Genomic DNA, 116,874 nt, shown 5'->3' with positions numbered 1-116,874 from the left:
ATCCAAACTTACACTTTAGGAAACTCAAAGAAAACAAGAGCAAATTAAGTCCAAAGTGAGTGGAAGACAAGAAACAATAAACACTAGAGCAGAAATCAAGGAAATTGAAAACCAGAAATCAATAGAAAAAAGTCAAAAAAACCTGAAGAGTGTTCTTTGAAAGGACCGATAAAATTGACAAACCTTTAGCTGGTGAACCAAGAAACAATGAGAAAAGATACAAATTACTAATATGAGAAAGAAAACAATGACCCTCACTTCTGATCTCGTGGACATTAAAAGGATAGTAGAGGACTATTATGCACAATTCTCTGCTCACAAATTTGATAACTTCGATGAATTGGATCAAGTACTTGAAAGATAAAGTTGACCAAAACTCTACAAGGAGAAATAGATACACTAAATAGGTCTCTATCTATTAACGAAATTGAAGCAACAATTAATAACCTTCCAGAACAAAGCGCCAGGTCTAGATGGTTTCACAACCAAACACTTAAGGAAGAAACTATATCAATTCTCTCTAGAAAACAGAAGCCGAGGGAACACGTCTTAACTCTGGTCTAGGAGGCAAGCTTCACCCTAGTAGCAAAACCAGACAAACGATTTTGAACCAGGATGTTGAGCTAGCCTGGACTGCTGACCAGCTCCTGAAACTCAATCCTGGAAGAACTGTAGAAGCGAGAAGAAAACATGGCTTACGGGAACTGTAAAAAATGGTAAACCTCCTGTAGAGACCAAGGCAGTATTGACCCGGTGCGTGTGGAAGATTAATGTTCACCGACAGCAGAGAGAAAACAAGATGGAGAAAAGTATTTTCAGTTCTGCTCTTGCGTCTCTCTCCATGGCTCTGGGCCAGCTGCGCTTCTTACCCCTTCCCGAAAGAGATTTGTCAGCGGCTCTTAACCCTCCAATGCGGTAGCTGCGATGTGACATCGGGAACCCATATAGGCTTCGCTGAGGAAAAGAGTAGATGAAAACAGGGGTGAAACCGGATGATCGCGGGGCTTTCCTCTTCAGAGTGTCCTCCTCAGGCCTCCAGAGCTAATGATTGCCATGGCCTCCCCACCACACTGCTTAAAGAGAAGTATTAAAAAGAATCCTGTGGACGGAAGATTTGCCTGGTGGAGTGTAAAACAAACAGGGGTGATAGAAATGAGTTTTGGGGACGTGCTGCTCTCCACTTGGGGCCCATCCTTCATTTTGCCGAGACCACCAAAGACTGGGCCTTCCTTGACGGGAAGGTCCGAGGCCCCTCTCCGCAGCTCCCCTCATCTGCACTCGGGTTCCTCCTCACATGCCTCCCCTTTCCCTGGGCCCCAGTTCCCCACCACTGCTTGTGTCCGCCCCACCCCACAGCTTCTCTCCTTTCGGGGAGTCTCGCTCTGTCCCCCAGGCTGGAGTGCAGTGGTGCGATCTCGGCTCACTGCAAGCTCCGCCTCCCGGGTTCACGCCATTCGCCCGCCTCGGCCTCCTGAGTAGCTGGGATTACAGGCGCCCGCCACCACCCCCGGCTAATTTTTTGTATTTTTAGTAGAGACGGGGTTTCACCGTGTTAGCCAGGCTGGTCTCGATCTCCTGACCTCGTGCTCCGCCCGCCTCAGCCTCCCAAAGTGCTGGGATTACAGGCGTGAGCCACCGCGCCCGGCCGGGAATGTCATTTCTTGAGCCGCACTACATCGCGAGATGTGGTCTAATGGTCTATCCAAGGTCCAAGTAGAGAATCAGTGACCAGGTACCTCTTTGTATTGCAGGGATCCGACAGCAGAGACGATAAAAGTCGCGCCGGTTTTAGGGCCAAATATGTAGAAACGCAGAGACCAACCAGACCCACTGGCTGCTTCAAAGACAGTCTCTGCAAAGTCTCGGCTTAGATAAATTCCTCTCCGGGGCCCGGGCTCACGCCTGTAATCCCAGCACTTTGGGAGGCCGAAGCTGGTGGATCATGTGAGGTCAGTAGTTCAAGATCAGCCTAGCCAACATGGTGAAACCCCGTCTCTACTGAAAATACAAAAATTAGCAGGAAATGGTGACACGTGCCTGTAATCGCAGCTACTTGGGAGGCTGAGGCATGAGAATCTCTTGAGCCTGGAAGGTGGAGGTTGCAGTGAGCCAGGATCGTGCAACTGCACTCCAATCTGGGGCACAGACAGAGACTCTGTCTCAAACGAACAAACAAAAATAAATAAATAAAAGAAAAATAAATTCCGCTACGGAAAGAACCCAAGGACTATACAGTAGTTCCACCCTTCCCCTCCTTTTTTTTCTTTATTAGCGCGGCACAGTAAGTAAATGTAAAAACCACAGGGCACAAAGACAGGACGCTGCATTTGCCGGAAATGGAATCCAGGTCTCCCGGGTGGGAGGCGAGAATTCTACCACTGAACTGCCAACGCCTCCTGACCCCGAGCTCTGCAGCCTTGGAAAGAGTTAAGACACAGACTTGGGAACAGGAGTCAAGATTTTCACCGTGTTCTCTTTGCAAGATGTGACAAACAAAAAAGACACTTAGAGCAATGGCTCGCAGTGGAGAATTGCCATCAGGCAATACCACAAAGTTATGGCTTCACATTAAAAGAGCTGACTTGAAAAAGCCTTATTCTGAGTAGGCTCTGAAGCAACTGCATAACAAACCTCTGTAGGAAAATATCAGAAACTCACCCAGCTTCTTGTCTCTGGTCCTGTATCCAGTGTGAGCCTGTGGAAAGTTCTTGCCTCGCTTGTTGATGTCTTCTCTTTGCCTCCCTGTTGCTTGGTTCCTCCCAAACCCTTTCTTCCCAACCTTGACACGAACATCAGTACTTTCCCCAAAAAGGCCTTCAGGACCCAGGAACTCGAGTATGAAAAGCTGAACTCTTGGGACTGTGCCTGGGATACTCCAGGAGACCAGGGTGATAATTGAGCTTCTCTCCTCCTACACCTCTTTTGAGTTCCTGGAAAACGCCAGGGATCAGATCTTGCTTTTAACTTCTTATGCCTTACAGAGACCAAAACAAGAGGGAATAAATGGACATTTCACTCCCAGAATTCTTCTCTTCACCTGGCCCTGGTCGGCCACCCAAGGAGGCCAGTTCAGGGAAAAACAGTTCCATTTGATTCTAGGTAGATGCTAGGATATTACTCCTCTAGTTAACATACAGCGTTCTTTTGCTGTTTACTTTTGTCGGATATTCATGTTTTCACTGTTATTCTTTTGTTTATAATGAGCGTGGTATAGATTTGCACCGTTCTTTTTGTTGTTGTTGTTTATTTTCTTTCCTTTTTACATTTTTTATTTCCAACTTTTATTTTAAGTTCAGGGGTACATGTGCAGGATGTGCAGGTTTGTCTCATAGGTAAACCTGTGTCATGGTGGTTTGATGCACAGATCATCCCATCACCCAAGTACTAAGCCCAGCATCCATTAGCTACTCTTCCTGATGCTCTCCCTCCTCCCAACCCCCACCCTCCAACAGGCTCCAGTGTCTGTTGTCCTTGCCCCCTAACCCCATTTATCCATGTGTTCTCACATTCAGCTCCCAGTTATAAGTGAGAACACACGGTGTTTGGTTTTCTGTTTCTGTGTTAGCTTGCTAAAGATAATGTGCACTGCTTTTGACCCGGTGTGGTGGTTCACATCTGTAATCTCAGCACTTTGGGAGGTCGAGGTGGGTGGATCACGAGGTCAGGAGTTCGAGACCAGCCTGGCCAATATGGTGAAACCCCATCTCTACTAAAAATACAAAAATTAGCTGGGCATGGTGGCGCGTGCCTATAGTCCCAGCTACTCGGGAGGCTGAGGCAGAAGAATCCCTTGAACCTGGGAGGTAGAGGTTGCAGTGAGCTGAGATCTGGCCACTGCACCCCAGCCTGGTGACAGAGCGAGACTCTGTCTCAAAATAATGATAATAATAATAATAATAGGCTGGGTGCAGTGGCTCATGCCTGTAATCCCAGCACTTCGGGAGGCCGAGGCGGGTGGATCACCTGAGGTCAGGAGTTCGAGACCAGCCTGACCAACATGGAGAAACCCCGTTTCTACTAAAAATACAAAATTAGCTGGGTATGGTCGCACATGCCTGTAATCCCAGCTACTAGGGAGGCTGAGGCAGGAGAATTGCTTGAACCTGGGAGGCGGAGGTTGTGGTGAGCTGAGATCACACCATTGCACTCCAGCCTGGGCAACAAGAGTGAAACTCTGTCTCAAATAATAATAATAATAATAATAATAATTAATAATAATAATGTGCACTGCTTTGAATATTTAACCCTTTTCTGCCACTGAACCATTAGAGTCCGCATTTCCTTTTCTATCCAATATGAGAGACTTAGATCCATTACAATTAGCAGTAATTAGTGTTATGTTGGAGATGATGGGCATAGTTAGTCTCATTCCCACCACCTCATTGTATGATTTCTGTGTTTTTGCTTTGTTTATAAAATCTCTTCCTGCCTTTTTTTTCTTTTCTTTCTTTTTTTCTTTTTTGAGACGGAGTCTCACTCTGTTGCCCAGGCTGGAGTGCAGTGGCATGATCTCGGCTCACTGCAAGCTCTGCCTCCCAGGTTCATGCCATTCTCCTGCCTCAATCTCAGGAGTAGCTGGGACTAAAGGCACCCGCCACCACGCCTGGCTATTTTTTTTGTATTTTTAGTAGAGATGGGGTTTCACCATGTTAGCCAGGATGGTCTCGATCTCCTGACCTCGTGATCCGCCCGCCTCGGCCTCCCAGAGTGCTGGGATTACAGGCATGACCCACCGCGCCCGGCCTCTTCCTGCCTTTCTTAACTAGACTGTTCTGTTTGGGTAAATTTGTTGTTTTCCCGTAGTGTTTTTGAAATTCCATATCCCTGATTTGTTAATATATTCTCTTAGATCTCAGGTGCACAGGAAGAAGGTAATCATGTACCTTAGCTCAGGGCACATTATGGTGGCTGCTCTCAGCAAGGCCCTTACTGTCTTTCCTTCTTTTCTCTGTTCATCCCACTCCCATTCCCCTGTCCACTTCCAGACACACATTCTGAGGAGTTTAGCATGTGCTCTTTTATCCTACACTTTCTCTGCATATTTTAATAAAGGGATGTCTGGGGAGAACACACATTGTTCTTTGGGGGTGAGGGGTGTTAACTTTATTTTATTTTATTTTATTTATTTATTTATTTTGAGACGGAGTCTCGCTCTGTCACCCAGGCTAGAGTGCAGTGGCCCGATCTTGGCTCACTGCCAGCTCCACTTCCCAGGTTCACACCATTCTCCTGCCTCAGCCTCCTGAGTAGCTGGGACTACAGGTGCCCGCCACCACGCCAGGCTAATTTTTTGTTTGTATTTTTAGTAGAGACAGGGTTTCACCATGTTAGCCAGGATGGTCTCGATCTCCTGACCTCATGATCCACCCACCTCGGCCTCCCAAAGTGCTGGGATTACAGGCATGAACCACCGCGCCTGGCCTAAAACAACTTTAAAATGTGAATGGTTTCCAAAAACCCATTTCATCCTCTTTACTCCATTCTGTGAACTATCTTCTCAACTTTTCTATTCTAATACAAAAGTTTGTGTATAGGCCAGGTGCGATGGCTCACGCCTGTAATCCCAGCACTTCGGGAGGCTGAGGGGGGCAGATCACGAGGTCAGGAGATTGAGACCATCCTGGCTAATACGGTGAAACCCCTGTCTCTACTAAAAATACAAAAAATTAGCTGGGTGTCCTGGCACACACCTGTAGTCCCAGCTACTCTGGAGGCTGAAACAGGAGAATCGCTTGAACCCAGGAGGCGGAGGGTGCAGTGAGCCAATATCGCGCCACTGCACTCCAGCCTGGGCAACAGAGTGAGACTCCATCTAAAAAAAGAAAAAGAAAAAGAAAGATAGAAAGCAAGCAAGCAAGCAAGCAAGACAAAACCAAAATATCAGAGATGATAAATTCGCTGGATGGGATTAACAGCAGATTAGACGTTGGAGAAGAAATGATCAGGGAATATGGAACCATGAATAATTGAAAATATGCAAAATGAAACTCACAGACAAAAGATTTTTTTTTAAATGAAAAGATTATCAGTGAACTGTAGGGCAGATTTAAGAGGCCTAATTTATGAGTAATGTGAGTCCCTGAAAAGGAGCGGGGAGGAAAGGAAGCATTTATTTTCTTTCTTTGTTATTTTTATTACGAGTGGGGTTTCAGTATGTTGCTCAGGCTGGTCTCCAATTCCCGGCCTCACTCAACACCTCCTGACTCCTGAAGGTGTGAGCCACTGTTCCCAGCCAATTTTTGAAGAAACAATAGCTGAAAAGTTCCCAACCATAATGAAAATTATAAATCCAGTGACCCAAGGAGCTGAGGAAACCAAAGCACAAGAAACATGAAGAAAACCACTGCTAGATACCTCATAATAACATTGCTGAAATCCAGCCAGAAGAAAAAGACATTGTACATACACAGGAACAAAGATGAGAATTGCCATCAACTTTCTTTCTGCTCTCGCCGGCCCCCACTGGGAGCAGCAATGCAATGGGAGCAGACAGAGAAGCAACATCTTTAAGGTACTGAGGGCAGAGGAAGTTAACCTAGAATACTCTGCCAGAAAAAATAAATTCCCAAAACTGGAAGTGAAGTAAGGACATTTAGAGACTTACATAAGCTGACCGAATTCACTACCAGCTGACCCACACTACAGAAACGTCAAAGGAGTCTTCCGGGCAGAACGAATCCAATACCAGATGAAAATCCAGATCTACATGAGGAAATGAAGAACACCAGAAATAGGTAATTATACTAGGTATTTTCTTATTTTGTAAATTTCTTTTGTAAAAGTTTGACCATTTAAACAAAAGCAATAACAATGGGTTGTGGGTTTATAACATGCGTAAAAGCAAAGTACATGTCAGCAATAACTTCAAGGCCAGAAGGCGAGGTTTAATATCACTTGAAGGTTGACTGTGATCAGTTAAAAAGGTTTGCTATAAGCCCTAAGGGAATTACTAAAATAACAAAAGAAAGAGTTATAGCTAATAAGCCAACAGAGGAGAGAGAATGGAATGATATAAAAACCGTGTGAACACTATGATGGAGTAATTGCTCTTCCTATAGTAATTGCACCTCTATCCTATAGAAATACACCAGTGGCTGAAAACGCCAAAAATGCCCGTACAAGAATGACTAGAACATTATATGTAATCATAAAATCACAGAACCAATTTAACTTCAAAAGCGTATGGAAAGGGCTAAATGAATGACAGTAAACAAACAAACAAACAAACAAACAAAATAGAGAGAAGGCCGGGCGCGGTGGCTCAAGCCTGTAATCCCAACACTTTAGGAGGCAAAGGCGGGCGCATCACGAGGTCAGGAGATTGATACCATCCTGGCCAACATGATGAAACCCCCGTCTCTACTATAAATACAAAAATTAGCTGGGCGTGGTGGTGCGTGCCTATAATTCCAGCTACTCGGGAGGCTGAGGCAGGAGAATCGCTTGAACCACGGAGTCGGAGGTTGCAATGAGCCGAGATCGCGCCACTGCACTCCAGCCTGGTGACAGAGAAAGACACCGTCGAGAGAGAGAGAGAGAGAGAGAGACAGAGAGAGAGAGAGAGATCCTAGAATCCTAGCGGACCTTGATTTACGTCCTCATGTCGTATGGGAGACACGGAGGAGAGGCGGGTAAAGTTGGTCTTGCTCTGCCATTCCATGAGAGAATGTGCTGGGTAGAAGAAAGTTGCCAGCGGTTTAAGCATTTTTAAAATGCAAGAAATGCTCAGTAGAACGAGCTTGAACCAGCCAACTCCAGACTTGGAAGCAAGCACACCACCCGACTGCGACATACGGACAGTCGACCCTCGCTCCGGCATCACCATGCAGAGCAAGCGCCCATCCAATGCTAGGCGGAGCCACCGTCTTTTGCAGAACAATTGTGCAGGTTCCAAAGCCTCGGAAAACCGGAGAGGGGCATCTTGCCTGCTACGGTTGAAACCCGTTCACTGGGTGATTCTGAAGCTAGAAGGGCAGCCGAATGGCCTTTCCCCCGTCCTGCCCCTCGTCCACTGTAAGCTCAGGGGGGAGCGGGACCCAGGGAGGTGAAGTGCACAGACTCGGCAGAGGCGGCGGGCAGAACCGCGGGGGTGAGAGGGCGCGGTGGCTGTGGGGCGGGAGCCGCTGCGGAAAGGAGGCCTGGGTTGTTGGGAGGGTGACTGTCCGTGGAATCTTTGGCGGAGGGTGGTTTGGCAGAATGGCGAGGGGAGAGCAGAGGAGAAGGTGGTGACCCTGAGCGTCGGCCAGGGGAGAGTAGGCTGTGCTGTCCCTCCTCTCCCCTTATGTGGCAGGGGACATACAGTGGTCAGGAAGGGGGTTCTCCCTGGAGGAGGCTAGTCCACCACACTTCGGCTCCGCTCACCCCTGCGATTTCTCCACATGCGGGGCCCTCGTCTGCGGTGGTGTTTGCGCTATCCGGCGGCTGGGTTCGCGCACTCACTCTCCTGACATGCCTTGGCTCACCGCCGACGCGGATATCGCCGCCAGGGACCCTTCCCGCCCTCCTAGGAATCTTGAGTGCGCTTCCTTGGTGTTCTCACCGAAGCTTACGAACAGACAGATGTGAGCTCTCTGTCTTTTACACGCAGAATTTGGCTATAGCAAAAAAGCCTTGACCAAGAGCTTGGGTCTCCTTCGGACCTGCACACGACTCCCCAACTCCCGCCTGCAACGGCGGCTCTTGGATCCCGGGCAGGCAGCGTCCACCCAGCGTGGAACCGTGGCAGCCGCAGCCCCTGCAGGTTGGAGGGCAGACACTAGCAGGAGAAAGGCCACAAGGCCTGCGTGGTGGGAAAGCATGGGAGACGTCGCTTTCCTACCGGACGAGAACGTCTCCCTACAGTCTTTGGAGACAAGATGGAGGGAGGCACCCCTTCCAGGAACAAGGCGGCTGCTCCTGAGGCCTGGCTCCGCACGGAGGCTCCTGGGTCCCGCGCGCCCTCTCCCTACCCGCTGTAGCCAGAGCTGCTTCACACATCTCAACCGGCCTCCTCCTCCTCCCCAGCCGTCCTTGGGACAGCAAGGCCCCCAGCCCGCGGGAAAGACATAGCCTCCTCTCCAGCACTTGGAGAGGGAGTTAGATGCACGTCTCTTAACCCCAGGAGGACAGAGACCCTGAGACAGGAGGGGACCCCTTCCCTTGCTGCTTCTCTTGGCACAGCCGGTCCAGGGGGTTGGCTCAGGGCCCAGGACTCCTCGCTCCTCCTGGAGGGCCTGGGTCGCGTGGCCCAGGAGCTGGCCACATGGGCATCTCCCGCACTGCTCCTCAGGGAACGGGAGGCATTATCCTGCAGGGCCCACTCTTACCCGTGAAAGACACTCGGGAAATGCTCCTGCGGAAGCTGGAGCTCTGCGCGTTTGAACACTTAGGAGTGAAGTTTCTGTCCGCCCATCCTTCCTTCGGAGGGTCTTGGGGAGAGAAGAAATGCTCCTTCGGAGGGTCTTGGGGAGAGAAGAAATGCTCGAGGACGATGCGCTTTGCAGCGTCTCTACCAACACCAGAAGAAAGCAGGGCGCGTCTTCCTGGAAGAAGGCGGCCGGAGGCCTCCGGTCGCAGGGAGGCTTGCGGGGCAGGAGCGCCCTATCTCCGTCGTGCTATCCAGCGGCTTGCAGCATCCCACCTGGCGGACTCCTCTTCCTCTCTCTTCTACTGTGGCTCTTCTATCCTGGTGTCCCTTGAATGCCTATCTTCCTTTTGTGCCTCCAAACCTCTCACGCCCGCCCCAAGTTACTCATTTCCTTAGTTGTTCTGAACTTTAAATAAGGTAATGCATGTAAGATTGCATAAATGCTCAATAATTGTCATCTGTTATTATTTTCATCAGTAACATCATCTGAATCATCAGTATTGTCTATTTTTAACAGCTGCATTTTTCATTGTCTGAATATAGTCACATACATTTGAACACTTTATAATTATTGAATAATAAATTCGTTCTGCTATTTTACAATAAAAAATAATGCTGCAGAGTGTATTCTTACACATATATCTTGGCAGATGTAGGCCAGAGGCTCTTCTTTGGCCATTCTGTGGCCAACCTATCAATGTATACACTTTTAATGAGATTTTGCCAGCAATCAAAGCCTTCAGTGAAAATGTCCCTAGCTCTTTACTACATCGGATCAAGGACTCTGGACAGTAGGCATAACATCCTGGAATATTGTGGAATATCTCCTGAAACGGAGATATTATTCTCTCCTCTCCTCTTTTGTCTTTGTCTTTTCACAATGTCTTAATGACAGTGCTGGCGACAAGAGTGTAACTATATGTCAGTGTTCTGCTGTCCTTGCCTGTGTGGGTCTTCTCCCAAACCCGACTTTCCTCCAGCAGCTTCACTGAAAAAGAGGAGGGGGCTGCGGGGGTGGGGGGAGTGGGGCGGGGAGGGGAGGAGGAAATAAACTGAATAGGGAGGAAGCATCTCACAGGCCAGGAGAGGGTAAGGAAGGGAGTCAAAGACAGAATTTTCTTCAGCTAACAGTAAAAGGGGAAATCTGGGGACGCTAAGAGTTTTTAAACCCTTTGCTCCATCACATAAGTAATCCATGATTTTCTGTTATACAAATCAGGACTCCTACTCCTCCCTCCCTCCCCACCCCCAATCCTGATTCCTGTTTACAAAGAATGTTCAAAAACAAGGAATTATGTATAACAGTTCCCAGTTTACTCAGGAAATTCTCAGATTACAAAGAGACTTTACGAATAACAAGTGAAGAGAAGAACCTTAGTGGTTCCAACATAGTATGGCCATCGTTTTATACTCAAAATATAGAAAGACAACCTCAGAATAGAATTGAATAAATCAAGTTTATCATTAAAACGCAAAGAAAAAAAAACTCTCCAAACGTTGCTGATCTTCTGTTTTAAACTACTGTTAGACTGGTGAGCTGGAGAGCCGGGGGAATCCACCAAAGATTTTTGGATGAAAATTAATCATCCCTTGTCCACCATAGTCGCACCCCAATGCCCCTCAGATCCAGTCCTTCGAAGGAGTGTCCAAGAGGTATAAAGCAAAACCGGAAAAACAGTTCCCAAATTCTGGAGTTCGTTTTCTCTCATTAAAAATATAAATATCAGGCTAACACCTATTGACACACAATAACAGGGACACAGAATCCCTCCCGGAAGACCCACAGGCCCACGGACCCCGCGGATGCCACGTGGTTGATGAGGTTAAGTAACTGGGTTCAGGGTGTCTGGGCACACCTGTGCATGAGACTCTGTCTCCGCTGCTCCCCTCATCTCCACTGCTCCCCTCGTCTCCCCACGATCCTCCCTTTTCCTTGGGCCGCTGATGGCTCTCCGACCAACGAAGAGTCTCCCTGGCCCCTGCAGCTTCTCTCCTTCCCAGACCTTTACTTCTTGATCCTCACTCCATAGTGAGATGTGGCCTAAGGTAGGGGAAAGTCCAGCACGAGAATCCGTCTGATGGCCTTTGGGTTACTCAGGGGTGTGCCCGGAGACTAGATGAAAGTAGCAAAGGCTTTATTTAGTTCCCAGTATTCCAAACTGCAGCAAACCACCGGAAACACCCCCACTTTCAAAGACAGGCTTTGAGCAGAGGAAATGTAATTTCAAGATTAGATCCAGCACAGAGAATATTCCAGAGGTGGCAGGTTTAGCTTCCAGCCACCACGACTCAAGGCCCCTAAATGCTGCACAGCCTGTGTAGTACAATAACTTTGTTGGCTAGAAATGTAATAGCCCTTCAAGCATGAACTTGGAGCATGAAGGGTAAGAAGGCCTGCTTTGGCCGGGAGTTGAACCCAGGTCTCCCGCGTAGGTGGGGAGAATGCCACCGCTGAACTACCAATGCTCCACTGAGTGCGGTTTCACTAGATCTAATTTTGAAGAGTCTCTGGAAGGACTTTGAAGCAGTGTTTCTAAAATAGATTTGTATAGGACTCTTGAGTAGACACACTGAGCAAACAGAAAGGACACCCAGAGCAAAGCCTTGCATAGGAGACGTATGTCAGGCAACATTATCAAGTTATTTATAATGGCATTTAAATCAACATACCAGATTTCAAAGAGCCTAATTGTGAAACAGGATCTATACAACTAGATAACAGACCTCTATGGAAATACACAGGAAATTCATCCAGGCCTTTGTCTCTGGTCCCAGATCTGGCAAAAACCTCTGGAAATTTCATTTCCTCACTGATGATGTAATCTTTTTGCCAACCCATGCCTTGGTGTTTCCCAAACTCTTTCCTCTCAACCTTGAGAAAATCACAAATTCTTTCCCTAAACAGGCTTTCAAAGACCCAGGAGCTGGAGATTTAGGGATGTGTCCAGGTTACCCTGGAAGTTCTGTGGGATGATGGAGCTTCTCTTCATCTACACCTCTTTTGAGTCATGTGAAAAAGCCAAGTATCTTGCTTCTAAATTCATATGTTTTTAACAAACCTACAAAGGTGGGAGTGAGTGAAAGTTCACTCCAATATTTATTTTCTTGACTACACTCTCTTTGGCCACTCCAGGAGGCATGTTGAGTGGCACGGTCATTCCAGGGACCCAGAGCTTTTCTCCTCAGATGCGTCTTTTGAGTCTCTAGAAAAGTCAAGGATCAAAATGACTGTCTTCCAAACTTTTGTGTCTTACAGAGATCTGCACAAGAGAGAAAGTGAAAATTTCACTCCAAGATTTCTTCCCTTGGCAAACAACAGAAGGTTTAGGACAAGCCTGTTCTCTAAGTGCCTGTTGCTTTGTTAGCTCTGTTTTCCAAAGACATCTGTGTAAGCCTATTACAGAACATTCCCACCCCCATCCACCCTGCCCCTTCATGCCTGCTTATAACACTAGTTTTTTTTTTTTTTTCTTTTAAACCCATGAGAGGTTATACTACATGGAACACTGATGGTTCAGTAATGGAATTGTCAACTCCCATGCTGGAGACTGGGGTTCACCTCATAGGGTGAATGCATCTCAGGTCCGAATCTCCTCTAGCCCCCTTCCCCTTTCTTTCCTCCCTCCCGAGCTTACATACCTTTCTTAGCGGCCTGTGTTCTTGTCCCAGATAGACCCCATAATCTTTGGGCCTTATGCCTCTGGTTGGGCTGAGAGTTGCCATCCCTGTGGGCTGAACCTATATATCAATGTAGATTTCAATCACTCTGGAGTCGAGTATGAAGCACAGGCATGGGGTAGCTCTAGTTACACAGCTACTCAGATGACCTATTTTGCTTTAGGTAAGTTGTGGTAGTTGATACTTAAGATGAATTTGTCCAATTCATCTGGGTTGTCAAATATATGTCAAATATTATTGATCTTTTCAAAGAGACAGCTTTATTTTCACTCGTTTCCCCTTTTGTTTTTTGTTTTCAATGCCATTGATTTCTGCTGTTATCTTTATTATTTCCTTCCATTTGCTTTAGGTTTTTGTTTTGTTTTGTTTTGTTTTTTGTTTTTGTTTTTTTTTTGTAGATTCAGTCTCATTCCCATGGTGCAGGCTGGAGTGCAGTGGTGCGATCTCAGCTCACTGCAACCTCCACCTCCCGGGTTCAAGCGATTCTCCTTCCTCAGCCTCCAGAATAGCTGGGATTACAGGCGGGTGCTACCACGCCCAGCTAATTTTTTTGTATTTTTAGTAGAGACGGGGTTTTGCCTTGTTGGCCAGGCTCGTTTTGAACTCCTCACCTCAGGTGATCCACCCACCCTGGCCTCCCAAAGTGCTTGTATTACCGGCGTGAGCCACCGTGCCTGGCCTGCTTTAGGTTTCTTTTACTTGCCTATTTCATGTTTCTTGAGGGGGGAGCTTAAGTGTATTCATTTGAGATGTCCCCTCTTTTTTTTTTTATCCCTTTTTAAAACTTTTCTATACAATTATTATTGTAGGAAGTTAGGCTTGGGCCCGCAAACTATGGAAGGACAGAATATACTAGGCCGCTGCTTTAATAGCTGGTGCCTGCTTGTCGCCCACCCCCACTCCCCCACCTTAGTTGCCTATTTCTTGGTATTTCCTAATCTTGTTGAAAAAGAAGAAGTTTTTCTTTTTCTCAAAGGCTTATTTCAGTGGAAGCCCATCTGCAAAATGTTATTAATTTAAATTAGAAAATAACTACAAGTGCCATTGACATGCTGGTTATTTTTTCGAGTGACCTAAGGTCACCTCTCAGGGGAGCTGGGGGTTGCCTTCCGATGTCTGCGCGTCTGCACCGCATGCCGGGGCCTGGAAGTCAGACTCGGGGGCGGTGCTGCAGCGCCAGCCTGCAGTCCTAAGCCCGGGGTCGCTCCGGGCCCCCGAGGGGGTGTGTCTTCTGCCCCTTTAACCTGGCAAGGGCGGTTCAAGTGGCCCGGGAAATCAGCGATTTGCAGGGTCAAGTGCTGGTGCCTTGAAAGAGAGGCGGAGCGGAGAGAGAGATTTCCCGGTCTCTGCTGCACTCTGTCCATCCACTCCCTTAATCCTTTTCTTGGCCCGCGCGAACCCGCTGTGCGGCAGAGGCAGCCAGGTACCTTTAAGGCCCCGCTGCGCCTGCGCCTGCGCCTGCGCCTGCGCCTGCGCCTGCGCCTGCGCCTGCGCCTGCGCCTGCGCCTGCGCCTGCGCCTGCGCCTGCGCCTGCGCCTGCGCCTGCGCCTGCGCCTGCGCCTGCGCCTGCGCCTGCGCCTGCGCCTGCGCCTGCGCCTGCGCCTGCGCCTTGGGCTCTCGACGCGCCCAGCGTGATCCTGTGGATCCAGCTGGCCGCAGGCTATGGGCTGGGCGGCGATTGAGACAGCGGCGATATTGGGAGGGGTAGGTGAGGGTGCCGAGGCTGCGTGAGCTTCTGAGTGAACGCGGTGCTTTTGGGAACGCGGGACGGGCGACCTGTGGCGCCAGGAGCGGGACGAGGCGCGGCGGCGCGGCTGCCGTCTGGATGGGAAGTTACGGTTTACATCGAAGTCCACCCAGCGTTTCCGAGGTGAAGGCGCCAAGCCAGGCCGGGCGGGCGGTGAGTCCGGGACCCGCGGGTACACAGCTGGGTCGAGCTGCGGCTGTCGCAAGCTTTGTTGCGAGCGGCGGAGGGCGAGGCGGGGTGGGGGGTGGGGGGGGCGTGTGTTCCGGCCCCGCCGGGGCTTAAGTTCCCTGCGTTGGATTCCTCGCTTGCCGCTGCCGCCCGCAGCCCTCATCTCTTGGGCGCTGGGGAAGAAACTCGCTGGCGGGTGTTCTGTGGCATCCCAGGGGGTGAAGGGACGAGCAGCTTCGGGGGCACGTCCTCGTGTATCCTGTGGAGGACCCTGACCCCGCACCCCACCCCCGAGGCCAGAAATCGGTTGCCTCTGGGGACCTGAGAGGCGAGACCACTCGCGCCCCTGGCTTGCAAAGTTGGGGTCTTTATTGGCCTCCGGGATTCTGCTCCTGGCGGTTTCTCCAGGCTGGTGATGGGCAAGCCAGGTGTACCAAGTCCAGGATGCACATGAGGAGCGTTTGCAGCCATCACTGAATCACCTCATGACTAGCGGGGCAAGCCTCAAATTCACCGCAGGATTTCTGGTAGGTTGGATTGTGGGGTTGGTGTTTGCACTCCAAAGAGTTGCTGTGATTTCCCTGTGTCTGTCTGTCTTTCTGGCTTGTTAGATCATCTCATTTGGCGTCCTTTCTCCGAAGAGTTAACCAATACGTTTGGCATGGTTTCCTTGCTTTCCTCCTATCTTTTGCTGCTAGAGCTGCTTTCGAAAAGAAGTCTTTTCTTGCAGTGATACCTTTTCTTTGGGTTACAGTGTTGTTCATCCTTTCTTTGCCGAAAGAATGAATCCCAGTGCTTCACGAAGTTAAAGAAAAGATCTGCTGGTAGTGTTTAGTTTTTGTTCTGAGCTGATATGTGTTAGTAGCTTTTTGTTTTTAAATTTTATTAGTAAAATTTCACCAGTGAACCAGAAGCTCTTTTTTTCTATTGTGAAATGCTAGCTTTAAGATTTCTGAGAACTTTGTGTCAAAGAAATCTTTGAAAAGTTACTGAAGTATACAGAGAGGTTCACAATTTTAAATGTGCAGGTGGTCCCGGCGCGGTAGATCACACCTGTAATCCCAGCACTTTGGGACGCCAAGGTGGGCGGATCACTTGAGCCCAGGATTTCCAGACCAGCCTCGGCAACGTGCCAAAACCCTATCTCTACTAAAAATAGAAAAGTTAGCTGTGTGTGGTGGTGTGTGCCTGTAGTCCCAGCTACCCGGTAGGCTGAGGTGGGAGGATCACCAGAGCCCAGGAGGTTGAGATTGCAGTGAGCCGTGATCATGGCAGTGCACTCCCGCCTGGGTGGCAGAGTGAAACCCTGTCTCAAAAAAAAAAAAAAAAAAGTACAGGTAATGAATTTTTACCAAGTGAACCACCACAGATCAAGAAATAGAACATTACTAGACTGGGGTATATTTGTAGGAGTGGCATTGTTGGTTTTAGAGGTATATGAATGATACAACTTTAGTATTACGTATTGTTGAACGTTTTCCCAAAGTGGTTGTACCATTTAGCAGGGATATTCTGGTTACCCCACATCCTTGCTGATGCCTGTCAGTTAAAAATTATTTTGCCATTCTAGTAGGGGTGCAGTAATGTATCAGTGTGATTTCATTTTGCATTTTCCTGGTATTGAGATTGAGTATCTTTTATTGGCATTTATATGTCCTCTTTTGTGAAGTGCCTGTTAAATCTTTTTATCCAGTTTTCATTGATATGCTTGTTTTTCTGTTGATTTGTAATACTTTATTCTGGATATGCGTCCTTTCTAGGATATATGTGTATTGCATTTCCCTTTTTTCAATCTGTAGCTTGCCTTTTCACTCTTTTAATGGTGCTTATTCATGAGTGGAGATTCTCTAACTTTTTTTTTCTTTTTGAGACAAGATCTCACTCTGTTGCCCAGGCTGGAGTGCGGTGGCACAATCCCCGCTGACCGCAACCTTGACCTCCCAAGGCTCAGGTGATCCTCCTGCCTCAGCCCCCAAGTAGCTGGGACCTACAGGGGAGCACCACCACACTCAGCTCTTCTCTGTATTTTTAGTAGAGATAGGGTTTTGCCACATTGCATAGGCTGGTCTGGAATTCCTAGGCTCAGGTGATACACCTGCCTCGGCCTCCCAAAGTGTTGGGATTACAGGCATGAGCCACTGCACCCAGCCTGAGATTCTTAATTTTAATGAAATTATACTTTATCAGTCTTTTCCTTTATGGTTACTGCTTTTTGTGTCCTGTTTAAAAATCAATGCCTAACCTAGGAGTATGAACACATTTTTCTGTGTTAACCTTATAGCAATTTTATTTTAGTTTTTGCATTTCTTTTTCTTTTTTTTTTCAGACAGGGCCTCACTCTGTTGTCCAGGCTAGATTGCCGTGGCAGGATCTCAGCTCACTGCAACCTCCACCTCCTGGCTCAAGTGATCCTCCCACCTCAGCCTCCTGAGTAGCTGTGACTATAGGAGTGTGCCACCATGCCTGGCTAATTTTCATATTTTTTGTAGAGATGGGGATTCAACATGTTTCCCAGGTTTGTCTCAAACTCTTGGGCTCAAGTAATCTTCCCACTTAAGCCTCCCAGAGTGCTGGGATTACAGGCGTGAGCTACCCCACCCGGCTATGATTCACTTTTTACTACATGGATGTGTCTGCTTGATCCAGCACCATTGGTTGAAAAGACTATCCTTTTCCTTCTGCACCGTTTGGCACTTTTTTGTCATCCGATTTATGAAATTAGTGTGGGTCTGTTTCTGTTTCTGGACCAACCTGGGCAACATAGTGAGATCCCTTCTCTACAAAAAATAAAAATAATAAATAAATGAATAAAATTTAAAAAATAAGTGCGTAGAGCAGATGGAGTCATAGGTGATAATTTATAAATGATTGTCAGTTTCTTGGCTACATACGGTGTTGGTAATTCAGATGTGTTGGGCGTTCAGGCAAAATGTATTAAGTGAATTATGTGGTGTTCACAGTGATTGCTAGATGTTCATTGTGACTTGAATTAGATGTTATTTGAGCCTCACAGAGCTACAGTTTTGACTCTTATTTATTTATTTATTTATTTATCTTTTTACAATTTTTACAATCTTCCTGTCAAGGCAGTAACTCTTTTATACTTAATTGTTCTTCGGTATACTTAATTACCAGGAAAACTTTATGGATTGTACCTAAATAAGCGTTAAGCCATTTAAAGGGCTGACGTGATGTGATGTAAACAATAGTATTCTACATAGTAGTTTTAGGACTACATCGAATAATTTTTTTTTTTTTCTTGAGACAGTGTCTCGCTCTGTTGCCCAGGCTGGAGTGGAGTGGTATGATCATGGGTCTCTGCAGCCTTGACCTCTCAGGCTCAAGCAGTCTGCCCACCTCAGCTTCCTTAGTAGCTGGGTCTTCAGGCATGCACCACTGTGCCCGGCTAATTTTCTATTTTTTGTAGACAGGGTTTTCCTGTAGTGCCCAGCCTGTTTTCAAACTCCTGGGCTCAAATGATCCTCCCACCTTGGCATCCCAAAGTGTTGGGATTACAGGCATGAGCCATCACCCCTGGCCATTTTAGTTTTAATAATTTTTATATTTTTCTAATTTAAAAGATTTACTAAAATCTCTTACAGCTATTATTTATGAATATAGTATTCATTGTTGTTATTATGATTATTTTGTATGTGTTTAATCTCATTTTCAATATAAGCTCCTGGAAATTTGAGATTTTGTCTCTTTTATTCACCACTATATTCTGAGTTCTTGACCTTGCCTGGCATGAAACAGATATTGAATAAATATTTGTCAAATGAATGAATGAATGAACATACTAATACCACATTCAGCAATCTCCAAGTGTCACAGTTTTCACCATCTAACAAATAAAATAGCTTGTATACAGCAGAGTCACAGTCAACCTGACATAAAAGGAAATGTCAATGAAAAACAGACCTTTGTATGTGTAGCTGCTAAGATTTTGGGGCTTTTGTTACTGTAGCATAACCTAGCGAAAACTCAGTGAGACAGCCTGTAGAATATGCATGTACAGATAGACCAGATAGACCAGTAGATGAGATCCCAAAGAAGCATTAACTACACCCACACACTCTTAATTCCCTAACAGAAAGAATCGAATTCTTGTTCACTAAGATCTTCCTCAAATATTACTTTGTGAAAACTTCCCTGGCTACTCAAGTATTTAGTCAGGACTCTTTATTTTTTTTCCCCCGAGGCTGGAGTTCAGTGGTGCCATCATAGCTCACTAACCTCTAATTCAAGGCTCAAGGAATCCTCCTGCCTCAGCCTTCTGAGTAGCTGAGACTACAAGTGTGTGCCACCATGCTCGGCTAATTTTTCATTTTTTATTTTCAGAGATGGGGTCTTTCCATGTTGCCAAGGCTGGTGAGGACTGTTGATTACATATGACAGGAACCCAACCAATTCTAGTTCCCCACCACCTTTCAACCTGCTCCTCCCTGGGTCTTCCCAGTCTCCGTAAATGGCAGCTCCATCCTTCAAGTTGCCGAAGCCCAAAATCTCAATATTAACCATGATTTCTCTCTTTTATCTCATAGGCAATCTGAAAGCAAATCCTGTTTAGATGCAGGCGAAGGTTCCTGGTGACCCAGGCTCCCACCTTACCATCCCTTACCGTCCTCCTGAGGGTGTCTGGAGCTTCAGTGCTGTGTGCTCTTGGCCTCCACGCTGGGGGTGCCACCAACTCCCACTGTCCAGGGCTTCCAGTGGACTCTCCGAGGCACTGATGTAGAAACTTCCCCATTCGGTGCACCAAGAGCAGCCTCACACGATGTGGGCCGAATGAAGAGCTGCCAGATCCCACAGGTAAAAACCCTGAGGCATTGCCAGCTCGATGCAGTCAGAGAGTCCTTTTTCTATTATGACTCAGATGTGAAGGGAAGATGCCAAGGGCCCTGAACATCGCAGGGCCTTGCCTGGCATGAAATAGATACTGAATTAATATTTGTTAAGTGAATGAACAAATATTCACAGCGTGTGCCACCCTCGACCTGCAGTGCCGTGGTCAGGTGGAAGTGATTTTACTTCAGGAGAGGACAGTGTTCTCTCCAGGACTTTTCCTTAGTAGCTAGATCTGCATCCCACTCTTTGCTCTTCCCCTCTTACCCCCCATTCTCTGCCCCCATTTCCATCTCTTGTTTCCACCCTGCTGTCCCCTTTCACCTGCTTTCTCCTCTTCAGCTTCCATGGCTCACCCCCTCCCTGTCCACCCGCATCCCCCAGGCTAAGGCTCTGCACTGTCCTGGGTGGGGAGATGTGTGTGGTTTTAGGCAGTGCCCTCTAGATGTGTCCAGGATGGGGAAACATGGCTCAGTTGCCAGTATAATGGGTTAAAAGAGAGGCCACTTTTGAAGGCCGATCCCATCTCCCATTCCAGAATCCTGTGGGACTTAGAATTTATGGGCCACAGTGGAATTCTTGGTTCCCCAGGACCTTGTGGTGGACGCCTTCTTTCACTGAGCATTCATGGGGTGATTATTAGGTACCATGCCCTGCTCTGGGCTAGAGGCCCCATAATGAGTAAATCTCAGGTCACTACCCCATGGAACCCACCACTGCAGGCATTGAGAGGGGGAGAAAGAAAGGGGCATGGCCTGTTTGTATCCTTCTCACGTGGCCGTCCACCAGGTCCTGGGGGAGTGGGAGCCAGTGCAAGGAGGGAAGTCCAGTGAGAATGACAAATGGACGATGTCAGACCCAGGGGCTGAGGCCCCCACCTGCAGCCGGGCAGCTTCTGGAGTGGACAAGGAGCAGCAGGGAAGGTTGCGGCCTGGTGTTCTGGGATCCACTGTCTCATCTCATTCTTTGGGGCACCAGAACTTATCCAAAGACAAGACTCAGTGTCTCTGGCAACAGTGGGCCAGAGGAATAATGTGTTTCAGGAGGAAGAAGGGGTTGTACCCCATGGAAACAGTATATAGTTTTACAGTAGTGCGTCTCTCTCCAATAACTAGTTAGCATGTTCCTGTTAATGGAAATACTGGTGGTGTAAGTTCCCCTGGATGTTCTCATCTTCATGTGAATTTGTTCATTTCCTTCCTTCCTTCCCTACTTCTCTCCCTTCCCTACTTCCCTCCCACTCTCTTTCTCTCTCTCTTTATTCTTTCCCTCCCTCCTTCCCTTCCACCCTCCCTCCCTTCCTTTCTTCCTCCCTTCCTCCCTCCCTTCCTCCCTCCCTCCCTTCTTTTCTTCCTCCCTCCCTGCCTCCCTCCCTCCCTGCCTTCCTTCCTCCCTCCCTTCCTTCCTCCCTCCCTCCTTCCCTCCCTCCCTCCATTCTTTCCTTTCTTCTTTTCTTTTTGTTTCTCTCTCTCTCATGCTCTCTCTTTTTCTTTCCTTTTTGTTCTACTATTTTAAATAGACCACACTGCACTGAAATCTACATTACTTACCAAAACCTCTGGAGCTGCTCCTGTCTTGTAGGCAGGGAGCTCGTCCTGTAGCCCTTAGGTCCTCCCAGCCTCCTCCTCCTCTGATTTGTGGGTGCCACTGGGGCAGCTGCTGAGTCTCAGTGGTTCCTAGTCATCACCAAGTTCTGCCCACCTAGATGGTTTGCACCTGTCCTTACCAGAACCCTGCACTGTCTAGATGACTGAGGCTGCTTCTGCCTAACTGATCTGCTAACTGTGTTCCGGGGGCACCCCAGGGTTAGAGGTAAATGGCGTAGGCATTGAAATCTCCAACTGCTCTGACTCCAGGTTGGTGCACTTCAATGCCAAGTACTAACCAAACAATAACAGGATGCCACCAAAACCTTGGTATGGGGCTGCTGCATCCTAATTAAAAAAAAGTAATAGATGTTATTTTTTGGAACAGTTCTAGGTTTACAGAAAAATGGAGTAGATAGTACAGAGAGTTCTTCTAGGCTCCCCTGTCCTCCAGCACACAATTTCCCCTATTAGTATGTTGTATTAGTATGGTCCATTCGTTACAATTGATGAACCACTGTTGATACATCATTATCAACTAAAGTCCATAGTTTACATTAGAGTTCATTCTTTGAGTTTCACAGATTATGGGTTTTGGCAATTACGTAATGTCCTGAATCCTCAATACAGCATCATGCAAAATAGTTTCACTGCTGAAAATTCCCTGTGCTTCACCATTTCATGCCTCCTCCTCTCCTCCACCCCTGACAACCACTCATCGTTTTACTACTTCTATCTTTTTGACTTTCCAAGAATGTCCTAGAGTTGGAATTACAGTATGTAGGTTTCCAGACTGGCTTCTTTCTAGCATTATGTACTTTAAGTTCCTCCACGCCTTTTCATGACTTGATAGCTTGTTTTGTAAAATCACTGAATCAGATTTCATTGTATGGCTACAACACAGTTTGTTTATTCATTCACTTGGTTAAAGACGTCTTGGGTAATTCCAAGTTTTGAGAATTATGATAAAATTGCTGTAAGTACTTATGTGCAGGATTTTGAATGAACTTAAGTTTCCCAAAGTGACTGTACGCTTTTGATTTCCACTAGCTATGGAGAGTTCTGGTTGTTCCTGATCTTTGACAGCATTTGTTGTGTTCACCGTTTTGTGTTTTAGCCATTCTGATAGGTTTACAGTGATAGCTCATTGTTTTAATGTGCAATTCCCTCACAACAAATGATTTTGAGCATCTTTCTCATATGCTTATTTGCCATCTGTATATCTTATTAATGAGGTGTTCAGATCTTTCACCTTTTTTTTTTTTTTTTTTGCTTTGTGTTGTTTAGTTCTCAGAATTCTTCATATATTTTGGACAGCAGTTTTTCCATCAGATTATTTTGTAAATATTTTCTGCCAGTCTGTGACTTGCTTTTTCCGTTCTCTTAACAGTGTCTTTCACAGAACAGAAGTTTTTAATTTTAATGAGGCTCAACTTAATTTTTTTTCATTAGTAGATTGTGCTTTTGGTTTTGTATCTAAGAAGCCATCATTGAACCCAGGATCCCCGAGATTTTCTCCTATGATGTCTCCTAGGATTCTTATGGTTTTGCGCTTACATTTACATGTAAGATTTATTTTATAAAGGGTATAACATGCATACCTGGATTTATTTAGTTTTTTGCATGTGGTTGTCCAGCTGTTCTAGCACCACTAGTTGGAAAGGCTATCTTTGCTGTTTTAAATTGTCTCTAAACCTCCATGGAAGATCAGTGGACTGTATGTAGGCCTGCTTCTGGGCTCCGTATTCTTTTCCATGCATCTATTTGTGTGTGTTTTCTCTTTTCACCAACTTCACACTATTTGGGTTACTGTAGCTTAATGTAAGTCCTGAAGTTGGTAGTGCCAAACCTCAGGGAGTTTTTCTGAACTTCATCATGAGAACCTGGTTGAGATCATTGTAGTAAAACTTGGAAATGTGTGAGATTCCCCCTTAGTCTGGTCTTCAAGGAGTTTTTAATGTTCTAGCCAGGCTACCCTCAGCTTCTAGTAATCTGTCAATATCATTTAAGTGCTCCTCCCACTTGCTGTCCCCAGTAGCTTCTCTTCCCTGTGAGCTGTGACTCCTTGTGTGTTAGCCTGTGTTTCTCATTTTTAAGGTGGCAGTTTTCCCTGTGACCTCAATTCTCTGATCCACCCTAGAAGGGTTGACTTTCAGTTTTTTCAGCTTTTTTCTAGCTGTGAGGACAAGTGATGACTGCCTAGCTCTTTCCATGTTGAAATAGAAACCCAAAAGTTTGTTTAAAGAATTACTTGTTATAAAAGTCCCCCATTGTTAATGTACAACTCAATGATGTAAGTTGATTTATCGAATTGTGCAGCCATCAGCAGAGTTCTACTTCAGCATATTTTGTCACTTCCCAAATTCCCTTGAACCTGTTTGTAGTCATTTCCTAATCCCTGGTCCCCATGACTGGGTCTGAATAGAATAAATATTTGGAAAGCAGACTTCATTATATTTACATTTTCCTGTGTTTGGGACTTTATATAGTGGACTATTGTGTTCGTTTTGTGACAAGTAGAGAAGAGATTGCATTCTAGGGATGGTTTTTGGGGGAACATAATAGTAGTCCTGTTTATGGCTCTCCTTGAATTGGTTCATCTGTGCTGGTGACTGGTATTTGTTACCAAACCTTGTCTGGTGAGCACAAGAAAAGGAATTTTTTAAAATCTGCTATTAAAATTGAGATGATACATTTTCACATAATAATATTTGGAGTTAAGTAGTGAACCGTCTTTATTTTATTTTATCTTTTTTTTTGGAGATGGGAGTTATTTCTCTCTTCCTTGGGCTCGAATGCAACGGCGCCATCTCAGCTCACTGCAACCTCCACCTCCTGAGTTCAAGTGATTCTCCTGCCTCAGCCTCCTGAATAGCTGGGATTACAGGCGCCTGCCACCACACCTGGCTAATGTTTGTATTTTTGGTAGAGACAGGGTTTCTTCATGTTGGCCAGGTTGGTCTCTAACTCTTGACCTCAAGTGATCCACCTGCCTTGGCCTCTCAAAGTGCTAGGATTACAGACATGAGCCACGGCCTGACCTGAACTGTGGGGAAAAGAAAGATCAGATTGTTACTGTGTCTGTGTAGGAAGAAGTAGACATAAGAGACTCCATTTTGTTCTGTACTAAGAAAAATTCTTTTGCCTTGAGACGCTGTTAATCTGTAACCCTACCCCCAACCCTGTGCTCCCTAAGACATGGGCTGTGTCAACTCAGGGTTAAATGGATTAAGGGCTGTTCAGGGTATGCTTTGTTAAACAAATGCTTGAAGGCAGCATGCTTGTTAAGAGTCATCACCACTCCCTAATCTCAAGTACCCAGAGACACACTACACTGCGGAAGACTGCAGGGACCTCTGCCTAGGAGAGCCAGGTATTGTCCAAGGTTTCTCCCCATGTGATAGTCTGAAATACAGTCTCATGGGAAGGGAAAGACCTGACTGTCCCCCAGCCCGACACTCGTAAAGGGTCTGTGCTGAGGAGGATTAGTAAAAGAGGAAGGAAGGTCTCTTTGCAGTTGAGATAAGAGGAAGGCATCTGTCTCCTGCTCGTCCCTGGGCAATGGAATGTCTCGGTGTAAAGCCCGATTGTATATTCCATCTACTGAGATAGGAGAAAACCGCCTTAGGACTGGAGGTGGGACATGCTGGCAGCAATACTGCTCTGTAAGGCATTGAGATGTTTATGTATATGCACATCAAAAGCACAGCACTTTTTTCTTTACCTTGTTTATGATGCAGAGACATTTGTTCACATGTTTACCTGCTGATCTTCTCTCCACTATTATCCTATTGTCCTGCCACATCCCCCTCTCCTCCGGAAACGCCCGATAATGATCAATAAATACTAAGGGAACTCAGAGGCCAGTGCCGGCATGGGTCCTCCGTATGCTGAACGCCGGTCCCCTGGGCCCATTTTTCTTTCTCTATACTTTGTCTCTGTGTCTCTTTCTTTTCCAAGTCTCGCCTTCCACCTAACGAGAAACGCCCACAGGTGTGGAGGGGCAACCCATCCCTTCACTGAACCATTTTTATTCTTTCAGAAATGTGATTGATAACAGTAAAGCCACACTCCTCAAGTGCCTGAAATACCCCTCATTGTCTTCTTCAGGTGGCAAGGGCTCTGGAACAGCCACATAAAGGTGAGGGCAATATTTTTACTGTAGTTCTTTCATTGATTGGTCGATTGATTGATTTTTTTCTCTTAGAGGGTTAGCATACATTTATGTGAAATTGAAATTCAAGAGGAGAGACAGGCATCTGTACTAGTTTTCTCTTGCTGCCTATTATCACATTACCACAAACCAGTGGTTTGAAACCACAGAAGTCTGGAATGAAGCGGCCGGGTTCTCTGATTAGAGTCATGTGAGACTAAAATCCAGGAATGGGCTGGCTGTGTTTTTTTCCTAGAGCTCAAGCTATTTTTCCAGGTTCACTACAGATAATGAAAGAGTTCCTATTCTTGTTTGTAGGGGACTGAGGGCCCTTTTTCTGTGCTGGCTGTCAGCGGGGAGACACTCTACTCTGACTCCAGAGGCCACGTGCTTTCCTCCTTACCTGTCTGTTTCATCTTTCAACCAATAACAACTCATGGAGTCCTTCTCAAGCTCCCACCTTCTCTGACTTCATCTTCTCCAACCAGCCACACAAAGCTCTGTCACGTATGGAGTGATGTGATTAGATCCAGTTCATGCGGTAACCTCACCATCTTAAAGTCATATAACTGGCATATAACAACATAATCACAGGAATGGTGTCTCATCACCTTAAGAGGCTTTAGAGACAAGGGTGTGGCATGTTTGGGGACCATTTCAGAAATTCCATCTACCACAGTAGGACACTCACATTCCCCCATCTGCAAAGTGCATTTACCCTCTCCCCTGAGGTTTCCAGATTTCATGTCATTAAAGCATTAGTTCAACATCAAAAATGTCACGTAGACCACATCAGATCAAAAGTTTAAAATCCCATCTAAAACATCCACACCAGGTGTGAATGAGGCTTCCGAGAGTGTCCATTAAGTGCAGATCCTTGACATAATTCCCTTACCTCTGTCGACCTGTGAAACTGAACAAACAGCTTATCTGCCCCTAATGTGAAATGATGGGACAGACATAGAATAACAACTACAGTGATTCTAGTTCAAAATGAGGGAACATGGAGGGGATAAAGAAGTCACTAACCCAAAATAGTTTGGAAATGGAGCTGGGCAAAATCCAGCAGGAGTTTCTTAGTTAGGATCCACAGCCTGGGACTGACCCTCTGTCATGTGGGTCTTTGCCTCTGGGCTCTCTGCTCTGCATTTCTTGAAACCATTATTATTTATCATTTTTCTCACACTCTTTTGTGTATGGCTCCTATTGCACTCAAAATGTTTTTGAGATTCATCCATGTTGTTTTGTGTGTCAAAAGTTTGTTCCTTTAGCCATTCCATGGAATGAATGTATCACAGTTTATTGATCCATTCCTGTATTGATAGATATTTGAATGTTTCCAGTTTTTCCTATTATGAATAAAACTGCTATGAACATTCTTGTATAAATCATTTTCTGAACATATGTTTTAATTTCTCTTGGATAAATGCTTAGGAATTACTGAGTCATAGAATAGGTAGTTGTTTAGTTCTGTAAGAACATGCCAGACATTTTTTCCCAAAGTGTTTATACTATTGTACATTCCAACCATTAATGTATGAAGGTGAGAAAGCTTTTGCTACTTCCAAAGAGGCCTCTCTATATACATGTAATTTTTTCTAACTGGAGACAGGCTGATGACTTCAGGGACATGAGCATGGGATACCTGTCATCACCACCACCATGAAGTTGGGGTTCAGGAAGGAGTTTAATCATATAAAGAATCCTGTGACCAGTATGAGCTTTCTCTCAGGCCACACAGGGCACTCAAGTGAACAGGGCATGGGGGCCCTGGGGTCATGGTAAGAAAGTGTCTCATTGGTAAAACCTTTTCCTCTGGGGAGGTAAATAAATTATTTGTTTCTTTTTGGTAGCCCTTGAAGATAAGGATGGTCAAACAAAATAATATACCTGGAGAAACTCAGATCTTGCTAAGATTTACTGGTTGGGAATCCAAAGTTAATGCCAAGAAGCAGCCGCCAGTTGGGATCAAATGTGAGCCTATGGATCAAGGTGCGTACTCAAACACAGAGAGCTTTCTGAAAGATGCTACCAGTAGTTTTTCCAGGGCAGAGATGGGTCCTTTATTTTTCTCTCTAATCTAGCCCATATGCTTAGCTGAGTTTTCTTCATATCACTTTAAATGATGATGTCCCTTGTTCAACAATTTTCTAAACATTCTTTAGATAATAATTTTATGGGCATTCTTTATTGCATTAGGCTTAAATTTAATGCATCTTAAGGTTTTATTGCAAAATATTGCCTTGTTTCCTTTTTAAGATGATACAATTTATAATATGCAAATTTGCCGTCTGTCCCCTCCCTTTATGTACATAGAAAATGAGCAAACAGGTGGCCATGAAACAGATGGTCATAGAATTGTTTCAGTGCTTGTGAGTGCAGCAACCCAAGAGTGTCTTATCTGAAATACCACCAGGAATGTCTGGACACAGTAGACAAAGGTTTTTCAACTGGACGCCTTAGGATACATGCTTCCAAAAACAAAGTAGCCAAAAAGAAACCAGAGTCACAGAATATCAGAGCCAGAGGAACATTTGGCGGTAATTCAGTACCTCCTCCTTTTCAACCTACAGGGGAGATAGTGGAAGAGAAGCAGGGATGGGTCTGCCTTCTGTGCCCACAATTCATTGGAGATTGTTGTCGTGAAGAATTTCTTTTATGATGAAGGAGAAATAAACTCCCATCAGCTTTAATTCAGGCAGGTTTATTGAAAAGGTGAAGAAGCATCTTGCAGAAGCAAAGCATGGCTGAGGCTTGTGGGCTCTGTCTGGACAAATGAGCAGCCGACAGTGGCTGATGCTGCCCCTGACTCTGGGGCCGTGTGGTCTGTGGTTCTCTGTGAGCATCTCTTCTATTCTCTTGCACCTTCCCTCAGCCTGGCAGTCTCTGTGTACTCTTCAACCCATAATTGAGCGAGGCTGTACCAGCTCCAATGCCATGTAGCACTTTATGTCAAATTAGAAAGGCATGAAATAAACTAGCCCTTTATAATACAACTGTTGGAACAACAGTTGAAAATAACAATATCTTGACTCCTGGTTGAGTGCTTTACGCTGAGCTTTCTTTTCTGAATATGAGCACAGACTTGGGGATATTAGTGTCACCTGGCGTTATTAGCTAGTATTCTCCTTTTGTTTCCCCATAACATCCCCTCCTCCTTCCCACAGATCCACTCTCCACTCATTTCCATCCTGTCTTATGCCACTTGGGGCTTGTCCCTTCTAGAATGCATCCCTGGCTCCCCTGTGTGCACACTTTTAGTTAGGTTTAGCAATGGGGGCACCCGATGGAGCCTGGAAGTGAGAGGAAGGTGAGGTCCGTATTTCTTCCCTCTCCCTCCCTGCTCTGGCACTGAGTATCTGGCAATAGCTGCATCTGTCTATTACTTCAGTGGCCACTCTTCCACAGCCCCAATTCTCGGTGGGTCCCATAGCATTATTTACCTTTGTTCCTTTAGCTCCCACCAAGGAAGACCCAGAGGCATTCTCCTCACCAAGGCACTAAGAAATGCATGGGTGAGGGGAACAGCGGCGTGCATGTAAAGGTCCTGTGGCGCCTCTCCTCTGCAGGCTGGAGGTCATGGCGGGAGATGCTGCATGGATTTGCCCTCCCTGCTGTCAGAACAACAGGGTTCTGGAAGAGTAGAGGACAGGCCGTGGGACTCAGCTGTCTAGAGACAAGGTGGGAGGGATTTCCTTGAGAGGCAGGGACATGTGGTGGTTACTAATCATTGTGAGGTGTCTGGGATGTAATGGATGGGAAATCTACTAAGAAGTCAACTTATGTAATAATTAGAAAAGCTCTAGTTCTGAGGACAGAGACCTGTTGGAGTCACCATAGTGGGAATTTATGACCTGGCATCCAGTTCAGATGCCTGGAGCTTCTTGACTGAGGGGAGATTGGATCCCTTGGGGAAGAGTGAAGCCTTCAATGCTGCCACAAGTGTGATCCGCCCACCTCAGCCTCCCAAAGTGCTGGGATTACAGGCGTGAGCCACCATGCCCGGCCTCTTTTTTATATTTAAACGATTTTGATATATAAAACGATTTTGAGTGAAATAATATTTGTTGTTTTAAAAAGTTAATATTAACCACTCTCCATCATATATTGAAATTAACTTAAGATGTGAAAGTTAAAATTAGAAACCTTGTAAAGGAAAAATAGGAAATAGTTTCATGAACTTGACACAGGAAAATATTTCTTAGACTAGATACTGTAGCACTCACCACAATAAGAAATCAAGCGAATTGCACTTCATTTTTAAAAAGCTTCTCCTTATTATGTTGTTGTTTAACAACTTAAACACTATCTCTAGACCAGGAATAATTATTTGCTATATAATACAGCAAAGAATATGTATGTATAAATGGACTCATTCAAAATATATAAAGAACTCCTATTACAAAGAAATTGACAAACAGCCCAGTATATCAATGAATATAAAAATTTGAGAAGATATTTTCCATAAGAAGATATCTAAATGAACATTAGGCATGAGAAAACCAAATTTTAGGATATCACTACACACCTGGCATAGTTTAAAAGACTGAAAATATTAAGTGTGTGGGAATGTAGAGCAACTGGAAATGGCCTACATCTTTCATAGAAATGTAAAACAATACAAATACTTTGCAAAACTCTGTCCAACATTTTCTACCCATTCACCAAGCAACTCCATCCCTAGCTATAGATACCCAGGAAAATAAGTATGTATCTTCACAGAAATAATTGTATGAGAATATTCATAGTTACTTATGCACAGTAGTTATCAAGTAAACCTGTCTCCCATCAGAAAAATGGATATCAAATTGTGTGATAATCATACAATCAATAGGATATTACTTGGCCAAAACAAAATGAAACAAGGGAAAAACACAATCAAACAAATTAGTGGCATATATACCCACCTGAGTAAAGAGAAGTCGGCCGGGCGTGGTGGCTCACGCCTGTAATCCCAACACTTTGGGAGGCCGAGGCGGCAGATCACGAGGTCAGGAGATCGAGACCATCCTGGCTAACACAGTGAAACCCCGTCTCTACTAAAAATACAAAAAAAAAGAAAAAAAGAAAAAAATTAGCCGGGCGTGGTGGCGGGCGCCTGTATTCCCAGCTACTTGGGAGTCTGAGGCAGGAGAATAGCGTGAACCTGGGAGGCAGAGCTTGCAGTGAGCCTAGATCGCGTCACTGCACTCCAGCCTGGGCGACAGAGTGAGACTCCATCTCAAAAAAAAAAAAGAAAAGTCAAAACAAGAGAACATACTAAATGATTCCATTTTTTTATTTTTTTGAGACGGACTCTCACTCTGTCCCCCAGGCTGGAGTGCAGTGGCACGATCTTGGCTCTGCCTCCCGGGTTCAAGAAATTTTCCCTGCCTCAGCCTCCCAAGTAGCTGGGATGACAGGCACCTGCCACCATGCCTAATTTTTGTATTTTCAGTAGAGACAGGGTTTTGCCATGTTGGCCAGGCTGGTCTTGAACTCCTGACCTCATGTGATCTGCCCGTCTCAGCCTCGCAAAGTCTTGGGATTACAGGCGTGAGCCACCGGGCCCGGCCAAAATGATTCCATTTTTATGAAGCACACGAATAGGCAAAATTAATCTATGGTGGCTGCTATAGTTTAAATATTGGTCCCCTCCAAATCACATGTTTAAATGTGGTCCCCAGTATTTGAGGTGGGATTAATGGGAGGTGTTTGGGTCATGTGAGTGGGTCCCTCATGAATAGATTAATCCCCACCCTGGGAGAAGGTAGTGAATTCTCACTCTCTTCCTGTAGGAGCTAGTTATTAAAAAGTGCCTCTCATCTTTACTCTCTTTTGCTTCCTCTCTCACTATATGATCTCTGCACACACCGGTTCCTTTTCACCTTCTGCTCCAAGTGGAAGCAGCCTCAGGCCCTCTTCAGGAGCAGATGCAGGTGCCATGCTTCTTGTGCAGCCTGCAGAACTCTAAGCAAAATGCACCTCTTTTCTTTATAAATTACCCAGCCTCTGGTATTCCTTTCCAGCAACACAAAGGGACTAAGGCAGTGACAACATTCAGAATATACTCTTCATTTGAGGGATGAGTATTGACGGCAAGGACCACATCAGAACTTTGTGGCATGGGGGAAAATCTCCTCCATCTTTAACTGGGTGTTATTGTACAATGTAGAGTTATATTAAAATTTCTTAAGCTGTACCTTTAGGTTTTTGCAGTATACTCTATGTAAATTACACCTCAGTGAAGAACTGTTAGCATACAACAAAGAAAGAGAAAACAAACACTCAAAAATGTGAAAATTGACAGAAAATAGGCAGCAAATATTTAGCATATAAATAAGAGGGATCCGTTGAGAAGAAACCAAAAGCAACGGAATAGAACAAAGACAAAAAAGTATAATAAAGTTTTAAATTTCAAAGTTTGAAATGATATTAAAGTGGCACAGTTTCCTTGGGAAAATCAAGTGAGAACCAGAAACTCTGAGACTAATTCCAGCAAAAGTATGTAAATCAGTTTGATCTAATGGTGCACAGTTAGCTTTGAAGGCCAAAAGGAACAGATATCTAATTCTTACTCCTCTCCTCACTAGTTTTGTGACTTAGGGAAATTTTACAATCTTTCTGAGTTTGTTTTCTCATCAGGAGCAGGATAATACCTAAGTAACAGGATAGTTGGTAGTTTTTTTTTCTTTTTTGAGATGGGAGTCTCGCTCTGTCACCCAGGCTGGAGTGCAGTGGCTCGATCTCGGTTCACTGCAAGCTCTGCCTCCTGGGTTCACCCCATTCTCCTGCCTCAGCCTCTGAAGTAGCTGGGACTACAGGTGCCCGCCACCACACCCAGCTAATTTTTTGTATTTTTAGTAGAGATGAGGTTTCACCGTGTTAGCCAGGATGGTCTCAATATCCTGACCTCATGACCCGCCCGCCTCGGCCTCCCAAATTGCTGGGATTACAGGCGTGAGCCACCGTGTCTGGCCAGTGCATTGATTTTAATTGCATGGCAGTGGACATGAACCATAATTGTTAAGAATATATTTACATTGAGCTCTCCTTTATCAACATTAAAATTGTAGACAAACAACAATTGACAAAGAATAGACAAAATGTTCTAACATAAATATTCTTCCTTTGTTTCTGGAAAGAAGTCACACATACAGTAAAAATAGAGAGAACCTAGTTCATTTTGAACAATCTTCCCCAAACCCTGAAACAGGTCTACTTTCTAACACCAGAGATGTCTTGAATGAGTCCCACCCCTGCAGTCCGCTCTCTCTGGAACAGACTGAGGAAGTTTGCTCCAGCCTTAGAACAGCATGGGCTGGCAAGCGTGCTCAGAGAGGCTCTCGACTTCAACTCTAAAGGCCCTGAGGAATATGTGCAACTGGGTCGGGTTAAGGCCAAGCTGAACCACATGACCAGGGCTCTCACCGGCGCCAAAGTCAGTGGAAGGATATCAGTCCCCAGAGCTCTGTCACAGCCATGGGATGCTCCATGGAGGGGTGGTGAGCATATGAATAACAATCAGGAGAAACATGAGTAATGGACAGAAGGCACAAATAAACAATGTCTGCCCTCCACTAAAACCCAGGAAAGTTCTCATTCAAAAAACTATGTCTTGAAGAAAACATAGGTACAAATCTTTGTGACTTTGGATTAGACATTATTTAACTAGGCACAAACAACCCCAAAATAGATAGATAAATAGACTTCACTAAAATAAAAAACTTATATGCTTCAAAGGATAATGTCAAGGAAGTGAAAAGATAATCCACATAATGGGAGAACTATTTCCAAATTATATATTTGACATGGGTCTAGTACCTAGAGTATATAAGGAATTCATATAACTGAGCAATAAACGACAAACAACGAAATTTAACAATGGGAAAAAATCTGTGAGTAGAGGTTTCTCTAAAGCAAACACACAAATGGCCAAGAAGCACATGCAAAGATGTTCAATGTTTTTCATCATTAGGAAAATGTAAATTTAAATCAAAATGAGATACCACTTCACACCCACTAGTATGACTTAAGAAAAAATAAAGACAACACATGTTTGGAAAGTTATGGAGAATATGGAATTCTCATATATTACTAGTGGGAATGTGAAATGGCATAGCCACTGAAGTTGGTAAACAGTGTGTAAGTTCCTCAAAAAGTTTAACATAAAAGAAAGTTAAACATAAAGTGACATGATGCAGCAATTGCACTCCTAGGTTTATAACCAAGAAAATGAAAAACAGATGTTCACTCAAAAACATGTACAAAGCTGTTCATAGCAGCATTATTCATAATGGTTAAAAAGTGGAAACAAACCACCATCAGTTGATGAATAAACAAAATGTGATATAATCATATGGTGGAATATTATTTGGCCATAAAAAGTTGAAGTATTGATGCAGGCTAAAAAGGATGAAACTTGAGAACAAAATGCTGAGAAGCAGATGCAAAATGCCACACTTTGTTATCCCATATAGAGGGAGTGCCCAGAACAATTACATCTATATATAGAGAAAGTAGATTAGTGATTGTCAGAGACTGCAAGAAGCGGGGAATTGGAGAGTGACTGCCCATAGGTACAGGCATGCTTTTTTGGCATTATGAAAATATTCTGGAATTAGGTAGTGGTGATGGTTGCAGAACTTTTGGAATATGGTAAAAGACACTGAAATATATGCTTAAAAATGGTGATTTTTGTGATATATGAATTATACTATAGAAATAATAATAACAGTAATAAAGCAAGGTGTCTTTCCACATCTCCATGCCTTGTATTTTCATTAAAAAAAAAAAAAAAAGCATTTCAGGGCCAGGCTCAGTGGTTTACTCCTGTAATCCCAGCACTTTTGGAGGCCTAGGTGGGAGGATCGCTTGAGGCCAGAAGTTCAAAACCAGCCTGAGCAACATAGCAAGACCTTGTCTCCATAAAAAATAAAAAATTAGCCAGAAATGGTGATGTGTGCCTAGAGTTCCAACTACTTGGAAAGCTGAGGCAGGAGGATCGCTTGAGCCTAGGAGTTCAAGGTTGCAGTGATCTATAATCACCACTGCACTCCAGCCTGGGTGACAGAACAAGACCCTGTCTCAAAAAAAAAAAAGAAAGGCATCTCAGTTTAATAGTAAGAGGCCAGAATATGATGCTGGCAGCATGTTGTGAGGAAATGTGTTAGATGAAAGAAGTTAAATTCCAGTTCTCCTTTTTTCAGAAATGACTTATAGGGGAGAGAAACACGTACTTGGAAAGAATTGACCCAGCTGAATTGGAAAATGTGGGAAGGGGATGGGGAAGAGGCTGCTCCACCTGAGATCTGGCTCCAGGACTTACAGCAAGGGGAACTTGGGCAACTTACAGACTCTCTGTGCCTCAGTTTCTTCATCAGCAAAACAGAAAGGATCATCCCATAAACTATAAGGTCGATGGTATCAGCGGGTCCCCAAACTGACTGCACATCTGAGTCATGTTAACAAACACATTCCAGTCCCCACCTGAGCCCTCTGAATCAGAATCCCTGCAAGGAGGACGATGAACTTGTATTTGCACTAACTTTCCCAGCTGTTTCTTACTCTGATCAACTTGGGGGTAGGACCCATTGAGCTGCATCACATCATTCCAAAGCCAAAACACAACAGCAGAACAAGAATATTTTCAATGCAGTCTCTAAAGCAGAGGGAACCTAGAAGTAAAGGAAACCTGGCTTGCTGGTCTCCATTTAAACTTTGAGTACAGCAGAGACAAGAGCCCTTCGGGACACATGCCTGAGGCAGTGATAGTCCAGCTTTGGAAGAGTGGAAGCCCTAGTTTCAAATTGAAGCATGCTTTGAGTAGAAATTAAGTTTACCTCTTTTTACACAGCAACATGGCCAATCTTTCCTAAGCTGCTCAGCTTACAAGAAAAGGAATCATACTGCTAAGAATTCAAACCTCAGCAGTTATGGATAAGTAAGGAAGTCTTATAAACCTATTTTAGCCACCTAACCAGAAACTCGAAATTTAGCAGGTTCTTTCACTTTCAGGACAGTTGTGTTCACTAGATCAGATGCATTGAGACATGAAGCCACACATGAAGCCGATGAGGCCACAATCATCCATGCAGATGGGCTGAGATGAATGAATGCACCCTTCAAATTACACAAGGATGTATCCTGTGTGTGGGCGACAATAACGTGTGAATAGTGTGCACAGTGCACAGCCCTGACCCCAGCTGTGGTTTCACAGGTGATCTGCTCCATCCATCCTCTCCCTACAGAGGAAAGCTTGGTAGAACCAAGGAGAATACAACCTAAATTATCACTTGATCTATTATTGAACACTTTTTCCTACCTGCCCAACTAACAATACTACAGTACTTTAGAAGTTTGAGAAAATGTTTTCCCTTTTCTCCTGCAAATGCAAAGAATATTCAAAGTATAAGTTTAATAAGACTCAGTAGTCTAGAAAAGAGGGATAAAATGACGTGACAAAGTCAAGTAGTGATAATTAAAAACATTCCTAGACATTCATTCTAAATAGCAAGTGCAGAGGATCAGAAAGAGAGACCTGTGTTTGTTTGCCCAGTCTTCACCAATGAGATTTATTGTTTCGGGATGTTTTTCTCATTTGCCCAGTATGAACGATCTTAAAATCTTAGAGTGTCCTAAGTGACTGATGGTTAATGATCAATAAACTGTACCCTGAGTAACTAAGGAGGCCACACCAAGCCAAGAGAAGTGCTCCTGGACAAAGATCCAGAAGCTGGAAGGCACCCTGTGCAGGGCTGGGCCAGGGAACAGCCAGCCTGACTCCAGGGGAGAATCTGTATGAGGGAGTGGTGGGAGGTGATGCTGGATGGGATCACGGGGCAGAAGACAGAAGGAGAACAAAGGCAGGGTGAGCAGGGAGAGTCGTGCAGTGGGCAGTGGAGAGAGAGTTTTCAGAAGCAGAGTAGGAATGTGGAAAGAACAGGGCTTTTGGGTGATAAATTGCTAGTGGTATAATTGCTAGTGTGGAGATGGCAGAATCAGAGAAAGCAGTTGGTGGGGTGTATGAAGCCAGGCATCAGTGATCACTGTCCTCTCAGGAAGACAAAGGAGAACAGATACACGGAAGGCATTTTTAACCTTGGTGAGAATGAGGATGTGCAGAGGGGAGGAGAGAGAGGAGCCCTGCAGCAACGTGGATCAGGCCCTGTGGGCCCCGTCCCTCTTCTGAGACTGATCTGGACTGGCTTGAGTCCACTGGAAGTCTTTCCTTAGTCCACTTTCTGAGAGTGTGATTTTCTCTTCCTGTGGAAATAGCAATAATTTTTATGAGGGGGTGCTGCCCGGACCCCACTGGAGGAGTGGGTAAGATGAGGATTGTGCTCGGTGTTGTTTCCCTACAGAACCACACAGGCTGATCGGTAATACCTGTGGCCCCTAAGTGTCCACGAAGGGACTGGTCCCTCTACAACACTGCTTATGGCTGCGGACACCCACTATATGGCAATAAGATGTATATGTGTGGGCAGGTGGTAAAACCATTATAGGCAATGTGAAATTCAAAATGTTCCAGAACCCTGAAAAGTTTTCCTCATTTAGTGTTTGGGCTACAGGATCCCAACCCCCTTTTCCATGGTTCTTTCCCAAAGCCTGGCAGCTCTAACTCTTGCCCTGTTCTTATACCCCTATGTGTGGAGAAAAATAACTCCTCCTCTCCTATGCTCTGAGGGCTCTCTAGAAGTTTCCCTCTAGGCCACTGGAAAGAGATCAATAATGACAGAATAATTGGCATGACCTTGTTAGCCAATCCAAAGCCCTCTGGGCTGAAGCAGGGGTATTTCACTTCAGGGACACCCAGCCTGGGCACCTGCCATCTCAGCATCCCCAGGCACAGACAGGAAAGGTGACCATGCCTACATTTACATGATGTCTGCCTGTGTGTCCTGGTTCACTGGGTGGCTTTACTGAGAGGCAGGCACATCGAGGATAGGTGTTCTGGGCATGCCTAACAAATGGAAAACTGAGGTTGTTCCTACTGAAGCCCCTTCTCTTTCAGCTCCCACCCAGGAAGCTTATCCCCACGGGCCTTGGAGTGGAGACATCAGCCACCACCTGTCAGAGGTGCAGGCTTCACAGGCACAGCTGCAGCCAAGCACCCTGGTGCCCAATTCTTTGCGACTACAGCTGGATCAAGAGTTTGACTGTGGCTATAGCTTAACCAGAAAGGGCGTTTCCTCCACCATCTGCAGCTTCACAGCCAATGCTGATCCTGGGAACCAATGGCCTTTCCAAGGTAGGGAAGGAAAGGGGGACCAGAAAGCTCTAATCTGGGTGTTGGTGGTCATGGTACTGTGGGTAGAGGAGACAATGGGGCCTCTTCATGCTCCCTCAGAGTCAAGCTGAAATCCCCGATGCTGGTGAGCAAGTGCCTGGGGCTTAGGATCAAATTTGCTCTCCGGTCCTGGCTTTGCCACTTTCTGGTTGTTCACTTTGGCCAAGGTTATTGTCTTTTTGCTGTTTACATCTCAGTTCCCTCATATGAGATACCTGAAAAATAGTATCTACCTGCCATCATTAGAGTATTAATTATGATAATTTCCAGAGGGCCAGATTCAATAACAATTGCTCAGTAAACCTATGAATAGATAATATCAAATCCTTTTCTCTTTCTGCAAATTCACACTTAGAAAGTTACTTCAGATGCATTATTTCATCTGAGGTAGAGCAATTGTTCGGATCTCTGCTTTCTAGGGACCCCTCTTCCTTTCCTTTCTCAGAAAGTCTCCTTTGCCAGTTTGCTTCCTCTCCTTCCCCATCCCTCATGAGGCCAATTTTCCCTTATCAGACACTTTCAACAGTAACCTATTAGGCACATTCAGTAAAAGAGTAAATCCTGGGCCCACAAGTCAGTCTCCTGACATATCCAGCTTCTTCTGCTTTTTCTATTGTTTTTGAAATAAAAGGGCGGCTTTCACTTGGAAAGTGTACAAGTCAGTCTCTTTTATGAAACTCCATTTAGTTCATCATCTCCACTCACATCCAACGGCCACATCCTCAGTTTCCTTCTCCCAGGGATCCACTTCTGCTCAGATTTCTTTAAAACCCTAGGTTGTGTTCATCCTTACTCTCTGTCCCACTCAATATCTCCTCCTGGAGCCCCTGGGGCATACTGGTGCTCATCTGTCAGGCAATGCCCTCACCTGAGGAATAAAGAGACCCATGTCCTCAGGAGGAGGGAGGGTCATGTGAGATAACGAGCACCATCTGGGTCCATGGAGAGGACACATGGAAGACGCTCAGTGAGTGTCAGGGGATGCGTAGTCCCTGACATGTGCCATGGTAACTTCAAGTATTTAAACTGATTTCTTCCCACTGGAATCTCTTTTGTTTCTCCATGGATTCCCACACCCCCAGCCAAGACTCACCCCACTGGCTCAGACACATCCTCTCTTGCTCATTTTCCCTGGAGTCTAGAGCATGAACCAGGCTCCAGGTAAGAGGACAGAATGAATGCCTTTTGTTTTATGTTCCTTCAGCTGGTGATTTTCTCCTAGCTTTCCAAGTGGTCATTTCTTTCTCACCACACTTTTTCTTCTCAATATTCTCATATTTCTATTTTTTCCAATGTTTATGGATGAGAATAGTGATTATACTGTTACATTCAATATCTGCCAAATCCCTGTACAATATTTTTTCGTTAGATTAATATATATAGATATATGCATTTATGGCATTTGTCACATATATTAAGCATATTTGGTGTGTAGGCTATATAGGGTGTATATACATGCAGTAGATCACATAATGGTGCAAGTTTTGTAAATTCTCCAGATTTAGTCTCCTTGGTTCTTTTCTTTCATCAGCTGCTGTCACCTCTGTCTGATCTCACCTCTGTGTCCCATGGGCTGCTGCCCTGCCAAGCCCTGCCACCCCATCTCCTGTTTGAGCTCAGCTCTGCTTTAACTTTGATTTTGCTTGATTTTTATAATGTCTTCCCTCCCAAAAGTACAGTCTATATACAGTGTGATTTCCTTGCTTTATCTACCTGTAATCTATTTGTGTTTCTTAATCCTACGTTTTTTGAATATTTTTGTGGATTGGGAGTGTCTTTGCTTCCTGGCAATCTTGTCATTGCTGGGTAATGTGAGAAAGATCAACAGAAAAGAAAATATCGAAGTGACTCCACTGGTTTCCCCTCACCCTTCGGATGCCACTCTTCCTTACTTGATGTTCTTTGGGTAGAAGGAGAGTCACAGTAAGATCATCAGTGCCAGTGGATCCCATTGTCTGTGGTTTTATTTTCAGAGCTGGGTTTAGAGCCTTCCCTTGCAATGAAGAACCCTCCCCAGCTGGAAGGTGATGCTCTTGAAGGTTCAGCTGACAACACACATGGGCATCAAGTCATTGGCCACATTCACGCGTCAAGTGTCCTAAAACCAAAAATGATCAAAAGAAAACTGCCGTTCAGCAAGTGGAGACTGGCATGCAGATTCCCTGGCCTGCAAGCTTAGAGCAGGAAGGTAATCACATCTATGGCTCTTAGCGGCCCTCACTCCTTATTCCTCTATGATGACAGCTCCTTCTCCCACTGCTTTTCTCTTCCCTATTTGTGGGTATTGTCTGAGGCCCCTGGTGCTTCTCACATCCAGGGTTCTTCCAATAATCTGCTCTCATTCTCATTCCCAAAAGACTGGGACATGGAGTTGTAAGGGGGTGGTTTTCTTTGCAAAAGGCCCTCTCCTTCTACAGCCCTCTGCTTCTGAGTGTGCATGGTTGATGCTGAGCACATCCTCCCTGGGAGGTGTGAAAAGCCATCACTCTGCTCCGGACAAACGGGATCAGGAAGAAAGGGGCTGATGTCATCAGATGCTGGTTGGGCATAGGCCGGTCCCTATATCTGCACTCCAGGCTGACTGGAAGTTCAGGGATGTTTTCTTCTCACTTGTGGATGATGCTCGTCTCTTCAGCCAGCCGGAGGCTCAGGCTTCAGCTCATCCTCCCAACAGGAGCTCAGTTTGCCCCTGGGCTATCACCGCTTAGCAATCCCTCCAGACTCAGCCATCAGCAAGACTGACATAGATGCTTTTTTCATTTTTTCTTTCCTCTCTCCTACAGATTCCAAATACTGCTGGAAGGATGAAAAAGAAGAAAGGATGTCACAAAAAGTAGGTTTTCCACTTGATGAAAAAAACTAAAACAGCAAAGCAAGTTTAAGTCCAAACAACACTGCAGGGGTCCTTCACTGAGGATTGAATTTTAGACACAGAATGCTCTTGATGATTGCAAACCACTAGGCTCCTTTGATTTGAGAAACCACAATCGTTCCCATTTCCACTTGAGATGAATACCCAAGGAGACCAATTCCCAGATGGACAAACAGCATTGAGGGGCCTTAGCCCTGCTCCTCTCAATTCCATCCTGTAGAGAACAGGAGTCAGGAGCCGCTGGCAGGAGACAGCATGTCACCCGGGACTCTGCCAGTGCAGAATATGAACAATGCCATATTCTTGCTGAAAACACTTAGCCTGAGTTTCATAGGAAGTAATCACCAGACAACTGCAGAATGTAGAACACTGAGCAGGACAACTGACCCCTCTCCTTCACACAGTCCATGTCACCACAAATCACACAACAAAAAGAGAAGAGACATTTTGGGTTTAAAAGGATTGAAAAGATAATGTAGCTCACTTCTTTAGTCATTTTGAACCCAAAGTATCTCCTCATCTTTTTGTTGTTGTCATTGATGGTGGTGACATGGATTTGTTTGTAGAGGACGTCAGCTGTCTGGCTCAATTTTCTTCATTCTGAAGTTGTCAGAAAATTTCCTTATGATTAAATTCAGCCTGAATGTTTTGCCAGGAACACTGCAAAGTCAATGCTGTGAGTTTCCAACCTCAGTCCATCTGCGGGCAGAGAAGTTCCAGTTTGTCCATCACCATTATTGTGATATCAGGACTGGTTACCTGGTTAAGGAGGGGTCTAGGAGATCTGTCCCTTGTAAAGACACCTGATTTATAATTAATTTGGAAAGTGGTTTGAAAAAGTACAAATACCCTGTATTCTAACAATCTTCCTCTGAGCATTTCATCATCAATCACCCCTGGCTGTGTCAGTTATTATATTTATGTTTGTACATTGGAAATTTCTATCTCAGTCCTTACTATGAACTTGTTTCTGCTGGCATTCTGTTGTGAAAAAGAATATTCCCTGCCCACATTTTAACTTTCATCCAAGATTAATTTTAGTCTATTAAAATTAAAATGTTTATGTTTTAAATCTGTTTAAAATTTTCCTGCCTATCACTCTGGACTAGTGGATTTTTTTACATACTATGTTTTAAGCTTTTATTATTATGATTGGTTTTAGTGGATAAGGATACAGATTAATGAAAACATTCTTATTTACCTGTTTACATTCTAAACTCTTCCGTATTTTAGTCTATGTTTATCATATGTAGTGGATGGTATTTACTACATTTCTTTGTCAATGTTATTTTGTTGTCTTTGTTTGTGTGTGTGTCTTTTGTTTGTTATTTAGGAAGGGTTGTGTAGCTCATGTTTGAAAGTGCACTAAAAATGTTTTGACATCGCTGGTCCCCTTTTAACTTGACACACTTCTAATATTTGGTTTATACATTTTTAATCTTCTCTTTGAAGTTAAATTTTTACCACTATGACAACCAAAGATATTATTTTCCTCTTCTCTGACCTCTTAACCTGCCATTTCTTATAGTGTTAGTTCAACCCAAGTATATACCAGTGACAGCCTGTGTTTCCCACCTTGTCTCCACCTTGGCTTTTGGTTTAGATCCACAATTAAATATGCTGAGGCTCATGAGCTATTCAAAAGTGAGTGTCCTGGGCATCACTTGTTGAAGGGAATTTATTCTTGACAGAGTTCTCATGATGGAATAGGGTCTTGCTGAGTTTAGCATGCTTTTTTTTTTTTAATTAAAGAGTAATCTTTAATGTTGAAAATGCAAACTTTGGGAAGACAGAAGAGATCACACACAAGGCTGTCAGTTCACACTTGGAAGGCTGCACAGTGGCCGGGGAGAGGCCCTCCTCACTTCCCAGATGGGGAACACAATTCTGCATTTCCGAGATTGGCACCTCTGGTCCTCTGCATGGTGAAGCCCCTTCTTTTCAATTCCCCAATAGCCAGTGCTCTAATCCACCAGGTCTCAGGGATGATCGTGTTTCTCCACATTCGCTTTCTGAGGCTAGTTTTACCTGTGTTCTGTCATGAACAGGCCCTCACTGCTGTCCTGGCCTCTATTTGCATAGTGTTTCCTGCTCCCTCTGTTGTGTGGCTCCCAGACCCGGCTAAAGAAAATCATCGGAGGGCCACAGGGTTCTCTAGCCTTGGTGTTTAGGGGCAGGGTTGTGGGTGGTATTTTTGACTCTGTGTTAATTCGTAGGGCTTTGAAGTGTATGTGGAGAAAATCAGCTATTATCCTATCCTACTTCTTCAAATGCAGAACTTCAATAGTATAAAAAAAGGACACAGAATCATATAATAGAACTCCTTCATATTCATTGGCCAGCTCAGCAATTATCATTGAATAACTGAACTATTAAAAATACAATCCTTCCTACTTACTTATGAAATGTATGTATACATATATGTGTATATAAGTATATGGCATGTACATGTATGTATATATACATGTGCATACATATAATATGTGTATATAAATTTGGACACATGATTATGGAGGCCGCAATTCCCAAGATGGAAAGCTGGATGCCCAGGAAAGCATCTCCTTCTTATTAAACCTTTTCCTTATCCTTCGGCTTTTGGTTGATTGGATGAGGCCCACCCACATTAGGATGGACAATCTGCTTCACTTAGTCTGTCTATTCCAGTGTTAATGTCATCCAGAAACACCCTCCAGCACACACCCAGAATAATGTTGGAACAAATGTCCTGGCACACTGGGGCTTGGTCACAGTGACACACACAATTAACCATTATATAGGTCCTTCGTCATATGTGGGATTTTCATATTTTTTCCCAATTTTTAGCATATGCTTTTATTCTTTTAACAGTGTTTTGTGCTGACCAAGAATTTTTAATTTTTATGAAGTTGAATGTATCAATGTTTTCTTTAATAGTTTGTGTTGATATGATACCTAAGAGTACTTAGTGCCTAACTCTACATCATGAAAATTTTCTTTTGTGTTTTCTACTGTAAGTTTTCTAGATTTGCAGTTTACATTTAGTTCTATAATCAATTTTGAGTTAGTGTTTGTCCAAGTATGGACGTTTAAGTGGATTTTTTTTCTTTCTTTGTTTATTGTTTTTTACTTCAACTTTTATTTTATGTTCAGGGGTACAGGTGCAGGACGTGCAGGTTGGTTACATAGGTAAACATGTGCCATGGTGGTTTGCTGCACAGATCATCTCATCACCTAGGTATTAAGCCCAGCATCCATTAGCTACTCTTCCTGATGCTCTCCCTCCTCCCACTTCCCACCCCCCAACAGGGCCAAGTGTGTGTTGTCTCCACCCGCACCCTATCTGTCCATGTGTTCTCATCATTCAGCTCCCACTTACAAGCGAGAATATGCAGGGTTTTGTTTTCTGTTCCTGTGTTAGTTTGCTGAGGATAATGGCTTCCAACTCCCTCCATGTCCCTGCAAAGGACATAATCTTATTCCTTTTTATGGCTGCATAGTATTCCATGTGTATATATTCCACATTTTCTTCATATAGTCTATCATTAATGGGTATTTATGTTGATTCCATGTCTTTGCTATTGTGAATAGTGCTGCAGTGAACATATGCAGGCATATATCTTTATAACAGCATAATTTATATCCCTTTGGGTATATACCTAGTAATGGGATTGCTGGGTCAAATGGTATTTCTGTCTCTAGGTCTTAAAGGAATCACTACACTGTCTTCCACAATGGTTGACAGTTACACTCCCACCAACAGTGTAAAGGCATTCGTTTTTCTCCACAACCTCACCAGCATGTGTGAATTTTTTCTATTTTTGCCTGTGGATGTCCAGTTTTGTCAACACAATTTGTTGACAAGACAATGCTTTCTCTCCTGAATTGTTTTGAACCATTGTCCATCCATTGGAGGGATGAGACTGGAGAGAGGACTGTCCTGATCATTGGAGGGATAGGGCTTGAAGTAGGGCAGGTCTTATGGAAAAGAAAAGGAACACATATTTTTTCAATGAGGCAGAGGAAAGCCCCAAGCCCAAGTGGGGTACTCCCTACCCCCGTGTGTGGCACACTCACCTCTGCTCTCTCTGCCTCTTCTGCTGCAAAAGCTTGGGTGTGTATAGACACTGAGGCTGAGTTGTGCCACTGGGCACATTTGGCCATTGACATCAAATGTGTGGCATCAAATCCCAGAATCTCAAACAGGCAAAGTGGCAGGAAAACATGAGACATAATGAAGAATGAAATAATTCATTGAAAATGACACACGTTAGAAATAGGCAAGGATGTTAGAGCAGTTATTATAATTTTAATTAAATGAAGATATGGGAGTTATTTTTAAAATATCAAATTCCACAAGTGAAAACTACAGTTTACTGTCTGAAATTTTTTAAAAAATGCACTGGATTGAACATTGTAGAGGAAAAGATTGATGAATTAGAGGGAATAGCAATAGAAATGAACACAAATGAAACACAAAGGAAAAAATGAATTTAAAAAATAAAAAGCCCATCAGTGGAAAAACTTTAAACAGTCTACTATAGGGCTAAATGGAATCCCTAAAGGGAATGGAGTGGATAAGAGGGATAGAAAAATATTTAAAACATACTGGATGAAAGGTTTCTAAGCTTCATGAAAGCCATAAACCCCAAATATTCCAGAAACATAATGTATACTAATGACAAGAAACATGAAAAAATGACACCAAAGAACACCATACTCAAATTGATAAAAACCATTGATGAAGAGAAAATTCGAAGAGGAACAAAAGGGGGAAAAATATGTTACATGCAGATGACTAAATGTAAGGATAGCATCCGATTTCTCATCAGAAACATTACAAACAAGAAGTTTACAATAGCTTTAAAGTACTGAAAAAATAAAAAAAACCCTGCCAACCTAGAATTCTATACCCAGTCAAAATATCTTTCAAAATTGAAGATGAGTAAAATGGCTTGGAAAGAAAAATATTATCTCACTTTTCAGATGACATGATCCTATAATATTAAGAAAATACCAAATACACACACACACACACACACACACACACACACACACAATTACTGGAGTTAAACTAATTCAGCAAACTTTCAGCAAACAAGATAAACAGATAAAAACCAGTTGTATTAACAATCAAAAATTTTAAAGGAAAATTAATACATTTTATTTATAACAACACCCTTAAGAATAACATACCTAGCAATAAATTTAAGAAGGTGAAATACTTGTACACTGAAAACCAGATAACATTGCTTAATGAGGTTAAAGAAGAACTAAATAAATGGAAAGACATCTTATGTCCGTGGGTTGGAAGATTTGATAGAGTTAAAATGGAAATACCATTTAAAACAATCTACAGATTCAATGCAATCTTATGCAAATTCCAGTGGCCTTTTTTTCCTTTTTTGCAGAAATACAAAAGAAGAACTTATTCAGAAGAAATTGCAAATATCCTCAAATAGCAAAAACAATCTTGAAAAACAAGAATAAACACCTCCTATTCCAAAGATCTTTAATTGCTCTCAGCAATACTGTGCAGTCTTCAGTGTAAAGGCTTTCACATCTTTTGCTATGTAGTTTATATGTTTTGATGCTATTATAAATGTTTGTTTAAAGGAATCTTTGCAGAAATTTTATTAAAATTGTCTATATTTAAAATGTTCCACATGATGTTTAGATATACACATACATAATGAATTAATGGCTACAGTCACACTAATTAGCACATCCACCGCTTCAGTAGTTCCTTTTTTGGGTAGTGACAACATATGATCTACTCTTTTAGCAGACTTCAAATATACAATACAGCATTAACCATAGTCCCCATGCTGAACGTTAGATCTCTAAAACTCATACTGTAACCAAAAGCAGTTTAGTTGCTTGCTGCATGTAGAGTCCAAATAAGTGTGATGCCTGGTACAAAAAAAGTGAATTTATTTCTGTAGCTAGTTGGGGGGAAGAAGCATAAAGTGTCCTGCTTTGAATGTCGTTTCACCTTTGGAGCAAAACGTGGATTTTTATAAGTTAAAGGGGGAAGTGAGTCAGGATAGAGGATTTCCCTGCTCCCAGGTAGTTCTTCACTGGGCAGTCTAGGTAGTGCTTTTCTGGTCAGAAGTAAGTTGTAAAAGTGGCCAAGTGGCATGCTTTCGACATGACCTCCTAGTGGGTGTAAGTTCTGAGGTGACCCCTGGAGGGTGGAAGTTTTGTGGTGGGTGTGCTTTGGTCTGCAAATCAACTGTCCACTCCTGAGGAGAGATCTATGTTGAAGCACACAGAAGAACTTGTTCTGAAGGGTATGTCTGGTAGAGGGAGGTGAAAGGTTATGTTTGCATTTCTGAAGGGCTAGGCAAGAAACAGAGAACCGGGAAAAGGGGGGAGGAAAAGAGAAGAGAAAATACTAATTTAATGAAGTAATTCATTCCCTTTATTGTAGGAAGAATGGGGGCACTCTGTTACAATTCATCCTACATAACTGAAGCTTTGTACTCTTTGACCAACATCTCCTCATTCCCCACCTCCCTCCCCTCTTCTGGTAGCCACCATTCTACTCTCTGCTTCTATGAATTCAACTTTTTTAGTTTCCATGTATAAGTGAGATTGTGCAGTACTTGTTGTTCTGTGTCTGGCTTATTTTGCTTACATAATGCCTTCTAGGTTCACCCATATAATCACAAATGACAGGGTTTCATTCCTTTTTATGGATGAAAAATATTATATTTTATGTGTGGTATATAAATACACCAAAACTGTGTGTGTGTGTGTGTGTGTGTGTGTGTATATGCGCCAAATATACACACACACACAGAAAGACACCACGTATACACCAAATACATATATATACCAAAGTTTCCTTATCCTTTCATCACCAGCAGACTTAGGCTGTTTTCATGTCTTGGCTACTATGAATAACGCTGTGATAAACATGGGGAAGCAAATATCTCTTTGAGATACTGATTTAATTTCCTTTGATTATATACCCAGAAGTTTAATTGCTGGGTTGTTTGGTAGTTCTGTTGGTAATGTTTTGAGGAGCCTTCACAGTGTTTTCCATAATGGCTGCACCAATTTACATCCCCACCAACAATATGCAGGAGTTCCTGTTTCTCCATACCCTTGCTAACACTTACTATTTCTTGTCTTTCTGATAATAACCAACCTGATGGGTGAGAGGCACTGTCTCACTGTGGTTTTGATCTGCATTTCCCCGAGGATTACTGATGTTGAGCACCTTTCCATATACCTATTGACTATTGTATGTCTTCTTTGGACAAATATCTATTCAGATCCTTTGCCCATATTTTAATCAGGTTATTTGGTATTTTGGCTATTGAATTGTGTGAGTTCCTTACATATTTTGGATATTAACATCTTACCCTATTTATAGGTTGCAAATATTTTCTCCCATTCCATAGGTTGCCTTTTCTTTTTTTAAAATAGCTGGCTTTGCTGTTCAGATTCCTGATGCAATCCCACTTGTTTACTTTTGCTTTTATTTCCTGTACTTTTGGTGCCATATAAAAAAATCATTTTCAAGACCAATGTCAAAGAGCTTTTTCTCTATGTTTTCTTCTAGGAATTTTAATGTTTCACATTGAAGTTGTGAAAGGAAAAGAAACCTCAGGACCCCAAACTCACTATGCCAAAAGCAAAAGTCAAGCTGGGAACTGGGTCATGCAAACCTGCCTCCCATTTTATTCCTAAATAGAATAGTTACAAAGATGAAGCTACATAGCTCCCTCACAATTTGCTCACAAGGAAATTCCTTGTGGGGCCCAAGATCTTTACCCTAAAACAGTTCTGTTAAATTTCAACCTGACAATGTAAATTCATAGCTTCTCTTCACAGGTACAGGACAAAGGAAAAAACTCAGTCATCCCTCTGCTCACCAAAGACAGAGCATATGTAATTGCTTTCTCTGCCAGATGTTTACATTATCCTACATAAAAATGCAGATTCCCCAAGCTCAATTATTTTCTTACACCCACCCCCACCGCATGTAAATGGCTGATCAAAGACTCAAAAGAATTGCAGCCAGTTGCAACAACTTGCCTCTTATCCACCCCATTAAAAAAATTCCTTCCTCTTTCCTCAGTACTTGCCATGTTCCCTTTAAATATTGAGGTACCCAGATCCTCTTTGGATAAAACATGGACCACATTTTTTCCTGTGGATCTATGATCTTTCCTGGGTGCATCTTTAACCTTGACAAATAAGCTTACTAAAATAATTGAGACTTGCCTTGGTCATTTTTCTTTGATTTACGAAGTTTTAATCTATTTCAAGTTAATTATGTATATGGCATAAGACAAGGGTCCAATTTCATTATTTTGTGTTTGGATATCCAGTTTCCCCAGCACCATTTATAGAAGAGACTTTGTTATCCCTATCATGTTTTCTGGCGTCTCTGTCAAAGATCAGTTGATCATATATGGGTGGGTTTATTTCTAGGCTGGGTCAGCTTCCAAAGATTTACTCACTTCCTCATACAGATGTCTTTTCATGCCTCAAAGTCTTTGATGGTACACCCGATATTGTGTATATTACCTTGCTGAGTGCTGGATATTTTTGTGTTCCTATATATTTTTAGCTTTCTTCAGGGATGTAGTTAAATCACTTGGAAATTGTTTAATCATTTTCCGCCTTCTTTTTATGAGTTGTGAGGTGGTCCAGAGCAGGGCTCAGTCTAGGACTACATGGTTCCTGCTACTGAGCAAAAACCTTTTTGAAACTGCCCTCCTTTGCCCTGTAGGTTATGAGTTCATTTTAGTTTTAATTATCATTCAGGCACTATTCCCAGTCTTGTGTGTGAGCCAGGCACGAACTCTCTAATCTTTTCAAATGATTTTCCTTTTGGCCTTGGGATAGTTTCATCAAATGTATGCTCTGATCCATCCTTTCTCAATCAGTACTGTGCTCACCCAGTAGGAGCACCCACTGAAATTCACTGTGATTTACTTTCTGCAGCTCTCTCTTTGCTAGGGCTCTGTTTATAGATTTCATGCTTCCTTGGGCCTACACTACCCTGGACACTCTGCTCACTGTCCTCAACTCAAAATGTCCACTGGGCTTCTTTTCACTTTCCCCTCCCTGTGCTTAGCTTGTAATCTCCCTTAATGGCGGTCAGCAGAAGGCACTGAAGCGCTCAGCTGTTTGGTTCACATCTATCAAGGATGACTGTCCTTTTTTGCCTGATGTTCAGTATTTTGAAACCGATTTTTTTATGCATTTTAAGTTCATGGAGAGTGTTCTCCCTCTCTGCAAGGAATGAAAAATATACCTTTATCTTTCATATACATTCTTTATTTCAATAGCTTTTGGGAAACAAAAAAGTGGTTTTTTGTTACATGAACGAATTGTATAGGAGTGAAGTCTGAGATTTTAGTGCTCCTGTCACCCGAGTAGTGTACAGTGTACCCAATATGTAGTAAAAAATCCACCTTTAAGTGTCAGGTGTGTTCCTCATGGATTTGGCTTAAGGGCGTTGACACCAGCTTTCCAGGAATCAGGAACTGTAAAACCCAACCTTAGGAAGAAAGAATAATATTATTCATGTGAGAACTAGGCTCTGCTTCTTCAGAACTTGTTTCGTACTTGAAAAAACATATATATATTTTTTTTATTTTTTATATATTTATATATAGTATATATTTATATATTGTATATATTTATATATTATATATTTATATTATATATATTTACATATTTTATATATATAATATAAATAAAATTTTTGGGGTTCAGGCAGGATTTTACCACATCTGATTTAAAGCAGGGGGATTGAGAATAAAGTTAGGGGAGAGGGTAGCTAAGAGAGAAAATACATCATAAGCTCATCTTAAGTGAGCTGAGGTCATTTAAAACTCAGAGTCCCTAACTGGGCTTGAGCCACCAACCTTTTAGTTAGCCGATGGAAGAACTCAGGATCGTGCAGCGGAAACACAGGCATGTCTTAGACCCTCTATGAACTTTCTCTCCAGCCTTCACGTTGCAGCTCTCTGGGCTCCTCTGCCTTGTCCGACCGCACCAGCTCCAGAAGACATTCGGCCCATCTACAGCTACCTTAATTCTCTGCAAAACAATGAGATAATCTATTAGCAACAAACTTACAAGACTCTCATTTGCCCAGAGCCAGAAGAAAAGAGTCAAAATAAAAGTGACACTTTGATCTCATCCAGCTGAAACAAGTGATGTTTTACAACCCATTTGTCTAGATCTTGTAGCAAAGACTGTTCTTCGCGGTATTTGTGCCATATCACCCCTGGCCAAGATCATGAAGGACATGGCAGGCTCTGTCCTGCTCCCTGTACGGTGCACAGCCCTTCCATCCCATCCTCTTCCCCTGAAACTGCTGGATGCTGCTCCCAACCAACTCCTTTCCTGAGGAGCTTGAATGCTGCGACTGTTAAAACAGCTTTTTTTTTTTTTTTTTTTCTGGAAATTGTGTTACTCATATCTGGGTTTCCCACTTGTGTCCTTTTGAATTCATCTTTCTTCTCTTTTATTCCGTTGAAAGTTGTGTTTGATTTCTAAAATACATCCTTAATATGTTCCTGCAAATCTCTGTCTCTCTCTTTTTTCTTTATATATATATATTTAATATATAAATATATACATTTTATATATTTTATATTATATATAAATATATATTTTAGTATATATAATATATTTTAATATATTTAAATATATATATTTTAAAATATATATTTTAATGTATATATTTTAATATATATTTTAATATATATTTTTAAAAATATATATTTTTTATTATACTTCAAGTTATAGGGTACATGTACACAATACGCAGGTTTGTTACATACGTATACATGTGCCATGTTGGTGTGCTGCACCCATTAACTCATCATTTACATTAGGTATATCTCCTAATGCTATCCCTCCCCCTTCCCCCCACCACAAAACAGTCCCCGGTGTGTGATGTTCCCCTTCCTGTGTCCAAGTGTTCTCATTGTTCAGTTCCCACCTATAAATGAAAACATGTGGTGTTTGGTTTTTTGTCCTTGCGATAGTTTGCTGGGAATGACGGTTTCCAGCTTCATCCATGTCCCTATGAAGGACATGAACTCATCATTTTTTATGGTTGCATAGTATTCCATGGTGTATATGTGCCACATTTTCTTAATCCATTCTATCATTGTTGGACATTTGGGTTGGTTCCAAGTCTTTGCTATTGTGAGTAGTGCCGCAATAAACATACTTGTGCATGTGCCTTTATAGCAGCATGATTTATATTCCTTTGGGTATATACCCAGTAAGGGGATGGCTGGTTCAAGTGGTATTTCTAGTTCCAGATCCCTGAGGAATCGCCACACTGACTTCCACAATGGTTGAACTAGTTTACAGTCCCACCAACAGTGTAAAAGTGTTCCTATTTCTCCACATCCTCTACAGCATCTGTAGTTTCCTGACTTTTTAATGATCGCCATTCTAACTGGTGTGAGATGATATCTCATTGTGGTTTTGATTTGCATTTCTCTGATGGCCAGTGATGATGAGCATTTTGTCATGTGTCTGTTGGCTGCATAAATGTCTTCTTTCGAGAAGTGTCTGTTCATATCCCTCACCCACTTGTTGATGGGGTTGTTTGTTTTTTTCTTGTAAATTTGCTTGAGTTCCTTGTAGATTCTGGATATTAGCCCTTTGTCAGATGAGTAGATTGCAAAAATTTTCTCCCATTCTGTAGGTTGCCTGTTCGCTTTGATGGTAGTTTCTTTTGCTGTGCAGAAGCTCTTTAGTTTAATCAGATCCCATTTGTCAATTTTGGCTTCTGTTGCCATTGCTTTTGGTGTTTTACACATGAAGTCCTTGACCATGCCTATGTCCTGAATGGTATTGCCTCGGTTTTCTTCTAGGGTTTTTATGGCTTTAGGTCTAACATTTAAGTCTTTAATCCATCTTGAATTAATTTTTATATAAGGTGTAAGGAAGGGATCCAGTTTCAGCTTTCTACATATGGCTAGCCAGTTTTCCCAGCACCATTTATTAAATAGGGAATCCTTTCCCCATTTCTTGTTTTTGTCAGGTTTGTCAAAGATCAGATAGTTGTACATGTGTGGTATTATTTCTGAGGTCTCTGTTCTGTTCCATTGGTCTATATCTCTGTTTTGGTATCAGTACCATGCTGTTTTGGTTACCGTAGCCTTGTAGTATAGTTTGAAGTCAGGTAGCATGATGCCTCCAGCTTTGTTCTTTTGGCTTAGGATTGGCTTGGCAATGCAGGCTCTTTTTTGGTTCCATATGAACTTTAAAGTAGTTTTTTTCAAAGTCTGTGAAGAAAGTCATTGGTAGCTTGATGGGGATGGCATTAAATCTATAAATTACCTTGGGCAATATGGCCATTTTCACGATATTGATTCTTCCTATCCATGAGCATGGAGTGTTCTTCCATTTGTTTGTGTCCTCTTGTATTTCGTTGAGCAGTGGTTTGTAGTTCTTCCTGAGAGGTCCTTCACATCCCTTGTAAGTTGGATTCCTAGGTATTTTATTCTCTTTGAAGCAATTGTGAATGGGAGTTCACTCATGATTTGGCTCTCTGTCTGTTATTGGTGTATAAGAATGCTTGTGATTTTTGCACAATGATTTTGTATTCTGAGACTTTGCTGAAACTGCTTATCAGCTTAAGGGGATTTTGGGCTGAGATGATGGGGTTTTTTAGATATACAATCATGTCATCTGCAAGTAGGGACAATTTGATTTCCTCTTTTCCTAACTGAATACCCTTTATTTCTTTCTCCTGCCTGATTGCCCTGGCCAGAACTTCCAACACTATGTTGTACAGTAGTGGTGAGAGAGGGCATCCCTGTCTTGTGCCAATTTTCAAATGGAATGTTTCCAGTTTTTGCCTATTCAGTATGATATTGGCTGTGCGTTTGTCATAAATAGCTCATTATTTTTAGGCACATCCCATCAATACCTAATTTATTGAGAGTTTTTAGCATGAAGGGCTGTTGGATTTTGTCGAAGGCCTTTTCTGCATCTATTGAGATAATCATGTGGTTTTTGTCTTTGGTTCTGTTTATATGCTGGATTACATTTATTGATTTGCATATGTTGAACCAGCCTTGCATCCCAGGGATGAAGCCCACTTGATCATGGTGGATAAGCTTTTTTATGTGCTGCTGGATTCGGTTTGCCAGTATTTTATTGAGGATTTTTGCATTGATGTTATCAGGGATATTGGTCTAAAATTCTCTTTTTTTTTGTCATGTCTCTGCCAGGCTTTGGTATCAGGATGATGCTGGCCTCATAAAATGAGTTAGGGAGGATTCCCTCTTTTTCTATTGATTGGAATAGTTTCAGAAGGAATGGTACCAGCTCCTCCTTGTACCTCTGGTAGAATTCGGCTGTGAATCCATCTGGTCCTGGAATTTTTTTGGTTGGTAAGTTATTAATTATTGCCTCAATTTCAGAGCCTGTTAATTGTCTATTCAGAGATACAACTTCTTCCTGGTTTAGTCTTGGGAGGGTGTATGTGTCGAGGAATTTATCCATTTCTTCTAGATTTTCTAGTTTATTTGCATAGAGGTATTTATAGTATTCTCCGATGGTAGTTTGTATTTCTGTGGGATCGGATTATCGATTTCATTTTTTATTGCATCTATTTGATTCTTCTCTCTTTTCTTCTTTGTTAGTCTTGCAAGCGGTCTATCAATTTTGTTGATGTTTTCAAAAAACCAGCTCCTGGATTCATTGATTTTTTGAAGGGATTTTTGTGACAGATCAGCTGATTTTGTAACAGATCAGCTGTTATGCTGATGGGCTTCCCTTTGTGGGTAACGTGACCTTTCTCTCTGGCTGCCCTTAACATTTTTTCCTTCATTTCAACTTTGGTGAATCTGACATTATGTGTCTTGGAGTTGCTCTTCTCAAGGAGTATCTTTGTGGCATTCTCTGTATTTCCTGAGTTTGAATATTGGCCTGCCTTGCTAGGTTGGGGAAGTTCTCCTGTATAATGTCCTGCAGAGTATTTTCCAACTTGGTTCCATTCTTCGTGTCACTTTCAGGTACACCAATCAGAGGTAGATTTGGTGTTTTCACATAGTCCCACATTTCTTGGAGGCTTTGTTCATTTCTTTTTATTCTTTTTTTCTCTAATCTTCTCTTCTCACTTCATTTCATTCATTTAATCTTCCATCACTGATACCCTTTATTCCAGTTGATCGAATCGGCTACTGAGGCTTGTGCATTTGTCAAGTAGTTCTCATGCCGTGGTTTTCAGCTCCATCAGGTCCTTTAAGGACTTCTCTGCATTGTTTATTCTAGTTAGCCATTCGTCTAGTCTTTTTTCAAGGTTTTTAACTTCTTTGCGATGGGTTCAAACTTCCTCCTTTAGCTCAGAGAAGTTTGATCATCTGAAGCTTTCCTCTCTCAACTCATCAAAGTCATTCTCCGTCCAGCTTTGTTCCATTGCTGGTGAGGAGCTGCATTCCTTTGGAGGAGGAGAGGTGCTCAGATTTTTAGAATTCTTAAGTTCTTCTGTTCTGTTTTTTTCCCCATCTTTGTGGTTTTATCTACCTTTTGTCTTTGATAATAGTGACATACAGATGGGGTTTTGGTGTGGATGTCCTTTCTGTTTGTTAGTTTTCCTTTTAACAGTGAGGACCCTCAGCTGCACGTCTGTTGGAGTTTGCTGGAGGTCCACTCCAGACCCTGTTTGCCTGGGTATCAGCAGCGGAGGCTGCAGAACAGCGAATATTGCTGAACGGCAAATGTTACTGTCTGATCATTCCTATGGAGGTTTCATCTCAGAGGGGTACCCGGCCATTGAGGTGTCAGTCTGCCCCTGCTGAAGTGTGCCTCCCAGATAGGCTACTCAGGTGTCAGGGACCCACTTGAGGAGGCAGTCTGTCCGTTCTCAGATCTCAAGCTGCGTGCTGGGAGAACCACTACTCTCTTCAAAGCTGTCAGACAGGGACACTTAAGTCTGCAGAGGTTTCTGCTGCCTTTTGTTTGGCTATGCCCTGCCCCCAGAAGTGGAGTCTACTGAGGCAGGCAGGCCTCCTTCAGCTGCGATGGGCTCCACCCAGTTTGAGCTTCCAGGCCACTTTGTTTACCTACTCAAGCCTCAGCATTGGTGGGCGCCCCCCCACCCAGCCTCGCTGCCACCTTGCAGTTCAATGTCAGACTGCTGTGCTAGGAATGACTGAGGCTCCATGGGCATGGGACCCTCTGGGCATGGGACCCTCTAGCCATGTGCGGGATATAATCTCCTGGTGTGCCATTTGCTAAGACCATTGGAAAAGCGTAGTATTAGGGTGGGAGTCACCTGATTTTCCAGGTGCCATCTGTCACAGCTTTGCTTGGCTATGAAACTGAATTCCCTGACTCCTTGCACTTCCTGGGTGAGGCGATGCCTCGCCCTGCTTTGGCTCACACTTGGTGTGCTGCACCCACTGTCCTGCACCCACTGTCTGATATGCCCCAGTGAGATGAACCCAGTACCTCAGTTGGAAATGCAGAAATCACGCATCTTCTGCATCGCTCATGCTGGGAGCTGTAGACTGGAGCTGTTCCTATTCAGCCATCTTGGAACCATGCATCTCTCTCTTTTTTCTTATCCCTGATACTATGGTTTTCATTTTCATGAGTTCTATTTTTACATTGATCTCTGGCTGAAGGGAAATCAAGAAGGACCATGCCACCAATTCCACATGCTGCTTAAACAGGGAGACAAAGGGATTTCACTTCCTCGTGGTCTGCAGGCCAGCCATTGGCCAAGTGGGCTAATGGGGGAAAAGGAGGAAGCAGGGGGCAGTGCTTTGGTTGAAGAAAGGAAACTGCCAATCCCTCATGTGTGGTTCCCAGTATGATATGTACTGGCAGGGAATGATATGTTTTCTTTAATTGTGTGAAACTCTATGCATAATGGTACATAAAAAATGTAAATGTGCAGGGTAATGCGACAAATGAGCATATCCCCCACCTAGATTAATACCCAGAACCTGTGTAGGTTCCAGAAGCTTTCCACCTGCCCCTTCCTGATCACACCACCCTCCCTGCTCTTAGCAGTTACCACACACAACCATGATATTCTTTTTCTTGTTTACATTAAAATTTCTGCTTATGGTGCACTCCTAACAGGTCTCGGTTTACCTGCAATCATACACTGTGTGTTCTCTTGTGCTTAGCCTTTTTCACTAATAATTATGGATTTAATAGTCATCACTGTTTCTCATCTAGAATGACCCGGGACAGCTGGATTCAGGTTCAGCAGAGAGACTCCACCCCTCCACGAGAAGGCCTGGCCTACAGTTTCATTTCATTTGGGAGATTCTTGTGCTTTTGAATCTGCAGAACCACAAGTTAAGGATTTTGTAAATGAGGCCTGTGGGGATGGGCAGGGGGAGGGCGAGTCCTGCTCCTGAGGTAGAACTTGAGGAGACCCAGTGGAAAAGAAGGGAGTCCCCAGAATCAGAAAAAAGGAGGAGAGATGCTTTGTTTTTTGTTTTTTTTTTTTTTTTGTAAGAAAAAAGGCTGAGGGATGAGAGACCAGGGTCAGGTGTGTGGGCAGAGAATAGGGTCAGGGGATGCTCCCTGCAGGGAGAAGTAGCCATTCTGGGGCCAGGGAAGAGAACCAACTATTTCTTCCTTATCTTGTCTACCAGTTCCAGTCTCTGCCGTTCTCCATCTCAGCAGGGAACACAGGGCATGCTGTGGACTGAATGTTTGTGTCTCTCTCAAATTCTTATGTTGAAATCTTAACCTCCAAGGTGATAGCATTAGGAAGTGGGACCTCTTGGGAGTTAACAGGTCATAAGAACAGAGCCCTCATAAATGGAATTAGTGCCCTCATAAACAGGCCAGAGAGCTGCCTTGCCCCTTCCATAATGCGGGGATGCAGAGAGAAGGGCATCTGTGATTCAGGAAATAAATCCCCTCTGGACACCAAATCTGTCTGTGCCTGTATTGTGTACTTTCCAGCCTCTAGAACTGAGAAAAATGAATTTCTTTTGTTTATAAGGTACTCAGTTCATGGTGTTTGGCTATATCAGCCTGAATCAGGTAAGACCAGGGGCCGCACAGTAGGCAGGTCCCTATGGACCACATCAAAACATTTTCATTTATTCTAAAATCAGAAGAAAGATAATTTTTTTTCAAGCCAAAGAAAATGTTTCACCATATAATAATAATATATTCTTTTTATATCAACACAGAGGTAAACATATCTTAATATATGATAGATGAAGGGGCCCAGGAAACCAAAAGTACCTAGGATTTGAGAAAGTCATATTGTGAATTGGATATTTTAGATGTCTCGTTTGTGGATTTTACCTGCAAGAAAATGTCAGAACAGCAATGCAAACACAAGAGAATAAGTCAGCCTTCATAAAGCGAGTCCTTTGCCCTTGGTGGCCCTGGCAGGAAGCTTCCCTCCTCTGGGTAAGGAGTCTTACCTGGAGGGCCCAGAGTAGAGTTCCTTCAGCTATTGCAGTTCAGCCTGTGTCCCTCTTCTAATTTTCATGCTGGAGGATCTCAGAGCTCAGGGGAAGGATGTTTTCCTGAAGAACAAAGTTACCGCCTTTTGTGTTAGGAGAAATGAGGAAGAATTGAATTGTGCATCTTATGAAAACACAATTTTCTTATGAAATTTGGAACTATTTCCAAATTATATATTTGACAAGGGTCTAGTACCTAGAGTATATAAGGAATTCATGTAACTCAGCAATAAATGACAAACAACCAAATTTAACAATGGGGAAAAAGCTGTGAGTAGAGGTTTCTCTAAAGCAAACACAAAAATGACCAAGAAGCACATGCAAAGATGTTCAATGGTTTTCATCATTAGGAATCCACATGGATGAGCTGAAGTGAAATAATGGTTTAAGGAGGTCAGTTCACCAGAGAGGTCTCAGTGGGACATGGCAGCACTAGGGCAGCTTCTAAGTGAAAAGACTCAGCCCCACACCACACAACTACTTCATCAGCCCCATGGGCCCTGGAGACCATCGTGAGTTGGGGAGAAAAAGAGATACAGCCATGAGCATGAAGTGCAGGATCCCAAGAGTGTGTGAGAAGAAAAAGAAATGCTGAATCAAATGATTGAAAACAAAGGTGTTTTAAATTATGCTGGGAATGGGAATGATTACCTCCCTGTTGAAATAGAGTCCATTGAGATACCTCTCATCTTTCAGGAAGCCTCATAAGACCCCACATCACCATAGAGCTGTTGACCACAAACAAGGTTCAGTATGCCAGAGCTCCAAGCCATTTAGCTTACCTCTGAAAATCACATTATGATGATTTATGAGGAGTGCTAATAAAATTAAGCTTATCACATACCATATATTGAGCAATTATGTACAAAGCTTACTAAAACCCACTGGAGTCCTAGCCTGTAATTGCTCAGTGGGTAAAAGTAAATTTTCAGAGTGATGAAATATTTTTGAGTTACTGGTAAAAAAAGAAATGAGACACTGAACTGATTTCTCAATGAGATAAATAGAGGCAGTATAAATAACTGTATAAAACTTTTATTAATGAATATAAAAATCACCCACTTTTGAGATAAATACACAAGAAAATTCATTAAGAATAAAGAGGGCTGCTCAACTCTATTGTTCTGCAGAGAAACCAGAGTCCCTTTATGCACTTCAATAAGCTCTACTTATCTTGGCCTCAAAATTCATGTAATAAAACAGAGACCTTCAATTTATAAGTTATACTGGAATTCAAAACAAAGACCACCAGATAGCAGTGAAAACTGGTGTTGTGCTTCTGGAGTTGCAAATGGGCACATGCAAAAGTATATATGGATTGGGCAGGTGTTTCAGCAACATACTGAGTTTAATAAGGACCTAAATGTCACTGAATATTTAACCCAAAAGCTAACCATGACCTTACACACTGATTATTCTGGTTTGACTTTGGCCAACAGTCACTATTTTTTTTAAACTTTTATTTTAGATTCTGAAGTATGCATGCAGGTTTGTTATATAAACTCATATTGTATGGATTATTTCATCATGCAGGTACTAAACCTAGTAGCCAATAGTTATTTTTACTGCTCCTCTCCCTCTTCCCATCCTCCACCTCCAGGTAAGCCCCAGTGTCTGTTGTTCCCCTCTTTGTGTCAGTGTGTTCTCATTATTTAGCTGCCACTTATAAGTAACAACCTGCAGTATTTGGTTTTCTGTTCCTGAGTTCGTTTGCTAAGGATAATGGCCTCCAGCTCCTTTGCATGTCCTGCAAAGGACATGGCCTCTATTTTAAGAAAGGTCAGGGAATTGCATGAGAGAATATCCACCTGAAATGGAGATAACACAAAAGATCGGGTTGCAAATAAACCTTATAAGAATCATAAATCATACCTAGTATCAAATTTTATTAATTTATATTATTGTATTCAAGAATAAAATTAATTGTGAGGCATACACAAAGCAACAACAAGACTGAGAGCACCACCATCACTCCCCAGAGTCTTCCTTCCCTATTAGAAAATGATCTAGCCCAGACGTAACATGAGAGCTCTGTAAGTGATGCGTGAGATTGTAACTTACATAATATGGAGCAATTTTTGGTCATCTCCATTTGATAACGTTGATAGTCGCATAGCTTATGTGACAGTTTCCAAGGAACAAGGTCATGTAAATCTATAGACCCCAGGTTTGATTACCATGAAGAGTCCTACACAGATCAGACACATCTTACTAAAAGCATTCCACATATAAGAAGGTTTCCAATGGTAAGGACCATTGGTGTATTTACCAGGCAGTCTGTCACTATCTGTTTACAGTGAAAACTGACTGGGCTACCTTTTTTCCTTTCCCAGGCTATCCTTCAGTAAAGTGGGGGTCATAGCAACGGAAATAAACAGTGCTTTGTGTCTTTTCTCCAAATCACTTTGTGGAGATTTCAGCCAAATCAGCAGGAATTCAATTTTCCTTGTCTAAGAAAAGGAACAATGATTCCTTCCAGCACTGGCCATTAGTCAGTGCCAGATCTCAGGGAGTTAGACCAGAATATTATTCTTAGAAATAGCATGATAGCAATCCTATCTGGAATCATTAGGTACTTAAGAACACCCCTATGTTGTGCTGTTTATTATATCCTGGACACACATCCTTTTCCCAGTGGTGAAGCCAGTTTAGAGGTACTGTTTAACCTGGGGATGGGGCCAAGAAATAGCCTGGCAAAGCCGGGAATTGAGTTGCATGCAAAGTTGGCTTCCATAAGGCTACATGATGTGAAGTTAAATTCCATCCTGAAATACTATTAGGAATACACACTCCAAATTTAAATGTATAGATATGGCATCTTTGGGATGGGTATCAAATTTCTTGGTACAGGATGTGCTCTCAGAAGCTATGTTGCTGGACTCTGTTAAAGGCAACCATCCTCTCATCTGTACACTTGGGCATTTCCTGTCCAAAGGCCACTGAGACATCTAGGACACTCCAGCAACCGTACCTTTGAGGAGCTCCACCTTTAAGGAACAGGATAGTTCATAGACTTAAATATGATCGCATGGCAGTGGACATGAACCATAATTAAGTGTTAAGAATGTATTTACACGGAGCTCTCCTTTATCCACATTAGAATTGTAGACAAACAACAATTGACAAAGAATAGATAAAATATTCTAACATAAATATTCTTCCTTTGTTTCTAGAAAGAAGACACACATACTGTAAAAATAATTGAAGAGGACCTAGTTCATATTGAGCAATCTTCCCCAAACCCTGAAACAGGTCTACTTTCTAACACCAGAGATGTCTTGAATGAGTCCCACCCCTGCAGTCCGCTCTCTCTGGAACAGACTGAGGAAGTTTGCTCCAGCCTTAGAACAGCATGGGCTGGCAAGCGTGCTCAGAGAGGCTCTCAACTTCAACTCTAAAGGCCCTGAGGAATATGTGCAACTGGGTCGGGTTAAGGCCAAGCTGAACCACATGACCAGGGCTCTCACCGGCGCCAAAGTCAGTGGAAGGATATCAGTCCCCAGAGCTCTGTTACAGGCCATGGGATGCTCCATGGAAGGGTGGTGAGCATATGAATAACAATCAGTAGAAACATGAGTAATGGACAGGAGGCATAAATAAACAATGTCCGCCCTCCACTAAAACCCAGGAAAGTTCTCATTCAAAAAACGATGTCTTGAAGAAAACAGGTACAAATCTTTGTGACTTTGGATTAGACATTTTTTTAAGTGGGCACAAACAACCCAAAAACAGATAGATAAATGGACTTCATTAAAATAAAAATCTTATATGCTTCAAAGGACACATATGTCAAGGAAGTGAAAAGATAATCCACATAATGGGAGAACTATTTCCAAATTATATATTTGACACAGGTCTAGTACCTAGAGTATACAAGGGATTCATATAACTGAGCAATAAATGACAAACAACCAAATTTAACAATGGGAAAAAAGCTGTGAGTAGAGGTTTCTCTAAAGCCAACACACAAATGGCCAAGAAGCACATGCAAAGATGTTCAATGTTTTTCATCATCAGGAAAATGTAAATTTAAACCAAAATGAGATACCATTTCACATCCACTAGTATGACTTAAGAAAAAAATAAAGACAACACATGCTTGGAAAATTATGGAGAATATGGAATTCTCATATGTTACTATTGGGAATGTAAAATGGCATAGCCACTGAGGTTGGTAAACAGTGTGTGAGTTCCTCAAAAAGTTAAACATAAAAAAAGTTAAACATAAAGTGACATACGATGCAACAATTGCACTCCTAGGTTTATAACCAAGAAAATGAAAAACAGATGTTCACTCAAAAACATGTACAAAGCTGTTCATAGCAGCATTATTCATAATAGTTAAAAGGTGGAAACATAAACCACCATCAGTTGATGAATAAACAAAATTAGGTATAACCATATAGTGGAATATCATTTGGCCATAAAAAAGTTGAAGTACTCTGGCTAACACGGTGAAATCCCGTCTCTACTAAATATACAAAAAAAAAAATTAGCTGGGCGTGGTGGTGGGCACCTGTATTTCCAGCTACTTGGGAGGCTGAGGCAGGAGAATGGCGTGAACCCAGGGGGCGGAGCTTGCAGTGAGCCACGATTGCGCCACTGCACTTCAGCCTGGGAGACAGAGCGAGACTCCATCTCAAAAAAAAAAAAAAAAAAAAAAAGTTGAAGTGCTGATGCAGGCTAAAAAGGATGAAACTTGAGAACAATATCCTGAGAAGCAGATGCAAAATGCCACACTTTGTTATTCCACATAGAGGAAGTGCCCAGAACAATTACATCTATGTATAGAGAAAGTAGATTAGTGGTTGTCAGAGACTGCAAGAAGGGGGAAATTGGAGAGTGACTGCCCATAGGTACAGGCATGCTTTTTGGCATTATGAAAATATTCTGGAATTAGGCAGTGCTGATCGTTGCAAAACTTTTGGAATATAGTAAAAGACACTGAAAGGTATGCTTAAAAAATGGCGAATTTTGTGATATATGAATTATACTGTAGAAATAATAACAACAGTAATTAAGCAAGGTGTCTTTCCACATCTGCATGTCCTGTATTTTCATTCAAAAAAAAACAACCCCAAAAACAAAAACAAAAACAAAAGCATTGCAGGGCCAGACTGAGTGTCTCACTCCTGTAATCCCAGCACTTTTGGAGGCCTAGGTGGGAGGATCGCTTGAGGCCAGAAGTTCAAAACCAGCCTGAGCAACATAGCAACACCTTGTCTCTATGAAAAATAAAAAATTAAGTAGAAATGGTGATGTGTGCCTAGAGTTCCAACTACTTGGAAAGCTGAGGCAGGAGGATCGCTTGAGCCCAGGAGTTCGAGGTTGCAGTGATGTATAATCACCACTGCACTCCAGCCTGGGTGACAGAACAAGATCCTGTCTCAAAAAAAAAAAAAAAAAAGAAAGAAAGAAAGAAAGAAAAAAAAAGTGATGCTGGCAGCATGTTGTAAGGAAATGTATTAGATGAAAGAAATTAAATTCCAGTTTTCCTTTTTTCAGAAATGAGGTATAGGGGAGAGAAACAGGTACTTGGAAAGAACTGACCCAACTGAATTGGAAAATGTGGGAAGGGGATGGGGAAGAGGCTGCTCCACTTCAGATCTGGCTCCAGGACTTACAGCAAGGGGAACTTGGGCAACTTACAGACTCTCTGTGCCTCAGTTTCTTCACCAGCAAAACAGAAAGAATCATCCCATAAACTGTAAGGTCGATGCTATCAGTGGGTCCCTAAATTGACTGCACATCTAAGTCATGTTAACAAACACATTCCAGGCCCTACCTGAGCCCTCTGAATCAGAATCCCTGCAAGGAGGACGATGAACTTGTATTTGCACTGACTTTCCCAGCTGTTTCTTACTCTGATCAACTTGGGGGTAGGACACATTGAGCTGCATCACATCATTCCAAAGCCAAAACACAACAGCAGGACAAGAATATTTTCAATGCAGTCTCTAAAGCAGAGAAACTGTTGAGGGAACCTACAAGTAAAGGAGACCTGGCTTTCTGGGCTCCATTTAAACTTTATTTTGAGTAGAGCAGAGACATGAGCCCTTCAGGACACATGCCTGAAGCCGTGACAGTCCAACTTTGGAAGAGTGGAAGCCCTAGTTTCACATTCAAGCAGCTTTGAGTAGAAATTAAGTTTACCTCTTCCTGCACAGCAACATGGCGAATCTTTCCTAAGCTGCTTAGCTTACAAGAAAAGGAATCATACTGCTAAGAATTCAAACCTCAGCAGTTATGGATAAGTAAGGAAGTCTTATAAACCTATTTTAGCCACCTAACCAGAAACTCGAAATTTAGCAGGTTCTTTCACTTTCAGGACAGTTGTGTTCACTAGATCAGATGCATTGAGACATGAAGAACAGACCCCTAAAAAGGAAAAGTGTTCCCTTCAGTTTGAGGACATCACTGGAACATTAGGGAAGTGGGAACACAGCTGCCTGCTCTACAGTATGGGTTGCCTTTGTGTCTGGAATGTGTCTGACATCCTGTTCCCTGTGCCCATTTTAGAGAGCCTTGGGAGGAGCCTGAATCACTGATGGAATTGGACAGTTCATGGAGATGGCTCAGCAGGACAAGGGTAAGTGCAGGGACAAGTCCAGGTCATACTGAGAGACAATGAGTGGTGCTGATGGGGACAGACAAAGACAAAATCAAAAGTTGGTGCTTCATCTTCAAAAGCTCAAACTAATAACAAACTTGGCCTTATGAGAAATAATAAGTATTTTTCTATTTACATGAGAATTTAATCTCAAAACAGAAATCAGAAAAATATTAAGTCCAGGGCATAAAACCTAAACCATTGCTCATAATTATTCTTTGTAAATAGAGCAAAGAGTAAAATCTTCTCAGTAAAATACACATTGTTGTTATAAAAAGGCAAAAGTCTTAGTGAGAATCATTGGTATTCCATAGAAGAGTGAATTAAACACAGCCAAGGGAAGACCCACGTCTCATACTTCTCTTGTATATTCCTAAGTCCCAAGGAAATTCCAGGTGATAGAGGTTATTTCCCATACTGTTAAAGCAAGGTTGCAGACACTTCCGAATTTTGGTCCCAGTACTCTAGGAGGGCACACCTCTGTCCTGGAAAATAATACAGGAATGAATACTCTTCCCGTGACTCATTCTGGTCATTCATCCAGCATCCCAAAAACCAAAAAATGGAAATATGGCCAAATACATGATTAGCTATCCCTCATCTTCAGGTTTATCACCTGTTACTTATGGATAATAGCATTACCATAATAGGATTATGATAAAAATACACTGTGGAAATATTAGCACAGTTTTGAACAAAATGCCTGGTATGAATTGTTCAATGAATAACTACTAAATAATTATGTGAATATTTACTGAATTACATGGATCCTATGAATAATTACTGAATAATTATTGTGATTGCTTCTACTGGCAGTGCTGAAAACTCATCCCTGTGTGACCTCAAGTAAGCCATGTAACTTTGTGAACCTGCAGTTTTGTCACTTTTAAAATGAAGAAACTTGATAGATTTTCATTCTGACACAGAATGTCAGGCCTCCCAGACCCCAGAAAATACATTGATTTAAAGCCTTCGATACATTTCAAAGCAGGACACTTACAGTGTCATTGGAGGATGGTGTGGGCTGCAGAGAAGGATGCTTTCAAATGGGATTGATCCAGTCCTCCTTCCTTCACTTCCACATGAATGCTGGGCAGCCCAGGGTCACAGCCACTGCACACACTCTTAGGAGACCTGGGCTACAGAACAGTCTCCCAAGTTCCAGGCTCACAAAACCTAGGTGGGGTTGAAAGCTAAGAAAGTGAGGAGGTGGTTCAGGGTATCACTCTTTCCTACTCATTCCTCTAACCTCAAACTCACCTTCTACTGCACAGCAACACTGAGGATCACCAACCAACCCTGACCATAACCTTATCTTGCCATGTTCTGTTAGTGGAATGCAACCAAAAACAAATGGTGTTAGTCCAACTCAGCAAAATATGTATCAAACCATATTCCATAAGAACCGTTCGTGGCCCTGTTCTTTTCAGTATATGAGAAAATGAAATGGAAACAACAAAATAGCATCAAGTTTATGAAACTTCCCAAAATAGATGGTCACACATGTTTTCAGGAGATCTCTCTATATAAATGATTTTGATCACTTGATGTCTTGAAAAGAGCTCTTGTGGCACTAGAATGACATTTATAAGTGACAAGTATAAAATGTAGTGCTCAGAGACATTAAAAAACAAATCAACCCACGTAGAGGAAGAGCTTTGGACGTAGGGATGTCAAACTGGTCTAGAGCGTAATGAAAAGCCAAGATGGTGCCCCAGTAAGAAAAAGAAATCAACATAACCATGGGATGCAGCAAGAAGAATACTGAGACAGGAAAGAAAACATTTTTAAAAAACGAATTATTCTTTCACTTTCTAGTGGATACAGAAAAAACTGCAGAAGACCCAGAGGATATCAGGGCAGGCTAAAAGTTTGATATCTTACACCTGTGGAAAAGGCTTAAGATCTGTTTTAACTTAGAGCAGGTGGGGTGACTTCCTGACTACCATAAAAAAAAATACCCTGCTGGGAAACAGTTTCTGCCTTGATGTTGTACAGACAAAAGATGAACAGGAGGAATACGCTTAGATGTAGTGGGAAAGAGATGGGTCTGTGGCATTGTCATAAGGGTGCACGAATACTGAGAGTGAATGCTGAAGGAATGATCCCCATTGGTGGTGACCCTCAAGTGAGACCAGGGTGCCTGTGTTTCAGCAAAGCCTGGGCAGTTGGAATGCAGGGCTCCTAAGATTCCATGACACCCCCACCTTCTAATTCTGTTATTGCAACTGCAGACGGTTGCCTGGCATGCTGGCCACAATCTACCTCACTCTTGTCAGAGTCTGAGCTACTGGCAGTGCTTTCAGCTCGAGTTCAGGCATCTCGAACCTTGTTTTTGTGGTGAAGGATCCTAAAGTGCTGTGGGGAGTGATCACATTTTTCACAACAGTAAGTTAAGAATTTCAGTTACTGACCTTCCTCAGTCCTGATTAAACCTATTCGATTTCACCAGTTTTTAACCCATCATATGTTTGGGTTTCTTCTCCGCAGTCCCTGGCTCCACTTCTTCTGCCACAAACGTCAGCATGGTGGTATCTGCCGACCCCTGGTCCAGTGAGAAAGCAGAGATGAACATTCTAGAAATCAATGAGAAATTGCGCCCCCAGCTGGCAGAGAACAAACAACAGTTCAGAAACATGAAACAGAAATTTCTTGTAACTCAAGTGGCCGGCTTCCTGGCCAACCAGCAGAACAAATACAGTAAGATCTATAGGCTCACCATCATGAAAGTGATGAACGATGTCCTGTCTTCTCTCTGAGACACTAAATGCTCTCTCCATCAAAAGTAATTTCATCCTTCCCGTACTTCTAGGAAAATAGAAATGGGTATTTTAACATTTTGTTTAATTTGGAAGACAGAGGTAGCAAGGTATTTAGCAAATTTCCATGTTTGCAGTCAGGTGGGTGTAGGACTAGAGTTAAAATCCCAGTTATTGATTTCTGACACAGGCACAGAATGACCTGTTTTCTCCAAGAGGCTCAATCATGTTTTCAAGAATCCTCTCTGTACCAGATAAGATCCTGCAGACAAATAACATATATTCTGTTGTTCTAAATGTCTGGGACTAGTGAACTTTTATTCATTTCAAGCTTCTGTTGAGGCCCAATAGGCAAAGCTCTGTTCTAGGGACCCTGGGGTAAACATGGTGTTAGTACCCAGTACCTGCTCTGAGGAGCTTCAAGAGACTCTGCTCCTAATAGATCCTGTGGTACCTATAAGTGACAGCATCGAGAGCTGGGAGTAGGGGCCATGTGTGGTGGTTTACTCCTGTAATCGCAGAACTTTGAGAGGCCAAGGCGGGCGGTTCACGAGGTCAGGAGTTTGAGACCAGCCTGGCCAAAATAGTGAAACCCCGTCTCTACTAAAAATATAAAAACTAGCTGGGCGTAGTGGCAGGTGCCTGTAATCCCAGCTACTTGGGAGGCGGAGGCAGGAGAATCCTTTGAACCCGGGAGGCAGAAGTTGCAGTGAGCCAAGATCACACCATTGCACTCCAGCCTTGGGGACAGGGCAAGACTTGACAAAAAAAAAAAAAAAAAAGAAAAGAAAAAAAAAAAGAAAGAAAAAGAAAGCAGACAGTACCCTGGTGAGAGGGCAGTCCTGCTTCCTGGGGCACAGGCTCTTGTTCCTAAAGAGGAAGAAAGATCGCACCCAAGAATGTGTGGAGGTAGCAGTGCAGTGTGCAGAGCAGAGACCCTGGGCCTGTCTCCTGGGCTCCATCCAAGTTGTTTGTCTTGTTTTTTCCTCAGTTTCCTCATCTGTTCAGAGAGTACTACAATGATACCTACCTCTGTAAATTGCTGCAGTGAATTACATGAGCTATTTCTTGTCAATGTCCTAGAACACTTATTGGCACAGAGTAAACACTATCTTTTAGTTCTTCATTCTACTGTTTCTAAATTAACACAAACTTTATTGGAATTTGGGCATATTTCCTTCATGGCCTTATGGTCTTATGTCTCATGCTTTATGCTTCAGATATGATTCTTAAAATCATATCCAAAGATAAGATTTAAAAATCAAAGATTGTTAAAACCTTTGACATGTTTGTCCTTGAAATTCCCAGTAAAAGGGAAACCATCAGTCCCACAGTCCTAGGGGCCTTCCCACCTGTGCGGGAAATCACTACCTCATGCCCCAGTGCAGTGTTTTAGAGGAGAGGTTGCAAGGCTTGGGAAAGTGGCCCCGCATTCAGAGTCAGATCTCAGGGGCTTTGAATTCTGACTCCACTTCGTTGTGGTTGAATCATCTTGTCAACTTCCTTGATGTGCCCTTGAGGTTCTCTTTCTTCGTCTCTAAATTTTGGAGGATCAGATGCCAGAAAATCGGGAGACTGAAGAGTAAAGATGTGGAAATCCCCATCTAGACCCTGGTACTGGGGACAGTTTTGTCCTTGGAATGGGCCTGGCTCCTGCCCTGTAGGCAGTGACCACAGCAGCATGTCCAGCCTTCCACTGAGGCAGGTGCATCTGTCTTTTCTCAGAGTATGAGGAGTGCAAAGACCTCATAAAATCTATGCTGAGGGAAGAGCTGCAGTTCAAGGAGGAGAAGCTTGCAGAGCAGCTCAAGCAAGCTGAGGAGCTCAGGTGAGGGGGCCCCGTGGGACAGGCAGGTGGGCAGGTTTGTAAATCTCTGAAGTACAGCAGCTTGGCGGGGAGAAATAAGAGCTAAGCTGGGCCAGGGGAAGGGCAGGAATTGCCATGGCAGGCTCATGACACACAAATATTTATCAAACAGAGTACAAGGATAATAATAAGTTATGGGTTGCAGTTGTTTCTCAGAGCCTTGTTTTCTCTTTTTCAAACAAGTAATTGTTGAGGTGAAATTTGCATAACACAAAATTAAGCAAAGGAGTGGGAACCACCCAGCAGCATTCAGTATACTCAAAATGGTGTCCATAACCACCCCACTTACCCTTAGTCAGAATCACCTCCAGACTGACTGCGGCTTCTCATTCTTCCACTCAATCAGTGTTGCCTTCTCAACCCTGTCATTCTTTTCTTCTTTTGTCTTTTCAATTTGCCCCATCTGCACCTGGCCTCATTTCTGTACATGGCTTTGTATCTAGTGGCCACAAGATGGCACTATGTGTATTTTCACATGGAAATGTCCATGGCCAGAGTGAGGAAGTGAAAGGTTGTCTTTTTGTAACTGAATTAGGAAGACACCTACTTTTGTTTACAGAAGAGAAAGATGGCTGGAACATCATCGAGGATCTTACAGGAGCCCTCTCTGATAGAGAGGAAACCTGTAAACCATTTTTTATTCTTTCTCTTGGCCACAGACATATCTTTAAACATGTGCTGACCTTCTGCTTGGAGGTCTCCTTGAGGACATTGTATCAGAAATCTCTATTGCAATATTAGAACTGATCACTCATCCCTTTCCGTGTTAAATTTTCTCTACTATCTCACCTTAGGCAATATAAAGTCCTGGTTCACTCTCAGGAACGAGAGCTGACCCAGTTAAAGGAGAAGTTACGGGAAGGGAGAGATGCCTCCCGCTCATTGAATGAGCATCTCCAGGCCCTCCTCACTCCGGATGAGCCGGACAAGTCCCAGGGTCAGGACCTCCGAGAACAGCTGGCTGAGGGGTGTAGACTAGCACGGCACCTTGTCCACAAGCTCAGCCCAGGTAAGGTGGCCATAGGCCCTGATGACCCAAAACCCCAGGCTTATGAGAGACTCCAGAGCTCCACACCTCCACAATGACAGTTGTATCAGTGGCGTTTTTTTCTACTACACATGTGGCCATGACATGATCAGGACTTCCTGGGTAAGAACTGAGATGGGAAACCCATGGGGTTGGAGGTCACAGTATTGCAAATCTGCCTCCTTCCTTAATGGAAGTAGGTCTTTGGAACAAGAGGCAGCATCTATTTAGTTTTAAAGGACAGGAAGGAGGCTGTGAAAGGAGGGTGCTTGTTAGAGTGAAAAGAGCTCTTGACTAAGAATGAAGGTTCCCAGGCTATGTCTTCAGCAATGTTCTTAGTAACTGTTGGTGAGTGATTGATTTATCTTTCCTGGGTTTCTGTCTCTCAATCTGCAAAGGCAGACACATTATCTCTTGCAAGTGTCTCTAGCATTCAAATGCCGGAACACTTATGACTGCTTTTCAAAATGAGATAGAGCCCCTTGCCGTGTGGTGTTGGAGAAGGCACTTGATGTGGTGGCATTTGGTGGTAGAAAGTGCTTCAGACTGTAGCACTCCCCATGCAGAGAATGTCCCTGAATAACACAGCAGAAGCCACATGGAGGGCCATTGAAGTCCGCTGATGTGTAGAGTACTGTGGGATAAGTTTATCTGTCTTCTTCTAAGAGAAATAGATAGGTTCTAAATGCGAACTGTGACAGGACACCAAGCCTGTGCCTGGGAATAAGATCTGTGGCAGGATGGGGGAGACAGCTGCCCAAGTCCAGAGACAGACTGCACAAGCCTCCAGTGATGGGGGAGCAAAAGGTCTTTTGAGTGTTTGGCCATATCTTAATGGTGGCCCACCAGATGAGAAATGCATTTCCAGATGGATCAGGAAACCACGCCAGGGCATTTTGTTAAAGATAAAACATGAGGGCTTTCAGTACAATGCTGACCCATACATAGACGTTCATGTCTCTGTGCACATTGGGCTGACTGTGCTTGCAGAGTGTGAAGTGGGAAATATCTGAACGAACACTTCTGTATTTGCAGAAAATGATGAAAATGAGGATGAAAATGATAAAGCGGAGGAGCTTGATAAAGTACAGGAATCACTTGTCCGTAGGTAAGACTGAATAATCAGGAGCGGGTAATGGGTGTTAAAATATGGAAAATGTCTCAGCAAGAACACAAGGGAGGTGAAGGTGGTCACAGATTCCAGATGCAGGATAAAGAAAGCCGCAGAGTGCACTGATTTCATGTGCTCGCCCAGCAAGGAAATAGCCCTGTTAACATGCTTGTCCATTGTCTCCATGGTGCCTGTAAGCATGACCCTAGATGAACTCACCAGCCCTAGGGATTTCCTGCACACACAGAGAAGATGTGTTCTCCCCTGTTGTGGAAACCAGGAGGAGGTGCAAAGCTGCTTTCTCCATGGTTGTCTTTAGGTTCTTGTTGGCTAAGATAAATAGCAAAGCAGCAACAAGCAGAGGAATTAGGAAGTATCAAACAAATTTAAACACCAAGAAAAGTACCTAGACAAAAAAATTTACATTTTATGTCAGTGTTAAAATAAAAAGGCCTAGAAGGCACACCATGTCTGGAGTCTATAATGGGTCCAAAGCCTGCATTTCCTTGGCCTCAGTATGTGAAATTCAACTCAGCTTAGAAACAGGGTGTGGCAGCTCTTGTGTTTCTCTGTGTGTGCCAAGTGTCATGTCTGTACCATACAGGGATAGCTGAGTCTTCATCCTCAGTTCCTATCTGTCCAGTGCAATGAACACCAGCTCCTCTCTTCCTCTTTGTCTCCCATGGCAGCCATGCTCTGTTGCAAAGGGAAGAGGATTGCATGTTCCCTCTTAAAGGGAACTTCCTGTTTGCTTTCTGGAACCACTCTCTTGTGCCTCCTGTCAAAAACAGCTAGGACTCCCTGGGGTTCAATCCCTCTGTGTTTAATCTTCTGTCATCTCTGTCCCACCTGGCTCATCAGGGAGGCGCAGAAGGCTGAAGAAAGTGAAGTCCCTGAGGACTCACTGGAGGAATGTGCCATCACTTGTTCAAATAGCCACAGCCCTTGTGACTCCAACCAGCCTCACAAAAACACCAAAATCACATTTGAGGAAGACAAAGTCAACTCAACTCTGGTTGTAGACAGTGAATCCTCTCACGATGAATGGCAGGATGCTTTAAACATTCTCCCAGGTAACCTTTATTTTCCTTGTGTCTCATACCTCTGTCTAGGCTATGGAAGATCAATTCTGAGGATGGGCTGTATACACACATATTGGTTTGAGTCAGAAACTAGGATGGAGCTAGGTGTGGTGACACAGGTATAATCACAGCACTTTGGGAGGCCCAGGTGGGTGGATCACTTGAGATCAGGAGTTCAAGACCAGCCTGGACAATATGGTGAATCCCATCTTTACATTAAATACAAAAAATTAGCCAGGCGTGGTGCTGCATGCCTATAGTCCCAACTGCTCAGGAGACTTAGGTGGAAGAATCGTCTGAGCCCAGGAGGTAGAGCCTGCAGTGAGCCGTGATTGTACTGCTACACTCTAGCCTAGGCGACAGAGCAAGACCCTGTGTCTAAAAGAAAGAGAGAAGTGAAAGAGGAGAGAGAGAAAGAGAAACTAGGATGGAATATTAAACACAGATACTGGTGGGTGAGAGAGCTTTTCTGTCCTCCTTGGCCCATATCATGCCTTTGTCATCCTGGCCGCAGTATCAGGTTATTGGAACAGAGGCAGGTGTGACAAAGGCATAGCTACCTGTGTACAGGAGGAGTACAGGAGGTATCTGTCAGGCCTCCGAGCTCGGTTCCTATGTCTCTTGTCAGCTGCAATGGTGTAATTTGTGTCTGTGAACAATGTCCGTGGAGTTTCTCTGCCTGTCTAAGACCACTGACAGCCTTGTCCATTTATTTGAAGATGTTGTTTCCCTGGTTTCATTCTCCTCATCTCCAGTCTGGATCTCCTTTAAGCCAGTTTATCTTAGCTACACAGTCAACTGAAACCAGGACATCAACACTTGTACCCTTATCTTGCTTATAAGTTTCCATAAAGCAAGGCTGGGTCCTGAGTTCTTCACCCCATGGGTGGCCCACTGTTTCTATGTAGCACCACGGATTTCTTTTCTTTCTTTTTTCTTTTTTTTTTTTTTTCATGATGGAGTCTCACTCTGTCAACCAGGCTGGTGTGCAGTGGCGTGATCTCAGCTCATTACAACTTTCACCTCTAGGGTTCAAGTGATTCTCAGCCTCCCAAGTAGCCGGTATTTCCAGTGTGCACCACCACGCCTGGCTAATTTTTGTATTTTTAGTAGAGGTGGGGTTTCACCATGTTGGCCAGGCTGATCTTGGGCTCCTGACATCAAGTGATCTGCCCGCCTTGGTCTCCCAAAGTGCTGGGATTAGAAGTGTGAGCCACCCTGCCGGCCCCACAGATTCTTTTTAAAGAAAAGTTGTTAGAATTCATCCATCAGTTCAGTTTTCTATATAAATTTCTCTAACTGTTCATTGACCATGATATATGAAGAGATAAATCAGTATTGCAGAAACACTTATGGAAAGTTGTTAGGGCAATTTTTGAAGATCTTAGGGAAAATGTTTTAATTGTTTGTGCTGACTTAGGGCAGAGGATATAAGATTAAGATCTACCAGATGAGGGAGATTTTGCCCCACGGAGCTGAAAAGCAGGCTCATCTACTTCTGTCAAGACTTAATCTAGGGCATATTAGAATGTTCCTGTCAGAATATCACATTCTTACACTGAGAATATTTATGTCCTTGTGCTATGACTGGACACTGATTTGGTCTTGTGTGAAGTGTGATTTGCTTAATGTGACCTACTCTTCTGAATTTGTTTACAGAGAATCAAAATGATCAGGAGGAAGAGGAAGGGAAAGCACCAGTGCTCCCCAGGTAACTCTGTGGATTTGTGGGCTGTTAGTTCAATAGTGACACATGGAGACTGCATGTGTCAATAGTGACACATGGAGACTGCAGATCCAGGGAAAAATAGAAAGTGATGAAAAGAACTGCCTCATCCATTCATTCAACTGCAAATTATTTGTTTTAACAATGCTGTCCTCTTGATTGTGGTACTTGAGTAGGTTTCTATTTCTTTGTTTTTTTGTTTGTTTGTTAGTTTTTGAGACAGAGTCTCGCTCTGTCACCCAGGGCGGAGTGCAGTGGTGTGATCTCGGCTCACTGCCAGCTCTGCCTCCTGGGTTCACACCATTCTCCTGCCTCAGCCTCACGAGTAGCTGGGACTACAGTCACCCGCCACCATACCCAGCTAATTTTTTTTTTTGTATTTTTAGTGGAGACGGGGCTTCACCGTGTTAGCCAGGATGATCTCGATCTCCTGACCCCGTGATCTGCCTGCCTCGACCTCCCAAAGTGCTGGGGTGACAGGCGTGAGCCACAGTGCTCAGCCAGGTTGCAATTTCTTATTCCCCCTCTTGCATTGCATAGGAACATGCAATCCATTGAGCCAGGTGAACTCACCAAACTCAGGGATGTCACCTGTTCTGTCCTGTGTGGTTAATCCAGAGTGAGATGCATGCATGCTTTCTACGTGTTTGATGTCAGCATGCTGGCAAGTATTTCATTACAAAACAAGGAAATGATAATTTGTGTCAAAATACTTTAAAAATGGGCTTTGAAAAGACAAGATGTGTGTATCTGAAATGCCTGAAGTGCTGTGTTTGCTTGGGTGCTGCATGTAAACATCAGCACATTCAGGCATGGGAAGCGAAGCCCTGTGTCAGTTCTCTGCGCTGCAAGTTGTGATCGCAGTTTACAGGAGGAGTCTGGGTCCTCCTGCAGCAGCTCATTTGTGGCAACCACACTGAGCACCTGCTGCTCATGTTTGCTCTGTCCCCAGGGCAGTCATACTCCACCCCACATTTAGAAGGATTTGTTTTTCTCTCTTGGAGGACACTACCGCTTTGCTTTCTGTGACCACTCCCTTATGTGTACCATGAAATCACCTGAGATGCTGTGGTGTATAATCCCTCTTGTCACTCCTCTCCTGTCTGGCTCATCAGGAAGCTGCAGGAGTCTGAAGAGAAGGAAGTCCTGCAGGACTCCCCGGAGGACAGTGTTTTGACTTCTTATAGTCACCATGATATGTCCCAATCTTACCAACCTTGTGAAGGCACTTTCTTGGCACTGGATGAACAGAAAGTTTGCTCTGCTCAGGTTGTAGCCAGCGAACACTCCAATTACAAAGGGGAAGAAACTCCACTTGGCTTCCCAGGTAGGCTTCCTATTCTTTGCACCCCACAACCTGTCTAGAAAGACAGAAGCTGTACCTTCAGGAGGACCCTATACTCATATACTGGTTAGAACCAGGCTCTAGGATTGAGTTTGAAGAAGGCATCCCATGAGTCAGAGAGTTGTTCAATCCTAGCCCAAAATCACATGTCGTCTTTCATCTTTGCCCCACTAGCAAATCACTGTACCCAAGGTTGACCCGACAAATTCACACGCACCCCTGCAACCTGGGTGCAGGATTTATCCATCAGTCCTCCCAATTTAGATTGAATCTGTCATCTCACATGGGATCTTCTACTTTTCCCTCCCAACCAGTCTGAGTTTCCATGCTGTCCAAGGCCATTGGCAGCCTTTTCTATATTCCCGGAGATGTCATTACCCTTGTTCCCTTCTCTCAGGTTAGACACTCTCTCTTTTTAGTTGGCTTATCTTAGCTAAGAAGTCTCTGAGTACCAGAACATGAACACCACTATTGGACTCTCTATGTTTCTCTGAAAGAAGGCTGGGCCCTGGAACTCCTTACCAGATGAAAGGCCAATGTTTCTGCACAGCATGAGAGATTGTTTTGATTTAATCTATCCATCTAAATGTGAATTCTACAAAACCACCAACAGTAACTTATCAGAAGGAAACATGCTGAATACTGCAGTAAGCCTCCTAGAAAGCATTGAAGTGGATCCTCAGAATCTCTTAGTAAAAAGGATGTGTTTAACAGTTTGCTGTGGCTCAGGACAGAAAGGATTGTGATGATGACCTGTTATGTTAAGGAGATTTGCTCCATGGCTCAGGAAAGTAAACCTAGTGACTTCTCACAAGGCTCGTGCTGAGGTCTCCTGGAAAGTTCCTCTCACAATAGGCTGTTATTACACTGAGTATATTTATGCCACTGTGTAGGTTTGGACACAAGTTTGTGCATGTATGAATGGGATCAAGTTCATGTGACAGGTTTTCTCTTATTTATTGGCAGAAAAGCAATATGGTCTTGAAGAGGTGAAAAGACAAGAAACAGTTGCTTCCAGGTAATTGAGAAAAATCAGGAACTGTCAATTCAGGGGTGATAGCTGTAGGACTCATACCCACAGAAAACCAGAAAGTCCTGAATATATGTAATTAATGCCTTCAGCCAACCAGAAATGATCCTTTTGAACAAAGTTTTATGTTTTCATTGTGATACTTGTATTATTTGCCATTTCTTATTAACTTCTGAAGTTCAGTACACAAAACCAGTCAAGCTTGTGAACAACTAATCAGTCACGGAGATTTCCTGCAAGCAGATATGTTCTTCTTATGGTTTCAACCACCCTGAGATGCATATCTGCTTTCTGCTGGTTTTGTGTTAGCACAGTGGTGAGTATCTCATAGCAAGAAAACTTGATGGAAAAATTATTATTATACCATGCCACAATGTTGAGAGAAAGGGGACTTGATGACATGAGATTTTGGGAGATATTATAATGCCTCAAAATCTGTGTTTACTTGGCCACTACATATAAAATTCAATATCATTTAAGAAAAAAAATGAAGCCACTGTTACGGGACATGATAATCAGTAAGTCATGACTGTACAATACAGAAACACTCAGTCTCCTTCCTCAGAAAATCATAATCTGGTCAATTCACGGAGTACCTGATGGTTCTCTCTCTCTCATCTCTCTCTTTCCTTCTCTCTGTATTGCTCACCTACCCCATGGCAACCACACTGTGACCCACCAAGAAGAGGAGAATATTTAACTCTTTAATGGGTTGACCATTTGCTTTCTGTGATCACTCCTTCATGCCTCACATGAAATCCAGCTAGGGCTCTGAAACTTTTTGGATTAATCTTTAGTCTTTCCTACACTGCAGGGTCAGCAGGGAATCGCTGAGGGTGGACAAGCATGAAGTCCCCCAGGAGTTACTGGATGGATGTTATTTGATTGCTTCTGTTCTTCCTGACCTGACTCATTCCTGCCAGCCTTATAGGAGAACCTTGTACTCTTTTGAAGAAAAGCAAGTCAGCTTGGCTCTTGTAGACAGTGAGTACTCCATTGTGAACATGATAAATCTCCAATTGGTGCCCCAGGTAGACTTTGTAATCCTTGCACCTCGCACCCCTGGCTGGACTAAGACCTGTCATTGCGTGTGGGATGACTCACAGACACAGGTTGATTTGCTGGAGCTCAGCAACACAGGCTGTAATGTTGTCTCTTCTGCTGCCCATCTCCTTGTGTAAGGCCCGGTTCCTGACAGGCCATGTATCAGTACTGGTCTGTGGCCCGGGGATTGGGGGCCCCTGTTCTAAATCATCGAAACCTGAGTATTTGGTGAAGAAAGCGGAATATTACAGTCTCTCTCCTACACTGCAGTTTAACTATTTACCTAGAGTCTGTGGGGAAAAGGATTACTTCACTGTTTGGCCAGAGTCAGAATGGAGGATGTTGGGATGATGGCCTACTAGCACAGGGAGATTTTGCCCCATGGCTCAGGAAAGCCAACAAGCCACTTCTCTCAAGACACGACATTATGCCTCTTGAAATATGTCTCTCGCAGTATCCTGTTCTCACATTGGAAAGTTAGATGTCTCTGTGATAGGATTGGACAGTGAATTGGACATGTGTGCAGGGGAATTAGCTTAATGTGACAGCTCTGTCTGAATTTATTTGTAGAAAATCTAAATGACCAAAAGAAGATGGAAGACCAAGAACTACTGTGCCCCAGGTAAGTCTCAGATACTATAGACTGTTCATTCACTGCTGACAGCTGGAGACTCCAGATCTAGGTAAAACAGAAAGTGCTATATATATCTATCTATCCTTTCAGCTAGTCACAAATTATCCCTAGTTATAAGGTTGTCTGTTTTCATGGTGGTACCTGCATAGGTTCCAATTACTTACTCCCTCTTACACTTAATAACCTGCAGTTGGTTACTCAGGTCAGCACACCTGACTAGGGAATCCCTGCAATTGTCCCTTCTCTCTTGGGTGCAGGGCCACAACCAGTGTGATGCAGACTCGATTTTGGCTTGTTTCTCCTTATCATGTTTTAGGACTTTGGCAATAGGAAAAGAACTTAAAAAAATCATAGCCTTTCACTATATTGAGAATAAGAGGCCTGCCTGAAGGCAAAAGGTTTTGGAGTCTAAAATTCCTCTAATGCTATATTCATATGGCTATTGCATATCAACTTCAACTCATTTTATGCAAAACCACTGAAGCCACTGCTTTAGTAATCTCTCCATACTGTGTGACATGAGGGTGATAGTAGAGGGCTTCCTTTCTCCCTCCCTATCACCTTATAATCTGGCCAGTTCCCTGAGCACAGCCCCACAACCGTTTGGAAGCCACACTTGATCCCACAAATTAGAGGATACTTTTCCTCCTTTTAAATAGATTCCCACCTCTGATTTCTGCAACCACTGTCTCAAGCCTTCCACCAAATTCAGTTAGAATTCTGTGGCACCTGATTTTCCATGGATTAATTTTTAGACCTTCTTACCCCAACAGGCTCAATAGGGAACTGCCAGAGGTGGAGGAGCATGAAGTCCCTCAGGAGGCATGGGATGAAGCTGACTCCACTCTTCCAATCCTTCCTAATCTGACTGGCTCCTACCAGTCTGATATGAGGAGTGCCCTGCATTCATTAGAGGCACAGCAAGCCTGCGTGGCTTTTGACGTAGACAGTGAGTACTCCATTGTGAAGATGATATAAGTCCCAGGTGGACCCCAGAAGCCTTGGGCCTCCCACCCCTGGCTGGGCTGAGAGTTGTCATCACTGCGGGCTGGACCTAGATATACATGTAGTTTTGCATCACTCTGGAGTCGAGGCTGAAACACAGATGTAAGATGGGTCCATGAGCTTTGGCCTCTTCCTAGTCTCAGGCCATTCCTGTGGCATCCTGGACCAATTGTTAGGATGCTGGACCTCAGGCAGGTGTGAAAAATTCACACCAATGTATGCAACACATGCCCAACAGGTGTCTATCAGGCCTCTTAATCTGAATAAACTTTGTCTTGCCAGCTATTGTGATCCTTACAGGTTTCTTTTCCCAACCATTTTCCTTCAGGTTCTGTGCCTGCCCAAGGTCAGTGCCATCTTTGACTACATTTCTGTTAAAGATAATACCCAGATTTCGATGAACCAAGCCTCATTCTCTGTGTCTTCGATGTTGGCCTGTCTTAGCTGAGCAGTCCGTTCCCTTTTGTTATGTTTGCAGAAGCAAGACTGGGCCTTGTCACTCCTAGATCCCATGAATAGCCAATGTTTCTTTGTAGCACCAAAGATTCATTTTGATTCAAGAGTCTGTTGATTCCCCCCTTCATTCTAATTTCAGTGTCTAACATCCTCGCAACCATGAACAATGTGGGTATTTAATGAGAGAAGCCTAGATATTGCAATTTTCCACCAGAAAGCAGTTGGGATATTTGCTTTGAATTGGTGTAAAAAATATTGCATAACAGTTTGCATGAAATCAGGAGTGATGATATTGGGATGATGATCTACCAGAACAGGGAGATTTCACCCCTAGGCTCAGGGAAGAAACCCAGGACACCTCTCTCATGACAGGACCTCAGGCCTCCTGGAATATTTCTCTCACAGTGTTCTGTTCTCCCACTGAGGAAACTGATGCTCCTATGTTAGGATTGTACAGTGGATTGTTTGTGTGTGTAGGGGAACCTGCTTAATGTCTCTGTCCCTGTCTGAATTTATTTGCAGAAATTAGAAAGGATCAAGAGGAGCTAGCAGACCAAGACCCACCATGCCCCAGGTAACTCTGAGGAATCATGGACAGTTAATTCAGTGTTGACACCTGGAGACTCCACATGCAGGGAAAATCAGCGAGTGTGCTGAATATACCTGTTTCATCTGTTCAGCCAATCATAAAATAGCCATGTTCATAATGTTGACTCTGTTCATTGTATACCTGTATTTGTATTTTCTCCTTATTAATCCCTGCCAATTGTACTAATCTGCATTCAGTTGACTCTGTTGAACTGATAAGTCACAGACATTTTCTGCAGTCCTCTTTTCTGTCCTTTTTGCTTAAAGTGAAGGTGAGGTGCATATCTCATATCTGCCTCTTTGACAATACCATATTTGCAAGTATTTGATAGCAGGAAAGTGAGTGAAAATTACTCACATCCTGCTACAATATTGAGAGCAAGGGATGTTGAGGATGCACTAACTGTCTGTGAAGACTTGAGAGCCTGTATTCATTTGGCCACTGATGCTAATTTCAACAAAATGTATGCAAAAGTGCTGAATGCACTGTGTCATGGCAGTTTCGCACAGGGATCGTTCCATCTCTTTCCTCCCCAGCTCATTGTCTGCCCAGTGCACTGAGCACCTGCTGCTCTCTGTCTCCTGCCGAGACAGGGAAGCATCATTGTATCTCTCTGAGGGGACTGTCTTTTGCTTCCTCCAGCCCCTCCTGTGGGCCTTCCTATAGAACCAGCTGGGTGCAGTGGTTTTGTTTCTCTCTGGTGTTTATCTTATGTTGTCTTTACCCACCAGGCTGAGACGGGAGCTGCTAGAGGTGGAGCAGGAGGTCCCAGAGAACTCCTTGGAGGAAGTTTACTTGACTCCTTCAGTTCCCCATGACCTATATGACTGCCACCAGGCTGATAGTGGCACCTTGTACTCATTGGAGGATCAGCTTGCCTGCTGTGCTCTGGATATAGCCTGTGAGTACTCCAGCTTGAAGGTCACAAAGCCCCACTGTTCTCCTAGGCAGCCTCCTTCTGTTTTGCTTTCTGCAACTTGTGCAGCTGAGACAGGTCATCTCTGTAGGCAGGCCCTGTATACTGAGCTTGTTTTGAATCTGGCTCTTGGATCTAGTTTTAAGCACAGACATCCACAAGGTGGAACATCCTCTTCTCTTGTCCCAAGTGACTCATCTGTCACCTGGCATCTTCTCACAAGAGCAGGCTGTGGGTATCCAAACAGGACAGAGAGAGGAATGGTGAGGGGTCATTGCAAAATCTTGACAACAGTAGCTCACCTGGAGAAATTTGTATAACGGTCCTTCTTTTTTTATTTTATTATTCTATTTTATTTTACTTTAAGGTCCAGGATACATGTGCAGAATGTTCAGGTTTGTGACATAGCTATACGTGTGCCATGGTGGTTTGCTGTACCTATCAACCCATCATCTAGGTTTTAAGCCCCGCATGCATTAGGTATTTCTCCCAATGGTCTCCCTCCCCTTTCCCCCCAACCCTCGACAGGCCCTGGTGTGTGTGTGTTCCCCTCTCAGTGTCCATGTGTTCTCACTGTTTAACTCCCATCGAGGGGTGAGAACATGCGGTGTTTGGTTTTCTGTTCATGTGTTAGTTTGCCCAGAATGGTGGTTTCCAGCTTCATCCATGTCATTCACCCTGCAAAGGACATGATCTCATTCTTTTTTATGGCTGCATAGTAACCCATGGTGTATATATGCCACATTTTCTTTATCCAGTGTATCACTGATGGGCATATGGATTCGTTCCAAGTCTTTGCTATTGTAAGTAGTGCTGCAATAAACATACATGTGCATGTGTCATTATAGTAGAATGATTTATAATCCTTTGGGTATATACCCCATAATGGGATTGCTGGGTCAAGTGGTATTTCTGGTTCTAGGTCTTTGAGGAATTGCCACACTGTCTTCCACAATGGTTGAACTAATTTACACTCCCAGCAACAGTGTAAAAGCGTTCCTATTTCTCCACAGCATCGCCAGCACCTATTGTTTCCTGACTTTTTAATGATATCCATTCTAGCTGGTGTGAGATGGTATCTCATTGTGGTTTTGATTTGCATTTCTCTAATAACCAGTGATGATGAGCTTTTTTTCATATGTTTGTAGGCCATGTAAATGTATTCTTTTGAGAAATGTCTGTTCATATCCTTTCCCCACTTTTTGATGGGGTTGTTTGTTTTTTCTTATAAATTGAAATTCCTTGTAGATTCTGGACATTAGACCTTTGTCAGACGGGTAGATTAAAAAAATTTTCTCCCATTCTGTAGGTTGCCTGTTTACTCTGATGATAGTTTCTTTTGCTGTGGGGAAGCTCTTTTGTTTAATTAGATTTCATTTTTTGATTTTGGCTTTTGTTGCAGTTGCTTTTGGTGTTTTAGTCATGAAGTATTTGCCCATGGCTATGTCCTGAATTATATTGCCTAGGTTTACTTTTAGGGTTTTTATGGTTTTAGGTTTTACATTTAAGTCTTTAATCCATCTTGAGTTAATTTTTGTGTAAAATGTAAGGAAGAGGTCCAGTTTCAGTTTTCTGGATATGGCTAACCAGTTGTCCCAGCACCATTTATGAAATAGGGACTCCTTTTGCCATTGCTTGTTTTGATCAGGTTTGCTGAAGATCAGATGCTGTCATTCTTTAAGATAGGGCATCTCTCCTTTCTGAAATTATGTTGCTAACTGCATGCCCTGAGCAGCGCCCTTATCTATTTCCTGGCCACCCACATGTGCTTGCAGTCTTGCTCAATTATTTTGGAGGCCTGTTTCATGATTTCTGTGTCCCAAGCTAGATTCTCTACTTTAGGGGCCCCCAACTCCCGGGGCCATGGACCTGGGTTGGTCCATGATGCACAGGAGGTGAGCAGCGGGCCAGCATTACTGCCTGAGCTCCGCCTCCTGTCAGATCATCAGCAGCATTGGATTCTCATAGGAGCTTGAACCCTATTGTGAATTGTGCATGTGAGGAATCCAGGTTGTATGCTCCATATGAGAATCTAATGCCTGACGATCTGTCAGTGTCTCCCATCACCTTCAGATGGGACCAACTAGTTGCAGGAAAACAAGCTCAGGGATCCCAATAATTGTATATTATGGTGAGTTGTATAATTGTTTCATTATGTGTTACAATGTGATAATAATAGAAATAAAGTGCACAATAATGTAATGTGCTTGAATCATCCTAAAACCAGCCCCCCTACCCAGGTCCGTGGAAAATTGTCTTCAATGAAACCGGTCCCTGGTGCCAAAAAGGTTGGGGACTGTTGTCTACTTCATCTGAGGTGGCTTCCCTCCACTGAAGCAGTCTAGTGTCCCTTCCTCCACGCAAGGCCATGGCTTGCATCCTCTATAGAGCTCTAGTAGATTTTTACATGTGTGGGATTGTAGTTTCAAGCATGTGTTGGTTTCAGTGCTATATTCTCACAGAAACCATTGACAGCTCGTATACCTGATGAGGTGCTGGCCTAAATGATGAACAAACCAGACTGGTTCCCATCCCCATGATTTCCAGAAAACTCTTCCTCTGAGCAAGTGCCCCTTGAGATAGCAGCTTCACAGGATGTGCAGAGAAAAAACAATCCAATGTTCATTTCTTCTTGCTCATTCTATTTTTTTTTTTTTTTTTACTTTTTTTCTGGGAATGTCATGTGGATTGTTGGGAGTTTTTTGGGTTTTTTTGTTTTGTTTTTTGTTTTTTTTTTTTTGAGACGCAGTCACTCTGTCACCCAGGCTGGAGTGCAATGCTTTGATATCAGCTGACTGCAACCTCCGCCTCCCAGGGTCAAGCAATTCTTGTGCCTCAGCCTCCTGAGTAGCTGGGATTACAGGTGCTCGCCACTACACCCAGCTAATTTTTGGCTTTTGAGATGGAGTCTCCCTCTTGTTGCCCAGGCAGGAATGCAGTGGCGCGATCTCTGCTCATTGCAACATCTGCCTCCCAGGTTCAAGTGATTCTCATTAATGAACCTCCCAAGTAGCTGGGATTACAGGCGCCCATGATCGTGTCTGGCTGATATTTGTATTTTTGGTAGAGATGGGGTTTTACCATGTTGGCCAGGCTGGTCTCGAAGTCCTTACCTCAGGTGATCCACCTGCCTTGGCCTCCCAAAGTGCTGGGATTACAGGCATGAGCCACCGTGCCCAGCCTAATTTTGCCTTTGTAGTAGAAACGGGACTTCACCATGTTGGTCAGGCTGGTCTTAAACTCCTGACCTCAGGTGACCCGCCTGCCTCGGCCTGCCAAAGTGCTGGGATTACAAGCATGAGCCACCGTGCCTGGCCTGATTGTTGGGGGTTTTACCTATCAAATTATCTTCTAGTAAGAGCGAGTAACTCTGTGATGTCCCCCAAAATATATGAATATGTTATAATGAAATTAGCAACAATGCCAGGTGCAGTGACTCACTTCCATAATTCTAGCACTTTGAGAGGTCGAGGCAGGTGGCTTCCTTGTGCTCAGGAGTTTGAGACCAGTGTGGGCAACATGGCAAAACCCTGTCTCTACAAATATTAGCTGGGCATGGTGACACACACCTGTAGTCCCAGCTACTCGGGGGGCTGAGGTGGAAATATCATCTGAGCCTGGGAAGCTGAGGCTGCAGTGAGCTGTGATTGTACCACCACACTCCAGCCTGAGCAACAAAGAGACCTTGTCTCAAAAAAAGAAAAAAAAAAAAGAAGAAAGAAAAAGAAAAGAAACCAGCAACAAAAATGTTGGCCTCTATCTTATTTTGGTAAGTGTCTTTCATGTTGGGACCATCCCCTTTCCTGTTTTCCATTCCTCCCTGAGTTTCAAAGAAGCAAAGGCTTTCTTAGGATCACAGCGATTCATGAAACAGAAATAAAATACACATTGACTTTGCATCTGCTGTATGCCAGGCACCTTGCTAAGCAAGCTCTGTCCTTGCTGTAACTCATTCAGTGCTCCAGGGACACTTCCAAGTGGGCGGTGGTGTCTCCATGTTAGAGCTGAGGACGCCGAGGCTCAGAAAGTTCCACTCACTTGCCCAGGATGTCTTGACTAGTCGCGGTGGGAACATAAGCCACATATCAACCTGACTCCAGAGCACAGTCGCTGTCATTTCTCTGTTGGCGGGGGAATCTGTCAGGGCTGAGCCAACATGGGTGCTCACCCTTTTCTCTTTTGTAGAAATTAATTTGGAATAATTTCAAGTTGAAATAGAAAAGTTGCTAGCCTGGTAGAAACAACTCCTGCAGCCCCTGGCACAGATTCCCGAAGGAGGAATACCTCTGTGCACTTTGTCTGTGAGCAGAGCTAGTGGCTCCTCCAGTCCCTCCAGGGGGACCTACAGCTCCATGAGGCTCTCCCTGGAAGATCACAGAGGGGATGAAAGGTCTTAGTCTATCCCCAGCCCCTGTCCCCAGGGTTTCTACTCTCAACTTGGCCATCCTTGAGTCCCCGTAAAGCTGCAGGGCTCTGTCTCAGGAACAGCCCAGCCAGGACAGGGCTCCTACAAAGAGGAAGGGAAATGGTCAGACACATGCCTCAGAAGTGAGATGCCTCTGATATGGGCCGGCTGTGCCAGGGCATCATGAAACATGGCCCGATGAGGCCACAATCATCCATGCAGATGGGCTGAGATGAATGAATGCACCCTTCAAATTACACAAGGATGTATCCTGTGTGTGGGCGACAATAACGTGTGAATAGTGTGCACAGTGCACAGCCCTGACCCCAGCTGTGGTTTCACAGGTGATCTGCTCCATCCATCCTCTCCCTACAGAGGAAAGCTTGGTAGAACCAAGGAGAATACAACCTAAATTATCACTTGATCTATTATTGAACACTTTTTCCTACCTGCCCAACTAACAATACTACAGTACTTTAGAAGTTTGAGAAAATGTTTTCCCTTTTCTCCTGCAAATGCAAAGAATATTCAAAGTATAAGTTTAATAAGACTCAGTAGTCTAGAAAAGAGGGATAAAATGACGTGACAAAGTCAAGTAGTGATAATTAAAAACATTCCTAGACATTCATTCTAAATAGCAAGTGCAGAGGATCAGAAAGAGAGACCTGTGTTTGTTTGCCCAGTCTTCACCAATGAGATTTATTGTTTCGGGATGTTTTTCTCATTTGCCCAGTATGAACGATCTTAAAATCTTAGAGTGTCCTAAGTGACTGATGGTTAATGATCAATAAACTGTACCCTGAGTAACTAAGGAGGCCACACCAAGCCAAGAGAAGTGCTCCTGGACAAAGATCCAGAAGCTGGAAGGCACCCTGTGCAGGGCTGGGCCAGGGAACAGCCAGCCTGACTCCAGGGGAGAATCTGTATGAGGGAGTGGTGGGAGGTGATGCTGGATGGGATCACGGGGCAGAAGACAGAAGGAGAACAAAGGCAGGGTGAGCAGGGAGAGTCGTGCAGTGGGCAGTGGAGAGAGAGTTTTCAGAAGCAGAGTAGGAATGTGGAAAGAACAGGGCTTTTGGGTGATAAATTGCTAGTGGTATAATTGCTAGTGTGGAGATGGCAGAATCAGAGAAAGCAGTTGGTGGGGTGTATGAAGCCAGGCATCAGTGATCACTGTCCTCTCAGGAAGACAAAGGAGAACAGATACACGGAAGGCATTTTTAACCTTGGTGAGAATGAGGATGTGCAGAGGGGAGGAGAGAGAGGAGCCCTGCAGCAACGTGGATCAGGCCCTGTGGGCCCCGTCCCTCTTCTGAGACTGATCTGGACTGGCTTGAGTCCACTGGAAGTCTTTCCTTAGTCCACTTTCTGAGAGTGTGATTTTCTCTTCCTGTGGAAATAGCAATAATTTTTATGAGGGGGTGCTGCCCGGACCCCACTGGAGGAGTGGGTAAGATGAGGATTGTGCTCGGTGTTGTTTCCCTACAGAACCACACAGGCTGATCGGTAATACCTGTGGCCCCTAAGTGTCCACGAAGGGACTGGTCCCTCTACAACACTGCTTATGGCTGCGGACACCCACTATATGGCAATAAGATGTATATGTGTGGGCAGGTGGTAAAACCATTATAGGCAATGTGAAATTCAAAATGTTCCAGAACCCTGAAAAGTTTTCCTCATTTAGTGTTTGGGCTACAGGATCCCAACCCCCTTTTCCATGGTTCTTTCCCAAAGCCTGGCAGCTCTAACTCTTGCCCTGTTCTTATACCCCTATGTGTGGAGAAAAATAACTCCTCCTCTCCTATGCTCTGAGGGCTCTCTAGAAGTTTCCCTCTAGGCCACTGGAAAGAGATCAATAATGACAGAATAATTGGCATGACCTTGTTAGCCAATCCAAAGCCCTCTGGGCTGAAGCAGGGGTATTTCACTTCAGGGACACCCAGCCTGGGCACCTGCCATCTCAGCATCCCCAGGCACAGACAGGAAAGGTGACCATGCCTACATTTACATGATGTCTGCCTGTGTGTCCTGGTTCACTGGGTGGCTTTACTGAGAGGCAGGCACATCGAGGATAGGTGTTCTGGGCATGCCTAACAAATGGAAAACTGAGGTTGTTCCTACTGAAGCCCCTTCTCTTTCAGCTCCCACCCAGGAAGCTTATCCCCACGGGCCTTGGAGTGGAGACATCAGCCACCACCTGTCAGAGGTGCAGGCTTCACAGGCACAGCTGCAGCCAAGCACCCTGGTGCCCAATTCTTTGCGACTACAGCTGGATCAAGAGTTTGACTGTGGCTATAGCTTAACCAGAAAGGGCGTTTCCTCCACCATCTGCAGCTTCACAGCCAATGCTGATCCTGGGAACCAATGGCCTTTCCAAGGTAGGGAAGGAAAGGGGGACCAGAAAGCTCTAATCTGGGTGTTGGTGGTCATGGTACTGTGGGTAGAGGAGACAATGGGGCCTCTTCATGCTCCCTCAGAGTCAAGCTGAAATCCCCGATGCTGGTGAGCAAGTGCCTGGGGCTTAGGATCAAATTTGCTCTCCGGTCCTGGCTTTGCCACTTTCTGGTTGTTCACTTTGGCCAAGGTTATTGTCTTTTTGCTGTTTACATCTCAGTTCCCTCATATGAGATACCTGAAAAATAGTATCTACCTGCCATCATTAGAGTATTAATTATGATAATTTCCAGAGGGCCAGATTCAATAACAATTGCTCAGTAAACCTATGAATAGATAATATCAAATCCTTTTCTCTTTCTGCAAATTCACACTTAGAAAGTTACTTCAGATGCATTATTTCATCTGAGGTAGAGCAATTGTTCGGATCTCTGCTTTCTAGGGACCCCTCTTCCTTTCCTTTCTCAGAAAGTCTCCTTTGCCAGTTTGCTTCCTCTCCTTCCCCATCCCTCATGAGGCCAATTTTCCCTTATCAGACACTTTCAACAGTAACCTATTAGGCACATTCAGTAAAAGAGTAAATCCTGGGCCCACAAGTCAGTCTCCTGACATATCCAGCTTCTTCTGCTTTTTCTATTGTTTTTGAAATAAAAGGGCGGCTTTCACTTGGAAAGTGTACAAGTCAGTCTCTTTTATGAAACTCCATTTAGTTCATCATCTCCACTCACATCCAACGGCCACATCCTCAGTTTCCTTCTCCCAGGGATCCACTTCTGCTCAGATTTCTTTAAAACCCTAGGTTGTGTTCATCCTTACTCTCTGTCCCACTCAATATCTCCTCCTGGAGCCCCTGGGGCATACTGGTGCTCATCTGTCAGGCAATGCCCTCACCTGAGGAATAAAGAGACCCATGTCCTCAGGAGGAGGGAGGGTCATGTGAGATAACGAGCACCATCTGGGTCCATGGAGAGGACACATGGAAGACGCTCAGTGAGTGTCAGGGGATGCGTAGTCCCTGACATGTGCCATGGTAACTTCAAGTATTTAAACTGATTTCTTCCCACTGGAATCTCTTTTGTTTCTCCATGGATTCCCACACCCCCAGCCAAGACTCACCCCACTGGCTCAGACACATCCTCTCTTGCTCATTTTCCCTGGAGTCTAGAGCATGAACCAGGCTCCAGGTAAGAGGACAGAATGAATGCCTTTTGTTTTATGTTCCTTCAGCTGGTGATTTTCTCCTAGCTTTCCAAGTGGTCATTTCTTTCTCACCACACTTTTTCTTCTCAATATTCTCATATTTCTATTTTTTCCAATGTTTATGGATGAGAATAGTGATTATACTGTTACATTCAATATCTGCCAAATCCCTGTACAATATTTTTTCGTTAGATTAATATATATAGATATATGCATTTATGGCATTTGTCACATATATTAAGCATATTTGGTGTGTAGGCTATATAGGGTGTATATACATGCAGTAGATCACATAATGGTGCAAGTTTTGTAAATTCTCCAGATTTAGTCTCCTTGGTTCTTTTCTTTCATCAGCTGCTGTCACCTCTGTCTGATCTCACCTCTGTGTCCCATGGGCTGCTGCCCTGCCAAGCCCTGCCACCCCATCTCCTGTTTGAGCTCAGCTCTGCTTTAACTTTGATTTTGCTTGATTTTTATAATGTCTTCCCTCCCAAAAGTACAGTCTATATACAGTGTGATTTCCTTGCTTTATCTACCTGTAATCTATTTGTGTTTCTTAATCCTACGTTTTTTGAATATTTTTGTGGATTGGGAGTGTCTTTGCTTCCTGGCAATCTTGTCATTGCTGGGTAATGTGAGAAAGATCAACAGAAAAGAAAATATCGAAGTGACTCCACTGGTTTCCCCTCACCCTTCGGATGCCACTCTTCCTTACTTGATGTTCTTTGGGTAGAAGGAGAGTCACAGTAAGATCATCAGTGCCAGTGGATCCCATTGTCTGTGGTTTTATTTTCAGAGCTGGGTTTAGAGCCTTCCCTTGCAATGAAGAACCCTCCCCAGCTGGAAGGTGATGCTCTTGAAGGTTCAGCTGACAACACACATGGGCATCAAGTCATTGGCCACATTCACGCGTCAAGTGTCCTAAAACCAAAAATGATCAAAAGAAAACTGCCGTTCAGCAAGTGGAGACTGGCATGCAGATTCCCTGGCCTGCAAGCTTAGAGCAGGAAGGTAATCACATCTATGGCTCTTAGCGGCCCTCACTCCTTATTCCTCTATGATGACAGCTCCTTCTCCCACTGCTTTTCTCTTCCCTATTTGTGGGTATTGTCTGAGGCCCCTGGTGCTTCTCACATCCAGGGTTCTTCCAATAATCTGCTCTCATTCTCATTCCCAAAAGACTGGGACATGGAGTTGTAAGGGGGTGGTTTTCTTTGCAAAAGGCCCTCTCCTTCTACAGCCCTCTGCTTCTGAGTGTGCATGGTTGATGCTGAGCACATCCTCCCTGGGAGGTGTGAAAAGCCATCACTCTGCTCCGGACAAACGGGATCAGGAAGAAAGGGGCTGATGTCATCAGATGCTGGTTGGGCATAGGCCGGTCCCTATATCTGCACTCCAGGCTGACTGGAAGTTCAGGGATGTTTTCTTCTCACTTGTGGATGATGCTCGTCTCTTCAGCCAGCCGGAGGCTCAGGCTTCAGCTCATCCTCCCAACAGGAGCTCAGTTTGCCCCTGGGCTATCACCGCTTAGCAATCCCTCCAGACTCAGCCATCAGCAAGACTGACATAGATGCTTTTTTCATTTTTTCTTTCCTCTCTCCTACAGATTCCAAATACTGCTGGAAGGATGAAAAAGAAGAAAGGATGTCACAAAAAGTAGGTTTTCCACTTGATGAAAAAAACTAAAACAGCAAAGCAAGTTTAAGTCCAAACAACACTGCAGGGGTCCTTCACTGAGGATTGAATTTTAGACACAGAATGCTCTTGATGATTGCAAACCACTAGGCTCCTTTGATTTGAGAAACCACAATCGTTCCCATTTCCACTTGAGATGAATACCCAAGGAGACCAATTCCCAGATGGACAAACAGCATTGAGGGGCCTTAGCCCTGCTCCTCTCAATTCCATCCTGTAGAGAACAGGAGTCAGGAGCCGCTGGCAGGAGACAGCATGTCACCCGGGACTCTGCCAGTGCAGAATATGAACAATGCCATATTCTTGCTGAAAACACTTAGCCTGAGTTTCATAGGAAGTAATCACCAGACAACTGCAGAATGTAGAACACTGAGCAGGACAACTGACCCCTCTCCTTCACACAGTCCATGTCACCACAAATCACACAACAAAAAGAGAAGAGACATTTTGGGTTTAAAAGGATTGAAAAGATAATGTAGCTCACTTCTTTAGTCATTTTGAACCCAAAGTATCTCCTCATCTTTTTGTTGTTGTCATTGATGGTGGTGACATGGATTTGTTTGTAGAGGACGTCAGCTGTCTGGCTCAATTTTCTTCATTCTGAAGTTGTCAGAAAATTTCCTTATGATTAAATTCAGCCTGAATGTTTTGCCAGGAACACTGCAAAGTCAATGCTGTGAGTTTCCAACCTCAGTCCATCTGCGGGCAGAGAAGTTCCAGTTTGTCCATCACCATTATTGTGATATCAGGACTGGTTACCTGGTTAAGGAGGGGTCTAGGAGATCTGTCCCTTGTAAAGACACCTGATTTATAATTAATTTGGAAAGTGGTTTGAAAAAGTACAAATACCCTGTATTCTAACAATCTTCCTCTGAGCATTTCATCATCAATCACCCCTGGCTGTGTCAGTTATTATATTTATGTTTGTACATTGGAAATTTCTATCTCAGTCCTTACTATGAACTTGTTTCTGCTGGCATTCTGTTGTGAAAAAGAATATTCCCTGCCCACATTTTAACTTTCATCCAAGATTAATTTTAGTCTATTAAAATTAAAATGTTTATGTTTTAAATCTGTTTAAAATTTTCCTGCCTATCACTCTGGACTAGTGGATTTTTTTACATACTATGTTTTAAGCTTTTATTATTATGATTGGTTTTAGTGGATAAGGATACAGATTAATGAAAACATTCTTATTTACCTGTTTACATTCTAAACTCTTCCGTATTTTAGTCTATGTTTATCATATGTAGTGGATGGTATTTACTACATTTCTTTGTCAATGTTATTTTGTTGTCTTTGTTTGTGTGTGTGTCTTTTGTTTGTTATTTAGGAAGGGTTGTGTAGCTCATGTTTGAAAGTGCACTAAAAATGTTTTGACATCGCTGGTCCCCTTTTAACTTGACACACTTCTAATATTTGGTTTATACATTTTTAATCTTCTCTTTGAAGTTAAATTTTTACCACTATGACAACCAAAGATATTATTTTCCTCTTCTCTGACCTCTTAACCTGCCATTTCTTATAGTGTTAGTTCAACCCAAGTATATACCAGTGACAGCCTGTGTTTCCCACCTTGTCTCCACCTTGGCTTTTGGTTTAGATCCACAATTAAATATGCTGAGGCTCATGAGCTATTCAAAAGTGAGTGTCCTGGGCATCACTTGTTGAAGGGAATTTATTCTTGACAGAGTTCTCATGATGGAATAGGGTCTTGCTGAGTTTAGCATGCTTTTTTTTTTTTAATTAAAGAGTAATCTTTAATGTTGAAAATGCAAACTTTGGGAAGACAGAAGAGATCACACACAAGGCTGTCAGTTCACACTTGGAAGGCTGCACAGTGGCCGGGGAGAGGCCCTCCTCACTTCCCAGATGGGGAACACAATTCTGCATTTCCGAGATTGGCACCTCTGGTCCTCTGCATGGTGAAGCCCCTTCTTTTCAATTCCCCAATAGCCAGTGCTCTAATCCACCAGGTCTCAGGGATGATCGTGTTTCTCCACATTCGCTTTCTGAGGCTAGTTTTACCTGTGTTCTGTCATGAACAGGCCCTCACTGCTGTCCTGGCCTCTATTTGCATAGTGTTTCCTGCTCCCTCTGTTGTGTGGCTCCCAGACCCGGCTAAAGAAAATCATCGGAGGGCCACAGGGTTCTCTAGCCTTGGTGTTTAGGGGCAGGGTTGTGGGTGGTATTTTTGACTCTGTGTTAATTCGTAGGGCTTTGAAGTGTATGTGGAGAAAATCAGCTATTATCCTATCCTACTTCTTCAAATGCAGAACTTCAATAGTATAAAAAAAGGACACAGAATCATATAATAGAACTCCTTCATATTCATTGGCCAGCTCAGCAATTATCATTGAATAACTGAACTATTAAAAATACAATCCTTCCTACTTACTTATGAAATGTATGTATACATATATGTGTATATAAGTATATGGCATGTACATGTATGTATATATACATGTGCATACATATAATATGTGTATATAAATTTGGACACATGATTATGGAGGCCGCAATTCCCAAGATGGAAAGCTGGATGCCCAGGAAAGCATCTCCTTCTTATTAAACCTTTTCCTTATCCTTCGGCTTTTGGTTGATTGGATGAGGCCCACCCACATTAGGATGGACAATCTGCTTCACTTAGTCTGTCTATTCCAGTGTTAATGTCATCCAGAAACACCCTCCAGCACACACCCAGAATAATGTTGGAACAAATGTCCTGGCACACTGGGGCTTGGTCACAGTGACACACACAATTAACCATTATATAGGTCCTTCGTCATATGTGGGATTTTCATATTTTTTCCCAATTTTTAGCATATGCTTTTATTCTTTTAACAGTGTTTTGTGCTGACCAAGAATTTTTAATTTTTATGAAGTTGAATGTATCAATGTTTTCTTTAATAGTTTGTGTTGATATGATACCTAAGAGTACTTAGTGCCTAACTCTACATCATGAAAATTTTCTTTTGTGTTTTCTACTGTAAGTTTTCTAGATTTGCAGTTTACATTTAGTTCTATAATCAATTTTGAGTTAGTGTTTGTCCAAGTATGGACGTTTAAGTGGATTTTTTTTCTTTCTTTGTTTATTGTTTTTTACTTCAACTTTTATTTTATGTTCAGGGGTACAGGTGCAGGACGTGCAGGTTGGTTACATAGGTAAACATGTGCCATGGTGGTTTGCTGCACAGATCATCTCATCACCTAGGTATTAAGCCCAGCATCCATTAGCTACTCTTCCTGATGCTCTCCCTCCTCCCACTTCCCACCCCCCAACAGGGCCAAGTGTGTGTTGTCTCCACCCGCACCCTATCTGTCCATGTGTTCTCATCATTCAGCTCCCACTTACAAGCGAGAATATGCAGGGTTTTGTTTTCTGTTCCTGTGTTAGTTTGCTGAGGATAATGGCTTCCAACTCCCTCCATGTCCCTGCAAAGGACATAATCTTATTCCTTTTTATGGCTGCATAGTATTCCATGTGTATATATTCCACATTTTCTTCATATAGTCTATCATTAATGGGTATTTATGTTGATTCCATGTCTTTGCTATTGTGAATAGTGCTGCAGTGAACATATGCAGGCATATATCTTTATAACAGCATAATTTATATCCCTTTGGGTATATACCTAGTAATGGGATTGCTGGGTCAAATGGTATTTCTGTCTCTAGGTCTTAAAGGAATCACTACACTGTCTTCCACAATGGTTGACAGTTACACTCCCACCAACAGTGTAAAGGCATTCGTTTTTCTCCACAACCTCACCAGCATGTGTGAATTTTTTCTATTTTTGCCTGTGGATGTCCAGTTTTGTCAACACAATTTGTTGACAAGACAATGCTTTCTCTCCTGAATTGTTTTGAACCATTGTCCATCCATTGGAGGGATGAGACTGGAGAGAGGACTGTCCTGATCATTGGAGGGATAGGGCTTGAAGTAGGGCAGGTCTTATGGAAAAGAAAAGGAACACATATTTTTTCAATGAGGCAGAGGAAAGCCCCAAGCCCAAGTGGGGTACTCCCTACCCCCGTGTGTGGCACACTCACCTCTGCTCTCTCTGCCTCTTCTGCTGCAAAAGCTTGGGTGTGTATAGACACTGAGGCTGAGTTGTGCCACTGGGCACATTTGGCCATTGACATCAAATGTGTGGCATCAAATCCCAGAATCTCAAACAGGCAAAGTGGCAGGAAAACATGAGACATAATGAAGAATGAAATAATTCATTGAAAATGACACACGTTAGAAATAGGCAAGGATGTTAGAGCAGTTATTATAATTTTAATTAAATGAAGATATGGGAGTTATTTTTAAAATATCAAATTCCACAAGTGAAAACTACAGTTTACTGTCTGAAATTTTTTAAAAAATGCACTGGATTGAACATTGTAGAGGAAAAGATTGATGAATTAGAGGGAATAGCAATAGAAATGAACACAAATGAAACACAAAGGAAAAAATGAATTTAAAAAATAAAAAGCCCATCAGTGGAAAAACTTTAAACAGTCTACTATAGGGCTAAATGGAATCCCTAAAGGGAATGGAGTGGATAAGAGGGATAGAAAAATATTTAAAACATACTGGATGAAAGGTTTCTAAGCTTCATGAAAGCCATAAACCCCAAATATTCCAGAAACATAATGTATACTAATGACAAGAAACATGAAAAAATGACACCAAAGAACACCATACTCAAATTGATAAAAACCATTGATGAAGAGAAAATTCGAAGAGGAACAAAAGGGGGAAAAATATGTTACATGCAGATGACTAAATGTAAGGATAGCATCCGATTTCTCATCAGAAACATTACAAACAAGAAGTTTACAATAGCTTTAAAGTACTGAAAAAATAAAAAAAACCCTGCCAACCTAGAATTCTATACCCAGTCAAAATATCTTTCAAAATTGAAGATGAGTAAAATGGCTTGGAAAGAAAAATATTATCTCACTTTTCAGATGACATGATCCTATAATATTAAGAAAATACCAAATACACACACACACACACACACACACACACACACACACAATTACTGGAGTTAAACTAATTCAGCAAACTTTCAGCAAACAAGATAAACAGATAAAAACCAGTTGTATTAACAATCAAAAATTTTAAAGGAAAATTAATACATTTTATTTATAACAACACCCTTAAGAATAACATACCTAGCAATAAATTTAAGAAGGTGAAATACTTGTACACTGAAAACCAGATAACATTGCTTAATGAGGTTAAAGAAGAACTAAATAAATGGAAAGACATCTTATGTCCGTGGGTTGGAAGATTTGATAGAGTTAAAATGGAAATACCATTTAAAACAATCTACAGATTCAATGCAATCTTATGCAAATTCCAGTGGCCTTTTTTTCCTTTTTTGCAGAAATACAAAAGAAGAACTTATTCAGAAGAAATTGCAAATATCCTCAAATAGCAAAAACAATCTTGAAAAACAAGAATAAACACCTCCTATTCCAAAGATCTTTAATTGCTCTCAGCAATACTGTGCAGTCTTCAGTGTAAAGGCTTTCACATCTTTTGCTATGTAGTTTATATGTTTTGATGCTATTATAAATGTTTGTTTAAAGGAATCTTTGCAGAAATTTTATTAAAATTGTCTATATTTAAAATGTTCCACATGATGTTTAGATATACACATACATAATGAATTAATGGCTACAGTCACACTAATTAGCACATCCACCGCTTCAGTAGTTCCTTTTTTGGGTAGTGACAACATATGATCTACTCTTTTAGCAGACTTCAAATATACAATACAGCATTAACCATAGTCCCCATGCTGAACGTTAGATCTCTAAAACTCATACTGTAACCAAAAGCAGTTTAGTTGCTTGCTGCATGTAGAGTCCAAATAAGTGTGATGCCTGGTACAAAAAAAGTGAATTTATTTCTGTAGCTAGTTGGGGGGAAGAAGCATAAAGTGTCCTGCTTTGAATGTCGTTTCACCTTTGGAGCAAAACGTGGATTTTTATAAGTTAAAGGGGGAAGTGAGTCAGGATAGAGGATTTCCCTGCTCCCAGGTAGTTCTTCACTGGGCAGTCTAGGTAGTGCTTTTCTGGTCAGAAGTAAGTTGTAAAAGTGGCCAAGTGGCATGCTTTCGACATGACCTCCTAGTGGGTGTAAGTTCTGAGGTGACCCCTGGAGGGTGGAAGTTTTGTGGTGGGTGTGCTTTGGTCTGCAAATCAACTGTCCACTCCTGAGGAGAGATCTATGTTGAAGCACACAGAAGAACTTGTTCTGAAGGGTATGTCTGGTAGAGGGAGGTGAAAGGTTATGTTTGCATTTCTGAAGGGCTAGGCAAGAAACAGAGAACCGGGAAAAGGGGGGAGGAAAAGAGAAGAGAAAATACTAATTTAATGAAGTAATTCATTCCCTTTATTGTAGGAAGAATGGGGGCACTCTGTTACAATTCATCCTACATAACTGAAGCTTTGTACTCTTTGACCAACATCTCCTCATTCCCCACCTCCCTCCCCTCTTCTGGTAGCCACCATTCTACTCTCTGCTTCTATGAATTCAACTTTTTTAGTTTCCATGTATAAGTGAGATTGTGCAGTACTTGTTGTTCTGTGTCTGGCTTATTTTGCTTACATAATGCCTTCTAGGTTCACCCATATAATCACAAATGACAGGGTTTCATTCCTTTTTATGGATGAAAAATATTATATTTTATGTGTGGTATATAAATACACCAAAACTGTGTGTGTGTGTGTGTGTGTGTGTGTGTATATGCGCCAAATATACACACACACACAGAAAGACACCACGTATACACCAAATACATATATATACCAAAGTTTCCTTATCCTTTCATCACCAGCAGACTTAGGCTGTTTTCATGTCTTGGCTACTATGAATAACGCTGTGATAAACATGGGGAAGCAAATATCTCTTTGAGATACTGATTTAATTTCCTTTGATTATATACCCAGAAGTTTAATTGCTGGGTTGTTTGGTAGTTCTGTTGGTAATGTTTTGAGGAGCCTTCACAGTGTTTTCCATAATGGCTGCACCAATTTACATCCCCACCAACAATATGCAGGAGTTCCTGTTTCTCCATACCCTTGCTAACACTTACTATTTCTTGTCTTTCTGATAATAACCAACCTGATGGGTGAGAGGCACTGTCTCACTGTGGTTTTGATCTGCATTTCCCCGAGGATTACTGATGTTGAGCACCTTTCCATATACCTATTGACTATTGTATGTCTTCTTTGGACAAATATCTATTCAGATCCTTTGCCCATATTTTAATCAGGTTATTTGGTATTTTGGCTATTGAATTGTGTGAGTTCCTTACATATTTTGGATATTAACATCTTACCCTATTTATAGGTTGCAAATATTTTCTCCCATTCCATAGGTTGCCTTTTCTTTTTTTAAAATAGCTGGCTTTGCTGTTCAGATTCCTGATGCAATCCCACTTGTTTACTTTTGCTTTTATTTCCTGTACTTTTGGTGCCATATAAAAAAATCATTTTCAAGACCAATGTCAAAGAGCTTTTTCTCTATGTTTTCTTCTAGGAATTTTAATGTTTCACATTGAAGTTGTGAAAGGAAAAGAAACCTCAGGACCCCAAACTCACTATGCCAAAAGCAAAAGTCAAGCTGGGAACTGGGTCATGCAAACCTGCCTCCCATTTTATTCCTAAATAGAATAGTTACAAAGATGAAGCTACATAGCTCCCTCACAATTTGCTCACAAGGAAATTCCTTGTGGGGCCCAAGATCTTTACCCTAAAACAGTTCTGTTAAATTTCAACCTGACAATGTAAATTCATAGCTTCTCTTCACAGGTACAGGACAAAGGAAAAAACTCAGTCATCCCTCTGCTCACCAAAGACAGAGCATATGTAATTGCTTTCTCTGCCAGATGTTTACATTATCCTACATAAAAATGCAGATTCCCCAAGCTCAATTATTTTCTTACACCCACCCCCACCGCATGTAAATGGCTGATCAAAGACTCAAAAGAATTGCAGCCAGTTGCAACAACTTGCCTCTTATCCACCCCATTAAAAAAATTCCTTCCTCTTTCCTCAGTACTTGCCATGTTCCCTTTAAATATTGAGGTACCCAGATCCTCTTTGGATAAAACATGGACCACATTTTTTCCTGTGGATCTATGATCTTTCCTGGGTGCATCTTTAACCTTGACAAATAAGCTTACTAAAATAATTGAGACTTGCCTTGGTCATTTTTCTTTGATTTACGAAGTTTTAATCTATTTCAAGTTAATTATGTATATGGCATAAGACAAGGGTCCAATTTCATTATTTTGTGTTTGGATATCCAGTTTCCCCAGCACCATTTATAGAAGAGACTTTGTTATCCCTATCATGTTTTCTGGCGTCTCTGTCAAAGATCAGTTGATCATATATGGGTGGGTTTATTTCTAGGCTGGGTCAGCTTCCAAAGATTTACTCACTTCCTCATACAGATGTCTTTTCATGCCTCAAAGTCTTTGATGGTACACCCGATATTGTGTATATTACCTTGCTGAGTGCTGGATATTTTTGTGTTCCTATATATTTTTAGCTTTCTTCAGGGATGTAGTTAAATCACTTGGAAATTGTTTAATCATTTTCCGCCTTCTTTTTATGAGTTGTGAGGTGGTCCAGAGCAGGGCTCAGTCTAGGACTACATGGTTCCTGCTACTGAGCAAAAACCTTTTTGAAACTGCCCTCCTTTGCCCTGTAGGTTATGAGTTCATTTTAGTTTTAATTATCATTCAGGCACTATTCCCAGTCTTGTGTGTGAGCCAGGCACGAACTCTCTAATCTTTTCAAATGATTTTCCTTTTGGCCTTGGGATAGTTTCATCAAATGTATGCTCTGATCCATCCTTTCTCAATCAGTACTGTGCTCACCCAGTAGGAGCACCCACTGAAATTCACTGTGATTTACTTTCTGCAGCTCTCTCTTTGCTAGGGCTCTGTTTATAGATTTCATGCTTCCTTGGGCCTACACTACCCTGGACACTCTGCTCACTGTCCTCAACTCAAAATGTCCACTGGGCTTCTTTTCACTTTCCCCTCCCTGTGCTTAGCTTGTAATCTCCCTTAATGGCGGTCAGCAGAAGGCACTGAAGCGCTCAGCTGTTTGGTTCACATCTATCAAGGATGACTGTCCTTTTTTGCCTGATGTTCAGTATTTTGAAACCGATTTTTTTATGCATTTTAAGTTCATGGAGAGTGTTCTCCCTCTCTGCAAGGAATGAAAAATATACCTTTATCTTTCATATACATTCTTTATTTCAATAGCTTTTGGGAAACAAAAAAGTGGTTTTTTGTTACATGAACGAATTGTATAGGAGTGAAGTCTGAGATTTTAGTGCTCCTGTCACCCGAGTAGTGTACAGTGTACCCAATATGTAGTAAAAAATCCACCTTTAAGTGTCAGGTGTGTTCCTCATGGATTTGGCTTAAGGGCGTTGACACCAGCTTTCCAGGAATCAGGAACTGTAAAACCCAACCTTAGGAAGAAAGAATAATATTATTCATGTGAGAACTAGGCTCTGCTTCTTCAGAACTTGTTTCGTACTTGAAAAAACATATATATATTTTTTTTATTTTTTATATATTTATATATAGTATATATTTATATATTGTATATATTTATATATTATATATTTATATTATATATATTTACATATTTTATATATATAATATAAATAAAATTTTTGGGGTTCAGGCAGGATTTTACCACATCTGATTTAAAGCAGGGGGATTGAGAATAAAGTTAGGGGAGAGGGTAGCTAAGAGAGAAAATACATCATAAGCTCATCTTAAGTGAGCTGAGGTCATTTAAAACTCAGAGTCCCTAACTGGGCTTGAGCCACCAACCTTTTAGTTAGCCGATGGAAGAACTCAGGATCGTGCAGCGGAAACACAGGCATGTCTTAGACCCTCTATGAACTTTCTCTCCAGCCTTCACGTTGCAGCTCTCTGGGCTCCTCTGCCTTGTCCGACCGCACCAGCTCCAGAAGACATTCGGCCCATCTACAGCTACCTTAATTCTCTGCAAAACAATGAGATAATCTATTAGCAACAAACTTACAAGACTCTCATTTGCCCAGAGCCAGAAGAAAAGAGTCAAAATAAAAGTGACACTTTGATCTCATCCAGCTGAAACAAGTGATGTTTTACAACCCATTTGTCTAGATCTTGTAGCAAAGACTGTTCTTCGCGGTATTTGTGCCATATCACCCCTGGCCAAGATCATGAAGGACATGGCAGGCTCTGTCCTGCTCCCTGTACGGTGCACAGCCCTTCCATCCCATCCTCTTCCCCTGAAACTGCTGGATGCTGCTCCCAACCAACTCCTTTCCTGAGGAGCTTGAATGCTGCGACTGTTAAAACAGCTTTTTTTTTTTTTTTTTTTCTGGAAATTGTGTTACTCATATCTGGGTTTCCCACTTGTGTCCTTTTGAATTCATCTTTCTTCTCTTTTATTCCGTTGAAAGTTGTGTTTGATTTCTAAAATACATCCTTAATATGTTCCTGCAAATCTCTGTCTCTCTCTTTTTTCTTTATATATATATATTTAATATATAAATATATACATTTTATATATTTTATATTATATATAAATATATATTTTAGTATATATAATATATTTTAATATATTTAAATATATATATTTTAAAATATATATTTTAATGTATATATTTTAATATATATTTTAATATATATTTTTAAAAATATATATTTTTTATTATACTTCAAGTTATAGGGTACATGTACACAATACGCAGGTTTGTTACATACGTATACATGTGCCATGTTGGTGTGCTGCACCCATTAACTCATCATTTACATTAGGTATATCTCCTAATGCTATCCCTCCCCCTTCCCCCCACCACAAAACAGTCCCCGGTGTGTGATGTTCCCCTTCCTGTGTCCAAGTGTTCTCATTGTTCAGTTCCCACCTATAAATGAAAACATGTGGTGTTTGGTTTTTTGTCCTTGCGATAGTTTGCTGGGAATGACGGTTTCCAGCTTCATCCATGTCCCTATGAAGGACATGAACTCATCATTTTTTATGGTTGCATAGTATTCCATGGTGTATATGTGCCACATTTTCTTAATCCATTCTATCATTGTTGGACATTTGGGTTGGTTCCAAGTCTTTGCTATTGTGAGTAGTGCCGCAATAAACATACTTGTGCATGTGCCTTTATAGCAGCATGATTTATATTCCTTTGGGTATATACCCAGTAAGGGGATGGCTGGTTCAAGTGGTATTTCTAGTTCCAGATCCCTGAGGAATCGCCACACTGACTTCCACAATGGTTGAACTAGTTTACAGTCCCACCAACAGTGTAAAAGTGTTCCTATTTCTCCACATCCTCTACAGCATCTGTAGTTTCCTGACTTTTTAATGATCGCCATTCTAACTGGTGTGAGATGATATCTCATTGTGGTTTTGATTTGCATTTCTCTGATGGCCAGTGATGATGAGCATTTTGTCATGTGTCTGTTGGCTGCATAAATGTCTTCTTTCGAGAAGTGTCTGTTCATATCCCTCACCCACTTGTTGATGGGGTTGTTTGTTTTTTTCTTGTAAATTTGCTTGAGTTCCTTGTAGATTCTGGATATTAGCCCTTTGTCAGATGAGTAGATTGCAAAAATTTTCTCCCATTCTGTAGGTTGCCTGTTCGCTTTGATGGTAGTTTCTTTTGCTGTGCAGAAGCTCTTTAGTTTAATCAGATCCCATTTGTCAATTTTGGCTTCTGTTGCCATTGCTTTTGGTGTTTTACACATGAAGTCCTTGACCATGCCTATGTCCTGAATGGTATTGCCTCGGTTTTCTTCTAGGGTTTTTATGGCTTTAGGTCTAACATTTAAGTCTTTAATCCATCTTGAATTAATTTTTATATAAGGTGTAAGGAAGGGATCCAGTTTCAGCTTTCTACATATGGCTAGCCAGTTTTCCCAGCACCATTTATTAAATAGGGAATCCTTTCCCCATTTCTTGTTTTTGTCAGGTTTGTCAAAGATCAGATAGTTGTACATGTGTGGTATTATTTCTGAGGTCTCTGTTCTGTTCCATTGGTCTATATCTCTGTTTTGGTATCAGTACCATGCTGTTTTGGTTACCGTAGCCTTGTAGTATAGTTTGAAGTCAGGTAGCATGATGCCTCCAGCTTTGTTCTTTTGGCTTAGGATTGGCTTGGCAATGCAGGCTCTTTTTTGGTTCCATATGAACTTTAAAGTAGTTTTTTTCAAAGTCTGTGAAGAAAGTCATTGGTAGCTTGATGGGGATGGCATTAAATCTATAAATTACCTTGGGCAATATGGCCATTTTCACGATATTGATTCTTCCTATCCATGAGCATGGAGTGTTCTTCCATTTGTTTGTGTCCTCTTGTATTTCGTTGAGCAGTGGTTTGTAGTTCTTCCTGAGAGGTCCTTCACATCCCTTGTAAGTTGGATTCCTAGGTATTTTATTCTCTTTGAAGCAATTGTGAATGGGAGTTCACTCATGATTTGGCTCTCTGTCTGTTATTGGTGTATAAGAATGCTTGTGATTTTTGCACAATGATTTTGTATTCTGAGACTTTGCTGAAACTGCTTATCAGCTTAAGGGGATTTTGGGCTGAGATGATGGGGTTTTTTAGATATACAATCATGTCATCTGCAAGTAGGGACAATTTGATTTCCTCTTTTCCTAACTGAATACCCTTTATTTCTTTCTCCTGCCTGATTGCCCTGGCCAGAACTTCCAACACTATGTTGTACAGTAGTGGTGAGAGAGGGCATCCCTGTCTTGTGCCAATTTTCAAATGGAATGTTTCCAGTTTTTGCCTATTCAGTATGATATTGGCTGTGCGTTTGTCATAAATAGCTCATTATTTTTAGGCACATCCCATCAATACCTAATTTATTGAGAGTTTTTAGCATGAAGGGCTGTTGGATTTTGTCGAAGGCCTTTTCTGCATCTATTGAGATAATCATGTGGTTTTTGTCTTTGGTTCTGTTTATATGCTGGATTACATTTATTGATTTGCATATGTTGAACCAGCCTTGCATCCCAGGGATGAAGCCCACTTGATCATGGTGGATAAGCTTTTTTATGTGCTGCTGGATTCGGTTTGCCAGTATTTTATTGAGGATTTTTGCATTGATGTTATCAGGGATATTGGTCTAAAATTCTCTTTTTTTTTGTCATGTCTCTGCCAGGCTTTGGTATCAGGATGATGCTGGCCTCATAAAATGAGTTAGGGAGGATTCCCTCTTTTTCTATTGATTGGAATAGTTTCAGAAGGAATGGTACCAGCTCCTCCTTGTACCTCTGGTAGAATTCGGCTGTGAATCCATCTGGTCCTGGAATTTTTTTGGTTGGTAAGTTATTAATTATTGCCTCAATTTCAGAGCCTGTTAATTGTCTATTCAGAGATACAACTTCTTCCTGGTTTAGTCTTGGGAGGGTGTATGTGTCGAGGAATTTATCCATTTCTTCTAGATTTTCTAGTTTATTTGCATAGAGGTATTTATAGTATTCTCCGATGGTAGTTTGTATTTCTGTGGGATCGGATTATCGATTTCATTTTTTATTGCATCTATTTGATTCTTCTCTCTTTTCTTCTTTGTTAGTCTTGCAAGCGGTCTATCAATTTTGTTGATGTTTTCAAAAAACCAGCTCCTGGATTCATTGATTTTTTGAAGGGATTTTTGTGACAGATCAGCTGATTTTGTAACAGATCAGCTGTTATGCTGATGGGCTTCCCTTTGTGGGTAACGTGACCTTTCTCTCTGGCTGCCCTTAACATTTTTTCCTTCATTTCAACTTTGGTGAATCTGACATTATGTGTCTTGGAGTTGCTCTTCTCAAGGAGTATCTTTGTGGCATTCTCTGTATTTCCTGAGTTTGAATATTGGCCTGCCTTGCTAGGTTGGGGAAGTTCTCCTGTATAATGTCCTGCAGAGTATTTTCCAACTTGGTTCCATTCTTCGTGTCACTTTCAGGTACACCAATCAGAGGTAGATTTGGTGTTTTCACATAGTCCCACATTTCTTGGAGGCTTTGTTCATTTCTTTTTATTCTTTTTTTCTCTAATCTTCTCTTCTCACTTCATTTCATTCATTTAATCTTCCATCACTGATACCCTTTATTCCAGTTGATCGAATCGGCTACTGAGGCTTGTGCATTTGTCAAGTAGTTCTCATGCCGTGGTTTTCAGCTCCATCAGGTCCTTTAAGGACTTCTCTGCATTGTTTATTCTAGTTAGCCATTCGTCTAGTCTTTTTTCAAGGTTTTTAACTTCTTTGCGATGGGTTCAAACTTCCTCCTTTAGCTCAGAGAAGTTTGATCATCTGAAGCTTTCCTCTCTCAACTCATCAAAGTCATTCTCCGTCCAGCTTTGTTCCATTGCTGGTGAGGAGCTGCATTCCTTTGGAGGAGGAGAGGTGCTCAGATTTTTAGAATTCTTAAGTTCTTCTGTTCTGTTTTTTTCCCCATCTTTGTGGTTTTATCTATCTTTTGTCTTTGATAATAGTGACATACAGATGGGGTTTTGGTGTGGATGTCCTTTCTGTTTGTTAGTTTTCCTTTTAACAGTGAGGACCCTCAGCTGCACGTCTGTTGGAGTTTGCTGGAGGTCCACTCCAGACCCTGTTTGCCTGGGTATCAGCAGCGGAGGCTGCAGAACAGCGAATATTGCTGAACGGCAAATGTTACTGTCTGATCATTCCTATGGAGGTTTCATCTCAGAGGGGTACCCGGCCATTGAGGTGTCAGTCTGCCCCTGCTGAAGTGTGCCTCCCAGATAGGCTACTCAGGTGTCAGGGACCCACTTGAGGAGGCAGTCTGTCCGTTCTCAGATCTCAAGCTGCGTGCTGGGAGAACCACTACTCTCTTCAAAGCTGTCAGACAGGGACACTTAAGTCTGCAGAGGTTTCTGCTGCCTTTTGTTTGGCTATGCCCTGCCCCCAGAAGTGGAGTCTACTGAGGCAGGCAGGCCTCCTTCAGCTGCGATGGGCTCCACCCAGTTTGAGCTTCCAGGCCACTTTGTTTACCTACTCAAGCCTCAGCATTGGTGGGCGCCCCCCCACCCAGCCTCGCTGCCACCTTGCAGTTCAATGTCAGACTGCTGTGCTAGGAATGACTGAGGCTCCATGGGCATGGGACCCTCTGGGCATGGGACCCTCTAGCCATGTGCGGGATATAATCTCCTGGTGTGCCATTTGCTAAGACCATTGGAAAAGCGTAGTATTAGGGTGGGAGTCACCTGATTTTCCAGGTGCCATCTGTCACAGCTTTGCTTGGCTATGAAACTGAATTCCCTGACTCCTTGCACTTCCTGGGTGAGGCGATGCCTCGCCCTGCTTTGGCTCACACTTGGTGTGCTGCACCCACTGTCCTGCACCCACTGTCTGATATGCCCCAGTGAGATGAACCCAGTACCTCAGTTGGAAATGCAGAAATCACGCATCTTCTGCATCGCTCATGCTGGGAGCTGTAGACTGGAGCTGTTCCTATTCAGCCATCTTGGAACCATGCATCTCTCTCTTTTTTCTTATCCCTGATACTATGGTTTTCATTTTCATGAGTTCTATTTTTACATTGATCTCTGGCTGAAGGGAAATCAAGAAGGACCATGCCACCAATTCCACATGCTGCTTAAACAGGGAGACAAAGGGATTTCACTTCCTCGTGGTCTGCAGGCCAGCCATTGGCCAAGTGGGCTAATGGGGGAAAAGGAGGAAGCAGGGGGCAGTGCTTTGGTTGAAGAAAGGAAACTGCCAATCCCTCATGTGTGGTTCCCAGTATGATATGTACTGGCAGGGAATGATATGTTTTCTTTAATTGTGTGAAACTCTATGCATAATGGTACATAAAAAATGTAAATGTGCAGGGTAATGCGACAAATGAGCATATCCCCCACCTAGATTAATACCCAGAACCTGTGTAGGTTCCAGAAGCTTTCCACCTGCCCCTTCCTGATCACACCACCCTCCCTGCTCTTAGCAGTTACCACACACAACCATGATATTCTTTTTCTTGTTTACATTAAAATTTCTGCTTATGGTGCACTCCTAACAGGTCTCGGTTTACCTGCAATCATACACTGTGTGTTCTCTTGTGCTTAGCCTTTTTCACTAATAATTATGGATTTAATAGTCATCACTGTTTCTCATCTAGAATGACCCGGGACAGCTGGATTCAGGTTCAGCAGAGAGACTCCACCCCTCCACGAGAAGGCCTGGCCTACAGTTTCATTTCATTTGGGAGATTCTTGTGCTTTTGAATCTGCAGAACCACAAGTTAAGGATTTTGTAAATGAGGCCTGTGGGGATGGGCAGGGGGAGGGCGAGTCCTGCTCCTGAGGTAGAACTTGAGGAGACCCAGTGGAAAAGAAGGGAGTCCCCAGAATCAGAAAAAAGGAGGAGAGATGCTTTGTTTTTTGTTTTTTTTTTTTTTTTGTAAGAAAAAAGGCTGAGGGATGAGAGACCAGGGTCAGGTGTGTGGGCAGAGAATAGGGTCAGGGGATGCTCCCTGCAGGGAGAAGTAGCCATTCTGGGGCCAGGGAAGAGAACCAACTATTTCTTCCTTATCTTGTCTACCAGTTCCAGTCTCTGCCGTTCTCCATCTCAGCAGGGAACACAGGGCATGCTGTGGACTGAATGTTTGTGTCTCTCTCAAATTCTTATGTTGAAATCTTAACCTCCAAGGTGATAGCATTAGGAAGTGGGACCTCTTGGGAGTTAACAGGTCATAAGAACAGAGCCCTCATAAATGGAATTAGTGCCCTCATAAACAGGCCAGAGAGCTGCCTTGCCCCTTCCATAATGCGGGGATGCAGAGAGAAGGGCATCTGTGATTCAGGAAATAAATCCCCTCTGGACACCAAATCTGTCTGTGCCTGTATTGTGTACTTTCCAGCCTCTAGAACTGAGAAAAATGAATTTCTTTTGTTTATAAGGTACTCAGTTCATGGTGTTTGGCTATATCAGCCTGAATCAGGTAAGACCAGGGGCCGCACAGTAGGCAGGTCCCTATGGACCACATCAAAACATTTTCATTTATTCTAAAATCAGAAGAAAGATAATTTTTTTTCAAGCCAAAGAAAATGTTTCACCATATAATAATAATATATTCTTTTTATATCAACACAGAGGTAAACATATCTTAATATATGATAGATGAAGGGGCCCAGGAAACCAAAAGTACCTAGGATTTGAGAAAGTCATATTGTGAATTGGATATTTTAGATGTCTCGTTTGTGGATTTTACCTGCAAGAAAATGTCAGAACAGCAATGCAAACACAAGAGAATAAGTCAGCCTTCATAAAGCGAGTCCTTTGCCCTTGGTGGCCCTGGCAGGAAGCTTCCCTCCTCTGGGTAAGGAGTCTTACCTGGAGGGCCCAGAGTAGAGTTCCTTCAGCTATTGCAGTTCAGCCTGTGTCCCTCTTCTAATTTTCATGCTGGAGGATCTCAGAGCTCAGGGGAAGGATGTTTTCCTGAAGAACAAAGTTACCGCCTTTTGTGTTAGGAGAAATGAGGAAGAATTGAATTGTGCATCTTATGAAAACACAATTTTCTTATGAAATTTGGAACTATTTCCAAATTATATATTTGACAAGGGTCTAGTACCTAGAGTATATAAGGAATTCATGTAACTCAGCAATAAATGACAAACAACCAAATTTAACAATGGGGAAAAAGCTGTGAGTAGAGGTTTCTCTAAAGCAAACACAAAAATGACCAAGAAGCACATGCAAAGATGTTCAATGGTTTTCATCATTAGGAATCCACATGGATGAGCTGAAGTGAAATAATGGTTTAAGGAGGTCAGTTCACCAGAGAGGTCTCAGTGGGACATGGCAGCACTAGGGCAGCTTCTAAGTGAAAAGACTCAGCCCCACACCACACAACTACTTCATCAGCCCCATGGGCCCTGGAGACCATCGTGAGTTGGGGAGAAAAAGAGATACAGCCATGAGCATGAAGTGCAGGATCCCAAGAGTGTGTGAGAAGAAAAAGAAATGCTGAATCAAATGATTGAAAACAAAGGTGTTTTAAATTATGCTGGGAATGGGAATGATTACCTCCCTGTTGAAATAGAGTCCATTGAGATACCTCTCATCTTTCAGGAAGCCTCATAAGACCCCACATCACCATAGAGCTGTTGACCACAAACAAGGTTCAGTATGCCAGAGCTCCAAGCCATTTAGCTTACCTCTGAAAATCACATTATGATGATTTATGAGGAGTGCTAATAAAATTAAGCTTATCACATACCATATATTGAGCAATTATGTACAAAGCTTACTAAAACCCACTGGAGTCCTAGCCTGTAATTGCTCAGTGGGTAAAAGTAAATTTTCAGAGTGATGAAATATTTTTGAGTTACTGGTAAAAAAAGAAATGAGACACTGAACTGATTTCTCAATGAGATAAATAGAGGCAGTATAAATAACTGTATAAAACTTTTATTAATGAATATAAAAATCACCCACTTTTGAGATAAATACACAAGAAAATTCATTAAGAATAAAGAGGGCTGCTCAACTCTATTGTTCTGCAGAGAAACCAGAGTCCCTTTATGCACTTCAATAAGCTCTACTTATCTTGGCCTCAAAATTCATGTAATAAAACAGAGACCTTCAATTTATAAGTTATACTGGAATTCAAAACAAAGACCACCAGATAGCAGTGAAAACTGGTGTTGTGCTTCTGGAGTTGCAAATGGGCACATGCAAAAGTATATATGGATTGGGCAGGTGTTTCAGCAACATACTGAGTTTAATAAGGACCTAAATGTCACTGAATATTTAACCCAAAAGCTAACCATGACCTTACACACTGATTATTCTGGTTTGACTTTGGCCAACAGTCACTATTTTTTTTAAACTTTTATTTTAGATTCTGAAGTATGCATGCAGGTTTGTTATATAAACTCATATTGTATGGATTATTTCATCATGCAGGTACTAAACCTAGTAGCCAATAGTTATTTTTACTGCTCCTCTCCCTCTTCCCATCCTCCACCTCCAGGTAAGCCCCAGTGTCTGTTGTTCCCCTCTTTGTGTCAGTGTGTTCTCATTATTTAGCTGCCACTTATAAGTAACAACCTGCAGTATTTGGTTTTCTGTTCCTGAGTTCGTTTGCTAAGGATAATGGCCTCCAGCTCCTTTGCATGTCCTGCAAAGGACATGGCCTCTATTTTAAGAAAGGTCAGGGAATTGCATGAGAGAATATCCACCTGAAATGGAGATAACACAAAAGATCGGGTTGCAAATAAACCTTATAAGAATCATAAATCATACCTAGTATCAAATTTTATTAATTTATATTATTGTATTCAAGAATAAAATTAATTGTGAGGCATACACAAAGCAACAACAAGACTGAGAGCACCACCATCACTCCCCAGAGTCTTCCTTCCCTATTAGAAAATGATCTAGCCCAGACGTAACATGAGAGCTCTGTAAGTGATGCGTGAGATTGTAACTTACATAATATGGAGCAATTTTTGGTCATCTCCATTTGATAACGTTGATAGTCGCATAGCTTATGTGACAGTTTCCAAGGAACAAGGTCATGTAAATCTATAGACCCCAGGTTTGATTACCATGAAGAGTCCTACACAGATCAGACACATCTTACTAAAAGCATTCCACATATAAGAAGGTTTCCAATGGTAAGGACCATTGGTGTATTTACCAGGCAGTCTGTCACTATCTGTTTACAGTGAAAACTGACTGGGCTACCTTTTTTCCTTTCCCAGGCTATCCTTCAGTAAAGTGGGGGTCATAGCAACGGAAATAAACAGTGCTTTGTGTCTTTTCTCCAAATCACTTTGTGGAGATTTCAGCCAAATCAGCAGGAATTCAATTTTCCTTGTCTAAGAAAAGGAACAATGATTCCTTCCAGCACTGGCCATTAGTCAGTGCCAGATCTCAGGGAGTTAGACCAGAATATTATTCTTAGAAATAGCATGATAGCAATCCTATCTGGAATCATTAGGTACTTAAGAACACCCCTATGTTGTGCTGTTTATTATATCCTGGACACACATCCTTTTCCCAGTGGTGAAGCCAGTTTAGAGGTACTGTTTAACCTGGGGATGGGGCCAAGAAATAGCCTGGCAAAGCCGGGAATTGAGTTGCATGCAAAGTTGGCTTCCATAAGGCTACATGATGTGAAGTTAAATTCCATCCTGAAATACTATTAGGAATACACACTCCAAATTTAAATGTATAGATATGGCATCTTTGGGATGGGTATCAAATTTCTTGGTACAGGATGTGCTCTCAGAAGCTATGTTGCTGGACTCTGTTAAAGGCAACCATCCTCTCATCTGTACACTTGGGCATTTCCTGTCCAAAGGCCACTGAGACATCTAGGACACTCCAGCAACCGTACCTTTGAGGAGCTCCACCTTTAAGGAACAGGATAGTTCATAGACTTAAATATGATCGCATGGCAGTGGACATGAACCATAATTAAGTGTTAAGAATGTATTTACACGGAGCTCTCCTTTATCCACATTAGAATTGTAGACAAACAACAATTGACAAAGAATAGATAAAATATTCTAACATAAATATTCTTCCTTTGTTTCTAGAAAGAAGACACACATACTGTAAAAATAATTGAAGAGGACCTAGTTCATATTGAGCAATCTTCCCCAAACCCTGAAACAGGTCTACTTTCTAACACCAGAGATGTCTTGAATGAGTCCCACCCCTGCAGTCCGCTCTCTCTGGAACAGACTGAGGAAGTTTGCTCCAGCCTTAGAACAGCATGGGCTGGCAAGCGTGCTCAGAGAGGCTCTCAACTTCAACTCTAAAGGCCCTGAGGAATATGTGCAACTGGGTCGGGTTAAGGCCAAGCTGAACCACATGACCAGGGCTCTCACCGGCGCCAAAGTCAGTGGAAGGATATCAGTCCCCAGAGCTCTGTTACAGGCCATGGGATGCTCCATGGAAGGGTGGTGAGCATATGAATAACAATCAGTAGAAACATGAGTAATGGACAGGAGGCATAAATAAACAATGTCCGCCCTCCACTAAAACCCAGGAAAGTTCTCATTCAAAAAACGATGTCTTGAAGAAAACAGGTACAAATCTTTGTGACTTTGGATTAGACATTTTTTTAAGTGGGCACAAACAACCCAAAAACAGATAGATAAATGGACTTCATTAAAATAAAAATCTTATATGCTTCAAAGGACACATATGTCAAGGAAGTGAAAAGATAATCCACATAATGGGAGAACTATTTCCAAATTATATATTTGACACAGGTCTAGTACCTAGAGTATACAAGGGATTCATATAACTGAGCAATAAATGACAAACAACCAAATTTAACAATGGGAAAAAAGCTGTGAGTAGAGGTTTCTCTAAAGCCAACACACAAATGGCCAAGAAGCACATGCAAAGATGTTCAATGTTTTTCATCATCAGGAAAATGTAAATTTAAACCAAAATGAGATACCATTTCACATCCACTAGTATGACTTAAGAAAAAAATAAAGACAACACATGCTTGGAAAATTATGGAGAATATGGAATTCTCATATGTTACTATTGGGAATGTAAAATGGCATAGCCACTGAGGTTGGTAAACAGTGTGTGAGTTCCTCAAAAAGTTAAACATAAAAAAAGTTAAACATAAAGTGACATACGATGCAACAATTGCACTCCTAGGTTTATAACCAAGAAAATGAAAAACAGATGTTCACTCAAAAACATGTACAAAGCTGTTCATAGCAGCATTATTCATAATAGTTAAAAGGTGGAAACATAAACCACCATCAGTTGATGAATAAACAAAATTAGGTATAACCATATAGTGGAATATCATTTGGCCATAAAAAAGTTGAAGTACTCTGGCTAACACGGTGAAATCCCGTCTCTACTAAATATACAAAAAAAAAAATTAGCTGGGCGTGGTGGTGGGCACCTGTATTTCCAGCTACTTGGGAGGCTGAGGCAGGAGAATGGCGTGAACCCAGGGGGCGGAGCTTGCAGTGAGCCACGATTGCGCCACTGCACTTCAGCCTGGGAGACAGAGCGAGACTCCATCTCAAAAAAAAAAAAAAAAAAAAAAAGTTGAAGTGCTGATGCAGGCTAAAAAGGATGAAACTTGAGAACAATATCCTGAGAAGCAGATGCAAAATGCCACACTTTGTTATTCCACATAGAGGAAGTGCCCAGAACAATTACATCTATGTATAGAGAAAGTAGATTAGTGGTTGTCAGAGACTGCAAGAAGGGGGAAATTGGAGAGTGACTGCCCATAGGTACAGGCATGCTTTTTGGCATTATGAAAATATTCTGGAATTAGGCAGTGCTGATCGTTGCAAAACTTTTGGAATATAGTAAAAGACACTGAAAGGTATGCTTAAAAAATGGCGAATTTTGTGATATATGAATTATACTGTAGAAATAATAACAACAGTAATTAAGCAAGGTGTCTTTCCACATCTGCATGTCCTGTATTTTCATTCAAAAAAAAACAACCCCAAAAACAAAAACAAAAACAAAAGCATTGCAGGGCCAGACTGAGTGTCTCACTCCTGTAATCCCAGCACTTTTGGAGGCCTAGGTGGGAGGATCGCTTGAGGCCAGAAGTTCAAAACCAGCCTGAGCAACATAGCAACACCTTGTCTCTATGAAAAATAAAAAATTAAGTAGAAATGGTGATGTGTGCCTAGAGTTCCAACTACTTGGAAAGCTGAGGCAGGAGGATCGCTTGAGCCCAGGAGTTCGAGGTTGCAGTGATGTATAATCACCACTGCACTCCAGCCTGGGTGACAGAACAAGATCCTGTCTCAAAAAAAAAAAAAAAAAAGAAAGAAAGAAAGAAAGAAAAAAAAAGTGATGCTGGCAGCATGTTGTAAGGAAATGTATTAGATGAAAGAAATTAAATTCCAGTTTTCCTTTTTTCAGAAATGAGGTATAGGGGAGAGAAACAGGTACTTGGAAAGAACTGACCCAACTGAATTGGAAAATGTGGGAAGGGGATGGGGAAGAGGCTGCTCCACTTCAGATCTGGCTCCAGGACTTACAGCAAGGGGAACTTGGGCAACTTACAGACTCTCTGTGCCTCAGTTTCTTCACCAGCAAAACAGAAAGAATCATCCCATAAACTGTAAGGTCGATGCTATCAGTGGGTCCCTAAATTGACTGCACATCTAAGTCATGTTAACAAACACATTCCAGGCCCTACCTGAGCCCTCTGAATCAGAATCCCTGCAAGGAGGACGATGAACTTGTATTTGCACTGACTTTCCCAGCTGTTTCTTACTCTGATCAACTTGGGGGTAGGACACATTGAGCTGCATCACATCATTCCAAAGCCAAAACACAACAGCAGGACAAGAATATTTTCAATGCAGTCTCTAAAGCAGAGAAACTGTTGAGGGAACCTACAAGTAAAGGAGACCTGGCTTTCTGGGCTCCATTTAAACTTTATTTTGAGTAGAGCAGAGACATGAGCCCTTCAGGACACATGCCTGAAGCCGTGACAGTCCAACTTTGGAAGAGTGGAAGCCCTAGTTTCACATTCAAGCAGCTTTGAGTAGAAATTAAGTTTACCTCTTCCTGCACAGCAACATGGCGAATCTTTCCTAAGCTGCTTAGCTTACAAGAAAAGGAATCATACTGCTAAGAATTCAAACCTCAGCAGTTATGGATAAGTAAGGAAGTCTTATAAACCTATTTTAGCCACCTAACCAGAAACTCGAAATTTAGCAGGTTCTTTCACTTTCAGGACAGTTGTGTTCACTAGATCAGATGCATTGAGACATGAAGAACAGACCCCTAAAAAGGAAAAGTGTTCCCTTCAGTTTGAGGACATCACTGGAACATTAGGGAAGTGGGAACACAGCTGCCTGCTCTACAGTATGGGTTGCCTTTGTGTCTGGAATGTGTCTGACATCCTGTTCCCTGTGCCCATTTTAGAGAGCCTTGGGAGGAGCCTGAATCACTGATGGAATTGGACAGTTCATGGAGATGGCTCAGCAGGACAAGGGTAAGTGCAGGGACAAGTCCAGGTCATACTGAGAGACAATGAGTGGTGCTGATGGGGACAGACAAAGACAAAATCAAAAGTTGGTGCTTCATCTTCAAAAGCTCAAACTAATAACAAACTTGGCCTTATGAGAAATAATAAGTATTTTTCTATTTACATGAGAATTTAATCTCAAAACAGAAATCAGAAAAATATTAAGTCCAGGGCATAAAACCTAAACCATTGCTCATAATTATTCTTTGTAAATAGAGCAAAGAGTAAAATCTTCTCAGTAAAATACACATTGTTGTTATAAAAAGGCAAAAGTCTTAGTGAGAATCATTGGTATTCCATAGAAGAGTGAATTAAACACAGCCAAGGGAAGACCCACGTCTCATACTTCTCTTGTATATTCCTAAGTCCCAAGGAAATTCCAGGTGATAGAGGTTATTTCCCATACTGTTAAAGCAAGGTTGCAGACACTTCCGAATTTTGGTCCCAGTACTCTAGGAGGGCACACCTCTGTCCTGGAAAATAATACAGGAATGAATACTCTTCCCGTGACTCATTCTGGTCATTCATCCAGCATCCCAAAAACCAAAAAATGGAAATATGGCCAAATACATGATTAGCTATCCCTCATCTTCAGGTTTATCACCTGTTACTTATGGATAATAGCATTACCATAATAGGATTATGATAAAAATACACTGTGGAAATATTAGCACAGTTTTGAACAAAATGCCTGGTATGAATTGTTCAATGAATAACTACTAAATAATTATGTGAATATTTACTGAATTACATGGATCCTATGAATAATTACTGAATAATTATTGTGATTGCTTCTACTGGCAGTGCTGAAAACTCATCCCTGTGTGACCTCAAGTAAGCCATGTAACTTTGTGAACCTGCAGTTTTGTCACTTTTAAAATGAAGAAACTTGATAGATTTTCATTCTGACACAGAATGTCAGGCCTCCCAGACCCCAGAAAATACATTGATTTAAAGCCTTCGATACATTTCAAAGCAGGACACTTACAGTGTCATTGGAGGATGGTGTGGGCTGCAGAGAAGGATGCTTTCAAATGGGATTGATCCAGTCCTCCTTCCTTCACTTCCACATGAATGCTGGGCAGCCCAGGGTCACAGCCACTGCACACACTCTTAGGAGACCTGGGCTACAGAACAGTCTCCCAAGTTCCAGGCTCACAAAACCTAGGTGGGGTTGAAAGCTAAGAAAGTGAGGAGGTGGTTCAGGGTATCACTCTTTCCTACTCATTCCTCTAACCTCAAACTCACCTTCTACTGCACAGCAACACTGAGGATCACCAACCAACCCTGACCATAACCTTATCTTGCCATGTTCTGTTAGTGGAATGCAACCAAAAACAAATGGTGTTAGTCCAACTCAGCAAAATATGTATCAAACCATATTCCATAAGAACCGTTCGTGGCCCTGTTCTTTTCAGTATATGAGAAAATGAAATGGAAACAACAAAATAGCATCAAGTTTATGAAACTTCCCAAAATAGATGGTCACACATGTTTTCAGGAGATCTCTCTATATAAATGATTTTGATCACTTGATGTCTTGAAAAGAGCTCTTGTGGCACTAGAATGACATTTATAAGTGACAAGTATAAAATGTAGTGCTCAGAGACATTAAAAAACAAATCAACCCACGTAGAGGAAGAGCTTTGGACGTAGGGATGTCAAACTGGTCTAGAGCGTAATGAAAAGCCAAGATGGTGCCCCAGTAAGAAAAAGAAATCAACATAACCATGGGATGCAGCAAGAAGAATACTGAGACAGGAAAGAAAACATTTTTAAAAAACGAATTATTCTTTCACTTTCTAGTGGATACAGAAAAAACTGCAGAAGACCCAGAGG

At 42.7% G+C, this 116,874-nt stretch overlaps 1 protein-coding gene and 3 long non-coding RNA genes across 7 annotated transcripts in view; 2 read left to right on the top strand and 2 right to left on the bottom strand.

Moving 5' to 3' along the window:
- The window catches only part of LOC109023161 (uncharacterized), a 12,426-nt gene extending 8,747 nt beyond the window's left edge, over positions 1 to 3,679 (bottom strand). Inside the window, exons 1-3 of the long non-coding RNA XR_010131202.1 lie at positions 2,659 to 3,679; positions 1,737 to 1,998; positions 870 to 954 (exon numbers count right to left, since the gene is read on the bottom strand). This is a non-coding gene — a long non-coding RNA (uncharacterized lncRNA). The remainder of the gene's footprint in view (positions 1 to 869; positions 955 to 1,736; positions 1,999 to 2,658) is intronic.
- A 6,959-nt stretch (positions 3,680 to 10,638) lies between these two features.
- Positions 10,639 to 14,455, bottom strand: LOC129525401 (uncharacterized). Its single transcript, XR_008669682.2, has 2 exons — positions 12,986 to 14,455; positions 10,639 to 12,606 (listed from the first exon to the last, which is right to left on the bottom strand). It is a non-coding gene; the product is annotated as an uncharacterized lncRNA (long non-coding RNA).
- Positions 14,456 to 14,637: 182 nt separating this feature from the next.
- On the top strand, positions 14,638 to 35,484 carry LOC134757318 (uncharacterized). 3 transcript variants are annotated; one of them, XR_010131196.1, is made up of 8 exons: positions 14,638 to 14,924; positions 15,348 to 15,466; positions 17,266 to 17,454; positions 19,484 to 19,751; positions 25,413 to 25,511; positions 25,842 to 26,064; positions 27,377 to 27,515; positions 34,712 to 35,348. It is a non-coding gene; the product is annotated as an uncharacterized lncRNA (long non-coding RNA). The 3 variants fall into 3 exon arrangements; XR_010131190.1 differs by lacking the exons at positions 25,842 to 26,064; positions 34,712 to 35,348 and adding an exon at positions 35,359 to 35,484; XR_010131184.1 differs by lacking the exon at positions 25,842 to 26,064 and having other exon boundaries at positions 34,712 to 35,346.
- A 4,399-nt stretch (positions 35,485 to 39,883) lies between these two features.
- On the top strand, positions 39,884 to 92,070 carry LOC115932735 (putative neuroblastoma breakpoint family member 7). 2 transcript variants are annotated; one of them, XM_063698387.1, is made up of 23 exons: positions 39,884 to 39,982; positions 40,578 to 40,627; positions 56,837 to 59,692; positions 61,266 to 61,760; positions 64,612 to 64,760; positions 65,519 to 65,548; positions 66,937 to 67,090; positions 67,193 to 67,402; positions 69,187 to 69,289; positions 70,123 to 70,337; positions 71,391 to 71,463; positions 72,328 to 72,539; positions 74,208 to 74,259; positions 75,390 to 75,601; positions 76,586 to 76,637; positions 77,464 to 77,633; positions 78,264 to 78,315; positions 79,101 to 79,276; positions 80,311 to 80,362; positions 81,109 to 81,278; positions 87,840 to 88,076; positions 90,089 to 90,303; positions 90,899 to 92,070. In XM_063698387.1, the coding sequence occupies exons 8-22, from the start codon at positions 67,228 to 67,230 to the stop codon at positions 90,292 to 90,294; spliced, it is 2,157 nt and encodes a 718-aa protein (XP_063554457.1). In that variant the 5' UTR covers positions 39,884 to 39,982; positions 40,578 to 40,627; positions 56,837 to 59,692; positions 61,266 to 61,760; positions 64,612 to 64,760; positions 65,519 to 65,548; positions 66,937 to 67,090; positions 67,193 to 67,227; the 3' UTR covers positions 90,295 to 90,303; positions 90,899 to 92,070. The 2 variants fall into 2 exon arrangements, with proteins under 2 accessions (XP_063554457.1, XP_063554483.1); XM_063698413.1 differs by lacking the exon at positions 65,519 to 65,548 and having other exon boundaries at positions 61,266 to 61,634; positions 64,612 to 64,681; positions 90,899 to 90,948.
- Positions 92,071 to 116,874: the final 24,804 nt, after the last annotated feature.

This window comes from Gorilla gorilla, chromosome 1 (genome assembly GCF_029281585.2).
Source record: "Gorilla gorilla gorilla isolate KB3781 chromosome 1, NHGRI_mGorGor1-v2.1_pri, whole genome shotgun sequence".
NCBI lineage: Eukaryota > Metazoa > Chordata > Mammalia > Primates > Hominidae > Gorilla > Gorilla gorilla.
This window is presented reverse-complemented; position numbering and strand designations above follow the sequence as displayed.

Bases quoted from the DNA above. Each gene is read 5' to 3' on its own strand.
- LOC115932735 (XM_063698387.1), top strand. From the start codon at position 67,228: ATGGTGGTATCTGCCGACCCCTGGTCCAGTGAGAAAGCAGAGATGAAC. The intron at 72,540-74,207 runs GTAACCTTTATT...ATTTGTTTACAG, and splicing joins TGCTTTAAACATTCTCCCAG to AGAATCAAAATGATCAGGAG. The intron at 77,634-78,263 runs GTGAGTACTCCA...ATTTATTTGTAG, and splicing joins CAGCTTGGCTCTTGTAGACA to AAAATCTAAATGACCAAAAG.